General features: G+C 45.9%; 4 protein-coding genes and 1 long non-coding RNA gene across 9 annotated transcripts; 3 read left to right on the top strand and 2 right to left on the bottom strand.

Annotated features, from left to right (window-relative positions):
- Positions 1-13284: 13284 nt before the first annotated feature.
- Positions 13285-44498, bottom strand: SERINC2 (serine incorporator 2). The gene is made up of 10 exons (XM_028742777.2): positions 44343-44498; positions 33932-34093; positions 32836-33023; positions 29114-29193; positions 27627-27764; positions 24575-24744; positions 23324-23414; positions 20321-20465; positions 18369-18581; positions 13285-13982 (listed from the first exon to the last, which is right to left on the bottom strand). The coding sequence occupies exons 1-10, from the start codon at positions 44379-44381 to the stop codon at positions 13844-13846; spliced, it is 1365 nt and encodes a 454-aa protein (XP_028598610.2). The 5' UTR covers positions 44382-44498; the 3' UTR covers positions 13285-13843.
- Positions 44499-54039: 9541 nt separating this feature from the next.
- Positions 54040-63594, top strand: LOC114603616 (uncharacterized). Its single transcript, XR_003708115.2, has 3 exons — positions 54040-54427; positions 60969-61120; positions 62905-63594. It is a non-coding gene; the product is annotated as an uncharacterized LOC114603616 (long non-coding RNA).
- Positions 63595-72917: 9323 nt separating this feature from the next.
- FABP3 (fatty acid binding protein 3) lies at positions 72918-85197 on the top strand. The gene is made up of 4 exons (XM_028742782.2): positions 72918-73131; positions 79879-80051; positions 84068-84169; positions 84885-85197. Exons 1-4 carry the CDS (start codon positions 73059-73061, stop codon positions 84936-84938), a joined length of 402 nt encoding a protein of 133 aa, XP_028598615.1. The 5' UTR covers positions 72918-73058; the 3' UTR covers positions 84939-85197.
- A 4957-nt stretch (positions 85198-90154) lies between these two features.
- ZCCHC17 (zinc finger CCHC-type containing 17) lies at positions 90155-102619 on the bottom strand. 5 transcript variants are annotated; one of them, XM_028742779.2, is made up of 8 exons: positions 102477-102618; positions 99448-99567; positions 95475-95532; positions 95204-95304; positions 94765-94856; positions 93579-93679; positions 91950-92083; positions 90155-90985 (listed from the first exon to the last, which is right to left on the bottom strand). In XM_028742779.2, the coding sequence occupies exons 2-8, from the start codon at positions 99487-99489 to the stop codon at positions 90803-90805; spliced, it is 711 nt and encodes a 236-aa protein (XP_028598612.2). In that variant the 5' UTR covers positions 99490-99567; positions 102477-102618; the 3' UTR covers positions 90155-90802. The 5 variants fall into 5 exon arrangements, 4 of the variants coding, with proteins under 4 accessions (XP_028598612.2, XP_028598613.2, XP_077788174.1 ...); XM_028742780.2 differs by lacking the exon at positions 102477-102618 and adding an exon at positions 102363-102381; XM_077932048.1 differs by lacking the exon at positions 102477-102618 and adding an exon at positions 99688-99815.
- A 77-nt stretch (positions 102620-102696) lies between these two features.
- Positions 102697-116810, top strand: SNRNP40 (small nuclear ribonucleoprotein U5 subunit 40). Its single transcript, XM_028742778.2, has 10 exons — positions 102697-102941; positions 104687-104816; positions 106377-106470; positions 107673-107838; positions 108641-108763; positions 109425-109545; positions 111658-111740; positions 112173-112234; positions 115359-115462; positions 116367-116810. Exons 1-10 carry the CDS (start codon positions 102795-102797, stop codon positions 116414-116416), a joined length of 1080 nt encoding a protein of 359 aa, XP_028598611.2. The 5' UTR covers positions 102697-102794; the 3' UTR covers positions 116417-116810.
- The last annotated feature ends 26008 nt before the right edge of the window (positions 116811-142818 follow it).

Here is a 142818-nt window from a genome sequence, read left to right as displayed (position 1 = left end):
CTCACCAGATATTGCAAGCTGGCGCTGCTTCTCCAGGGGCAGTGGCAATGGGGGGGCATCCACAGGTGCACTGCCTGTGGGGCTTCCTCCACCCAAGGCAGCTACCTCATCCTACCTTAGAGGCGGACCAGCCCCAGACCAGCTGGTTTTGCTATACTGGAAGCAAACAGTTCAGGGCAGGTTTTGGAATATACAGACATATCCTTTACTGGTCAAAGGTAGCACAGAAAGGGCAACTGTATTGTTTTAGCATCTTGCGGGGATAACAAATTGTGCTGCTCGGTGATAGCATTTGCTGAGTATATTCAGGGCATAATAAGCGTAATAACGGGACACAACTGGGAATGGGGCTGGAATAACAGTGATAGTAACAATAGTCATAATATTAATTATATACATCTTCTGAAAAATAGTCAGATCTGGTATAAAACAGCCTGGTATAAGATATTCAGTGTAGGACTGGGCCCTGTTACTACTGTATTTTTGTCTCAGTAACTTAGGGTTTGTATGCTTTGTAAAAGGAAAAGGTAAAGGACCCCTGACAGTTACGTCCAGTCATGAACGACTCTGGGGTTGCGGCGCTGATCTCGCTTTACTGGCCGAGGGAGCTGACGTTTGTCTGCAGACAGTTTTTCCGGGTCATGTGGCCAGCATGACTAAGCTGTTTCTGGCGAACCAGAGCAGCACACGGAAACACCATTTACCTTCCCTCTGGAGCGGTACCGATTTATCTGTTTGCACTTTGATGTGCTTTTGAACTGCTACGTTAGCAGGAACCGAGCAACAGGAACTCACCCCCTCGTGGGGATTTGAACCACTGACCTTCCGATCGGCAAGCCCTAGGCTCAGTGGTTTAGACCACAGTGCCACCCGCGTCCCCATGCTTGGTATTCCGATGCTTTTAAACAAATAGTGGTGTCTCCCAGGAGCCATTTGATTACAACTGCCATCGGAAGAAATTCACCCGATGATGTGGAGCTGCAATCTGGCTTCCTGGCAGAGGTAGGGTTGCCAGTTCAGGAGCATCCCAGACCTTGAGATTTCAGGGCTGAAGCCTGAGACCTAGGGGCAGCCTCTGGTGATGTCACAGGGTGCCCCCCTGGTGACGTCGCAATGGTAGGCCCTGGTGATTCTCCCCTGCATCACGGAGCTATTAAGATGGCAGTTAATTGGGAGAGGGGGGGTTGTGAAAGATGGCGGAGAGTCTATACAATGATTTGCAGCTGGCTCTTGCCCCCTTGAAGCTTGCAAACTGTGTACAAAGTCTTCTTAATTAAAAAATAGATAGAGGCACTTTCACCCAGCTGGCGATTCAAGTCAACACCCATGTCACTACCCTGGAGGTCTGGCAGCCCTACTGGTGACCACTCATTGCTATTTACCAGGAAGGAGAAAGATACAAGTGAGGAGGAGAGGTTGGTGTGGTGCAATAGCACTGGCAGGAACACCGGAGTGGCTCCACTGGTGTGTCTGCACTGCAGCAGCCTCTCTACCACTTCTTCCCTTCCAGTTTTGGTGGGCAACAGCAGCCCACTTGCCGGGAAGCTAGCGCAGCGGCTCTGCCCCCATTTCTGCTTCTGACTACCATCAGCTCCAGCCTGCATGGCTACCTGCCAGGGGTGGTGGGAACTGTGGTTCAACAACATCTGGAGAACATCATACATCGGATACCCAGTCTATAAGAAAATGGCAGCTCTGCAAAAGGAACCAAACTATGGGAGAGCGAGGCAGACTAGAGGAGGCGAGGTCTTGTCTGTGAAAATGATGAGGAAGTGAGATAGGCTGGCTGGCGGGGGGAGGGGGGCACCCTTCTGAATCCAATTACTGGGGCCCTCCAAATTCTGGATCTGGGCCTGTCCAAACAACATGGTTTGCCAAAGGCTACAAAAGGGAAATTTGGCAGCAGTTTCCTTTTTGCTAAGAGCTTGTAATAACGGCAGGATTTGGTACACAAGTCTGTAACGACTCGTGAGTTGTCACAAATCCCTTTAAAAAGAAAAGTCTCATGGGGAAATCTGAAACTTGCCATTGAATTGAATAGTTTATTGAAAACTTTTTTTTGGCATTTATACAAATTACTTTTTAAATACAGTCATGAGAACGGTCTCTCTCTCTCTCTTTTTCCTGGCTGTCAGGAGAAAACATAAGCAGAAAGTCCTACGCAACTCACCAGAGGAGGTGTTTTAACATTCCCGATGTCCTTTGCTTCCTTTTCACTGAAATTATTCTGTCCACCTGACTTTTGCTCCCCAAAGCCATGAAGTTGACACCATTCAGCAGCCACAAACCTGTCCAGGAGGTGTGAGAGACAGAAAACAGCGAACCTTTCTAACTTGTTGGGTTTGTGGTTATCGCTCTCCCTGCGTAGAAAGCTGCTCTGATGACCTCTCCACTCTGCTGGTTTCCAATTTAAATAAAGTCATGTCTTTTATTAATATTTCTATTTATTACATTCGTATCTCAACTTTTTCTCCGTGGAGCTCAAGGTGGTGTACATAATTCTCTTTCGCCCCATCTCATCCACACAACATCCCTGTGTGTTAGGTTAGGCTGAGAGATGGTGACAGGCCTAAGGTCAGCCAATGAACTTCATGGGTTTGAAGCCTGGCCTCCCAAGTCCTAGTCTGACACTCTAACCACTACACCACACAACATAGACAACAATGAAGAAATATCTTACAGCTGAATAATCTGAATGATGCAATGGGTATTCTGAAAAGGCATCACCGTGAGTGCTCCAATTCAGCAGTGGGGAAACTGAGGGCCACATTTCCTTCTGAGCAACCTTCCAGGGGCCACAGCCTAGTGGTGGGAGAGGCCAGAAGCAAAAGTGAGAGGAGTGGCCCCACTTTGTACAGTAGAAGTCAGAGGTTCCTATGTACACCCACACTCAATGTATCCAAGGCATACCCTCCAACCATTATTATTTGTCCAGGACATTCCCAGAATTACAGAAGCCATCCTGGCTTCTGATATGATCCTAGAATATCCCAGGGATGAGTTGGTGCTGGTGCGTGAGAGCTTGGCACCAAAAGATGCGCATCCCGATTTTCATCAAAGTGATTTGGAGGGCATGCCATGGTCAGAAGCAAAAATGTGTGAAGAATCGGGTGTCAATTTACGCAAGTATCCCTTTATAGTCTCCATCCCATTCTTCTGCTTTTGTCACTGCTTGCAGGCTCAGAGCGTGTAGGTGAACAGCTTAGACTAACAGCAGGTGCATGAGGCAGTGGGGTTCAACAGTGGGGCTCCTGCAGATGTATGGGCATCAGCAGGTGCTTAACAAAGTTCTGGTGATGCTTCTTATTGCCAGGTGTTCTGGGAACTGCAAGAGGGCAGAACATGGTTGCTCTTAGGCCCAGCTTATGAGAACAGGATACTGGACCAGGTTGGCCTATGGATTGATCCTGGGCACTTCTGATGCTATTTACACCAGTCACTGGTTGTATGTATCCAAGAGGCAACCAGCTGCTCACTGACAGAGGCAGAAAGCTGGTTTAAGTGGACCTTTGCTCTAAGCCAGTAAAATGTGCTCTCGCCACTCTGATAATCTGGATGAGAGAACAACAGATCAAGTGCAGTGACCAAGAAGAGTAGGAGGCAACCACCCACAAAAGCCAACCAAGTAAGGCTTAAGTCAGCAGCCACAATGACTGCGCAGCTGGCATTATCTTCAGATCCTCTTTGCCATCCATTCGTTTGTCATCCAGCCACGGGGCAGGTGAAACATTTCTTGAGCAGTCAACTTTCCTCTCCCACATACACACACACACCCGTTTTGTGATGATTGCTGTGTTTTCAAGCCTATCATCACATGCAGTGAGCAAGGTGTCCAAAATGAAAAAGCAAAACCTTTGATCATCTAAGACAGGTTCCACTAAGGGGCTGGGCCAGGAGCAGGATTAAAGCCCAGATCATGGGTTGATGCAGGGGTGCTAACGAATAAAATATTGAGGGGGCAGGTAAGCCCCATCCCGCATAATTGATGACATGATTCGGTGCACCCACACCATTTGAATGGCAATGCCCATCAACTTGTGGGGGAGCTGCCCCCTCAAATATTTTATGGGGGGCTAATAATAATAATAATAATAATAATAATAATAATAATAATAATTTATACCCCATCGACCTGGCTGGGTTTCCCCAGCCACTCTGGGCGGCTCCCAACAGAATATTAAAAACACGATAAAACATCAAACATTAAAAACTTCGCTAAACAGGGCTGCCTTCAGATGTCTTCTAAAAGTCAGATAGTTGTTTATTTCCTTGACATCTGATGGGAGGGCGTTCCACAGGGCAGGCGCCACTACCGAAAAGGCCCTCTGACTGGTTCACTGTAACCTCACTTCTCACAAGGAGGTAACCGCCAGAAGGCTCTTGGCACTGGACCTCAGTGTCCAGGCAGAACGATGGGGGTGGAGACGCTCCTTCAGGTATACTGGGCCGAGGCTGTTTAGGGCTTTAAAGGTCAGCACCAACACTTTGAATTGTGCTCGGAAACCAATGTATGCCTTTCAGAACTAGTGTTACATGGTCTCGGTGGCCCCTCTGCCCCTAGGAGTTGACTCCTATGAGCTGATGACATGATCTACGCTTGTTTGAGTCTGGGTGGATGGACAGCATCATAAGAACCAAGAGTGTCCCTGCTAGATCCAGCCAAAGACACGTCTAATCCAGCATCTTCTTAATGGCCAAAGAGATGCCTGTGGGAAACTTGGAAGCAGGGCCTGAGCGCAACAGCATTCTCCCTACTTGTGATTCCCAGTCACTGGTATTCATTGGTGTTCAGTGGTAGAACATAACCATGATGGCTACTGTGGGATATGGAGCTGTCTTTCATGAACGTTTCAACACTTGAAAGGTATCATAGGTGTCAGAACTACAAACTCATCCCAGCTTTCAACAACCACCCATCATTCCAAAATCCATTAGCACAGAAGATTAAAGGACCTTTTTATCATCCTTGGGCACCTAAGCTGTATGTATCCTCCTTTCAGATATTGAAATTCGTGGAACTTTCGCTTACTTTGCTGGGGCTCTGGGATTACAAAGCCACGTCCTTACTAATTAATTTTCAAGTGATCTCAATACGTGATCAAAGATGCCTTAATTCCTACTGCATGTTTTGTACGCTGTCAGCGGAATTACGGGACTGTGCGAATTCGCTTGACTCTGTTGCTGCAATGCGTGCAGGTAGCAGGAGCCCAGCAGCTAGGGAGGAACAAAGTGTCCTTGCAGTGTTTTAGCAGTCCATGAGGTTTGCACATGTGGATCTGTCTACTCCTTGCTGCAGCCATGACAACAGACATCATTAGATTAATCTGAGAAGACACGTGTTCCAAGGAAATAAGGAATGGCCTTGTTCAGAGTACTGTACTGTCTTTCTGTACCAGGGACGAAGAACCTGTGGATGCTAAACTAGGTGGACCTAATCCATCCAGGACTTCTTCTTTTCTATTTGTGGGGGCTCATTTACCTTTTGCCCTACGTTTTCTAGGCATAGGTCTGTCTTTAAAGTGCAGAGCTTTTTTTCTTTTGCTCCAGTGCTTTCCCCATGAAAACTCTTTGACGCTGAATCGGAACAAACAGCAATTTGTGTCTTCTGCGGGTTGCTGTTTGGTCTGATTAAGCAGTAAAGAGTTGGTTTTCACAGGGAAAGCGTCAGGGCAAAAAAGAAAAAAAGCACTCAAACATGGTGCTTTAAAGCACGGATCTGTGCCTAGAAATGTTGCACAAAAGGTAGTCTGGATGAGCCCCAAGACTTACTCTGATTACTTTCAAGGTGGCTGAGGCCAAACTGCATGGGAGTTCTATCGGCAGATCTTGCTGGAGGTAAATATTGTCCCCCCTCTGATTTCAAATGGCACCTCCACCAGTCATAGCACTGGATTCTCACAAAGCAAGTTCTGGGTCTCTTTCTGACTCTGTTCCACCACTGCCAGTCTCTTTCCCATTGGGACCTAGAGGACATTGCCTCAAGCCAGGGGAGTGAGGGGGGGAAAGACACACCCCTCCCAGAAGGATATCCAACCATTAACTCCATTTATTTATTAAATAACACACACAACACACACACACACAATCTCTGGGCAGTTTCCTAAGATACCAAATCACTTGTACTTGGCCATCTTTTAAGTTCAGTAAATACCCTTCCTTCAAAGAATCTGCCCAGTTAAGCTCATCTAACCAGTTTGACCTCTTTAAAAAACACTTTTTATAACTAGCTGCATGGGAGGGGAATCCCCAAGAGATCACTCAAACCAACCCCGTTTCATCTCAGTGTGTATAAACACAGCTAATCTTTTTTAAAAAGCATATGCTTTTGTGCTGCAAACCTTTTCAGACTTACTTGGGTGCAACATTAAACTCTCTGTGACTTACGTCTTAATAAACAACTTGCATAGGACCAGACTGCTCCATACGACAACTGCAACAAGAAAAGAAAGATCTGTGCCCTGCATTATGCAATATGTCAAGCTCATTCGATCATCCTAATAGCATCATGTGGTCTAAATAAAAATAAAAATCCATGGGTGCACTGCCAGCACACTCTGAAAGTGATTAACTTTGTTTTCAATGTGGCTGTTAACTGGCTTACACGCATAAATGCAGTACTTGTTGACTGCTCCAGAATTCTTCTTCCGTTTCATTTCCAATATATTGCCAACACAAGATATTTCCTAGGAAAAATGGGAGGATACAGTCCATTAGGTAATGGTCTTCAATAATATCTTTACCATTTACAGGCAGATATTGTGATTCTCAGGAGCGGCAAGCAGCCGAATACTGTCACTTTGGCTCAGAATGTCCCTGATATGCTTTGGCCAGCTATTCTGCTTCTCCTACAGACAGGGCAGACCCAAGACATTTTGACACCGAAGGCAAACCCAAGGAAAGGTTGTGAGTAAAGATGTACATCAGGAACAAGAACTACATTGAGATCTGTTGCCCCTTGGATCTTGTCGCCTGCAGTAGTTGCCTCACGGACTGCTCCTACCTCCAGCGGAATATGGGGTTTGTGGAGGGAAGTACAGCACTTGCTTTGCTTGCAGAAGATCCCAGTTTCGACCCACAGGTTCTCCAGCTGAAGGATCTCAGGCTGAAGAGGGTGAGAAAGAGACTCTGCCCAAGACTTAGGAGAATCGACTGCTGCCAAACAGAGTCTTCACCTAAAGAAGGAGCATCTGCAATGAAATGTTGCAATGTGGATTGCTCCTGTCTATCGTTCCAGCCAGCCATGTTCTCTTCTAGGAAACTCCATTCCGTTCCTTCTCGCCCTGCTTTTCCATTTCCTCTTCACAACAGACACTCAGTATTCGTAGCCACTGAGCATGCTCAGTGCTCGCTGAGCTGTTCCGGAGATGTTCTTTTTCCTCCTCAAAGTCCCTTTGTACTTATTGTAACCCCATGTTCCTCCCAAACATACCAGTACTTCTCTTTGCTTCTCAGCCAACCCATTGTGGCTCTGCAATCCTGTCAGCACTTACCAGATGAGTTTGCTATTAAAGGGAGCAACAGTCCCATGATCTGACTCATTGTGACGTAATATACAGTGGTACCTCCGGTTAAGTACTTAATTCGTTCTGGAGGTCCGTTCTTAACCTGAAGCACCACTTTAGCTAATAGGGCCTCCTGCTGCTGCCGCACCGCCAGAGCATGATTTCTGTTCTCATCCTGAAGCAAAGTTCTTAACCTGAGGTAATATTTCTGGGTTAACGGAGTCTATAACCTGAAGCCTATGTAACCCGAGGTACCACTGTAGTTGCATGGAATCAGTTCCTTCTACCCCCTAATGCACTGAACTTTCTCTCTTGAGACCAAGGCTCTCTGCACATGTTTTAATTCATTCTCTCTCTCTCTCTCTCTCTCCCCCCCCCAAAATAAGTGATGCACAACTCCTAATGGAGGGAATGCAGACATTTAAAAACGACAGCCACACCAACTCAAAAAGTCACCACTGATGTCCTCCATTTGACCTGCCTGGCTCTGTATACTTTGCTCATGCCAAACAAGCATGGACAACATTTCAATTACTCCTCTTTCTAAGACAAGGGGTTCTTGAAAGCAGAAAACACTTAGAAAACCATTAAGCCCTCTGGAGTCATCAGAAAGTTGTTCAAGGTTGCATGCAGTGGCTGGAACAGACCCCTATCTATTCATTGTATGCCATCATCTATTTAGTGTCTATCTGCATTTGTCAAAGAAAGATGCTCATTATTGCCCATCCTTTCAAAACCAATTTTTGCTGACATCAGTAAGCTAATAAAGAACTGCCTGCCTGGGTCTCTGAGTAGGCAAAGAAGGGGGGGGGGGGGAGAGACCACACATAATAGATTGTTCTTCACTTATGCCACCAATTGGATTAGGAACATAATTCTGGCTTAATTAATTAACAAATTTGATGCGCCCAGCAAAACAGGCTGCAGTCTCGTAAGCATTGCTCCAGGTCCCAACTGAATCCTTTCAGAAGAGTAACTTGGAGCAGGGATAATCATATGAGTTTATTTGTTTCTGCCATAAGCCGTAACAACATTACAAAACGAAGCCCAACCTCGCACTAACAAACAGCATGAACACACAAATTATATATACACACACACACAAACACACACACACACACACACACACACAGAGTGGCACCTTGGGTTACAGATGCTTCAGGTTACAGACTCCGCTAACCCAGAAATAGTACCTCAAGTTAAGAACTTTACCTCAGGATGAGAACAGAAATTGTGCAGCAGCAGTGGGAGGCTCCATTAGCTAAAGTGGTACAGTACCTCAGGTTAAGAACAGTTTCAGGTTAAGAACGGACCTCCAGAACGAATTAAGTTCTTAACCCGAGGTACAACTGTAGACACACCCACACCCACACTGGCCCTGTCATTAGGTAGAATGAAACAGGTGCCTTAGGTGGGTTCACTGTAAATAATTCCAAATATCAGTTCCTGGAAATCACATGAGAGGAGAATGCTTTTCTGACTGGGTCGTGCTTGCCTCCCAAAGGCCTCTGGTTGGCCACTTTGAGAACAAGATGGTGGATTAGATGGGCCATTGGCCTGATCCAGCAGGCTCTTATTTGTTTTTGTTTTTTTGTTTGTTAGATTTATAAACCACCCTTCATAAAGAAAACTGAGAATGGTTCATAAGATAAAATGTAGATAAATCCACAAACAGATAACTACAACAAAAATCAAGAAAGCAATAGCCCCTCCTCCTCCCACAAACACATTTAAACAGCTGTAGAATATTAATCAACCAAAGGCCTTGTTGAAGAGGAACGTTTTTGCCTGGTGGCTAAAGAGTCATAAGGAAGGCGCCAGGCGAGCCTCCCCGAGGAGAGCATTCCACAAATGGGGAGCCACTGTAGAAAAGGCCCATTCTCGTCTTGCCACCGTCCAGACCTCATGTGAAAGAGGCACATGAAGAAGGGCTTCAGATGAGGAATACAGGAGTCTGGGTCGGTTTATATGGGGAGAGGCGGTCCTTGAGCCATTGAAGGCTTTATAAGTCAAAACCAGCACTTTGAATTGGGCCTGGGAGCTAATTGGCAGCCAGTGCAGTCAGGCCAGAATCTTCTCATGCTCTCATGTTTTCATTGTGTTCACCGCTATATATATGGAAATGTGCAATGTTGTTGCTACTATTAAAATGAGGCTGCATTTTAAATTGTATTTTAACCCGTATTTTAATAAACTGGTTTCTCCCCCCCCCATTATGTTTTATTGTAATTTTATTGGTGTTAGCTGCCCTGAGCCCAGCTCTGGCCGGGGAGGGCAGGGTATAAATAAAATTATTATTATTATTATTATTATTATTATTATTATTATTATTATTATTATTAACATTTCACGGTTCTCCAGGGTTTGGGGTAGGAGATGCTCCCAGCCTTACCTGGAGATGCCAAGAATCAAACCCAGTGCCTTTTGCATGCAAAGGTGCTCTACTACTGAGCTGTGGGCCTGCCCTCTACGGATCTCTTCTTCCAATGGAATTGTTTAAATAATAAATATTATTATTATCATTATTATTTTCTACCCCGCCCATCTGGCTGGGTTTCCCCAGCCACTCTGGGTGGCTATTAAAAATATTAATATTTATAAAAGAGTGTACACTGTAGTAAAATCCCATTAGTGGCCAATACCAATGATGTCACTGAGTCTGCCTCCTTGAGATTATTGGAAAGGCACTAATCGGCTTCTTACTTTGTCCAGCAACCACATCAGAAGGGGCACGTCGATACATGCTGCTCGATAAACAATTGCACTGGAAGCCTTTTAATTCTCTTAAGCGGCATCACCGCCTAGGAGAGACAGACAGGACAGGTCATGCTCACCACGTCATGTGATGAGAGCACAGCAGAGGAATCAGCTTCAAGCAGGAAGTTGCTTGCATCCAAGTGGCAATGGTGCTTTAGAGAGGTACCACTGAATTTAGAGCTGAGGGGGTGGCCCAAGAGATCGATCGATCGCATCCTGTGCTTGCAGCCAGGCTGGGACAACACATAGAACTGTGGGCTGCCGGCAATTTAGCAGATTGCAAGTCACACCTGGCCACACTAGCAGAAAGGACAGAGTCGTAAGGCCAAACAAGAGGTCTACAGAAAGAGAGACTTATAATGGGCAGATCTATCAACATCTATTTGCTGTCCAAATGCTTTTCGCATACATGGAGATTGAACATCTAGAGTGGGCAATCACCTCACACCCTCCTTTTGAACCATAGCTGTCAAGCGTCCCTTATTTGGCGGGACAGTCCCTTATCCCAGCGCCATGTCCCGCTGCTGTCCCTTATTGATGATGTCCCTTAAAAAAGCTACTGAAGGTAATGGGGCCCTTTCTATGTCCAGCTGTCCTTTGTCAACAACAAATTGTTGCTGTTTTTTGTGTTGAATATATGCTATATGATTATTAATGGACCTAATAGGTATCTAAAGCCATTTGCATGCAACAAAATATGTATTTTATCAAAGTAATTGTTGATCCCTTATTTTGGTTGCTGATCCCTTATTTTTGAGGCTGCTGGTCCCTTATTTTCAAATCTGTAAGTTGACAGCTATGTTTTGAACCTTCAGAGAAATCAGGAGGGCTGAGACTGTTCTGAACTATCCAGCAAGATAATATCTTCCAACATTGGTTCCTTCCCCGGTATAGAAAGCTACTTTGACTGCTATGCAAAAAGGACCTCAGTTGCCCTGTGTTTTTAGCACACTTTTAACAAAACATACCATGATTCCTTGTCCTAGGCTAGTGCTACCCTCTAGTGTTCATGAGAGTGACAGCAGCCTTTCTTCCACAGCTGTAGCTTAAATCTGCCTTCTAATAACTATGGCCTTTGAAAAATCCAAATCCATTTTGGGCATTGGTTATGGGCACTGACAAGGAGGTGGAGTCTGAAATCAGGGAAACCCAATGCAACCCTAAAACCATGATACATCAAATGCCTGTTGTTATAGCAAAAGATATCAGGCCAAATTTGTGCACACAGCACTAAACCACGGTTTAGCGTGAAGTGACAAGTTGTGACACAGCCCTGGCATGATTAGAAGATTCCACTTATGTTTTAGATTAACCACAGTTTAGTGTTACGGCCAAATCCTAATCTTCAACCTGCTTTGCAGAAACAAAGCCAGCTTCTCAAGCAATGGTCAGTAATTGGCTCAGTTCAACAAAACAATCGGTGGGCAACATTTTTCAGCCAGAGGGTCGCATTGCTTTCTGGGCACCCTTTCTGAGACCCACATGCTACTGAATAGGACCACAGGCAAAATTATTATCAGTGTTCAAGGACAAATTCCAATCAGGCAAAAACACCTGGGATAAGAGAGGTGTGTGGCCTGGGCAGAGTTCCAAGGGTCAGAAAGAGAGGTTCAGATGTCCACATTCAGCCCCCAGGCATGAAGTTCCCGGTCCTGGGGTAGTCTATTGGCTTGAACTGAGAAGCAATGCCACAAACTCTGGTGGCTTGGGCACCTGCACAGGCTGTGCTGAAGGTCTCCAAGGCCAAATGAGACTCAGATGCTGCCCACATGTGCTCTAATGGGAGCGAGAGCATCTCCTGGTCTTCAAGCAAGACTGGACAGCCATGGACTTCCTGAATCAAGGTAAGGGATGGTCTCAGCAGGCTACAAGGTCTCCTCCAGCCCTGTTATTATGAGCTTCTGGTGTCCTTCACCACACAAAGACATAATTAATGGGCTGCCTTTGCCACAAGGTCACACGCCTGGATGCCTTTAATAGAGGAATTGGACAAGTTTGTGGTAGAGGATAAGCCTATCAAAAGCTATTGGGAGCTTTTAATATTGTTGTATAAGCACTTTAAAGAAGTTTATTGAATTTTCTCCTCTTTGTTATCTGGTGTTAACTGATTTATTTTTTAGCCATTTTGTATTTTATGTGGTTGAGCTACAATAGATGACACCAACATTAATGATGATGATGATGATTTCAGAAATCATATTTGTATAAAGTGATGAATGAGAAGTCAATAACAATGCAGGGAGGGAAGGAGATCTGCTCATGGGTCTCTCAAAATCCTGTATAGGGTTGTTGTTTTTTGTTTGTTTTTGCTGTGATTTGGAGTCAATTTAAAGATGACCGAAATGAAATTTGATTTCATTAATTTGATTCTGAACTGATATTAGAACGTATTTCAATTAATTGACTGTGATTTTATGTAAATTGTGCTTTTTTACTGTTGTTAGCCGCTCTGAGCCTGGCTTTGGGTGGGGAGGGTGGGATATAAATAAATTTATTATTATTATTATTATTATTATTATTATTATTATTATTATTATTATTATTATTATTGCAAGCCCTCTAGCCAAGAGCAAACAAATGTTCCTTCTACCTCTTGCTACCAAGTTTGGACTACTGATGCCCACCATTTTGCAAAATGTCTCACTCATGGAATACTCAACAGAACCTCTCCTCCAATCCCAACCACAGCCATTGTGTGTAAGAGCCAAACCCTAACAATTCAGTTTACATCGATGAAATGCCAGCTTTACTTTTTGAGAAGACTCCCTTGAAAAGACCCTGATGTTAGGAAAGATTGAGGGCATGAGGAGAAGGGGACGACAGAGGCCAAGATGTTTGGACAGTGTTCTCGAAGCTACCAGCATGAGTTTGACCAAACTGCGGGAGGCAGTGGAAGACAGGAGTGCCTGGCGTGTTCTGGGTCACAAAGAGTCGGACACAACTAAATGACTAAACAACAAATCCGACTCCTTCCGGAGCAATTGGTGGCATAAAGTCTCGTTGGCAGAATTCCAGCACTGGTATATTTTATGCTCAAGTCTATTCATTTATTGAAAACTCCCAAGTGACACAAAATTGCATATCAAAATAAACAAATTTATCCAAAACAAAGAGGTATTCTTGCAATAAGGCAAATTGGCAAAAGGGTTCCTTTAAACAGAGACATTCAAAGTTATTCTCATGCTGAGCATTCTTTAGAAAAATAACTGGTTGGCCATCCTTTAGGGCCTTTTGCAACATGCTTAGAGGTCATTGTGAGGAGCAGCAACCTAATCTGTACTGCCCCCCCCCGCAGCAAAGAAAACCATAATGACATATGTGTCAAGTATCACACACAAGTGGACCCATTTCCTTTGTTTAACATATTCTTTGAGAAAAAGAAACAGGCGAAGGCACAAGTGTGGCAGATCTGCCTAGATGCTGAAAGAGCAAAAAGGGATTACGTGGACAGTTTCGGTGCCCATTCGGACCAGAGCCCACATTTCAAGTAAAGGAACGAAGAGCCTCCTTTGTTAACCCCTTCATCATAGCAAGACACACTTCTTCTTTGCATAGCACAAACGGTGTGGCACTACAGACAGCTTTCAGCTGAAGTCGCGATCTGGAAGCACAATGGGGGCTACCAAAGTCCAGACGTACAGGAGAAGCCCAGCCCAGCTGGAAGAAATCTTCACCCAGACCGCAGTCCAAGGGCTGGTCAGCACCTGGTTGTTTGCTTCAGGCCTGAGGAAAGAACACAAGATACAAATCAAGTCTCTGCATTAAGATAAGATTGAAAAATATTGCACCCCGCATCAGCCTTGCCATCACTTGCCAACAATGTCCCATCTCAAGTGCAGATATACATCATGGGTTTCCCTGCCCTCCCAGTAACTGGGTCCTCACAACAACCCTGTGAGGTAGGCTAGTCAAAGAGAATTAGTGACCCATTGTCACACAGTGGATTTTACAGTGGAGTGGGGATTGGAACCCTGGGTCTTCTCACTGGCTCTCCAAGAGGTATCTACACAGTTTCCGCTTCCAAGTGTTCAGGCACACATTGCAAATGAAAGTGCTCGGAAGAGGAACGTGTCAGCAGTTCCTTGGACACAGCCCTTAGCTCCCCAGCTGCATGTTCCCAAAAGATCTCTGTTTCTCAGTCTCTCTCACACCAGCTTGAAGAAAAGCAAACACTTTTTCTGGCGGGGAAGAAGGTTTGTGTGCACAGGCTTCAGCAATGGCCACGATGCTTTCTCCAGTTTGCAAACATGAGCATGGGCTCCAAAACACTGGCAACCCCTGAGTTCTACACACTTGGGACAGTGAGCGATGTGGCCTTCAGCAGGCTGTACATCCTGCCCCCCTCCTCCTGAATGAAGCCCATCGTGGATAGCTCAGATTATTCTTGTATTCTTCCTGTGCACGGTTGAACATTTTTTTAAAAGAAAAAATTAAGGCAGCATCTGTGCACAGCTGGACTGCAGCTGCTATCTAGATAGGGAGCTGATGCAATACTGTTTACAAGTCCCCCAAATGCAAAGAACACAACAGCAGCTTTGCAGAAAGCCCAGATCCATCAGACAACTCCTAACACCGAACTCCACCATTGACCTATTTAAGAAGGGATATAAAAATCCAAATTGTTCTTTATCTTCTGGACAACTTTTGCATTCTCTGCCTCTGGTAACATTGCATAAGGTAAAGGTAAAGGGACCCCTGACCATTAGGTCCAGTCGTGACCGACTCTAGGGTTGCGACACTCATCTCGCTTTATTGGCCAAGGGAGCCGGCGTACAGCTTCTGGGTCATGTGGCCAGCATGACTAAGCAGCTTCTGGCGAACCAGAACAGCGCACGGAAACGCTGTTTACCTTCCCACTGGAGCGGTACCTATTTATCTACTTGCACTTTGACGTGCTTTCGAACTGCTAGGTGGGCAGGAGCAGGGACCAAACAACGGGAGCTCACCCCGTCACGGGGATTTGAACCGCCAACCTTCTGATCGGCAAGTCCTAGGCTTTGTGGTTTAACCCACAGCACCACCCGCATCCCTAACATTGCATACTAGGCCTTTAAAATGACAATTTAGTTTAGGCCTTTAGAATTAACGTAAATACAGAAGAAGAGCCTGCTGGATCAGGCCAATGGCCCATCTAGTCCAGCATCCTGTTCCCACAATGGCTGCCCACCTGTGAGCAGGACCAGAGCAACACTCCCGTCCTGTGGTTCCCAGAAATGGAGATTCAGAAATATGACTGCCTCCAAACATGCATAATAGCCATTGATAGCTTTCTCCTCTATGAATCTGACCAGCCCTCTTTTAAAGCCATCTGAGTTGGTGGCCAACACTGCCTCCTGTGGGAGTTCCACAGTTTAAGTGTGTGAAGTAGTACTTTCTTCTGCTGCCCTCGCCAGTCCTGGAAGGAGCCTTTTAAAAAGTCCCATATGCTCAGAGACTTTGCGCCTGTTCATTGGGGGATATTGGAAGCCCAGAACACTTGTTCTTTAGATGTCCCTTTTGTGAAGAGGCACATAGTAAGACCATTGATCCCCTACTGGTAAGGCTCGCTGACCTCCCGGAGAAGCAAAAATTCAACCTTTTCCTGTTAGGCAAAGATCATAAGACAACCCGGATGGTCGCCAGATTTTGTGTACAGATCTGTAGGTGCAGACCATCCCCCGACTCAAACTAGTTCGTTAAGAAAATCCCCAAACTTGGTTCCATGGGTGACTTGGGGTCATCTCTCTGCGGTAGCTAATCTTAAAGTTTTAAGTGTCTATACGCTTATCGCATTTATAAATCTTAAATTTATTGTTGTGCATTGTTTTAATTGTTTGTTTTCGTTCTGGGATTGTACCCCCAAGTGTGTTTTATAAACAGGTCTCTGACCATAATAAATTATCTATCTATCTATCTATCTATCTATCTATCTATCTATCTATCTATCATCTACCTACCAGGTCTCTGACCATAATAAATTATCTATCTATCTATCTACCTACCTATAGATAGATAATCTCTATCTATCTATATCTATCTCTCTCTATCTATCTATCTATCTATCTATCTATCTATCTATCTATCTATCATCTATCTGTCTATTTATTTACTTTCTTCTGCCTTTTATCCATTAGAGGAGAGCCAGGAGCCCCTTCTTTCCCCCATGAAGCACTTGTGGCAAGCTGTGTCTTCGTGCTTTGCTTGATGCCTCATGGCTGCAGTTGCTTTCTACGCCTGTCCTTGCAAATGATCCCAGAAAAAACCCTCTCGAGTCAGTTTTCATTCAGAAACCGAGCACTGGAGAGGGTGGAAGGAGGGGGGTTTCGGGAGAGACGTCTGCTGTCACAGACTGGCTTCCACCATGCCGCCAATCTCACTGAGACAATGAAACGTTCAGAGCGAAGGCACTGCAGAACACACTGGCAGGAGTACAGGTCACGCCTGGTGCGATGGCAGTGAGTCATGGGCTATAAATAGTCAGGTGCTCACAGCTGGGGATGGGAGGGGCGCCAGGTATGTATGGGTGTACAGTCAAGCAAGGCAGAGTTTGAAAACTCCAAACAGGGATTCTGCGGAGGGGGGGGGGGGGGACGTTTCACAATGGCCTCTCCCTGGAGCACATGCATAGGCAACTCTTCCCATCTGCTCCTCTAGACTTCATGGGGGTCACTCTCTCCTTCCTCCTCACCAAAAAAAAAAAGTGCTTGATCTTGGAGAACTGATGCTCCAGCCTTGTTACCTAGGCAACAGTAGTGGGCAAAGCAGAACACTAGAACTCTCAGAAGAAGAGGAGACCAATTTCTATATACCCCATAAGCCCAGGAAATTCTATCTGTTCCACCTGTGTGTGTGTTCATTTCTCTCTCTTTCTTTTACTTTAGGGATGCCCTGCTGAAATTTTGCTTCTTAATTAGATAGGCCTTTGGCAGCTGGGTGGAAATGATGTTGACCCCCAGGCTGCTATGGGGGCAACTGGTATTTTAATGTGTTTCCTTGCAATTTAACTATTCTGAAAACTAGCCTGTTTTCCTTCCTTTGCATTTTATAATCATATTTTTAAAATGTTGCAAGCTTGCCTTGAATCCCAACTTGGGAGAAAGGTAGGCTATAAATAGGTGAAATGAGATAATAAAATAAAAACTATGCCAACAAAATGTGCACAGGCTGGCAAAACCCAGCCAGCCACATCCTGCATTTCCAAAGGGTCTTCAAAATGCAGACTCACCTTCAGTGCATCTGAGTAATCTCAACCGGGAAGGAACCAGACCAGAGAATTAACATGGAAGGGTCATTGGAAGCATTCTAGGCCATCTCTTCCTCAATGTAAGATCTACAATGCAGATATTGCAACGGAGGCATCCCTGACATGATGGCCATGCAGCCTCTGCTCAAGGACCTCCAGCAAAGGAGAGCCCGCCAGTCTGCTCTCTGTTTCTCATTTTCTGGGGCTGTGCAACCAATCCAGGAGAAACCCAGATACTGAAATGAATCAGTTTCAGCCAGATCAGGTGGAAAAAGCTCTGGGTTGTCCTGGGTTGCCCCGGTTTAAAACCCTAATAAAACCTTGGGGTTGGTTCAACATCGATTTGGTGCCCAGATCAAGGTTTGGTCAACCCCCAAATTAGAACAGTTCTGAAGTGCCATATTGGGCCTGGATTAGAGGTGGACATGCACGCCTCTGCTATTTTATTATTTATTATATTTTTTATCAAATTTATACACTGTTTGATTGAAAAAACAACAAACCTCGAAGCGGTTTACCTAAAAGATAACACAATAAAATTATAAACAAGAAGAACTGACAACTATCATGCTAAGACGTTGAAAAAATTAAAAGCGAAAACAAATTAAAATTCACGTCAACTTTCTAAGCACCTGAGTAGGCTTGTTTAAACAAAAGCGCTTTTAGCAGGTGTTAAAAAGAGTACAGTGAAGGCATCAGTCCGATATAAACAGGCAGGGAGTTCCAAAGTGCCACACTAAACAATGTGCCATGCTATTTTCTTTCAGCGTTTCCCCAAAGTCTGCTTTCCTGTAGATTTCCACCCACCAGGCACTGCTCCTGCCCTTGGGAGCAAACAGAGAATAATTCTGTTCCATCCTCCTGCAGGGAGCGACAGTTGCACTCACCTGTACCAGTTTGTGAGCGTCATCATGATGTAGAGGGAGGCCAGGAAGAGGCAGATGTGGAAAAAAGTGTAGTTGTACGTCACTCCATCCTCTTCGTTGTCATAAGCCCGGCGCCCCTCGCCTTCAAAGCCAGCATTGCCCCCTTCGATCATAGCTGGGCTCTCCTCCGTCAGCATCATCCTGTTCACTTCGACGTGGTCCGAGGAGCGGATGCTTTGGCAAAGCAAGAAGAACATCAGTTGCATGCCCCTTCATCCCTCGTTTTCGGTGCTGCTTTGAGTGCATATGCATACACCACTATGTGCCTGAATATATATATATCTATATATATATTGACCCTTGGGTTGTGAACATGATCCGTGCGGGATGCACATTCGCAACCCGCAGTGGCCACTACCCACAGCGGTGCATCTGCGCATGTGCGGGTTGCGATTCGGTGCTTTTGCGCATGCGCAAAGCGCGATTTAGCACTTCTGTGCATGTGCAACTGCTGAAAGCCGGAAGTAACCCATTCCGGTACTTCCGGGTTTCGGTGGGTTTGTAACCCAAAAAAACGCAAGCTGGAGCGTCTGTAACCCGAGGTATGACTGTATAATGTTATGTTTATAGACAGCTATGCACACAGCTTTTCTTCAGTTAACAGGGGGAGGGATTTACTACTCGTTGCCAGCAGAGGGAGACTGGAAGCTAACATAAGCTCAATGTACTTTGAGTCTATCATGCGCGAGATCAGCAAGCAACCAGTTCTGAGTGCTATCCTTTAGGCAGAATATACATAAAGTAGAATAGGCTCAGACCAGGCTGATGTGCAAGGTCTGAAGGGTTCAGAAGCCTGTGACTCATAGAAATAAGGATGTGGGTTGAGGCTATGCTTGTCAAACACAGAGGCTCGTTCTAGAGTACTTTCCTCACTCACAGCTATATAGAGTGGTCTTCCTTCTGCAATTCTTTGTAAGCCCTGGGGTGGAGTAGTCTATGTTTAAACCACAGCAGCTTAGAATCCTGTTCTTGGTCAAGGAATGGCTCTGCCACAGACATTACAGATGCCTCTATCTAGCTGTCTACTGTGGGGTAGCAAATAAAGTGATTGGCAGAAATTCTTACTCTTTTTCTCCACTTATGTTCTACAGTGGTACCTTGGTTCTCAAATGCCTTGGTTCCCAAACACCAGAAACCCGGAAGTAAGTGTTCCAGTTTTCAGATGTTTTTCAGAAGCTGAATGCCCAATGCGGCTGTTGGCTGTTATTTCAGGGGCACCTGCACCAATCAGAAGGTGCGCCTTAGTTTTCGAACATTTTGGAAGTCAAACGGACTTCCGGAACGAATTAAGTATGGTGCTTTCTATTTATTTTGCGTTTTTGTTTTTGAGGCTTTTTTGGTAATTTTGTTTTTGTGACTGTGTGGAACCCAATTCAGCTACTGATGGATTGATTGTGTGACTGCGGAAATGGATAAAAGCCCCCCATCCAAACAATGACTATCATCAGTGCAGGTAAGAAAATAAATTAATTTTAATTTTTATCATCCACAATACTGTCTTATTTATTTTATAGTACAGTACATTGATTATTGCTTTCACTTTATGGATCAACGGTCTCGTTAGAAAGTAAAATTCATGTTAAATTGCTGTTTTAGGGGTTGTTTTTAAAAGTCTGGAATGGATTAATCCATTTTGCATTACTTTCTATGTGAAAGTGTGCCTTGGTTTTGGAACGCTCCAGTTTTGGAACGGAATTCCGGAACGGATTAAGTTTGAGAACCAAGGTACCATTTTGCTCATGTATTAAGATGCCTCATATTAAAATCAGTCCTTTGAACCATCTAACTCTCTATTCTCCATACCAGGGGCCTATGGCAGAGCAGAAGAACCTTAGGCCCCCGGGCAGAACGTGGCCTTCAAGACCCCTAATAAGTTAGATGAGTTTGGTTTCTAAATGAATATGGATTCCTACCTTATGAAGAATGTGCAGAGGATGAAGATGACCAATCCCACAATGCTCGGAGCATCCCACCACTGAGTTGGTTGTCCACCAGCAGGAATGGTGCTGGTGCCATTGCCTTCCATTCGGATCAGAAGGGTCGGGTTGCAGTATTTGTCTGCAAATGAAAAGCAGATAAACATCTCAAACAGGTGTGGGGAACCTTGAGCTTTGCAGACGTTGCTGAACAGCAGATCGACTTCCTTCCAGACACCCTGCACACAGGAAAAGCACACTCAGAACTTCTCACCCCCCTGAAAATAAATCACATATCCTTTCTGGGGAAGTATTCTGTGCTGTCAGGTCTGCAGAGATGAGACTTCTCATCAAACCAAGAACCTGAGAAGACAGATTCTGTGGGCTGCAGTAGAAACAAGGCAATGCCCGGCTCTCCCAAATGTCAATAGAAACAACAGGTTGAGCTACAACAAGAGGGCATGTCTTTCAAGCCAAGATAAATATGTCTCCGGGGAAAAGAGGGAACAAAATCCTAAGTTTGAACAGGGAGGGGTAAACGATAGAAATGTCATCATGACATGGAGACAAACTGGCATCAGTTCCATAAAATGAACACAGTGACTGAGATCCAACTTGGAATCGTCTCTGGGGGTTTTTCCTCATGATACTGGGTTGAGAGTCTGTCTCATTGCTTTTGCCAAAGCCTCCTTTTAAGGAGGGGAAAGGGGGATACTGGTCCCAGACCTGCAGACACAGTCATCCGATTTCTGCACATGGAGTGAAAACAGCAAGGAAACAAGCATGTAAGTGGACACTTCCCCAAGAATAGTGCCACAACAGTTAACTCAGTCAATGTGGTTCTATTTAGAAAACTTAGACCAGGGAGGATAGGGGTATACTAATTGAGGGGTACAGAGTACAAATACATCCTTTCAAGCACCAGCCACTGGTGTGGAATGTAAACACTGGGATACAGTTCAACTGAAAGTACAGTGGTACCTTGGTTTGCATACGTTTTGGATTACAAACATGTCAAACCCGGAAGTGCGTGTCCTAGTTTGCAACCTTTTTTTGGATTACAACCCATTTTTTTGGATTACGAACAAATTTTTTTTGGAGGCCCCATTGGCGAAAGCATGCCTTGGGTTACGACCTGTTTTGGTTTACAAACAGGCCTCCGGAACGGATTATGGTTGTAAACCAAGGTACCACTGTACTCATATCAGCACATAAAAACAACAACAAAAAACCTATGGTTACGTGAAACACACTCAATAAACACACAAGACGTAACCGGCTGTACTTTTGAATAAATAAGGTATACTATTCATTGTATCAAATTGTAGATTTCAACGGAAGTCTCATGAAGTTCAACGAAAAAAGCAGAAGACCCAGTGGATCAGTTCATTCTCTAGTCAGTTCACACATAAGGTCCATACATGGATGTCAGGGAACTGACATCGGAGCTAGGGGCGAAGAGAAGGCTCTCAGATGATGCTGGAGAAGGGCCCAGCAGGGAGAGAGGCAGCTCAGTAGAGGGGGAAGCAAATCAGCACAACACCAGGGATAAAGGGGGGCAGATGGGGGAATCGGCGAGAGGGCTCCAGGACTCTTCACTGGACATCAGCGGAGAGAGCACAGGTCCTCCGCTACCCACGCCCTCCCTGCGCAGAAGACTTCCGCACAGTGAGAGTAGGAGGAGACTGGGCGTCAAACAACTTTTATGTTGGAAGAGGTTTAAGAAACGCCCACTGACGGATTCTGCTAGCGACTGGGGCAGCCACGTTGAGATGGGCTGTGCAGTCAGAAAGGTTTAACAAGGCAATTTAGCCTGGAGAGGCGGCAGCTTACGCATGAGCAACCCCATACGCATTACAATGTATAAGTATCTATTCCACCTGTCTGTTCTTAAGAGTCCAATAATCCACATGAAGGGTTGTTACAGTTCCACAGAATCCTTTCACAGAGTCTTAGACAAGTATTTCCAGAATATTAGCCTTGTTTCACCATCCTAGGAAATCCTTGTCTTAGACTGTGTGAAAGGATTCAGTGGAACTTCCGTTGAAGTCTACAATTTGATACAATGAATAGTATACCTTATTTAGTCAAAAGTGCAGCCAGTTACGTCTTGTGTGTTTATTGAGCACATGAGAAGAGACTGCTGGGTCAGGCCAGCCAGCATCCTGTTCTCATACTGGGCAGCCAGATACCCTAATGTGCATGCGGGATCTGACCACAAGAGCACTCTCCTCTCCTGTGGTTTCCAGAAAGTAGTATTCAGAAGCATGGCTGCCTCTGACCGTGGAGGCAGAGCATAGCCATCATGGCTAGTAGCCATCTGTAGCCCTCTCCTGCATGAATTTGTCCAATCATCTTTTAAAGCCATCTCAGGTGGTGACTACCACCACCTCCTGCAGGAGCGAGTTCCATAGTTTAACGATGCACTGCATGAAGAAGTAAGCGCAAGTTTGCACACAAATATGCACGGAAGTGCACACAGGAAAATCAGATCTGTGTTACCCAAGTGTACATTTACGGTGGTGTGTACACAACCGCAGGCATGCTTAAAGATCAGGCTGAAAAGGAAAGAGCCTTTTCAGTAGTGGCTCCTTAATTGGAGAATGTGCCTTGAACTTAGTTCAATTAGTCTTAGGGTTTTTAAAAAAAACGTCCAAGCCTTCCACTGAATTTAGAACTGTCTTCTTATAGTGGCTTTCCCTATTTGGTGTTTTCCTTACATTATTGGACTACAACTTCCATCAGCCCTGATCAAAATATCCAGTGGCGATGGGAATTGTAGTCCAGCAAGAGCAGGTTGGGGAAGGCTCTTATATGGCATTTTCATTTTTCTCTGTGAACTCTGTTTTACTATGGTTTTAATTTGCTTGTAAACCCTTTTGGATCTTTTCCTCCCAGTGGTTTTTTCCTTAAAAAAACAAAAGCAAACAAAAACCAGGATACACAGAATTAAGAATAAAAGTAAAGGAAATAGTTCATGGTTGGAAAAGTGCTACTTACTTGGGACATTTGCCAAGGCCGACCAGGTGATGAACATAGTATAGAGTGTAATGATGGAGGCTTGCAGCAGCCCGGAGTGAGGCTGGGCATCCTGTAGAGGAAGAGGAACAGCACCTGTTTAAAGTACCGAAGAATATTTGGTGCAAAAATCAGGGCTGAACGGGGCACGATGTTAAATGCTTCTTTGCATTCAACACACAGGGGAGCTGCTGTGGTCTTTAAAATAAAACTGCATCAGCTAGGGCTTTTAAAAATATAAAGAGAAAAACATAATTTTATTCTTTCCTCCCCTAGCACCCAAGTGTGTGTGTGTATTTTAAATACTAGCTTTTTGGGCAGGGTGGATCAGAGCCTCAGGACTTCAGTAGGGGAAGAAAAGGTTAAATTCCCTGTCCATGACTGTTCTGATATTTTTAATTAGCAGTATGTGCACACCCCAGTTGATACACACTCACTGTGTGTGTGTGTGTGTGTGTGTGTGTGTGTGTGTGTGTGTGTTTGTTTGTTTCAAATGCAGAGACACATCTCAAGTCATGTCTACTTAGGCCAGACATCCCCAAACTTGACCCTTCAAATGTTTTGGGACTACAACACCCATCATCCCTAGCTAACAGGACCAATGGTCAGGGATGATGGGAATTGTAGTCCCAAAACAGCTGGAGGGCCGAGTTTGGGGATGCCTGACTTAGGCCCTCAAGACATCAATTTTATATATATATAAAGCAACTAAGGAACAAAAGAAGAAAAGGCACACTAGCCTGGGAACTTCCTCTCGGCCCAGAACATTGGAGGCTATACACCACACCCCTCAACAGTATTTATAGGAACTCAAACACTGAGATCCTGCTCTGTTCCAGTAACAAGAAGCCGAAAGCACCAGCCTGAAGATGACGAGTGAGACCTCGTCGAAACGTCGCCTAGACACCCCAACTTTTACACGGGAAGACACCCGAGGACACCAAAACCTGCATATATATATATATATATATATATATATATATATATATATATATATATATATATATATAAAAGCTGGGGTTGTCTTATAAACTTTTTAGTTTTTCACTGCATTGTTTTGCATCTTTCTGATACACAAGCCACCTAGTGTGAGCTTTGCTCCAAAGGTGGCCCAAGTTAATAGAATTAATGTCAGGAAATGTGGTGTCATGGTTAGAATGCCAGACCAGGACCTGGGAGAGCTCCACAAAGTTCATCAGTGAGTAGCCTTGGATTCTCAATACAGCATCTTACCTGGACCTTGGGCAGGATGGAAACCACGGACACAATCACACAGAAGATGAGGTTAAGGCTGATGAGCGCCTTGTTTTCTATACAACCGTCTGCCTTCGTGTAATACACATAGAGCAGCACCACCGCAGCAATGGAGACAGCGTAGAAGAGGAACGTGAAGATGAAGAGGGCTGAAAAAAGAAAGCGGGGGAGATGTCGATACACAGCTTGCCAGTAAACCAGGGGACAAGTGGACTTCCACCCACTGTTGGACTAGAACATGGGTAGGCAAACTAAGGCCCGGGGGCCGGATCCGGCCCAATCGCCTTCTAAATCTGGCCCGCAGGCCGTCCGGGAATCAGCGTGTTTTTACATGAGTAGAATGCGTCCTTTTATTTAAAATGCATCTCTGAGTTATTTGTGGGGCCTGCCTGGTGTTTTTACATGAGTAGAATGTGTGCTTTTATTTAAAATGCATCTCTGGGTTATTTGTGGGGCATAGGAATTCATTCATTTCCCTTCCCCCAAAAATATAGTCTGGCCCCACACAAGGTCTGAGAGACAGTGGACTGGCCCCCTGCTGAAAAAGTTTGCTGACCCCTGGACTAAAACCTCCATCAGCTGCAGCTGCAGCATGGCTGATGGTCCGGAATAATGGGGAAGTTGTAGTACAACCACTTTTGGAAGGCCACAAATCCCACCCTCCACATTTGAATTCATTCATTCATTCATTCATTCATTCATTTCCCACCCATCTGGCTGGGTTTCCCCAGCCACCCTGGGCTACTCCTAACAGAATATTAAAAACACAATAAAATAGCAAACATTAAAAACTTCCCTAAACAGAGTTGCCTTCAGATGTCTTCTAAAAGTCAGATAGTTGTTTATGTCCTTGATGTCTGATGGGAGGGCGTTCCACAGTGTGGGCACCACTACCGAGAAGGCCCTCTGCCTGGTTCCCTGTAACCTCACTTCTCACAGGGAGGGAACCGCTAGAAGGCTCTCGGCGCTGGACCTCAGTGTCCAGGCTGACCGATGGGGGGGAGACGCTCCTTCAGGTATACTGGACCGAGGCCGTTTAGGGCTTTAAAGGTCAGCACCAATACTTTGAATTGTGCTCGGAAATGTATTGGGAGCAAATGTATGTCTTTCAGGACCAGTGTTATATGGTCTCGGTGGCCACTCCCAGCCACCAGTCCAGCTGCTGCATTCTGGATTAGTTGTAGTTTCCAGGTCACCTTCGAAAGTAGTCCCATGTACAGCGCATTGCAGTAGTCCAAGCGGGAGATAACCAGAGCATGTACCACTCTGTTGAGACAGTCTGCAGGCAGGTAGGGTCTCAGTCTGCGTACCTGATGGAGCTGGTACACAGCTGACCTGCACCTCCATTATATTAATTCATGGTCTTCCAATAGTATTGGAGGAGTGAGAAGGATGGAGAAGCAAGCCATGTTCTCATCCCCATCATGTGTAGGGGAAGCATCTGGTAAGAGCCTCATCCAATCCTTTCATTTCCTTGAACTTTTCTCCATTGCGTCTGCTGTTTTTGCAAGTTCTCTTTGAGCCAATACTAATGACACCATCAAATGCAAGTCTACTCAGAATTAAGTCCAATGAGTTCAATGGGTGTTCCAAAGTAAGTGTGCATATGGACAGGTGTAGCAGTCATGCACAATCCTCCAGATTGCACCAGACTCCCAACTCCCATCAGCTTCAGTCAGGTTGCCAAAGGTGAGGGATGGTAGGAGCTACACCAAATGACGTTTTAAGGACAACAGATTCCCCTTCCCTGCAGTAAGAGGGATGCTTGCAAGATGTTCAGAGGAACCAGATTTTAAAACAAAACCATGCTGGTTCCTTGCCCTGATCCAAAGTCTCTCCCCACGCAATGGAATGGAGTGGGAGCTTATCTGTTTGCAGTAGGACAGTCTGTGTGTTGCTTTTTAATTTTAAAAAAGTGAGGGGAGGGATAACAAAATGAAGCAGGGGAAAACATGGCACTTACAATAGAAATCAGGATAGGAGCTTGTTACACTCAACATATTTGGGAGGGGTTCTTGGTGGGTCTGCTTATACCCTCGGTCCAGTATACCTGAAGGAGCGTCTCCACCCCCATCGTTCTGCCTGGACACCGAGGTCCAGTGCCAAGGGCCTTCTGGCGGTTCCCTCGCTGCAAGAAGCCAAGTTGCAGGGAACCAGGCAGAGGGCCTTCTCAGTAGCGGCACCCGCCCTGTGGAACGCCCTCCCACCAGATGTCAAAGAGAAAAACAACTACCAGACTTTTAGAAGACATCTGAAGCCAGCCCTGTTTAGGGAAGCTTTTAATGTTTAATAGAATATTGTATTTTAATATTATGTTGCAAGCCGCCCAGAGTGGCTGGGTAAACCCAGCCAGATGGACAGGGTATAAATAAATTATTATTATTATTATTATTATTATTATTATTATTATTATTATTATTATTCCCACTAGGTTTGATTATAACTAAAAGAAATTATTTGAAAGAGGAGGATCCACAGTGACTAATTAGAACCAATATACACAGTTTATACCCTGCACTGTTTGACATATATTTATGTTCTCAGAGTGGCAAAGAGAGCAGAAAAATACAGCACTAATAGAAAAATATAGCATACTAGGGGCTCGACCCCTGCATACTTCACTCACCAACCCTTGCCAGATTCACCCCTCCTCTCAGACCAAATCTCAGCTTGCCCACTCCCAGCTCCCTCCTCCTTGCCCTCCAACACTGCTGCGGTGGCCCAGGAGCTCTGAGAACCCAGTCTGTCATCATTCTGTAGTTTACAGCACCATCTGTCAGTGTCTACACAAACTGAAGTGATGGCATCATTAGGAAAATATGAAATAGGAGAGACCCAATATATAAACACAAAGTGGTGGGGGTGGAGAACCCAGCAATAGTCTGTTCTTGGACCCTTCAGTGGTGGTACTCGTGGGCACCATAATCTTCTCAGATGCTCCCCTCGATGCCCACCAAGGAACCCGCTTGTCTGAACCCACACACAGAGCACATCAATTTTACGCACATGTAAATAAGTGTTCCATACTGACCTGCATACCAGCATTTCGAGTTGCCATTATCCGCATTGTGCAGCCAAATCTGACTCCAGGAATGTGCAAAGTCAATCAAGAGGATAAGCTGGATGAGGATGAAGAGGAAAGAGCCGACTACACCAAAGTAGAACCAAACTTATTTGAGAGAGGAAAAGTATAAAGCAGAGGTGGGGAGAGAAAGAAGGAAATATGGGTTATTGCTTATTATCCACAAGCTGCCGATATGGAGTTTTAAACAGGTATCCTTTGGGGATGTAAAAATTATATTAGCGTTCCCATACGTCCGTAATTTCCTGGACATAGCTAGGATTCCTATGTCAGAGGTGTAGATTTTGGTGGATTTCCTTAAAAATAGCTCAAAACTGTGAGAACAAGGAGCTGGATGAAATGGGCCCTTGGTCACATCCAGCAGGGCTCTTATTGTGATCTTACAGCAGGTCTACAGAACCAGAAAAAGATGTTTTGTAATGGATAAAGCCTTGGTGAAGAACTAGGGGAAAGGCTGAGAGACCCATCTGTGCTGGGTCCCAGTCTCATCTGTGAGAGATTGAGAGAGAGAGAGAGAGAGAGAGAGAGAACAAGATAGAACCTTGCCTAAGGCCAGAAGTGAGGTTCAAATCCTGAATTTCCTGATCCACAGCTTCTTAACTGATGTGGATGATCCACCCTAGAATCCCTCAAGCCCTTCTAGCAGCTATTATAAGAGTGCAATCAATCATGAAGAGGAAGCAAGGAATCAGTTCTTCCACGGTTGTTTACTACTCAGAAGGAAATGGAGACTGTGAATACTCTTGCGTGCCAGCTGTGTGTCATTTGGGATCCAGCAAAGGACTCCTCCCAGTATCCACCATTAATCCTATTCTGAGTAGACCCATTAAAATCAAAGAGCTTGTTAGTTGCATCCATTTATTTTTATGTGTCTGCTCTGAGCCGAATAAATATTGAGTACAACCCACTGTCAGCAATAAGAGTATCGCTACCCCAGGTGGTTCGTGGAAGAAAACAATAATAATATTGCAGGACTCATTGCTGAAAGCTCAGAAGCTAAAGAGGATTAGAGAGAGAGCTTTAAAAAACCAAGAATGGAAAGCATCTGTTCCCTTCTATTCACACTGCTTCTAAAGACTCAGCAGGACTCACCTTTGACACAGCTCTGAGCAACTTGCACCAGGCAGCTGAGCATGCGAGCTGCCTGCCATTTTAATTACCCACAATGCCCCAGATGTAGCATTGCCTGGTGGAAATTAAAATGGTGGATGGCTCAAAGCCACCCAGCAGAGAAGGTACAGCTACTACTTCCCATCCTGAGGCACTGGTGTATGAGGGGGACAGGGACAAAGAATGGCTCTGACTACCCTTCTTCTTAGCTTTCATAGGACAGAAAGTATCCAACCCCACCTTATGTAGAGCAGCACACACACAAAAGCTACTGTACATCACAGCCCCTTTGCAAGTCAGGAATGCAAATGCAAGGTTTTGTTTACCAGATGTGAACGGTCCATCAGGAATATAGAAGGCCCCCACTGTTATTCCAATTAGTATCAGGAATTTGAAGAACCAAAACCTGGAGTTGAGAAGAGGAGAAAAGACCTTTTTAAAACAAACAGAGGAGTCCTAGAAAGTCCTCTTAAGCAGCATTTGTTTTGCTCCAACATTATGCCAGGATGGAAACATCTGGAGCAAAGTGCAGCTGCTAGGACGTTAATGAGAGACAGAGGTTCTGGGTGTGCAACACAACTTTTCTGTCACTTGCATTAGTCAGCAGTTCACTTCAGAGCTTGATTCCAAGCAGTGGGGTTCACCTTTAAAGCCCTTAGCAATTTAGGACTGGGTTATCTCAAGGACCAACCATACAACCTTGCCCTTAATCCAAGACCTGTGTCTCAGGTAATCCATGTCTGCTTACTGACAAAATCTATTGGCGAGCACAAGAGACAGGTCTTCTTAGTAGTGACCCTGCAATTGTGGAGCTCTTCCTTTTAATATTTGGCTCCTTCAGTTCTGCCATTCAAAATGGCCTTGATTCTTCTCCCCACAACTGCCTTTTAAAATACAGTGGTACCTCGGGTTAAGAACTTAATTCGTTCTGGAGGTCTGTTCTTAACCTGAAATGGTTCTTAACCTGAGGTACCACTTTAGCTAATGGGGCCTCCCACTGCCGCGGCGCGATTTCTGTCCTCATCCTGAAGCAAAGTTCTTAACCTGAGGTACTATTTCTGGGTTAGCAGAGTCTATAACCTGAAGTGTCTGTAACCCGAGGTACCACTGTATACCTTTAAAGACATACACACATAACCAGGAACACATTCAATAAAAGCACAACCTGCAGGAATTGAGAAGAAACATCACATTAATAAGTGCCCTACCAAAACTCTGTACATCTTATGCTTTATATGACTGTGTCCCTCCACAGCGACCTAGTCATATTTGGAGAGTGTCTTATGACAGCTGACCTTCTTTTATGAAGTCAATAAAGCAGGGTCACGTTTCACAGAAAACACCCATCTCTTCTCACTCTGTTGCTCCTCCTTCAGCAAGCTTTTTTCCTAGAATGCAACGTCCCAAACTAGTGCATACCAGTGCTCAGTATTTGTTCCTTTCATCTTGTTCCTAAAATTTGGCTATGAACCTGTGCACTGCAAACAGGAAACATTATCAGACCCATATGCAAAAAAAACAAACACCTTGGCATTTGGTGACCCCGGTTCGATATCCCTCATGCATCTATTTTTCTATATCCACTCACTGCTTTAAGGCTCTGCACCTGAGGGTCTGCTGTTCTCCATTTCTCTCTGTACATCGCTTTGTGACGGGATGGCCACAAAAAGCAAAGAATACATTGCAGGAATAAGTAAGTAAGCTAAGAGGCTGCAGGTGACTATGAGGCTCAAAGAGAAACAGAAGAACTATAGCTCAGGGGCAGAACATCTGTTTTGCATGCAGAAGGCCCCAGGTTTATTCCCTGGCTTCTCCAGGTAGTGTTGGGAGGGAAGCCCTGTCCGAAACCCTGGAGAGCTGCTGCCAGTCAGTGTGGACAATACTGAACCAGATGACCCAATGGTATGACTCAGGACAAGAAGAAGAGAAGAGTTTGGATTTGATATCCTGCTTTATCGCTACCCGAAGGAGTCTCAAAGCGGATAACATTCTCCTTTCCCTTCCTCCCCCACAACAAACACTCTGTGAGGTGAGTGGGGCTGAGAGACTTCAGAGAAATGTGACTAGCCCAAGGTGCAGCTGCATGTGGAGGAGCGGAGACGCGAACCTGGTTCACCAGATTATGAGTCTACTGCTCTTAACCACTACACCATGCTGGCTCTTCCTGCGCTTCCCCATCGGAAAACAGAGTTGCTATTTCCAATCAGAAGACAGTAGTCACACCACTCGCAATAAGTTGCATTTGGGAAATATTTAAACATCAGCTGTCGCAGCCTCAGCAATCTTGCTTTAGAAGCCCTAAGAACATTAGAACTCAAAAATTATCCAGAAAAGTTGGAACTTTGTGGGGCGCAGGCAGAGAAACCCTTGTCAAAAGGTAGGGTGCTTTATTTTGAGTGAGGATTTTAAAGCAGGGTTTATTTATATCTTCCTTGGTCCTATTTCAGGAAAGGTATGAAGGCATTTAACATTGGCTAATGCAGAGTTACGTAAGTCTTGGCCTACAGGCTCTGCGTCTGAAGCACTGCTGCTCTATGATGTATGCAAAGCAGGAAGGAGGAACTAGAACAGCTTTTCCCAACCTTGTGCCTGGCAAATGACGCTGGACTTCAACTCCCATCTGACTCAGCCAGATTGGCCAATGGTCAGGGATGATGGGAGTAGGAGTTCAACAACAGCTGGAGGCCATCAGGCTGGAGTGAAGGCTTAACTAAAAGTTTTTAGGAGTTGGGGGGGCATGTGATGCACAGCAACCTTGCTGAAGGCAAGCACATCTGGGTCTGCTCCGTGAGATGGTCGAGAAGTCACCTGCAAAATCTTGCAGCTGTACCATCCTACCTAGAACTACTCAATGGGACTTAGTTCTGAGTACAGATGAATAAAATCTGCATGGTGAGTTTCATAGAAGAAAGGCATTTTTTTTTTAAAAAAATGACCCAATGCTCATAGAGAGGAGTTGGGTCAAACTATTCTCATCTGTCATGACCCTCCAAAAATAATAACAATGATACTAACAATACACAAGTGAAACTGACCTGCTAGTTTTGAACAAACGAAGGTCAACTTCAGAAAACAAAAGCCCTGCCTTTATTTGTTTAATAGATCGGTATCCAGCTTTTTTTAAGGGGTGTGGGTGGCGCTGTGGTCTAAACCACAGAGCCTAGGGCTTGCCAATCAGAAGGTCGGCAGTTCGAATCCCCGCAGTGAGGGGTGAGCTCCCGTTGCTCAGTCCCTGCTCCTGCCAACCTAGCAGTTCAAAAGCACATCAAAGTGCAAGTAGATAAATAGGTACTGCTCCAACGGGAAGGTAAATGGTGTTTCCATGCACTGCTCTGGTTTGCCAGAAGCGGCTTAATCATGCTGGTCACATGACCCGGAAGCTGTACGCCGGCTCCCTCAGCCAGTAAAACGAGATTAGCGCCGCAACTAGACCTAACAGTCGTCTGCAACTGGACCTAACAGTCAGTGGTCCCTTTACCTTTTTATCCAGCTTTTTGACTAGAGTTCTCAAAGGGGACTGGCAACATACATTTCACTGCTCCATTTAGAATAATATTATTATGTCCAAGTACTGTTAATTTCAACATTAACTTTTCCAACACTACAATATCCCATTCCTTTCTGTACCAGTAATTCTGTACCATATCCCTCCAAAACCTTGCAATCATGAGTCATGAAACAGCCAATAGTATCCAACTAGCTCCCTACTATAAACTATAGAATATCACCTTTCATAAGAAGATTAAGGAGTGCTGGTTGTGGTGAGGGTAAAATACAACACTTTATGATCGACAGTGGAATTTGCTGCCAAGGAGTGTGGTGGAGTCTCCTTCTTTGGAGGTCTTTAAGCAGAGGCTTGACAACCATATGTCAGGAGTGCTCTGATGGTGTTTCCTGCTTGGCAGGGGGTTGGACTCGATGGCCCTTGTGGTCTCTTCCAACTCTATGATTCTATGATTCTATGATTGATCAGATTTCTCAAAAGACTGTATCCCAGAAGGCTTTGGCTTTGGGACATTCCCACCATAGATGCAAATATGTTCCTCACCCATTCTGTATTGAGGCTCTCGGGTCTTTGCTGCTCCTCACGCAGATCATTATCAAGGCAAACAGGAAGAAGAAGGCAGCTGTGGCAAAGCACATGCGGTATACCGATTTGTGACCCAGGAAGGACTTGCAGGCGACTTTACCGTGGACACCGAAAACTGTATTGCCTTCATCACAGAACCCAGGAATCTGGTAAAAGGTACACATAAATAATAGGTTTAATCTTGGTACATGCCTACCAGAACTGCTGCCTTGCAGCAGGAGTGCCTGTTTGCCTCCACTTATGCTCTGCTTGCATATTTGGAAATAAAATTATTTATTTTTCCAAAACACTCTACATTTCCAGAACACCCTTTCATCAGAAGGAAACTAAACCACTTAATGTCAGTCTTGGTACAGTACTTCTAAATCAGGCACAGAGAACCTGTGGCCCTCTAGAAGTTGCCAGACTACAATTCCCATCATGCCAACCATTTTCTGGTGCCAAGGCAGGCCCTACTACTACTAGGCAGAGTGAGAGCAGCAGATGCTTGGGAGTGAGGCAGCAGTTTCCCCCCCCCCCATTCCCTCTGCACCCCCTAAGCTACCCTGCTGTCTCCCATTGCCAGCTCAGTTTGATTCCATGTCCTTGGCCTCAGGCAACAAAAAATGTCTAGAGCCCTGGCTGAGTCTGATGTGCTGTTGTTGTTGTTGTTGCTGCTGCTGCTGCTGTTGTGTACTTTGTGTTCTCATTCTATATTTTGTTGTTGTAAACTGCCCTGTGACCTTTGGATGAAGAGCAGTATACAAATAATAATAGTAATAGTAATAGTAATAATAATAATAATGGCTTCTTATAAGTGAATGAGTGCACAGATCCTGGCCTTAACAGACCATCTTGGCTGTGAGTCCTGTAATACCTGCTCCCTGCTTTGCTGGACTTTTCCCACCTGGCCTGGGAAAACAGGACCCTGACTTACTCCAGCTACCAAAGCCTTGAGGGTGGCTTTAACTGTGGAAAGGCAGCATACAAATCAAATTATGTATGATGAGAGATGTAATTAGGAACATCCGGAGGGGCTGCAAGTTAGCCACCCCATTGAAACATGGTTGCTTACCTTGTAGAGTTCTGCTTCTACTCCGGGGATGATCATGATAATAGACACCAACGTTCCCAGGAACAGGAAGAAGGTGAAGCTCAGGCGTGTGATGGTGGAGTTCTTTGTTGAGGGGCAACAGCCGCACAAGAGACAAGGAGCAGAACCACAAAGACATGACACCTGGCAGTGGAAGAACAGCAATGAATATCCGCAACAGGGCAAAGATTTATTGTTTATTATTACGTTTATACTCCACTTTTTCCTCCAAGGAGCTCAAGGTGGCATACATGGTTCTCTTCCTCCCCATTTTTATCCTTTCAACAACCCTGTGAGGTAGGTTGGGTTTGAGAGACTGTGATTGCCCCAAGGTAACCCAGCAACTTTCATGGCTGAGTTGAGACTTCCCCACACTGATTCTTTCTTTCTCTTTCTCTTTCTCTTTCTCTTTCTCTTTCTCTCTTTCTCTCTTTCTCTCTTTCTCTCTGTCTGTCTGTCTGTCTCTCTCTTTCTCTTTCTCTTTCTCTTTCTCTCTCTCTTTCTCTCTCTCTCTCTCTCTCTCACACACACACACACACACACACGAACAAACTGGAGGGTGCCAGAAACATTGAGACAGGAGGCACATAGACCATGGCTGTTGTTGGGAAAGAGGTTATATCTAGTGAGTACCGTAACTTCAGATTACTGGTCAGTCAGCTTCAGGTTTCAGAGCAAGATTGTATCTCAGGATACAATGGAAACATTTGTGACTTGAGAGGGAAAGCAGGTCGCTTTTTAGCTTTCCTTTCTTTGTCCTTTTACTCCTTTGGGACGTTTATTGTGTGCCTGTAACTGTTCCTAGACCAAAATGTTCTCTTTTTTCCCCCTTTATGAACTACATCTCCCCCCCCCTTTTAAGTCAACTTTTAATGTTGTTTTATTAAAAACCTTATGGTCTCCCTTAGTCCACGTCAAAAACGCCAAGTCCTACGCTATCTCAAGGTGACACAAAAGGAGTTTTAGGCCGATAGGTAGAAGGTAGAAAAATAAAATCATCTAGTGGTGATCTAAAGGCAAGAGTGGGCGGACAGAAGGGGATATCCAGTGAAGTGAGGAACTCCCTTCCCCACAAAGCACAGGACCCAGGGAATCTGGGGTGCCATAACAACCACAGTGAGGGGGAAACAAGATGGCAGATCATTGGTTCCTCTTCCAAAACCCCACCCTGATAGTTAGTAGCATTTGCAGCCTCTGACACAGGACAAGAGGGTATCAGGTTGGCCACCCTGATGTAGAGATTATTAAGACTGTTGAGGCTACAATCTGTCCACTCATTCTTTTATGTGAAGCTGTATTCATAGATTTCCTAATAGTGCTCTTACATTCATGGTGTTTGGAGTTAGTTAGTTACTTAGTTTTACAGAGTGTGGAAATAAGTACAGTGGTACCTCGGGTTAAGTACTTAATTCGTTCCGGAGGTCCGTACTTAACCTGAAACTGTTCTAAACCTGAAGCACCACTTTAGCTAATGGGGCCTCCTGCTGCTGCCACGCCGCCGGAGCACAATTTCTGTTCTCATCCTGAAGCAAAGTTCTTAATCTGAAGAACTATTTCTGAGTTAGTGGAGTCTGTAACCTGCAGCATATGTAACCTCAAGCATATGTAACCCGGGGTACCACTGTAACGGCTTATGACATCGGGTAATATATTTTCCTGCATGAATCTCAGCTCCTTATCTAGGACATTCTGTATAGCAGCTTTCACCCACCTGGTGCCCTCCAGATGTTTTAAACTACAACTCCCATCAGCCCCAACCAGCACTGTTGATTGATGGGCACTAGCAAAATCAGGTGTCAACTCCAGGGATGCTGTAGGCATGTATTTTTACATCTGGATGCTGTACACATGTGTGTGATTTTTACAGCCTTTGGGGTTTTCTGATTGTGCGTTTTCCCCCTTCCCCAACAAGGCTGCACAAGCATAAAATATGGTGTATTAAGGAGAATATGGCACAGCAGTGCCAGATTCCCCTGTCTGGCTTATATGCCACTATGATTGCTCCATAAATATACCAAGTTAAATAGTAACTTCCAAAAGATAAGCCATGCAAAACTCCAGTAGTTTTCCGCACTGAGTGATCAAGACGGCTAAATTTCCTTCTAAACATGAAAGCAGTGCTAGGAAAAGGAGCCGTTTCCTATTATTTCTGGAAAACATGGCCGCTTAAACATGCATACACAATACACCATTCACTGCCAACACCACCAGACAATGCATCTTCCAATTTTACAAAATGTATTTTCCAATATTAAGATTAAAATGTAAACGTAAACTACAAAATCAGTTACTCTGATTTATTAGCAACCCATAATCTGATCCCAATTTTTGGGATTTTTCTTCTGGAAACATTCAGAACCAATCAAATGGTTTCTAATGGTTCTTTGTGTGTCCCCCTTCTTCTGTATGGGTGTCTTTTGATCGGAGCTTTCCAAACTGTGTGTCGTGCCATGTTAGTGTATCAGCTGCAGTGTGTAGGTGTGTCGCACCAACATTCCCTGCGCTCCTCCCAGGGCTGGAAAGGGGTTAGTTTAACCTCTAGTTTACAAGCAAAATTGAATTACTGTGTCGCGAAATGATCCATGCCTAAAAAGTGTGTCAACGACATGAAAATCACTGTTTTGACTGTGCTACTGCCATTATCAAAACTGCTCTGAATATTGTTGAGTTATTGCTTAAAGCAGGGGTCAGCAAACTTTTTCAGCAGAGGGCCGGTCCACTGTCCCTCAGACCTTGTGGGGGGCCGGACTATATTTTGGGGAAAAAATATGAACGAATTCCTATGCCCCACAAATAACCCAGAGATGCATTTTAAATAAAAGGACACATTCTTCTCATGTAAAAACACGCTGATTCCTGGACCGTCCGCGGGCTGGATTGAGAAGGCGATTGGGCCGGATCCGGCTCCCAGGCCTTAGTTTGCCTACCCATGGCTTAAAGCCAACGTTGTTAGCCACCTGGGCCACACTGCAGAAAAGTGGGGGTATCAATGCTTTGTAATAAAGAAATATTAGAACTCAATAATAAAGAGGATTTGAAGTTCACAATGTTGTCATAGGTGGAAGACAGCTTTCAACTGCAAAACAGTCATTGCAAAACATTGCCCAGGTTCTATTAACTATTACCCAACCCCAAATGACACATCACAATCCAACATCATGGAAATTAGACCATTTGTCAGAGTCTGTCCACCCACCTTTTCCTGGGTCAGGTGCTTCCTCAAACACACACACATCACTATTTTCTATTTTCTCTCAAAAACAGCTGGTGCGTTCTTGCAAATGGATATTAAATAGTGCAGAAATATAGGGGGCCTATGGGGAAAATATACAAGGGACACACCCTCCTTTGTTCAGAAGTTTCAGTGTCTCAGCACAGTTGCTCATTACTGAAACTTCACAGGTTGATCCACATTTTCAAGCTATTCTGTCATGTATTGCATGACTAAGTCCATGATGCTGTGTAGGTACACAATTACTAAAGAGAAAGCCCCACAGCACCCAGTGGCCCTTCTGAGTAGACACACGCAGGTAAGGCTTTGCAGCTGTCCTCAAATATAATACTGTTACAAAAACCCAGTGCCTGCTTCTCTCTCTGCCAAGCAGTGGCAAGAGGGCATGGGGTCACAGGCACACACACAGGGTCTGTGTCTGTTTGGAGAATGGAAGACATGGCAGAGACTGCTGTGCTTTAAGAAATATGGTTTATTCACCTATTTACACCTTTAGTCTGCATGGAGGGGGTCCAGATCTTATGCCATAGTCAAGAGGCAGCAGCATAAGCTGCCTGCAGCCAGTCTACTCCAAAGATGGATCTCACCCTCACTTCCTCCTCCTGTCTCCCAGAAAATCCGGCTTCCAAACTCCCTTTTCCTGTCCTCTCAAGCATATACCCCATCACCCTGGTAATATCTCACCCGCCCCCAAAGGATTCCTCTCCTCTACAGCCCATCGTTGCTCCCTTAATGGTCCTAGCTTGGCCATCCTAGGTTTGCATAAACCAGCCTAGGAATTTCCTGAATTCCCTGTCTGGCACAGTTCTGCGCTTTAATCCATGTCCCAATTAATCAAAATCCTAACGTTTATTCATTTCACCTACATCTATTACACCACACACACATAGACTTGAAAGTACTACCAATATGTGTCTCCTTACCGGAAAGTGAATTCCAGCAGGAACTTTGTCTATGAAAAGCCTCTGGGTTCAGTTCCAGGCATCTCCAGGGCAGGGTAGGGAGGGACCCCTGTCTGGACCCCTGAAGAACTGCAACCCATCAGGCTACACCAGCTGTCCCCAACCTGGTGCCCTCCAAATGCTGTTGGACTCCAATGCCGATCAGCCCCAGCTAGGATGCCCAGCAGTCAGGGATGATGAGAGCTGGAGTTCAACAACATCTGGAGAGCAACATGCTGGGCAACCTAATCAAGCTGGATGGAATGGTGGCCTGGCTTGCTATAAAGGCAGTTTCTGCTACTCCTACAAGTAAAGATTCAAATAGGCCTTCTCCAGAGTAGCTATAGAATGCAGCCTCAAACATTTTACTTAGAAGTTGCTGCATTCACACAGATAATCTGAACTGGCCAAATATCAGATTGATAGCCACTTGAGATAGGAAGGCCCTATTGGGGGCGGGGGGACGACAGTTACTTACACACCACATTTCATTGGGTTCAATATTTTGGCCTATTTAAACTAACCATTTTTTTACAAGTTTCCTCTGGTTTTTTCTGTTTGCTTGTTTCCAATCTGGCTGCTGAATAACACTGGTTCATTGCTATTCTTCTGCATAAACTGGTCCTATTTAAGTTTTTCACCCAATCAATAAATTCCCTTAGGTGAATTATCAGCCAAGATTAATTCTGTACAAGGAGAGGACAATCATTCAGAAGCAAGGAGCACACTTTGTTTACAGATGAGACATGTGTATGTCCTAGCAGGCATCAAGAAATGAGGCATACGCTGCTACCCAAAGTTGTTGGCAGAAAACTTTTTAACCCTGTTCTGAAGATCTGCTGGCTGGGGAGCTGTTAGATCCATTGTTTAGCTGTTTTTTTAAAAAGATTGTAACATGGCAAAAGTTTGCAAACTAATCAGACGAAACTTTTTTTCTTCATGTTGGAACTATGACTATATATTACTGCAGTGTGAGAGAATCTGATGAGTTTCTTCAAACTTGCGACCAAGGGTAAATGAAGAACAGCTGCTGCCTCTGTTAGGTTCTGAGGGGGTTTAATCTTTCCCAGAAAGCCTGTTGATTTTGATTTCAGACAATGAGGGGGCAAAAGCACAGGGAGGTGAACCGAAGTGGCAGCGAAGGCGATACAAGGTGGAAGAAAGTGAGCCGACCAAAGGGGAATGTGAGAGGGAGGCAGAAAGGCAACACCAGCAGGTGAGAAGAAAGAAAGGGTAGAAGTGTTTGAGGCGGCAAGGAGAAGGTGGGGAAAGGCATGAGAAGAGAGAAAGAGGCAACATAGCTGGTGGCAGAAAGGATTGTGGGAAAAGGTGAGAAAGTGGAAGCAGGTAAAGGACTGAGAGGGTGTAAAGAGGTGGCAGAGGGAAGGTGAAAGGCGAGAGGAGTAAAAACAAAGGCAAGACAGGTGATGGAGGACAAAAAGCGAAAGAAGGTAGGAGAAAAAAGGCAGTTGCTGGTGACACAGAAAGAACAGAGGCTGTGAAAGTTGTGGAAAGGGTTAGATGAGGCAGTCCAAGTTGTTTTGCCACTGCAGGCAAAACTCCCCACTACCCCAGAGCAGATCTGGGGGCTCCCCCCATGCAGTCATGCCCACATGGCTACCAGCCCCACACCTGTTGCCACCCTGGCATAACGGCGAGGGTGGAGTGGTGAGGACAAGGGTGCTGTGGTGGCAGCAGAAGTGGCATGGGCAAAGCTGCCACAGGGCTAGCAGCAGCACCATGGTAGGGGCAGGGAGGGTGTTGGATGTGCCTCCCAAGGCAAATGGCTTCGCCTTGCGACGTAAAGGCTTCTTTGCTAACAAAACACAAGCACCCGTGGTGATGTTGACTTCCCCTCTTCCTCAACAACAACCACAAGCGTCGTTGGAGAGAAGCAGCAAAAAACCCACCGAGAATCAAAAGAGGACGCAGCTACTAAAAGGGCTCAAAACTCTGACCAACTATACAGGAAACATTGGTTCACTTGTATTGGGGCAGTGGGAATAGCATGCCGGCATGTGATAGGTGGTGAAATGCCGTCACGCAGTAAATCAAAAGTGAAGATATGGAAGTGGGCTCCAAGTTCCTGGTTGGGAGTTTGAGGTGGGTCTTGGGTCTAGACTAGCTGAAGACCACTAGTGTGCACCAACTGGCAGTAGATCTCCAGAATTTCTGACAGTTTTTTTTCTGCCAGAACCATAGCTGTCAACTTACAGATTTGAAAATAAGGGACCAGCAGCCTCGAAAATAAGGGATCAGCAGCCAAAATAAGGGATTTTGCGAGCACAGGTATGTTCAACTTCTGAGCCCCTCCGAGCCAAAGGCAGAAAGCCCAGCCAGCAGCCAAATGAAGCCTCAAGCAGTGGTTCCCACAGCGCAGCAACCCGGCAAAGGGGATGCAGCAAGGAAAACCACCATCACCTCTCCGCTGGGAAGCGCTGAGCAAAGGCGAGTCCCCAGGCAATGCGGCCAATTTGATCGGCACAAGGCATGCAAGCTCCACCCCTCCAGTCGTTCTTAGACTCTTTATTGGGTGAGCAACGCAGCCAAGCAACACAGTTGGAGCCTCCCTCCTCCCTGGCCAGCAGGGAGGGAGGGAGAGGAGCTGCTTCCTTTGAAACCCAGGAAATTTAAGGGACATCATCAATAAGGGACAGCAGCGGGACACAGCACAGGGATAAGGGAATTTCCCGCCAAATAAGGGATGATTGACAGCTATGGCCAGAACCAGCTGCAGATGCTGGGGATTGAACCTGGGACCTTCTGCATGCAAAGCATATGCTCTATCACTAAGCTACTATTGCCCTTCCCCACTTGCAGCACCCTTAAGCTATATCCAGCCCACCACATCTTGTTTTTCATTGCCGTTCCTTGCTTTGGGTATACTTTTTATCAAAAGGATGCTTGGAAATTCCGCCCCCGCCCCCCAAAGAAAGAGAAAATAAAATTACGGGTACCGCTAAAGAGATGGATTTTCTACATTTTTTTATTTTAGATTGTGGGTAACTATAAGCCTGCAACAAACTTGGTTGGCTTCAAAGGAAATTTTCTGTGGCCACCAGGCTAATCTTCCTCAACATGTAATCAGCATCAATCACAAGCTTGTATCTGAAGCTACAAAAGTTGCTGTTTGTTAATGAAAAATTTAATGATAATACAGCAGCAGTAGCCATTCTGTACATGGGGCCTAACAGAGTGGCATGGGCAACATGGAAAAATCTCCGCTCCCTAAGAACTTACAACCTAGGACACATAAACCAGCCTCTACTGCATGCATACATGCACCCAAAGAACTACAAAAATGCAATAGGTTTCACACTGCAATTACTGTCACTACCAATAAAATCTGATCCATGTAGTTCCAAGGACCACCAGTAGTTGATGAGCTTCATTCAGGTGGTCCATGTCAAGTGTATGGATTTGTGGCAGGAGACTGCAACATCCATCACACAATCCATAGTATAAATTTTGCATTGTATTTTTATTGCTGCTTTCATTTCTTGTATTGCACTTCATTGTATTACAATTCAGACTGTAATACACAACACATAAGAAATAAAAGCAACAATATCTATCCATTTTTTTAAATAAAAAAATCATACAGCATTTAACACAGGGAATTAAGTGGTCTGCCAAGACCCTCAGCAATTTCCAAGTGGGCCATGGAGAAGAAAGACTGAGAACTACCTGTTCTGATTTTAACAAGATCAGATTCCTGGCAACAGTAAAATTTCTTCAGTTTGGGAAGAACGTCAACTTTTTTTGAGTGACTTGTGAGTTAAATGCTTCTCAAATACTGATGCTAAAAGCACAATCCTGTATATGTCTACTCAAAAGTAGGTGCACTGAATTCAATTAGGCATAACTCCACATAAGTAGGGAGGCGTTGTTGTTCTTGGTTGTTGTTCTTGGTTGTTACTATGTTATGTATTTTTGTGTTTTTATATTGTAAACCACCCTTGATCCTCAGACGAAAAGTACACAATTTTAATTAATTAATTAATTAATTAATTAATAATGTATAGAATTGCAGCCCAAATGTGCAAACACACACAAGCAACCCTGTCTAATTGCTATATTATGCATTATTGCTCCCTCCCAGCAACACCCCCGGTTTTACCTTCCTGGGCGTGGGTGGGTCAAAACAAAACAGCAACATTGCAGGCAGCTGTGTGTGCACACAGAAACTGCATTACCAGAGATCAATTATTACATAAATGTTGTTCCTGGAGGAGGAAGCTATCCAGCCTTGGAGAGTGCAAGATGCAAAACCTTTCACATGCACCAATCTTTCAGACTTGCATTTAAACCCCTAACTGCAACAAGGGAGCAAAAAAATGTTTCATTATCATCCATGCCATTATTCTCCTCCTCTCTTTAGAGTGCAGGTGGGGGACCTACAGCCTTCCAGATGTTGGTGGACTCCATCTGCCATCAGCCCAAGGCAGGGGAAGGGCTACATCTCTAGAGGAAAAACCTGCCCTGCTTACAGAAGGTCCCAGGTTCAATTTCCCCAGCATGTCCTAGCAGACCTTGGAACATCCCTCTGCCTGAAACCCTGGACAGTCTCTACCACTCAGTGTAGCCAATACCAAGCTAGATGGTTTGACTCGGTGTAAGGTGCTTGCTATGTCCCAATGGCCAAGGATAATGGGAGTTCTAGTCCAGAAATGTATTTATTTTAAATTAATGTTGTTTTTTAAAAAAAGGAAATAAACAACTTCCTTTGCATCTGATCGCATGTTCTCTTTCTGCACATTTATTTTACAGCATTGACAACATGCCACCCCATAACATAATGCAGCTTGGATGAAATAATTCTAAGAACAAATTTATACACACAATAACACAGAGAACCATAACGGTAAAAGCAACTTAAATGTCTGTCTGTCTTTTTTAAAAAAGCAAACACAAGAATAAGAAAGACAGGAAACTGGTGGTATGGACTACGGATGTGCAACTCTTTGCAGTAGTCAAGCCACAACTTGTGTGTGGTTCTTCAGCTATCGGGTGAGGAACATAAGAAGACCGTTGGATCCTGCCAGTGACCCATCAAGTCCAGCATCCTGTTCTCAACCAGATGCCTATGGGAAACCTCCATTCAGGATTTGAGAACAAGACCACTCTCCCCTCCTGTGGTTTTAGTATTCAGAAGTATTACTGCCTTCAACTGTGAAGGCAAAACATAGACATTGCGGCTAGTAGCCATCAATAATAGCCTTCTCCACAAATTTCTCCAGTCCTCTTTGTATGCCATCTAGGTTGGTAGCCATTGCTGCCTTCGGGGTCGCTGGAAGAAATTAAACTTCGGGCCGCAATCCTAACCCCCATTTACCTGACAGTAAGTCCCACTGAATTCAACAAGACTTCTGTCCGAAGAAACATGCTTAGGAGTGGCTGTGATCCTCTCGCTGCTTGCTCTTGAGCAAGCCCCATTGAATTCTACAGAGTTTACTCCCAGCCAGAGATGTTTATTTCTGATGCCTGCTAAAACCATGATAGTTTAGACCAGCTTGTGCAGATGCTTAGAAAGTTGAGGCAATTTTAATCTCTTTTAGCATTTTAACTTTTGTGGGCTTTTAAGTGCAACTGTACATTTTTCCTCGATTCCCTTGTTTTACTTGTTCGTAAACCGCTTTGAGGGTTTTCTTTTCATTCTCTTCTCAACCAATTGGTGCACAAATTTTATGAAATAAACGAACAGGATTGCATTGCTTGAGTATGCCCAGGATTTCAAAAGACCTGCCGGTCCTTTGAGCAAACGCTTTCCAAGAGGAAGTAAAGACAGGAGCGTGATCGTCAGTCTGTAAACGGCAGAGTTTATGATTCTCATCAGAATAATTAATAGAATGACAAGAAATATATACTATCAAATCCACAATTTGGGGAGAGGGGACGGAAGAGGCAGGCAATGCGTAAAAGGGAGAGCGATTCTTTTTTTAAAGGCGAACAAAGAAAGACTTGCCCAGTTGAGACGCTGAACAAAATGGGACTTGTGTCTCCGAAGAAAAGCAGAGCTGGGCTGTCAACCCCCAATCCGGCTGCGACTCAGCCCTTATTCCACTAAAAGCAGCCATCGAAGCAGAAATAAGAGAAGAAGGCACGCCTGACCCAACCCAAGAGCTCCGAGAACGATTAGTTCCGCCACCCCACCCCTCTAAGAATTTTCTTCTTCTTCTTATAAATCTGTATATTTAAAGAAGTTGCAAAAGGCACTCACGCAGCTCAGCAAAGAGCAGACCCCGAGGCACGCTCCCATGACGCCGCTGGCCCCCGAAACGCAACTCCTTCGGGCTCAGATCCCGACAAAGTTGCCTCCTCGGCTCGACCTCCCAGCACTACCTGCCGAAGCCGCTCGGGGTTCCTCGGCACGTTCCGGCTCTTGTCCACCTCTTCGGCTCTTTCCGCCCACGCTCGGGAACGCCTGGCCGTAGCCGCGCCCCCTCCCTCCCTCCCTCTTGAGTCGGCGGGGCGGGGCTTGGCAGTCGCCGCCGAGCGCACCTGGGACGCGCCAGACGCCGGGCGGCAGGAGGAGCCTCGCAGTGGCGGCAGGTGCGTCGAAGCGCCGGGGCGGACGGGGAAGAGGCTGCCGGCCTTTGGAGCAGCAGCGCTGCGCTGCGTCGCGCACGGGGTGATTCCTCACAATGCTCGGAATAGGGATCTGCCCAGCCCTGCAGGAGCAGCCGGCCCCACTCAGCTGGGGTGGTGACGTCATTGCTGTCGCTTTGGGGCCGAGGTGGCTGGATCCGTATGACGTCATCCTGCAAGGTGTGCCGCTTGGCCCCCTGCACCGGGGTAAGCGCCCAGCCACGTGCAGCCCAACAGCCGACACCCCGCGAGGTCTTTTCCCTTATTCCTTCTAGGGCTGACCCCTTGATTCAAGAAGTCCACATTGACGACGCTGCATCGATGGATTTTATTTTATTGCATGGTTACGTTAAGAACTGGTATAGGTAAAGCCTCTGTATAGACACACACATATTTTTAATAACCGAAGAGTATAGGAACCATATGGGTGTGGGCGTGGGCATCAAGTAAATAAATAAAAATACTTAACTGAGAGTAGAAATTGTAGAAAGATTTTGACAGGCTTTTCTTGGGGTCAAAAGAAAGCAATTTAAAACAACTGTTGTTGAGACATTTCATGCTGAATCTGGATGGTGACAGGTGGGTGTAATGCCCCACCCCCACCCCGCAATATGAATCCCAGCTGTGCCCATGGCATGCCATTCATTCATCCAGCTCAGCATTGCCGACACTGGCTGGCAGAGGCTTTCTGGGGTTTCAGGCAGAGGACGTTCCCAGCCCCACCTGCAGATGCAGAAGACTGAATCTGGGAGCTGATACCTTACTATTAGGCCACAGACCTTCCTGCACAGACATGAATAAAATCTGCATATGGGAAGAGAGAAATGTTTCGAAAAGAACAGCATGCTTCCTTTGGCTTTGAATAATGCCCACATAAGTTGAGGGTGCAGGTATTTGTTCAAAAGTACAGTGGTACCTCAGTTACATACGCTTCAGGTTACAGACTCCGCTAACCCAGAAATAGTACCTCGGGTTAAGAACTTTGCTTCAGGATGAGAACAGAAATCGTGCTCCGGCAGCGTGGTGGCAGCAGGAGGCCCCATTAGCTAAAGTGGTGCTTCAAGTTAAGAACAGTTTCAGGTTAAGAACAGACCTCCGGAACGAATTAAGTACTTAACCCGAGGTACCACTGTACCACTTCTCCTTACATGGCACTTCTCCTCTCTGCAGTTTTTTATAAATACGTTTTCCCCCTCTTTTTTAACCATTTCAGAAAACTTTAAAAGCCCAGCTAACAGGAGGCACGTTGTCAGATGAGCAGTACGTTAATCTGGAGGCCATATTTGGGGTCCTCTCCAAGCCTGTGGTTTTATATTCGTAGGGTGGGATTCTGGAGAGAGGGAGGGAGACAAGTGGCCAATCCAGTCTCTAGCCAAGTGTTAAGTATCCCTTTGCATGAGTACAGGGGATGGTTGCCACAGAAATTACAAGCTGGAGGTGCTTCAGGAAGGTGGGCTAAAGGGGGCAGGAAGTAGAGAACAATAGACCTGTGGTCAGTCTTGTCCTGAACTGGGAAGAGACGGAGAAGCATGACTTGCTTTCTGTGCTGGATCCAAAGATATGGCTTGCAGTGGACCGCTAGGAGAGTTGATGCCGTGAGCCCTTCCATCTTCTGTTCTGCTTGTATATGGCATGGCATGGAGAACACAGCTAGAGAAAAGTTTTATACTCCTCAAATAACACTAGACTTCATGGACATCCAAGGAAGCTGAATGTTGGAAGATGCAGGGCAGATAAAATCAAGTACCTTCGGCAGAGCACAGTTAAATGATGGCACTCACTCCCACGGGAAGTAGCAATGGCCACCAACTTGGATCACTTTAAAAGAGCACTAGACAATTCAATGAGGATAAGGCTATCAGTAGTTACTTGCTGCTATGGCCATATTCCACCTTCACTAAGAGGCAGTATGATGCTTAATACCAGTTGCTGAGAATCACAGGTGGGCAGAGTGCTGTTGAGCTCAGGCAGTGGCGGAGCTTTATGCTCCAGCACCGAGGGTGTGGGGGGCAGAGAGCAGGAGGGGGCATGGCTGGTGTGAATGAATACATATGAATGAATTTTATTATTACGGTCACAGACCAGTTCCAGCTCACTTACAATATCAGGAAAATCGTAAAACACAACAGGAAGACATTGAATTGCAAGTGGGTATAACAGAGACAATACAGATATAGCAGTTAAAAATATATATAAAACTTGATCACTAAAATATAACCTAAAATTGTCATTTAAAACCTGAATCATTTTGGTAGTACAGTTTGTTCCCTAAGTTTTATGGCAGTCGCACAGAATTTGGCCACCTTTAGCGTGATCTCTGGATCCTTGTCCTCTACCAGGAGTTTGAGACATTGAAGTCCAGACCCATTTGGAGATTTTTGTGGCTGGCGTGTGTCCCTGGGGTGTGGCACGTGTCCTGGGGGTGTGGTGTGCATCCTGGGGGCATGGCACGCTGCCTGCGGGGGCGTGACGCCCAGCACAGGCAGGGGGCACCGCGATGGCACCACATCGGGATTGCGCTGCCGGGGGCGGTGCGCTCCCCCGCCCCCCTCTTCCTCCGCCAGTGAGCTAAGGCCCTCCTTATGTGCTTCCCATAGGTTGTCCACTGTGAGAACAGGATGCTGGAACAGGTGGACCATTGGCCTGATCCAGCAGGCTGTTTTTATGTTTTCATGTTCTCAGCCGATAGCTCAGTTGCTTAAAGCATGGTGCTGATAATGCCAAGGTTGCAGGTTCGATACCCATATGGGACAGCTGCATATTCCTGCATTACAGTGGCATCTCTAGTTGCAGACACGACCTGTTCCGGGGTGCCGTTCGCAATCTGAAAAGCCGCAATGTGAAGCAAACACAACAAGAGACATGACTGTATAGGGAGTTGGACCAGGTGATCCTCAGCATCCCTCTACAATCTATGTTTCAGTGTTGATCTTCCATAACGCAGCATGGAGGAGGATAGGCAGGAGACTAGGATTGGTTGGCTCTTCCCATCATTGGCTGTGACTCCACCTACTGTTGACCTCTTTGCCTTCTGCCCTACCAGCCACAATAGGAACCAACCGCCACTGCACTACGCTGGTTGCAGAGCCATGGGATTAGGCGCTTATGGTACTTTTTATTGCATCCCCCCCTCCCCCGCCCAGTGTGTTGTGATAAAGAGGAAGGCTTACAGCATTGAACTGGAATAGATCTGGCAGTAACCAAATGAAAGGCAGAATCTCAGGCCGGGTAGGCCAAGAGAGAGAAGTGAGAGTTTAAGTCAATGCGAGATGTAAAACAAAAGCATCGAAAAGGGATGCCATTGACTCTGATGGTGGTCCTCATCTCGCCTCCTGCACAGAGTTTTCCCCCCGCCGCCACCTCCCATCACGTCCCAAAGGGAGATTGTTCCAGTGTTGATCCAACACAGCCCCCAAACAGCCAAGCTGCTAAGTGAATTCTGCTTAGCTGCTGGGGTCTATATTTAGATCCCTGTGAAAGGGGTTAGCAAGTTGCCTGGAGCCAGCAGAGCATCTAAGGATGTCAGTGTAACAGCAGTTAGGGATGAAAAATAACCAGGAGCTTTAAGTAAATCCTTTGGACTGAGCAGGGCTGGGGGAGGGAGCAGGAGAGAGAGTGAAAGCAGCCTCTGATTACAGATGGGAACTTCGTTGGAGCTTCGCCTGCAAATTGGCACCTCCTCTGTGCTGGAAAAGAGGGCAGCACGCCACATAATTTCATGGCTAGATCTGTGGGTGGTGGGTGCTGGCAGATGGGGGGGATGGACGTTGTGCAGAAAGAAAGCTCCAGCAAGCCCCCATCCTATTACCCCACTCAGTTGCACAGTTTTCTCTTTAGATCAGATTTTATATGGCTTTTGCCTGGTTTTATCCTCGTCGTATGGCTGACTTTGATGCCGACTGCTTGGAGATAAGTGTGATTAAGTGGAATGTGCATTGCCTAAATAAATAAAACAGCTGAAAGTGCTAAGATTGGCTGGTACTGCCTGTTGTTGGTTCTGACTCCCCCTACTGTTGGTCTTTCTGCCTTTTGCCCTACGAGTCCCAAAGGGCACCAATCACAACTGCTCAAACTGAACCCCACTATTGCAGTCATTGAGAAAAAAAGAATGTTCTCCAGGTCTTAGGCTGCTCCCTGTGATTACCAGTGGGAGAGCTACTGTGATCTAGCCTTGAGGCATGAACTACAGAGACCTAGGTTCAGATTCCCATTCGGCACTATATGTCTGGCCTGTGTGTCACAGCACTGCCAGGCAAGGAATGCCCAGAGTGAGGAATTAACTATTCATTGACAAAAGTACACTTGTGTAAGTTACGGAAAGGCATGTCCACCAATCCAATGTCCCTCAGCTACCCATAGATGAGAACTTGATGAGGCAGTTGCTGCAACAGAGAGGCCCTGACCCTGACCTCAGTTTATGTATCTCACCCCACCCAGGCTACACACGAGTAGGTGAAGACACTGTCTGTGTGTAACCTGCTTCTGCTCCTCTCTCTTCCATCCTTGCCTGGTCCTGGGAGGCAGGGGCAGAAGGAGGAGGTGTGAAAGCCCTTGACCCTGCAACAGCCTGACACCTCTCCCTCTCCCTCCCTCTCTCTCTCTCTCTCTCTCCTGCACCTGTTCTCGCAGTTACAGATCACTGATCCCTTCTTCTTCCAAGACAGTCTTCAACCCCATTTCTCTCAGTGCCCACACATCAGTATCCAGCCACCACTGCTCAGTGTCCAGTCAGTCCCTGACACTATCCTTACATCTTAGCTTAGCCTACTTAACAGGGTTGTTGTGAGAAGACCATGCACAGATGGTACTATGCATGCCACCTTGAGTTAATCATAGAATTGTAGAGTTGGAAGGGGCCTCCAGAGTCACCTAGTCCAACCCCCCTGCAATGCAGGAATCTCAGCTAAAGCATCCATGACAGATGCCTCTGCCTAAAAACCTGCAGTGATCTTTTTAGGAAGGTCGGGAAGAGTAGTAAGAAATGGCACTGTCTTCAGATTCCAGGGACAGAGAAGGAAAAGTGAATCCATTGGGGTGCATCTGAAGTTGTGTTTGTTTTCTGTTTTTAATGTTCTCATTTTTATAATAATTAAAATACATGCCACAGCTCCTACCACTGTCAATACTATATATAGCTGGTGTGAACTAACACATAAAAATGCAAGAACAGAGAGACCAAGGAAAGAAATAGCACAATTCCACCACCGAAGCAACAGGCCAGGCTTGGGACCACATGGCCCTCTGGGTCATGTTGCACTACAACTCCCATCATCCCTGGCTGCTGATTAGGTTGGCTGGGACTGATGGGGATTGGAGTCATCTGGAGTGCCACAGCTTCCCTACTCCTGCAATAGACCAAAAGACTAACAAGCTGAAAAGTACTGCAACAGATAAACCTCTATCATGCTCAAGCTGCATTGACATCCAGTATTTTAAAAAATGGTATTTTCTTAATGCAGGGAACCTTATATCCAGTACCATAAATGGCCCTCCAGGCCTTTCTATCTGGCCCTCAGGACTCTCCACAGACTGTGCCTTTCCTCCTACCAGCCCTGATCCACAGCCTCCTCCAGTTCTTTAGCCTGGCTGGCACATGCCCTGGAACTGTACAAAAGACTGTGTGCTATGTGTGCAGAAGCCTCTAATTCTGAATGGCTGGACTCCTGAACAAAGATAAGGGGCACATCTGTCCCCCCACAGGCATGTGGCCCTTGGAAGGTTGCCCACAAAGGATTGCAGCCCTTGGGCTGAATCTTGAACAGCAGCCATTTCAATGCAGGACCTTGCAAGATCACCTTCTAAGGAACATCAACCTCCACAAGCCTGACCAGAAGCAAGCATTAGAGGATGGTGTTTCTACCATGCAGGATGGGGCCTTTCTGTTGTTGGCACTAGGAAATACTTTTAACTGTGAAAAGGAACAGCCTAAAAGTGTACCCAGAAGGGATGGGGCTACAGAACCAGCTATGTACTCCTTTTATTTCAGGTAAGATCTTGCTGGAACAAAGCCTTTTCTGACCATTGTCTCTCTCTGGCCTCACACTAGCATCCTGGCTGGACAGCTCTTAACAGCCTTGTCCTGGAAATTGCACCTAGTCCTGCTGGACAGCTCCACTGCCTCACCAGTAACTGAGGAACCTGAGTCTCCCAGTTCCAGCATTGGTGAGAATGGGGCACTGCACTTAACAGTTACTTTGTACCAGTGTAGGGTCCTGCATTCCTCAGGATTCCTTATCAGTGTTCTGCTCCAAGCAGCTAGAAGACTGAAGATCCTAGGCAAGACATGGTGCAGCCAGGACTGACCATTCCACATGACGCACAAACCGAAGCTATTTTAGAATGTTGCTTCAGCAACATGTAACCTCAGGCTGAGCCTCAAATAAGGCTGCAGCTCAGTCTGGGTGATTTGCTCGACCACCTACTGGAAGAAACTCTTCTGGTTGAAAAGACTTAACCTGTTTCAGCAGCCATGGACTCTGGCAGTGCAAAGGAGAGCATTTAGTTAGAAAACTACAAGAGGTGAACTATCTTTTTGTCCCCTTTAAGACTTTTCCTACTTTAGTACTAGGTCTTCATTTGGTTGACTGGGGGCCATAAAGGGATACACACACAAATGCACACAATCAACTAAGATGGATTGCATCCCAGTTTTAGGGTTTTCTCTCTCTCTCCTCATAAAACAACCTCTACAAAAACCTAAATACAACAACAGCAACAACAACAACATTATTTATTTATTTATTTATTTATACCCCACCCAGCTGGCTGGGTTTCGCCCACTCTGGGAGGCTTCCAACAGAATATTAAAATACAATAATCTATTAAACATTAAAAGCTTCCCTAAACAGCCTTCAGATGTCTTTTAAAAGTCTGGTAGTTGTTTTTCTCTTTGACATCAGGTGGGAGGGCGTTCCACAGGGCGGGTGCCACTACTAAGAAGGCCCTCTGCCTGGTTCCCTGTAACTTGGCTTCTCGCAGGGAGGGAACCACCAGAATGGACCTCAGTGTCTGGGCTGAACAATGGGGGTGGAGATGCTCCTTCAGGTATGCTGGACCGAGGCTATTTAGGGCTTTAAAGGTCAGCACTAACACTTTGAACTGTGCTCAGAAACGTACTGCGAGAGAGAAAAAGAGGGGGGGGACCCAAAGTGGGTCCTGTCTTGACTATGGAGGAAGCAAGGTAGAGCGCCCAGCAGGGACAACAGACCAACAAGCAGAGACAGAGTAGCAACTGGTCAAGAACCAGACTCTGGAACCAAGAGTGGTCAGAGACAGTTTCAGAACCCTGGACAGGTCCCATGAAAGAGGCACTTTTCCCAACAAGAGCTGGGTTCTAGCATAGTTCCCCGGCTTGGTTACCTTTCCCAGGCTCTGCCCTATTGCTGAAGAATGCAGATACTTGAAGGGGTGGACCTCTGGCTTGACTCTTGTCACATCTCTGCTAACTCTTCAGTTGTGCACAGACTCAGTAGCACAGGAGGCCCTTGGGATCCTTGTGTAGGGGTCTCCAGTTCAGAAGGTCCGTAGCTGCTGGACAGGGTCTAGATTCAGATTTACACTTGCTGCCCTGGGGCCCTGAAACCTTGAGCCTTAGAGTGAAAACCAGGGCTGCCATTTGACAGACGAATGCAGCTGTGGGCGGAGGTGAAATAGGGAGCAGTTGAGTGGGCAGAGCTGCAAGCCAGCCGGCAGCCCTCTGGTTTATTGGAAGATGATGTGCCATCAACTAGTGTGGAAGAAAGGTTCAAGTGGCTACCAGTTAGCTACCAGGCTGAGTTCAACGTGTACTGGTGTACAAAGCCCTATACAGCTTTGGAATGGGATACCTAAAAGATGATCTCACTCATTATACACTCAACCAATCACTGCGCTCTGCTGGAAAGGGCCTCCTGCAGATACCATCTCATCAGGTGGTCCATTCCATATGATGTAGGAATCAGCACTTTCGCACAGTGGCACTTACCCCTTAGAACATCTCCCCAATACACATCAGACAGCCCCATTCACACTGCACAGTTAAAGCAGCATCATACCAGTTTAAGTAGGCATGGCTTCTCCCAAAGATAGGAGCTCTTGTTTGTTAAGCATGCCAAGACTTGTTAGCAGACTCCCACATTCTCTTCCCACAGCTAAAATATTCAGAGTGGCATAACAATCAATCCCTCTTCCCAGGGAACTCTGCGAATTGTAGCTCTGTGGGAGGAATAGGGGCCTCCTAACAACTCTCAGCAGGGACACAGGTGGCACTGTGGGTTAAACCACAGAGCCTAGGGCTTGCCGATCAGAAGGTTGGTGGTTCGAATCCCCATGACGGGGTGAGCTCCTGTTGCTTGGTCCCTGCTCCTGCCAACCTAGCAGTTCGAAAGCACGTCAAAGTGCAAGTAGACAAATAGGTACCGCTCTGGCAGGAAGGTAAACGGCATTTCCGTGCGCTGCTCTGGTTTGCCAGAAGCGGCTTAGTCATGCTGGCCACATGACCCGGAAGCTGTACGCCGGCTCCCTCGGCCAATAAAGCGAGATGAGCGCCACAACCCCAAGTCGTCCGCAACTGGACCTAATGGTCAGGAGTCCCTTTACCTTTTTAATGACTCTCAGCAGCCTTAACAAACTACAGCTCCCATAAGTCTTTGGGGGAAGTCGTGACTGTTAATAATATTATTATTTATACCCTGCCCATCTGGCTGGGTTTCCCCAGCCACTCTGGGCAGCTTACGGCAAATCTAAAAACATAATAACGTTGGCTGCTCCCATTGGAAGGAGCAAACATGCACAGCAGTAGATTTGCCATCCAGCTTCTCTGTGAAAATAACTGGGAAATAGTGATGATGATGATGATGAAGATGGTGATAATATCTCTTCATCCTTCCCTGCATTGTAGGGCATTGGACAAGATGACCCACAGGGTACTTTACAACTCTACAAATACATGATTCTGTAATTTTCTACTTCAATTTCTGAGCAACAGGTCATCAAATTTGTTATTGTTGTTGTTGTTACTAGTACTACTACCAACATTATTTGAACAAAAATCTACAGACACAGCAGCCCTCCCCAGCAATAAAGACAGTAACGAAAGCTTCAGGGGCAAGAAATCATCGCTAAGAACCAACCACAAACACCATCATAGCCTGTCAAAAGCCTTGGAAAAGAGGTATGGCTGCTGCCATTGGGTTAAAAAAAACTGCCAGAGACAAGCTAATCCACATCCCCGGCAGCTCCAAAATAGCCATGTGTAGAAAGGCAGGCACCAAGTGTTGTGCCAGCTGGGAGGCAGGAAAGCAGGAGGAAGGCAGAAGGGGGGGGGACACGGAGAGAGGGGATTTATACAGGGTGTGTGGGAGAAGCAGAAGCCCTGCTTTCCCTGCTCCTAAACAGTGCAGAAGAGAAAGGAAATGGACCACTGCTAGGCCTGGTTAGCCAGGGGGGAAAGCTGAAATGTATCCAGGTCTCCCCCTTCAAAGCGGTTGGTAGATCCGGCAGGCAAATCAGGCAGCTAGCAGTCTGCTGATACCCAGAGCATCGTGAGAGCGGTTCAGCCAAGGAGAGAGAGAGAGAGAGAGAGAGAGAGAGAGAGAGGGAGAGATGCTTTTGTTGGCCATGGAGACTGTCTGGGCACAGTGAAACCCCTTTCCACAGGCAGATTCTGTTCTCACCCCAATCTCACCGGAGACCACCACAGCGGCAGAACCGGCTCTCCATTTCTTAGCAGTCCATCTGGTAAGCATGCCTGGCTGCTTTGTGCCCTTGATGTGGAGGTAGCTGGATGGTTTGTGGAGGAAAAGAGAAAAAGGGAGGGATCTGGGAGGGAATGGGGGGAGGTGTTACAGGTGGCTTACGATGGGTTCTACTATTCTGGATGTATACATGGATCAGTGCATTATTTATCCAGCCAGATAGCTAGTGTATGTTCCTTGGGGGTTAAAGAAAAAGAAGAGTGTGTGTGTGTGTGTGTGTGTGTGTGTGTGTGTGTGTAGATAGAAAGAGAGAGAGAGAGAGAGAGAGAGAGAGAGAGAGAGAGAGAGAGAGGGAGAGAGAGAATTGGCTTTCATAGCCAACTATGGGTGTGCAATGCAAAGAAAATAAACTTTCTAAAAAGCAAAAAAATTGTTCACTTGTCATTTACATCTTTGAAGCCATGTGTGCATTAGCAGGGTTTTTGTGTGTGACAAATACTCCAAGTGGAATGACTGACATTCTCATTGTGGATTGTGGTGGTGGTGATAAAAGGAGGAGCCCATCTGAAACCTCGCCAAGCATACGAGCAGATGGCTCTTTACTATAGTTGTCGTCTATTTGCACAAGTCACATAGTGGAGTCACAGTGGTTGTGAATTGCGATATCGGCTTGATGAGTTTGGGGTGTGTCAGTGAAGCAATCGGAGAGGCTTCCCTACGTATGTATTTGGTAGAGAAACATGTCTTCCCAGGTGCTTTGATTGTGCGAAGCCTCGGAAACTGGCTTCTGAAGGTCTCCTGTGATTAGGTGCTTCCTTGCAACATCAGGCTGGAAAGTTGAGGTGAGCAAAGAGAGGGGATTGTGGTATCAGAGCTGAAGATGGACTTGGGTGGCATAATTTTGACACAAAGTCCCTGCTATTTTCCAGCATTCATATAAATGGAAAAGACCATCGTCCGGTGGAAGAACATCTGCTTTGCATGCATTCAGTCCCAGGTGCAGTCACTGGCAATTCCAGGTAGGGCTGGAACCCTACCTGAAATCCTGGAGAACCACTTTCAGTCAGTGGAGGCAATGCTAAGCAATGGTCTGACTCTGTAGAAGGCAGTTTCCTATGTTCCTTAACAGGCAACTGCAGCAAGCAATAGCATCATCTCATTTTAATCCTATTTCACACACACAGTCTTTCTCAGTACCTCATTTAGGCTCGTGTGATCCAGTACCCAGATCCACCCACTGGTTGGCATCAGAATCCCACGTTTCACAAACCCACTCGCCCATCAGTGTCCTACATCTGCCGAAATGAAGTCCCACAAACTTTATTCTCCCTCTCTCTCTCTCCAGCTTTTCAGCCTGAAATTTTCCAGAGCAAACCCTAGTTTCAACCGTGGGAACTAGCACAGGGGGGAGCCAATGTGGTTTCTGTGGGCACCCATACACGCAGAGAGGCCTTTCGTGGTGCCCACAGGGCCACCTCTCCCCACTGAAATTAGTAGGCAATAGAATAGGGAGTGGGAGCAGTGTGTGTTTGGTTGAGGTGTGTATATGGTCACAGAAGATAGGAACATAGGAATGTGCTTTACACTGAGATGGACCCCTGGTCCATCTAACTCAACTCTGTCTATAGTAACTAACAGCGACTCTTCAGGGTTTAAGGCAGAGGTCTCTCCCAATCCTACCCGGAGATGCCGTGGATCGAACCTGTTGCCTTCTGCATGCAAAGCAGATGCTCTACCCCTGAACCACAGCTCACATGTTGACTATAGTTTGTCTGCTTTGCAAATTTGCCTGTGGGTCCTAAAAGGATAGCAACTCCTGGTCTAGCAGCATCTCTGTGCTGAATGCTGTGAAAAGGAATTCTTCTCCTCCCCTGCTACTAATCCTCATTAAATCAAGAGAGCCAATTAAACAAGCCACTTCTGAATTTATGACCGCTCTGCTTTGGAGCGCAGATAAGATTTCTAGCTTCTCCTTCATGGCATGTTAGCTTTCCAAATTTGGGGCGGTGAGCTACTTCCAAAAATGTAGTTCCTCAGTATGTTTCTGAGGTGTACAAATCACATAGCAGGTTGCACCATCGTGTGTGTGTGTGTGTGTGTGTGTGTGTGTGTGTCATTGTTTCAATAGTGGAAAATAGGTGCACTCTTGTAGCACATATATCCAGGTAAATGTTTGTGTGGGTGCACACATAGATATCTTCGTATATAGATAAAAACGTAATGCGGTCATCACGCTGCAGTTTGTGCATCTGCCAAAAGGTGGCCAAGCCAACTGCAACATGATGGCAGGCAGGCATGTGAAGAAGCAGTGCAGGTGGAGAGTGGCTTGGTTAGGTGCAAAGGAAAGAGGGGGTGGCCAGGTGTGGTTGGCAAAGGAGTTGACAGGTAGGTAGGATTGGCAACTAAAGCGAGCAGAGGGAGCAGCTGTGTGTGTGTGTGTGTGTGTGTGTGTGTGTGTGTGTGTGAATTCAGCCAGCATTCAGTGACCCCATTTGTGGGGTGGTGGGAGGTTTCTCCTCTTTGATTTCTTTTCTCTAAGGATTTTTTTTGTCCTTCTGAAAACCTTGGGTTTTCCCCAAGCCTGTTGATATGTAATTTTGTGGGTGTGGATGATGCTGTTTTGGCTACACAAGTCGTGCTGGTTTGGGCTGATGGGAGTTTTCTAAAGCATTGCAGGGTGGGGGGAGCATCAGGATGGGGAAAGCTGGTATGAAGAATATTTGGATATGTTTATACTTGTTCTGATAACAGCTGTAGGTCAAAACACATGCTGCCTGGACATGCAGTTATAGGGAGAGGAGGGCTGAAAGGAAAGCACTACATTGGCAATTGTATTGCTACTGGCAAATGTAAGAGTCAGTGGGGTGTAGTGGTTGGAGCGTTTGGCTAGAACCTGGGAGACCAGGGTTCAAATTCACATTCCACAATGAGGCTCACTGGGCCACTTTGGACCAGTCACTGCTTCTTAGCCTAACCTAACACAGTTGCTGGAGGGGGGGGGGAGAGAAATGGGGAGGGGCAGAGACATGCATGCCACCTTGAGCTGCCTGGAAGAAAAGTAGGCTATAAATGAGAGCTTTCCTCCAAATTTGGTGGAAATGCACACCAAATCAGGCCAAATAATGATCACTCAGAGTTAGGTTGCTCTACTAGGAGAGATCTGGTGTTGTCAGAGAGGAAGGAGAGACATGTAGAGGAACACAGGTTCCCCCATGCCTATTTATTTATTTAGGCCTTGCATGTGCAACGTAATCACAATTGTCTGTTAGGTGGTGTCCATCAAACTCAACAATACAGTAAAGATAAAATTGGTTAAAATTATAAAATCATAGTTTATTCTTTTAGAAATTTGAGGCATCAGGGCTGAAACATGAAGAATTCTCATATATAGATATAGATATAGATTTTATATATAAATTATGTACATACACACACACTGTGTGTGTGTGTGATTATGGCATTCCCAATCCACCCCCCCAAAAAAACACCCCAGAAAAGGCAAAGTAGAGAAAAAGTAAATCTAGTAAGAATAACAATAATAGTAGCCATCCCTTGCAAACAGGATCAGTGGGAGCATATGCTACATGGCCTCTTTAAAGCTTAAATTGGCTCTAAGAGCTGAGTCACACACGCCTGGATACCAGTGGAACTTTTGTCACCTTGATTAGTCAATATTTTGACAGTTCTCACGTTTGGCTGAGAGTTATCTCCTCCATTAGAAAGCCTTGTGTTTGAGGTGCAAATTTCAACAGTGGCAACTCATCTGTGATGGCTCATTTGCCCGCCATGAAATGTAATGAGTGTGTGTGTGTGTGTGCTGACCTTAAGAGTCACGAAGTACATGGGATTCCTCCAGATTTACAGAGTGCACTCCAGTTCATGAGTCCAATGGTTTGGGGGAGAAAAGCTGAATAGTCATCTTTTTTTGGGGGGGGGGGGAGATGTCACTGTTTCACCAGGGTGAGCATTTCCAGCCAAGAGGCTTACTAGAGAACAATGTTGTAGAGCAAGCTCATGATGTGTGGTTGCTATGGAAGATCAGAAGAGCATGCTGGGTAATTTTGGTCAGGTGGCTCCATTTATCCTGTTCTGCTGAGGCTTGGGGCCCACAAGAGAAATGGTGGTGGTGGATCCCAGGTCAGCTCAAGTCAGGGGCACATCAACAATCAGCTAATAAAGTGCTTTTCAACCAGTGTGCCATGGCACCCTGGGGTGCCTTGAATGGTGGTCAGGGGTGCCGTGGGCCTCTGTCCCTCTTTCTTTCCCTCCCTCCTCTGGTGCCGTCTTGTGTCTCTGCCTCCCAAAGTCTTGCACAGCTATTTATTGCAGCAACCCTAGCTGTAAGCCCCACAGATGAATAGTGCCTCTAGGAAGCACCTCTCTTTGGGGACAGGGGGCAGCTCAGAGATCAGGGTGCAGCAACAGTGGCTGCCCAGAGGACTCCCACGGATAGTGGAGGGGAGAGGAGGCTGGGGGAACTCTCCACAAGGGAGGGTGTTTGAATAGGGTGAGGGGCAGCCAGCTCTGCAGGGAAGGGGTGACATAACTGGGCTCCTGAGCCCCACAAGGGTACAGCAGAAAGAATGTACAGTGGTACCTTGGTACAGTGGAACGGCTTGGCTCCTGAACAAATTGGCTCCCAAAAGCCTCAAACCAGGAAGTGGGTGTTCCAGTTTGCAAACGTTTTTTAGAAGCCGAACATCCAATTCAGCTTCCGCGACTTCCGATTGTGTGTAGGAAGCTCCTGCAGCAAATTGGAAGCCGCGCCTTGGTTTTCAAACGATTTCAGGAGTCGAATGGACTGCTGGAACGGATTAAGTTAGAGAACCAAGGTACCACTGTAGTTAGTCAAGGGAGCCATGGGCTCAGAAAGGTTGAAAACCTCTGAGCTAATGGAACATGCTTAGTTTTGCCATGGCCTGATGCATAGGTGCCATCTCATGCCGAAGATTGTGGTTCAACGAAGGGCTTCAACTTTGCCCATTAACTTTGGGAGGAGGGTGCCCAGTACCCACAAATATATTATCGTGGGTGCCAAAGCACCCACAGCCCCCTGGAGTTGGCTCCAGTGGCCTAATGGCTGTGGTAACACAGAGGTGAGCTTTTCCCTGATGGATCCAGTGTTGTGGAATGCCCTCCCTGCTGAAATACGAGCAGCGCCATCAGTGTTGGCATTCTGCCGGCTCCTCAAGACACACCTCTGGGCAAGCAGTCCCCTGAACTGAACATGTGTTTTTATTGTTTTAACTGTTTCTTAATTTTTTTAATCGTTATTCTTTTTAACTTTTTGCTTTATCATATATTTTATTTATTAAAGATGTTTCAATGTTGTTGTGTATTTTAATTATGGATCAGAGTTGTGAATGGCTTAGAAACCATTTTATCTTCTGCATAGGACTTAATTGAAGATAACACAAAAGCTCTAAGAACAGTAAAATAAAATCAACGAACTCTGAAACAATAAAAACCACCCATAAAGACTCTCAAAACAGTTATATCATATATCGAATTGATCTTCTGTAAATGTCTGGGTTACACTTCAGGGGGAAATTCCCTAAACAAAACTGTTTTCAGTCTGCGCCTGAACATCATCACACTAGGCACCTGTCTGATTTCAGCTGGCAATTGATTCCAGAGAGCTGGAGCTACAACACTAAAAGCCCAGTTTCTGGTGCAGGCTAAGCACACCTCTGGGGCATTTGTTACTCTCAGCAGTGCTCCATTTGAGGAGTGCAGCTGCTGGGAAGGGATATAGCAGGAAAGGACCTTAAATGCTAAAAGCAAAACCTTGACTTGTGCCTGCTAGCATCTTGGCAGCCAGATCAGCTCCTTCAGCAGAGGTGTCACACAGTATCAACAGTGTGCCTTAGTCAACAATCTGCTGCGTTCTGCAACTGCTCTTTGTTGGAGAGTTTTATGCAGACAGTAAAGGTCCAACTATTAGGGATGCTGCAGCACGAGTGTGGGGTACCTTTGGCCATCCAGATGTTGCCAAACTGCAACTCCCATCATCCCTGGCCATTGGCCATGCTGGCTGGGCCTGATGGAACTTGCAGCTCAGGAACATCTGCAGGGCCAAAAGGTTCCCCTGCGATAAGCAATTGCAACCCACATGCTGGGAGGTTAGCACTGCAGCAAGCTAGGTAAAGATAAAGGACCCCTGGAGAGTTAAGTCCAGTCAAAGGTGACTATGGGGTTGTGGCACTCATCTTGCTTTCAGGGCGAGGGAGCCAGCATTTGTCCACGGACAGCTTTCTGGGTCATGTGGCCAGAATGATTAAACCGCTTCCAGAGCGCACTGAAACACCGTTTACCTCCCAGATAGACAAAGGGTCTGCCCTGGAATAAGTCAGCTCCCTATGTTCCTTTCTGGGGGTGGCAGCTTTCAAACTCCCTGCCTTTTGGACCCAATTGGGATGAGTTTTCCCATTAACAGGAGCAGATCTCCAAAGCAAGGAAATGCTGGTGGTGCCGTTTAGATCTGCATGGCAGAGAATCTAGCTCACTTAAGCTTTTTCTTCTATCTCGTAGGCATGCCAATAAGGGCCCTTGCCTAACTTGGAACTTCCTGTGTGTCGTTTCAGGGGAAGTATGACTGAGGTGGAGCCTGTGTTAGATTTTGCATCATCTGGGCGCACTGGTCGAAGGAACGCGTTGCCGGACATTCTGGGCTCGCCGTCCGGCGTCACTCCCACTGACTTGCCTATGAAACTGGCAGAAATGTCTTTAAACTCAGGTAGATATCGGCCTTATTCTCTAACGCTTCCCATGTCAGTGGTAGCTTTGGCCAATGGATCTGCTCCTAACATTCTTCCTCTGTTATACTGGACCTGTTGGTTTGAATGGCCCTAGTACACCCGAAACCTGTTAGAATTCCTGCTCCATGATTGCAGTCATGGGATTGTTGTCTATCACATGACGGTATATGTTTTGACTCCACAGAGTGGGAAGTGACGGAGACAGGATGTTTGTGTTACTGTGTTCCGTGAAGTGGGACTGTTGTCCTTTGTTCTTTGCTGTCTGATGCTAGAGAGAGAGGGAGCCATGTTTCAGTGCTCCATGTGTGTTTAAATGTAAATAAAGTAGATTAGCCAAAATGCTGAGTTGCTGAGGTCTGTTACGCAAGCTGCGAAGACTCTGCCGATCCCTAAGTGTGCCGATGTCTGTTGGCATCAGCCGCTGTGATGTTCAGGCAGAAGAAAGCTTTTGAAGCTCCTGAACGATCGACCAGGAGGGAGAGAACATGCCAGTCGGGCATGTGTCTCTGCCAGGGTCCTACTCCAATATAGGACAAGCTCCTGACAAAACCTACTCAGTAATGTGATCGCTGAACCTGCAACTTCTTGCATGCAAACGAAACGGCTTGTGCAAGGACATAAAAATAGCCTGCTGGATAAGGGCAGTGGCTTATCAAGTCCAGCATCCTAATCTCACAGTGCCCAACCAGATGCCTGAGGGAAATCAGTGAGCAGAACATGAGCACAAGAGCCCTCCCACCTCCCATGGTTTCCAGCAGCTGTTATTCAAAAGCACTGAGGCCTGCAACTGCGAAGGCAGGGCATAAATATCATGGGTAGTAGCTATTGCTAGTCCTCTCCTTTATGAATTTGTCTAATCCTGTTTTAACGCCATCCAAGTTGGTGGTCATCTGTCAAGGCTCTGCCAAGGCTTTGGGAAAGCTATTCCTCCCAGTGTTGCAGCAAGAGCAGAGAAAACAAGGAGAGTCCTTTTTAATGAGTTTTATTCCATCCTAATAGTGAGAGACAAAACGCCTTAACAATGGCGTTGCTCCAAACTGGGCTCCTTCTCCTTCCTCCTTCCTATCAACAGCCCCTTCCCTTACGGTGGCCACTCATGGTCAAATGCCTTTGAGTCCTTTGTTCCTTACTCCTAATGAACGTCGCATTCTGGGAGAAGGGGGATCAGAAATACTTTCCAGTGACAACGTGTCAGCTGGCTGCCCTGCCCCAGTCCTACTCACCTCTCCTTCTTCTAACACTCTTTTGTTCGCCTATCTCTGAGTTGGGACTTCCCTCAGACTCCTCAAACTCCTGCTGTAAATCAAAGCTACATTTCTCTTCTCCCTCAGCGTCAGAAGAAGGGGGCGGGTGATCTCCACCATTTCTCCTTTCTCTCACCCTCTTGAGTCCAATCCCTGACATCATCATTGCCTCCTAGGAGAGCAAATTCCATAGTTTGACTAAGTACAGTATGTCCTAAATCTTCCAGCAACCTAAACCTAGTGTCCTAAACCTTACCATCAAGCTACAACCTTATTCTCCACAGAGATTAATTACGTAATTAAAAATCTGTTTCCACTGCAGTAGATGGTGAGATGCGTGATACAGGTTTTAGCAGGAGCCAAATTGCAGCAGAATAGAAACATCACAGGCCGAGATGGAACCTTGCATCTTTCCCTCCTTGCATCTTTCATTGCAATGCACATTTTTTTCTGGCTGCTCCTTCGCTGATCTTGTCTCTTTGCTTGACCCTCTCCCCACCTCCCCTCCCCAATCCCAGACAGGTCTCAAGAAATGCAGTCGCCAGCCACAGAGGTGCCCCCACCAGTACCTCAAAGCCCAGAGCTGAAAGATACCTCTTAACCCCTCCTCGTGGAGGCATCGGAAGCCACATGGGACATGGAAGGACTTCCCAGTATCAGAAGAGGTTTGCCTGGAGTTGTGTGTGTGTTTGTGTGGGATGACCCCACAAGGCTGTCTTACATCTCCCGGCATGGACTGGCAGAGGAAGACTGGATGGATTCCACAGCCATCTCTTTTACAAAGATGAGGGCAGAACCTTGAAGGGACCGTTTTCTTCTGTGGGACTTGAGGGGAGCGAAAGAAGAGGAAATGGAAGGTCTGTTGAAAGGCCTAGAGAGCCTAGGAAGCTGCCTTGTATCAACACAGACTATTGGTTCTAGCCATCTCAGTATTGTCAACACTGATTGGCAGCAGCTGTCCAGGGTTTTTGGATGAGCATATTTCTCAGCTCTACCTGAGATGCTGAGGGTTAAACCTGTGACCTTTGACATGCAAAACATGTTCTCTGACCCTGAGATAGACCCCCTTCCCTAACTGTACACTTGCTATCCCTAGAGGATCCTGAAGGTTATTAAAGGATCCAAGGTGTTCTTTCCTTCTTCTTCTTAAGAGAGTGCATTCTTCACTGTGATGTTTGGGGAAATGACTTATTGATTTGGGATTTGGGATTTGGGATTTGGTGTTGTTGTTTTTTCACCAACAGATCCAGTATTCTTTTTCAGACACAAAATGTAAGGGGCAAGATGTGGGATCAGCTTAACCACCATCCCAGTTGATCCCCCACCAAGAGTGCAATTATGTCCTGTATACTTAGGAAATTTCGGTGGTTTGAGGAACAAAATCGCTCCAACCTCTCAAAAAGGAAATAAATATCATGGCACTACCAAGGTCATCACCAACCTGATCTTCAAGAAGATGAATTTGGAATTCAAAGCATTAAGATGGCAAAACGTCTTGTTGCATCTTAGAAACTACTTGGTTCACAGGCATATATGGGTTGGTGTCTGTGTAGAATTTGATGTTGAGCTTATTCTGAAAATATCAGCTTTCTTTACGGGGAAGGACTCATGGTTGTAAAGCAATGCTCACATTATAGAAATGACAGAAAGGTCTCACCATCTTCCCTTAGGTGACAAACAAACACACACACACACCAGCTACTATCTTTTAGAAGGGCACAGGGTGGCATTCTGCTAAAAGTAGGAGGTGATTGTCAGGGTGTGTGACTTTTGTTAGGTGTTCTCTCTCCCTTTTCCTCTATCCTTTGAGTGCTGGAGCAAAGACAGGACTAAAAATGTCCAGGCAACGCCCGGGAAACTATTACGATTGCAGGAGGGAGGGTCAGAAAGATTTCCAGTAGTATAGATATTTAAAACACAGATTCCGTATGGTCCTGATTGTGATATAGCTGCCATCCCAGTAATTGGCAGGTAATTACCCTGCCTCCCATTGCATCAGAACAATGGCTTAAACACAAGGGAGTGGAAACATAGACAAAGGATAGAGTGGCAATATAGAATGGAAATATAGACAAAGGCGGCCACCCCCCCAAAAAAGACCTTTTCCTGTTCCCAAAATCTACCACATTGATGAGCTTTCATGCCCACACACCTCTGTTAAGAACATTGGACTGGTTTCCTCCGGGGCAAAAATTATTCAAAAATTCAGAGATGGAACACACACGTTGTAGAAAAGTGGGTTGCCCCAGTTTCTAGGGTTATAAAGCACTTGTGTTTAGTGAGGATCTGTTCGTGCTAATACTGCTCATTAAACTTCCACCATTCCAACAACTGTCTGGTTTTACTTTCTGGTTTTAATTACGAAATGTAGCTCAAATCGGGGGGGGGGGGCGGGATTAGCTATTCCTCTCTGTGCGTTAGTACCCTAGGGAGGCAGGTCCACACCCAGCATCGGACAGCTCCAGGGTGGGTGACATGGTAAATGCCATAGAAGTGTCAGAGATAGACTCCAATGGCCCTGGAAAGGGATGTGGGGCTGAAGAGGGAGGCATGGCTCTCCCTTAGGATCCTCAGTATCAAGCTCTCCAATTCTATTGGAACCCTCCCTCTACATCTCCCACAAACCATCTACCTGTATCATCCAGCCATGAGAGAAGCATGAATGATCAAGCATAAAAACCTATGGCCCAAAATGAACTACGGCTTACTAGATACAAATGCAAAACGCCTTTGCTTTTATTTAGTTAAGGATTGGGGTACCCCAGGCCCAGGGGTCAAACTAGCCTTCCAGGCTTCTTGGGACTCTCCCTAGGCCACCTGCCCAGGCACAGCCTTTAAGAGTGATGAGAGTGATGTGGCCAGATTGCCAAGGCAAAGCAGAATTCCCATGTTTCTCAGACTTAGCCATCAAGCCTGCAGGAATAGTTCTACAGAGCCATAGTGTCATTCATGGGCCAGAAGTCAGCTTCACCTCCTGAACAGCAGCCTGAAGGGAAAGGAGGCTGGGGCCAGCTAGTTCTCATCAGTGCCTTCACATCCTTGGAGGCTGATCAGCTGCAGGTGGAGCCACTCCTTCTTCTCCCCCCACCTTCAGGCTGCTGTTCGGCAGGTGAAGCTGACTCCTGGCCCATGACACATACTGATTCCCATGGAATGGTTGTAACTCAGTGGTGGAGCATCTGTTTCACGTGGTCCTTGGTCTAACCCCTGCCACCTACAGATAGGACTGGGAGAGACTGCTGTCTGAAATTAGATCACACCAAGCTGGGTGTATGAGAGGCTTGTCTCAGAATAAAGCATTTTACTAGGCTTCCATTGGTTTCAACCGATGAGCTGCAGTACCTTTTCTGGACGTTACGAGGGTGGCGCTGCAGCACAGGACATTGAAGATTAGTAGCTGCTTTCAACTGCAGCTGCTTTCAACATGTGGCTCCCACTCACCAAACCAGTAATATCATCTCCAGTTGTAGTTGGACTCCAACTCCCATCAGCCCCAGACAGCATAATCAACATAATCAGCCGTCTCTCCTCCCACCCACAGCCAAGGTTTGGGCCAACTCCAAACCACCTTGGTCAAGCAATGTCCAAGAGGATAATGTGCTGAGCAAGGAAATAGTTTGGGCAGCAAGAGGCCATAGAACAAATGCCCTTTGACTTCCTTCCAGTGCCCCCCCCCATTACCTTGTTAGCAGCCACTTCAACTGCAGTTCAAGCTGGTCGTGTTGTGTAATCATTTTGTTCAAGTGGGCAGGGATGTTAAAAAGTAACTATGCCAGAAGAAGCAGAAGAAAGCATTTGGAAGGAGAGCTCTGCACAAACTGGAATTTGCAGAGTGAGCTTCACTATGGAACACAACGGCATCGGAACCTGTTGAACACCAGCCTACACAATTAGCAATCCTATACAAATCGTGAATTCAGTTCCTCAAGGAGGAATCCTTATGTAGCCCAAACTTATGAACAAGAGATAATGGAGGGGCGGTAATAAGATAAATAAGGGGAAGTGCGTTCAGTGGTCACAGAATGCTGGCTGGCTGTTGGAGGAAAAGGAATGGAAAATCTGGGGAGGGGAGAACGGAATAGAATATGGAATAAGATATGGCTGGCTGTCGCCCTGAAAAGCAGCACTTCATGCTGCAACATTGTGTTGCGGGTCTCAGTTTTTATAGACTGGCGGAGAGTGCTTGCCACTACCTGGGGTAGTTAAAGAAAACAAAAAAAAAATCTGATTTTTGAATGGGTAGTATGATTTGTGAGTTTTGGCCCACCATGCCAAAAAGTGGGTGAAATCATGCCGAAGCCATGATTTGGTCTTGATTCAAAAATGGCTCCTGGCATCCAAACTATGATAAAGCGGCTGCTCCTACCTCAGGAACTCTTGGACAAACCTATGCCAAAAAATGCCTAAGTGAAGTTTTGGTCTGCCATCTTGATTCAAAATGGCACCCGCCTTCCAAATGTCAACAAAGACTGCCGCCCCCACCTCAGGAACCCTCATGCCAAGTTTGACGACCCATAGAGAACAGAGAGATGGACAAACAGACAGTCAAACCTCTTGCCAAAATATATAGCGAATGGGCGTTGTGGCTGGTTGCAAGGTCCGAATCTAACACAGGCAGACAAGAATTTAAAAGGTCAGTGGTAGAAGACATGGGCACAGCTAGGCCTCCAAACCCGGAGAAGCAGTTATATAGTGCCTGCAAAGTCTCTCCTGCAGGGAGCAGGGAACTTTTTTGAGCCTGAGGGCCACGTTCACTCATGAACAATCTTCCAGGGGCCACACAACAGTAGCGGGTAGCACCAGAGGTAACAGTGGGTGCAGCAATGGGTGCTCCTCTCATTTCGTACAGCAGGCCACACCAAAGCTGCAGATTTCTAAACACCCCCACCTCTCCATCATCCATCGTGCCATGCAAGAGACATTGTCCCAGTGCCAGGACACAATCCAGCAGGACAGAAGCTCTTGAGGACACTGGCAGAGCAACCCCTGCCAGCACTTGGAGCATGCCCCACCAACACCCGAGATCGCCCAAGCTTTTGGGGGGAGATCGTGGGCACCCTGGACAGCATCTCCGGTGCCCTGCAGCCTCAGTGCTGCCCAGTGTACCCCTGCCCCTGCCTTCCTACCCTACTGCTTGTGGAGAAAGGTGAGGTGTGTGGCCTAAGGAGAGTCCCCAAGGCCAGATATGCAAGACACATGGTGTCAGGAGCCAGGCCCTGTGACCAGTAGGGCTTTGCAGGACTGGGGCCTTCCTAAGTTTGTTCTGGAGAGGCAAGGTGTGGCCGCACAGGTGAGGCCGCTTGGTGCACCTGGTGGCAAGAGCTGGGAAGGGATACAAGGTCAGCATTTCACTTTGGCTCTTTGCCACAGCAACTCATTTCCTGCCTTTGGCTTCTTGCTTCCTGATCCTCGGACCTCGGCTTCTTGACTCCTTGCTTCTCAACCCTTGGACCCTTGACTTTGTGACTCCCTGCTTCCTGACCCTCAGACCCCTGGCTTCTGGACTCTCGCTCCTGCTCCCACCCCGCCATCTTGTTGTCAGCTGGGACTTCGATTGCCTGTAGACCGGACCATGACACATGGCCTCTAAACCTTGGGTTCCCCAACTCTATTGGTTATCCAGGTTGCCTGGTTGCTGAGGCAGTCACTTCAAGCAGTGCAGCAGGCTGGGGACAGATGAGAGGGGTGGCAGATCAAGCAGAAGAGGGGTGTCCTCATGCACCTTTGCCCCTTGTCCTTTGGCTGTGAATGCAGCACTATGAGGAACTTGTTGCTGCCCTCAGGTCATGGGTTCCCCATGGAGGCCAACACAGGCCAGTGGCAGAGTGCACGGCCCCCAGCCACTGCTCTTCCTGTTTGCCACCCTTGGCCACTGGCTTTGGTGTACCATTCTCTGCTCAGAGCTCTTGCTGCTTCTCATGAAGCATCCTCATTGGCTCCCAGTACGTTTCCGAGCACAATTCAAAGTGTTGGTGTTGACCTTTAAAGCCCTAAATGGTCTCAGCCATTTACCTGAAGGAGAGTCTCCACCCCCATCGTTCTGCCTGGACGCTGAGGTCCAGCGCTGAGGGCCTTCTGGCAGTTCCCTCACTGCGAGAAGTGAGGTTACAGGGAACCAGACAGAGGGCCTTCTCAGCAGTGGCGCCCACCCTGTGGAACGCCCTCCCATTAGATGTCAAAGAGATAAACAACTACCTGACATTTAGAAGACATCTGAAGGCAGCCCTGTTCAGGGAAGTTTTTAATGTGTGACATTTTAATGTATTTTTAATCTTTGTTGGAAGCCGCCCAGAGTGGCTGGGGAAACCCAGCCAGATGGGCGGGGTACAAATAATGAATTATTATTATTACATATCCTTAACAAACTATGATTCCCAGGGTGGGTGCACTATTTTCTGATTTGCCTCAGGTGGCAAAATGTCTTGGGCCATTCCTGCCTCTGGTGCATTGCAGAAGTTGCAGAACATTAAGGCGAGGCGGACAACTCTAAGCATGAGCTTGAGAAAGTTGACATTATTGAATGTAACACGGCACAGACCACATTCCATGCGATACTTGGCCCCTAACACAACTCAGATTTCAGTATCAAAGTCAGATCCAGGAGCCATTATTGCTGCTCTTAGTGCTGAGTCAGGTGACTACAGGCCCAAGGTGAACAGGATGGGCAGTGCTTTCGGGAGCCATGTTGCTCTGCAGCTCCTAGACAGCATGGCTTGTGCAGGAATCGGTAGCAATATGGACTGAGGCCACCTGGCGTCTCTTTCCACCAGTGGGCCGGGAGCCAGCACTGGGAAAGCAGCCTTTGGCAGGGTCAGCAGGACAGAGTGACCTTGCTGGGAAAGGAACATGCCCTAAATAGTCTGGTGGCATTGCAGAAACCCGTTGAATAAATAATCGCCGTCACTCTTCTGTCCGAAAGAAGATTGTCACATCAGAGACTACCTTCATGGCAACAATTAGTTTCCCACAGTCCGACCAATCCAAAGCTAGTTCATGGGATCCGTATGTGCACATCAGAGTCCCTATGTGCACAAGCAATAACTCTGAATCAAGGCTGGCTCTGTGTGTGGCCAGGTTGCTCCTGCACCTTTAAGAATTGTGTAGATAAGGGGATTTTTGCAGTTGTAGCTATTAAAGGCACAGGAGCCCTGTGCTCTTTTGCTTCCAGCCAGCCGAGTGGGGAGAGGCAGTAAAGCGGAGCACAGTAGAGAGAGCAGTGTTCATCTAGAATTGGCAGATTAGCCGGAGGTTAAATTCTGCTGCTTTAGCCGCATGTGCCAGTTCCCAACACAGAATCAAACCCTGCCCACCAGCTGGCATCATGCCCGGAGTATTAGAGTGATGGCCTCACAGGCCTAATTTGACTCCCAGTGGACCAGAGTTTTCACACCCATAATCTAGGCCGGACACCCTCAAACTTGGCCCTCCAGATGTTTTGGGACTACAACTCCCATCATCCCTAGCTAACAGGACCAGTGGTCAGGGATGATGGGAATTGTAGTCTATCCTCCTAGTGGTGCAGCAATAAATCTGCTAGCACATTTGCAAAGCTAAACAGGGTCTGGTATGGTTTCAAATTGTATGGGGGACTTCTTGTTGAGATTCCCGCATTGCAGGGGGTTCGATGAAATGACCCTGGGGGTTCCTTCCAATTCTACAATTCTATGAGATGGATCTAGAAGCAGAATACAAAGTCCTTCTATAGTTCTACACAATCCTTCTTTGTTTTTTTACATTAGTTCCCACCACCACCCGTACTGACACATGTGGCATTTAATGATGTTTTATGATGCTTCTGCCTGCCCTTGGCTTTTACTGTTGTTTGTTCCTTTTATAACCATTGCAGTTTTCATTGTGTTTTGCTTCATTTTGTTGGAAGCAGAAATGCTGCATGAATGGCAGAGCACTAAAAAGGTAAAAGGTAAAGGACTCCTGGGTGGTTGAGTTCCGGCAAAGGCGACTACAGGGGGCGGCGCTCATCTCGCTTCAGGCCAAGAGAGCCAGAGTTTGTCCACAGACAGCTTTCCGGGTCATGTGGCCAGCATGACTAAACCGCTTCTGGCACAATGGAACACCGTGACAGAAACCAGAGTGCACGGAAGCACCGTTTACCTTCCTGCCGCAGTGGTACCTATTTATCTACTTGCACTGGCATGCTTTTGAACTGCTAGGTTGGCAGGAGCTGGGACAGAGCAACGGGAGCTCACCCTGTCACAGGGATTCAAACCTCCAACCTTCTGATCGGCAAGCCCAAGAGGCTCAGTGGTTTAGACCACAGTGCCACCTGCTAGCAGTACCCTATCGGTGGTGCTGTGGTTGCTGGGATGGCGCAAGGCAATGGTCATGGCAGCTCCGTGTTGGTCATGACCTCACTGCCGCCTTGCCTCATCCCTATTCTGGGGAATGCAGTGCCACTGCCAGTCCACCCCTCTCCTGCCCTGTGGCTGGTTGATATAGATCACATTGAAGCCTATGAGGAAATGCTGAGTGGGTGTCAATATTTTAAATCAGGGGTGGCTAACCTTTTTATGCCCAAGGGGGTTCACTTTGCAGAAATAGGGGGGGAGTAAGTGGGATTTTGCAGCCTTGTGTATATTAATTAAAACGATTGAACTTAAATTATAATTAATGGCTACTATTAATTCAACTAAATTTTGGGAGGTCTTGGGAGACCTTAATATGGCTGTGTGTTGTGGGGAGGGGAGGAGGCCCATGGGTCAGGGGTTTTACCATCCTTGTTTTAAATGATGCCTCCTTAAGTATTTCAGTCAAAACTCTCTTAAAGTGACTCAGGAGGACAAATAGGGACATGGTACATAGAACAGCAGCTCTTTTCAGGAGCTCAAAGTCAGTACAGTTTTTTTTGGAGGGTGAGATTGCCACGACTGGCTCCCCATCCCTTTAACACAATGCTGATGGGAATAAACCCAGGGCTGATGGGAACATGTGGAGGGCACCAGCTTGGTAAAGGCTGTTCTCATGAATGTAGCCCCAACCCCTATCAACTTGAATGTCTGAAAAATGCCCAAATGCAGGCCTTTAATCCACTGCTGTGCTGCAAAGGCTATGGCAGAAGGAACACAGAATCACAGAATTGTAGAGTTGGAATGGACCCAACGGTCATCTAGTCCGGCCCCTTGCAATGCAGGGCTCCTGTCCACAGCTCAAACCACCAACTTTCTGATTAATAGCCAGATGCACTGACCCATCAACAGGTGAGAGTCAGGGAGTGGGGCTTGGGGATTCCAACAAGGGCCCACCTACCTCCCTGCAAAACCCACTTGAGAACTGCTTGCAGCACCTTCAAAAAACAAAGCCGACAAGTTGATTGTGGCATGCTCTTTCACAGATCAGTGCTGTCCTCAGTTGACCAGAATATGTCTATATTTACACACGGGTAAGGGGGGAGGGAATGTTGATAGTGGGGTCAAGAACTAACAACATGCAAAGGGAGAGAGCCAGCATGCTGTGAGTTCCAATCCCCACCCAGCCATGATGCTCGCTCAGGCCACAGGAACGCAGGAAGCCGCGTCAGATCAAGGGTCCATCTAGCTCAACATTGTCTACACTGACTGCCAGCAGCTCTCCAGGTTTCAGACTAGGGGTGTCTCTCAGCTCCTCTGGGCAGAAGGTCCACCTGACCTTCTGTGTGCAAACCAGACGTTCTGCCACTGAGCTGCAGCCCTTCTCTGTTTGCTGAGTATAATTGGTTGGTCTGCGCTATGAATTCCACCCAAAGACACTGACAGTCCAGAAACGCCCTTCGACTGCCATGCTACGTACTCACCTACCTGGGAGTAAGCCACATTTGATTCAGAGGGGCTGGCTTCTGAGTAGATATATCTAAGACGGTGCTGTTAGCAGGACAGTCTCTCTCCCACTTTCAAACACACACGCAGTGTACCCTACTTCAGAGGGTTGTTGTGAAAATAAAATTTAAGGGAGAACAGTGTATACTGCAGCTCCTCATACAGAAGTGCAAGAGATTAGCCTATCATACAAGCGGCACCTGCTGAAATTCCTTCTTCTTACCCCAATTAAAGGTGGAGCAGCCTCATCCCCTTTTGCATTTGGCCTGCCTAGCAAGAAAGATGGTATAAAATTACAGTACAACGACAATTATAGCAATAGTACCGTAATTAAAAAGGAAGCACAGATCCAGACGCTGCAGTGGCCACTTCTATGTTATCCTATCAATCTGGGCACATCCCCTGCCCCTTCTAAACCCAGTGATAGGCCACAGGCAAAGTCTGCCGGGGACCGCGTCTGTGTGGGGGCTGGGATGGCCGAGAGGCTACACCAGTTGAATTCCAGCCTGTCTTGTCGAGAGGCTACACCAATTGAATCCCAGCCTGTCTTGCAGCACCACCACCAAAAGCGGCTCCACCCGGCAGGCGTTCCTAAAGGCTTCGAAAGCACTCGGTAGCTCGTTCGGGCTGCTCCAATCCCCCGGCTTGTCACTTACAAGGGGTGGGGGTGCGGGGTATGACGGACAGCCCATCACTTGCTCTTTCCCACCCATGTGATCAGAAGCAAGAGCTATTTAAGGGAGGCCGGCGGCCGCGCCTGGAAAATATATATATATATATAAATATAAAGAGCGCCAAGCCAGCAAGCGCGCTGCGTGAAAGCCTCTCTCCTCGCTGCACAAACATTCCCGGCAAGGCTCGCCATGGCTGAGGCTTTCGCAGGCGTCTGGAACCTGGTCGACAGCTGCAATTTCGACGATTACATGAAAGCTATCGGTAAGAGAAGGGATACTATTTTTCCTCCCGTTTTTTGCGGGGTGGGGTAGGGGAGAAACTGCCTAGGAGGAGAGCGCACAACCTTGCAGGCTGCTGGCACTGCAGCCCCGAGAAGGCCAGCGGGGTTTTTCCTTCCACCATCAATCACTCGCCCGCCCGGGAGGCTGAAATGTTATCGGTGCATCTTGGAATGCGCTCGGTTTGAGCAGCTCGCTCGGTGCGGTAACGCGTTTGGTAACGCCGAGCGCCGGCGAGCTGGGGCGTTTTCTCCTCCGCAGCCATCTGGAAATCGCTGGGAGAAGTTGAGCCTCCAGCCACGTGGGCGGAGGGCCGGCATTTCATTCAAACCTTCCCGTTTTGTAGTACTGGAGGAGCTCCGCGGCGGATTAGGCCGGGAGAATCCTTCCCTCTTAATCCCTTCTGGGTGTAAATGCGTTTAATTCGGATCCTTGCCGTGGTTGCAGGTGATGCGTAGGGTAGCTCGGGTATATTGCATTCTGCTGCCCCCAGCCCCACCCTCGGAGGTGCAGAAAGCAGAACCCCCGCGTCACAGCATAATCCCAGGTCTACCGGGGGGAGCCCTATTGAATTCCATGGGGTTTACGCCCAGGTAACGGTAGCTAGAGGGACGCGGGTGGCGCTGTGGGTAAAAGCCTCAGCGCCTAGGGCTTGCCGATCGAAAGGTCGGCGGTTCGAATCCCCGCGGCGGGGTGCGCTCCCATTGCCCGGTCCCAGCGCCTGCCAACCTAGCAGTTCGAAAGCACCTCCAGGTGCAAGTAGATAAATAGGGACCGCTTACTAGCGGGAAGGTAAACGGTGTTTCTGTGTGCTGCTCTGGCTCGCCAGATGCAGCGATGTCACGCTGGCCACGTGACCCGGAAGTGTCTCTGGACAGCGCTGGCCCCTGGCCTCTTGAGTGAGATGGGCGCACAACCCTAGAGTCTGGCAAGACTGGCCCGAACGGGCAGGGGTAGCTTTACCTTTACTAACGGTAGCTAGCGGTGGTTAGGGATTGCAGCCATCCATTTGTTGTAGCAAAACGCAGCCTTGGGGGGCCTTAAGAGCGAAGGCGTGCACTAGGTGGCGTGGGCTTTCCTGGATTTGCAGAGAGGAAAACGCCACGTGTGGAAAGGGTTGGGGACGCGCGTCTGCCGCTGCAGCGAGCAAATCTGCACGCTTCTCGGCGCGTTTCAATGAGCCAAGAAAAAGGATCTAGCTGCCCAGTCGTGAATCTCGAGTATGATGTATTATCTCTCGTGCATGGTGCTTAGCCTAGAACTAAGCTTAATGGCGCTTGCTTCCGAGTAGACGCACAAAAGGTCTCGTGGTTAAGAGGCGCCCGGAGGCACCGGGCGAGGTCAGAGCGGTGAACCAAGTTTGGGGAAGAGGGCGGGGAAAGCCAGCCCGGGGCAGCTGCACTTTGGGCGCATCTTCCATTTGCGCTAGGCCACGCCGCCTCCGCCCAGGGCGCTCCTTTCTCCGTCTGCGGGGCGATTGGTTTACGCTGGTTGGAATGGGGCCAGATCCCGCCCGCTTGGCTCCTGCGGCGCCTTGGCAGAGCTGCCTGTCCGAGATTTATTCCTCCTCTTACAGTGGTACCTCGGGTTAAGTACTTAATTCGTTCCGGAGGTCCGTACTTAACCTGAAACTGTTCTTAACCTGAAGCACCACTTTAGCTAATGGGGCCTCCTGCTGCTGCCGCGTCGCCGGAGCACGGTTTCTGTTCTCATCCTGAAGCAAAGTTCTTAACCTGAAGCACTATTTCTGGGTTAGCGGAGTCTGCAACCTGAAGGCGTATGTAACCTGAAGCGTATGTAACCCGAGGTACCACTGTACTCTCTTAGGCCACAAGCTGGAAAGGGTGTGATTTAAACCTATCTTAGCCTGTCCTATGCAATGCAATTGACTCAGTGACTTACTCGGGAGTAAGTCCCATCATAAGTAAGGCTTGCTCCGAAGTAAATGCAGGCAGAATCACTGCATAAATGATGGAGAGTTGAGCAGGAGACTTATTTTCTTTTGTTTCTCTAGTTTCATATTCATTACGATTCGATCATTACATTTATATGGTAATTTTCCTCCCAGGAGCTCAAGCTGTCCTAAATGGTTCCTTTTCCATCCCATTTTATCCTCACAACAACCCTGTGAAGCAGGCTGTGCTGTGAGTGACTGGCCCCAGGTGACCAGTGGGGATTCGAACCCTGGTCTCCCAGGTCTTAGCCCGATATTCTGGCCACTACACCACACTGACTCTCTTAATACGTTCTGCCTTTTATTCTCTCGCTTTTATATGTGAGCCCTGAGCAGCCCTATACACCCCCTCATTGTAATCCATGGCCCTACAGGGCATGCCTCATTTGTGCTAGCTGCTACCATTGTCATTAGTTAGGGGTCAGAGCCCTGGTTAGACTCTCCAGGGCTTTGTAATGCATATGTACCTAAGTGCATGAGCATTTGCACTAAAGCACCATGCAGTGCTCAGCCTGCCATTTTGCACAAAGCTTGATGTATACTTGGAGCTGCTTATCATGACTGAAGGATTCTTCCTCCTCCCCCTTCCGATTTCTCCCTCTGTCTGCAAACTTGGGTAGTGAGGGCTGCTGGACTGGTACCAAAAAAACCGAAAAACAAAACCCACTTAAGACACAAGCAGGAGGTATCAGCATATGTGGAGAGAATCCTGAAGGGGAACCCCTCCCCCCCCAAAGGCTCCATGAGTACTGAGCACGCTCAGTAGCCATGGAATGTAGGGAAAAAATCAGAGTGAAAAAATTCAAAGAGTTTGGGTGTATTGTATATAATGAATGAAAAAAGATATTCAAATTCCCATTCAGAAAGAAGGCCAGAGGCCTTTTTATTAGGGATTATGTCAACTGAAATCACGAAAGAAGTAAGACCATTTTTTATGTACGCAATATCTGCTGCTAGGATTCTGGTCGCAATGAATTGGAAGAGTGAATTTACACCTACAAAGTCAGAATGGCAGGTAAAAATGACAGAATACTCATCCAATTGGCAATAATGAAGGGGAGAGTTAGAGGGTACTCAATGCAGAAGGTGAATAAAGAATGGATAGTATTTAAAGAATATTTGAAAATCTATTATAATAGCAAAAACCTCATGGCAGACCTTAAATGATTCTTGTAATGTATAGACAACAAACTAAAGAATATTTCTCAGAAAGAAATTAAGGAAACAAAGTATAATATGATACTGTGTAAAAAATAATATATGAGACTTAGTTTTTTGAGAACAATCGGAAGTTTAATATCTTTCTTTCTTTCTTTCATTTATTTTCTTTTTCTTTTTGTTGTGTAGTGATAGTGCATAAATTGTAACATGGCAAATTGTTGTGTAAATATGTGTTGAATGTTTAATAAAGATTTTTTTAAAAAAAAGAAATGTAGGAGGACAGCTCAAAAAGAGAGAAGGGAAAAAGGGAGGAGAGTGGAATTATCTGCTTGGAGAGAATACTGGGTGGCTGGAATCTACTGACAAGAGCACTTCTATTAGGAGGGGGAATATGCTGCAACACTTTGTTGCAGTACCCTCTTCTATTACTCCTTTAAACTCCAAAAACAAACATCTTTCAGATTGATGGGCTATGAGGCTATGGCAGGGTTAAAGAATACAGCAGGTGAAATAGACTCTTCCACAGAGCTATGGCATGAAGAGGCTCAGGTGGTGGTCTGTGGTTTGATGACTGGGGTGTTTGTTGTGTGCCTTTTTTCAGATGGAAAATGTTGGAGGCTGTGATGCTCTGTGGAATCTTCTTGTGGGCTTGTTGGGACCGGGAAAAGTTGCTGGGAGATTGTCTGAGAGTGGCAAATCAGTACAGAACAGGCGGGGCCTAATTTCAGGTGGCATGATAAATATGCTGATTAAAAATTTAAAATATCAAAAATTTGGAAGAAATTGCAGATGAGGGCAAAGTACCTTTTGGCCCTGTACACTCTTTGGCCAGGAAACTGGAAGATGAGATCATGTTCACATGACGCCATACATTTAAAATACTATGCTACCACTTTAAACAGTTGTGGCTTCCCTCAAAGAATCATGGGAGCTGTAGTTTAAGGATGCTGAGAGTTGTTAGGTAAAGGTAAAGGGACCCCTGACCATTAGGTCCAGTCGTGGCCGACTCTGGGATTGCAGCGCTCATCTCGCTTTACTGGCCGAGGGAGCCGGCGTACAGCTTCTTGCGAATCAGAGCAGCGCACGGAAATGCCGTTTACCTTCCCGCCAGAGCGGTACCTATTTATCTACTTGCACTTTGACGTGCTTTCGAACTGCTAGGTTGGCAGGAGCAGGGACTGAGCAACAGGAGCTCACCCCGTCGCGGGGATTCGAATCGCCAACCTTCTGATTGGCAAGCCCTAGGCTCTGTGGTTTAACCCACAGCGCCACCCGCGTCCCTGAGAGTTGTTAGGCAACTACTATTCCCCTCACAGAGCCATATTTTTCAGAGTTGTCTGGAAAGAGGGATTGATTGTTAAACCACTCGGAGAATTGTAGCTCTGGGAGGAGAATGGAGCAACTCTCAGAACCCTTAACATAAACCCCAGGATTCTCTGAGGGAAGCCATGAGTGGTACAAGTCCTATAGCAGTGTTTTAAGGAATGTGGCCAAGTTTCTACCTTAATGAGAAATTGGGCAGAATCCTGCCTGCATGCTTTCTGTTGTATCTCTCAATAAGTAAAGGAGTTAGAGACTTGCTTATCGTGTGTGTGTGTGTGTGTGTGTGTGTGTGTGTGAGAGAGAGAGAGAGAGAGGGGGGGGGAGGGGGTGGGTGGAATATTCCAGGGAAGGTCAGTTCCCATGGTGCTTATCTTCCTTCTTGGAATACTAGCATACCTTATTGCACTCTCGGCAAGATTATTTTCCTCCTCCAAGGACACTCGAAGGCCCCAGTAGAGATTGTGACATGTTTGGAGGAGCTAAGGGCATCTATTTAACTGGCAATAGCAATCCAGGATCTCAGCAAATGCTTTCAACATTGTCTGCTAACTGGACTCCTTTTTAACTGGAGACCCCAGCAGTTGGGGTTTTCTACAAGAAAAGCAGCATGTTCTCCATCCCTGAGCTTCTGACCCTTCGGTTAATCATAGGAACCTACAACATAATCTTGTAACGGGTCACACCATTGGCCTATCTTGCTCAGTATTCTCTATATTTAGGGGTGGCGAAACCCAGGACCGGGGGCCAAATCCTTCTGTACAAAGATAAAATTTTGCCTCTGGCCCCACACACCATGTTGTGCTGTCCTTGGAAGACTGCCCAGAAGAGGATGTTGAATTGTAAAATTGGAAGGGACCACAAGGGTTCATCTAGTCCAGCCCCCTGCAATGCAGGAATCTTTTGCCCTACATGGGTCTTGAACCCACAACTCTAAGAACCCTCATGCTCTGCAGACTGAGCTTGAGCTGGGAAGTTTCCCAGCCCTTGCTCTGCATTGGCTAGATATCAGACAAGTTGGGCATGCTTGGCTGTACCTGAGGATGATGGGGTCATCAAACCTGGTACCTTCTGCATGCAGATCAGATGCTCTATCACTGAGCTTATGATCCTTTTCCCAGTCACAAAGGATATGGAAGAGATCTCAGTTTTAAAAGCAGAACTGACCTGGGGAGCAGAAAGGAAAAACTCACCCACTCTGAGATTTTTCTGACAGTTCTCACCTTTGGGAGATGTGGAGGTGAGGTCCACCCACCCCATCTTCAAAGTAACCCTCTTAAAATTGTATCTATTAGGCCACCTTTTCTTAAGGGGCTCCCCATTTTAGCCTCCCAGCACCCCTGCGAGGTGTGCAAGGCTTGGTGAATGCCACTGGTCCAAGGTCATGCAGTGAGCCTCAAGGCAGAACAGGAATTTGAACCTGGGTCTGCTCCAGTCCTAGTCTGACACGCTATACACTACGCAACACACTAGTTGCAGATCTGGGGTGTGTGTGTGTAAGGTTTGCTGGTCATAGGGTGCAATGCATATGGAAGACTGGGCGCTCTGGTGGGAGCACAACGAAGCCGTTCCTTTCCATTGCAGTTGCCAGCAAGGGTACGAATCCAATCAGATTAGCAGCTAAATGAGGAGAGGTCCACCCCCAAAGGAATGCAAATGGTAAGAGTCTTGCCACACTGCTAAATCCTGCCTGGAGAGCTCTCCTTTGCAGCTTATCATATACAAACATGTGGGTCTCTTAGGAGTCCTCTCCACTATATGGCTGAATGCCAGAAAGAACACTCCCTACAAGGACTGGTGATGGAGGCCTGATTTCTCTATCTCAGTAAGTCAAGAAGGACTCGCTTGCTCCACCTGCAGTGCAACTGATTTCATTTTGATGAATAAGCCTTTGTTCTTTTTGGTGGTGTGGCTGGGTGTTGGGTTATTGTGTTCTGGGGTGTGTGTGTGTGTGTGTGTGTGTGTGTGTGTGTGTGTTTTTAACTGAGCAGTTTTGCAAGCAGCTCTCTCGAGAAGGTATGGGGGAAGCTTGGGCCCTTCAGATGTTGCATCAACCCTAGTGAGCATAGCTAATGGCCAGCAATGATGGGAGTTGTGGTTCAGCAACATCTGGAAGGTCAAAGATTCCCACACCTCCACCTTCTTTTTAATCCTTCATTAGCTTTCTTCTGTTTTAACAAATCTGCTTTTCATACCAGCATCCCATCAACGCTGTGATTATTATGGCACACTGACTTCCAAGCTTCTAGGCTGCTAATTCCCACCCCCCCCCTTTAACCTCTCCTTTTCCTGCAGGTGTGGGCTTTGCCACGAGGCAGATGGCAAACCTGACCAAACCCACCACCATTATTGAGGTTGACGGCAACAAGATCACCCTCAAGACCCAGAGCACTTTCAAGAGCACGGAGATCAAATTCACAATAGGAGAAGAATTTGAGGAGACGACCGCAGATGACAGACATGTCAAGGTAGAGTTCTGGCTGTCAAGATTGTGATTGCAACCCTTGCTAGGTCCCATCAGGAGCTACAAAAGGGTTAGACAAGAATACAGAAGATGTTTTATAGCCGATCAGACTGATTTGTCTATTTAGCCCATGACTGTCTAGTTTTGACTGGCCATGTTGTCAGCTGCTGGCAGTCCAGGCTGGTCTATTTAGGGCAAATGGGGCACTACCACACACCCCTGGGTCTGGCCTCAGCCAGCCCTCATCTGCTTGCCTTCTTACTTGCATCCAGTTCAAAGGGGTAGCACTGTTTGCTTTCTTCCTGATCCTTAGTCCCATAGTTGCCCTTGTATAGATCATCAGGAAGGATTGTGCTGATGAGTACTTTTACTATGTAAATAACTTTGTCTCTCTTTTTTATTTTGATTTCTTTGTTTCTTATCTTTGTTACTTCTTTATTTCTTTATAAATTTTCTATTTTATATAATTTTCTCTTTTTTTTACCTGTTAAGAGATAGTACATAATGTTTGTATAGACATGCAAATCTTTTAATCAATAAAGAATTGGTAGTTAAAAAAATATAATAAAACTCAGCAGGGGATGGGGCAAAACCAGAATTGATTGACTCTGCTTGTCATTGACTCTGCCTTCCACCCTACCATTCCAAATGGACACCAGCCACCACTGCCTGCTGCCTGATCCTTGTCACTAGAGATGCCAGGACGGAACCAAATCAGTGGAGATTAAGTCTCACACTGGCCACAATGCCTATGTCCTGCCTCCACTTGGTTGGGAATCACCAGTGGGGAGTATTTCTGTTGTGCTGCTGTCCTGCTTGCAGGCTTCCTGTGAGCACCTGGTTGCCCACTCTGAGAACAGGATGCTGGGCAAGCTGGACCTTTGGCCTGATCCCATAGGGCTTTCCTTCTGTTCTTAACTTGGGGAGAAATGCCGAGGTGCTGCAGAAACATAAAGTGATGAGGAGGGCCTGGGAGAGAGAATGCAGAAGGTCAGGAAATGGGAACATTTGGCCCTCTACTTGTTGCTGAACTACAGCTTCTGTCAGCCCAGCATGACCAAAAGCCAGGAATAATGGAAGTTGTAATTCAGCAACCTCTGGAGGACCAAAGGTTCCTTACACTTAGTAGGTGGCAGCGTGCTCAGTTCTACAGGACAGCCTCTCCTAGTATGCCCTGCGGAGGACCTTAAGGTCCACAAATGACAACATTTTGGAGGTCCCATGTCACAAGGTGGTTAGATTGGTCTCAACTAAGGCCAGGGCCTTTTCAGTACTGGCCCCAACTTGGTGGAATGCTCTGTCACAAGAGACTAGGGCCCTGCAGGACTTGACATCTTTCCACAGGGCCTGCAAGAGAGAGCTGTTCCGCCTGGCCTTTGGTTTGGACTCAGTCTGACCCTTATGTTTCCCTCCCCTTATGGTTTTGATCTACAGGCTACTTTTAAAATGAGACTGCATTTTAACCTGTATTTTAAATTGCCCCCCCCCCAATTATGTTTTTACTGTAATTTTACTGGTGTTAGCCGCCCTGAGCCCGGCTCTGGCTGGGGAGGCCGGGGTATAAATTATTATTATTATTATTATTATTATTATTATTATTATTATTAATTGTCATTAATCAGGCTGGTCTGTTTCACTATGAAGACTCTGCTTTATAGTCCATACGGAAAGGGCTTTGTTTGGGAGTAGCCCGGGGTACCTGAGCCCTTGGTCATTTGTGCTGCCACCCCCCAAGCTCTCCTCCTCCCCCTTATTTTCAACCTTTGCTTGCAGAGCTGCTGGGCTTGCTGCAAAGTGCAAAGCTGGTGAGATCCCACTCACCCAGTCTCTTTACTTGCCTAGACGTCTTCTCTACATTCATTCAAAATTGTGCCATGGGCTTGTGACCAGAGTCCTTTAGGTACCTAGTCACACCCCTGTCATTGCATCTGACCAGACCAGAGCTTACCTGTTTTTCTATAAGTGCTGGGTTTTTCTTTAAGTGTTAGCAGTGCTTTTTAAAGGGGATACTCAAGAGTACACAGTACCGGCACCTCTTTTTGTTGTTGTAAAAAGTGTGGCACCTATTGAAACAACTTCAGTAAAAAAAGTACTGAGTGTTAGGTTATTCTGGTCTTGGAGCAGAGTTAGATTTGATATCAATTTGGAACAAGTGGAATCTGTAACTAAAGCAGGGCAGGTGCATGCTTACTCTAGAGCAGGCCATGCTGAACTCAGCAAGTCTTATTTTTGAGTAAACCAGCAGAGGTTTGCACTGATTAACAACCTTAAGTTTGTATACTGGATTCCTATTCATCGAAGTGGTTTTCTCTTACCTGTTATCAGATCCTGAACAAACCAATTCCGTTGCTGTGACGTTGATATTTATTGTCTGTCAAAAGAAGCTGTGCTACTGGTTTCTACCCTCAAATGACACAGCCTGCAGCTCTGAAGCCTTGCCGGGGGTGGGTGGGGTTTAAAATAAAAAAGTAGGTTAGAGCGTATTAAAACAATTCTTCTTTTCAATAATCACATAGCCATGACTCACTGCAGGATCTCTGTTACTGGTGAGAGCAGCTGGTGATGATGCCACAACATATTTTAAAAACTAGGGTTGTGAGCTGAAACTGATTTTAATTGAAGTTTGAAAGGCCCACGAGCTTGTATTTTAGATCCATTTTTGCCCTGGTATGTTAATGTGATGGGGAAAGAGGGTTTTTTGTTCCAAGTAGTGAAAGTAAATTCTTCCAGTTCTTTTCCTTATTCTCAAAAAGGTGCCTGTATTGAGGACTTGCTGGTATGCAGTTTCAGTTACCCTTGCTTTAAAGGAAAAAGCCAAATGACTTAATTGACTAAAAATATTGTTTTAAGTGGTGTACAGACACTTGTCGAGCAAAACATAACAGGCGGAGGGGCAATGGAAATATCTCATTTGCATTCCATAGGAAGCGAGCATGTGTGAATTACTGGCAAGCTGCATGTTTGACCTTCGAAGCAAATGATTTTGGCTGGCAGGCAGCCAGAGGACAAGATGTTAAAACAACATGTATGGCCTGCGAGAGGTTCTGCTTTAGAGCTTCACAGGAGTTGCAGGGCACTCTGCACAGATGACCTGAGCCTGAAGGTTAACAATAGGATAGGCTTACAGCAGCTGGCAGCCTCACTGGCTCCCACGTGGGGCACATGTAAGGGTTGGGGATATGACTCAGTTCACATTTAAAGGGGAACTTGCCTAACTTAAACCTTCTGAAACAATATGAGAACTGAAAGGCCCAGTCATCCTTCAAAATCCACACTTATCTGAAGGAGCGCCTCCACCCCCATTGTTCTGCCCGGACACTGAGGTCCAGCGCTGAGGGCCTTCTAGCAGTTCCCTTGCTGTAAGAAGCCAAGTTACAGGGAACCAGCAGAGGGTCTTCTTGGTGGTGGCACCCGCCCTGTGGAACGCCCTCTCACCAGATGTCAAAGAGAAAAACAACTACCAGACTTTTAGAAGACATCTGAAGGCAGCCCTGTTTAGGGAAGCTTTTAATGTTTAACAGACTATTGTATTTTAATATTTTGTTGGAAGCCTCCCGGAGTGGCTGGGGAAACTATAATTATTATTTTATTTTTCACTGTGGTTCTTTGGCCAAGTAATGGGTACAAAGATGTGGAGCATTGTTAAGAGACCCCTGTTCTTCCTCAGAGCTTCCACAGAGCTACATTTCCCAAGGTTTCCTGGGGGAAATGATTCAACCAGTCTAGAAATTGCAGCTCTGGGACAGGAATAGGGGCTTCCTAACAACTCTTCAGCATCCTTAACAAAGCTCCCAGGATTTTTTGGAGGAAGCCATGGCTGTTTAAAGTGGGTTAATACTGCCTTAAATCCATAGTGCAGATGGGGCCTTGCTTACAACCCACCCAAGGGATGAAACTGTCTGTCCGCCTTCCTCGTCTGTAGTCTCTCTGTGTTGCGCTTGTGGAACTCAGAATTCTTTTCTGTTACAAACCACAATTCTGCGGCTCTCTAACGAGCTTGATTTTATTTCTTTCTTTCAGTCCCTTGTGACACTAGATGGAGGGAAGCTCCTTCATGTGCAGAAATGGGATGGAAAGGAGACCTCGCTAGTCCGAGAACTGAAGGACGGAAAGTTGATTTTGGTAAGCCAAAGTACGCTGCTCTTTACCTGTGGCCTACATGGGCAAGTTAAAAATTTGAAGAGAAAACTGCAAGGGAAGGAAATCACTCCTGGAAACTATTTAACCTGCCTCCAACCCCACCCCACCCCTGGTCACATGAAAATGTGCCTGGGAAAAAACAAGCAAGTAACTCTTTACTTTGGCTGCCTCTGCAATTTAATGGTTGGCTGGCAATATCAATTAGAAACATTTTGATCAACCGCAAGAGGTGCCCACTTAATCAGGCTGCAGGGTTGTTGTTCTTTTTCAAATTTGTGCTTTAGACAAGTACATACAATCCTTGTCGGTGGAGGCACTGCCCCACCCTGGGAACCTTCGTGCCAAGTTTGGCAATGATATCTCGAGCCAAACCTATGCAAAAAAATGTCAAACTAAAGTCCCATCCTGGTCCGCCATCTTGATTCAAGATGGTGTCACCAGTATGGTGACAAAGCCTTCAGCACCCAGCCTGGAAACCCTTCTGCCATGTTTGGCAATGATATTTCAAGAGGCAGCCAAACGTATGGAGAATAGACAGTCAAACCTCTTTCCAAAATATGCATTAGATATTAGCCCACCCTTATGGTTTTGTAAGTAATGCCCCAAGACTAAGTCATTATACAGTCTATAACAGGCCTCCTGGGGGGGTCACAGGGTTTTTTGGGCTAAGACTTGCTTACCTTTTCTTCTCTTTCAGACTCTGACGATGGGCACCGTGGTCTGCACCCGTACCTATCAAAAAGCGGAATAAGAGCCTGTACCTGTTCTCTTGCCAAGTCATCCAATGCCAAACTTGTTGCCAAATTGCCTTTGTGATTCCCTTCCTCCCCACAAGTGTTTTTTGTATAGTTGTTGAACCTTTTTGAATCTGTTCAGTATGCAACTTGAACTCTCTCACCCTGATCTTTGAGGTTTTCTTTTCTTTCATTGCTTTTTTTTTTTAATACTGAAGAAGTGGGCGAGGCAGAAATAAGCTATGTGGAAGTAATAAACTTGAAATAGTTGTGTAATGGTGTCTGGCTGGGTCTCTGTCTGCTCACCCTTGATGACATAACTGGGATTATGACTAATAAATCATTCCATTTGTGTGTGTGTGTGTGGGGGGGCTTTTCAGCAACCTTTAGGGAGCCATGTGGTAGTGATGAGCTGGGCCAGAGGCACAGACTCCTAACAGTAGGCTGCATTACAGCAGCAACATTTCTACACACACAACTCGCACAATGCAAACAAAGAGACATGGTCATAGTTGAACACTGCAGGAGGGGTGGAGCCAGGTCTGGTGAGGGGTGTGGCTTGTGGAGAATCCCAAGGGCTATACAGATACAGTGGTACCTCAGGTTACATACGCTTCAAGTTACAGACTCCGCTAACCCAGAAATAGTACCTCAGGTCTTTGCTTCAGGATGAGAACAGAAATTGTGCGATGGCAGCAGCAGGAGTCCCCATTAGCTAAAGTGGTGCTTCAGGTTAAGAACAGTTTAAGGTTAAGAACCGACTTCCAGAACAAATTAAGTTCTTAACCCAAGGTACCACTGTAGATCTGGAATGTCACAGCTTGATCCCAAGGTTCCCCAACCCTAGTTCATTTTATTGAAAATGCATTCCTCCTCCTCTGCCAACCATCAAAATGGATGTTTAAGGTGGTTAAACAGATCAGAGCCCTAGCATTATCTGGTCTAATTAAATTAATTGGTATGATTACAGGTACTCGCTGTTACTATAGCCTCACCCTTGCCTGCTGGCCGGATGGCAATTGTGTTACAGAGCTGCAGAATCAGTCCTGCGGTTCAAGCGTGTTGCATACAGACTAAACCTTGACTGTCTATTGTTTTACAAAGCTAAGCTGATTTGTCAGATGAGTATCGTATTAAGGAGCCACAGGACCTAAAGGCGTCTCGCATTGTGGCGTCTTAAGACCCAGCTATTGGATTGACTGTTTGTGGTGACATTTTTGCTGGCCAGGTTAAAACTGAGTGTAAGGGAATATGGACCAATTAATCCCTTCACCCAAAAGACCAAAGTTAAGAATGAGGTTCTTCTAAAACAAAGCAGAAACTTTGTTTACACTTGATGGTTTACCACTGCAAGGTGCAATACTTTGTTTCAAGCAGATACAGAGATACTGTATTAAATATCTGAATGCAACACTTTCAACCTGTCAGATATTTTTTTTCTTTTTAGGATGGCTATTCTTCTACACTATAAAACCTTCCAGCCCCTTCCTATGATCTCAGCCTTCCCCCTCAGCTAGACTGAACCTTGTCTGCCCACTTACAGATGTGCTATTAGCTTCCTCTAGCAGATAAACACTGTGAGACCCCACTTAAGATAGCCAGAGACCCCTTCTGCCTATACAAAGTCCCTGACTCCATACCTAGGTCCCTGTCTAACCCACATACAATCCCTGCCTATTTGCTGTTGGACACTCCCCATCCCTATTTGATGGTTAATTTCCTTCTCTGATTAGCTGATCTGTATGCCAGCACCAACTGGTTGCTGGGTCACAAGGCAGATCTGAGGCCTGTCTGTCACACTCGCCTTCAAGCAATTTGATATGGAAGCTCTCTTGGCTGAACTATGCAAGTCATTATCCAAGCTTCAGACAAAGCAAAGATGTTTCAGTGACTTTAAAATAGGAGGGCATTTTCCTGGTGTTTCTCTTCAGTTAAGGTAACCTGATCTAAACAGGTTTGTCTGGAGTTGTGGATGCCTAATATTAAAGTTTCCTAATATTAAAGTGTGGTTTTCATTTAAAAATCTGTTGTGTGATTTCCACTGCCGCTCCCCCCCCCCCCCTTATATGGCTAGTCAAACGTATTCTGACATTATTTTACATGTTATGCTTTGAGAAATACAGGCAACAAAGACATGAGGATGCTGCTTGCAAGACACAGTTTACGTTGCTTACAATGTTTGGTTTCAGGATCTTTCAGAATCGGAACTACCAACCATTTGGGGGACAATAGGCCCATATTTGAGAAAGGTCTGTGGGTGCTGGTCACAAAATGACTTCCGATAGTGTCTTAGTTCAACATAAAAAATACACAAAGTACAATATAGTGAGATCATATAGACATTTATTGAAAGAAGACCAGCTCACTATGTCAGAATGCACTGTTGTGGTACTGAAGGCTACAAACCAATGCCTTGGTGTGGGGCCATCTGAACATGTATTAAGAATCCTTAGATGGTTTTCCCCATTTATATTGGTTGGGAGTACAGCAACGTGAGCAAAAGCTCAGAAATCAGAAGGAAAAGAAACCCAGATTTTTAATTACTAGAGTCCCAATTTTTAGAAAGTAGAACATCCACAAATTAAAATATAAATATTGCAGACTAGAGAATTGTAACTACACCTAGAATAATGTCAACCTCATCCATGTGGAGTATACATACTGCTTTAAAACACACCACCTGTGGTCTTGCATTGGAGATTATGCTGCAGTCCATAAGAACTATGCCTTGCAGCTGGTGTTACTACTGAAGTATGCCAGTAAAGAATCAGAACCCAGCTGTTTCGGACACTGAAGATGCTGACCAAAAAGTAAAATCTATTTGCATATCAATGAACTTATCATTGAGAATCAAGTATGATGCCATTTCCCTTTTTTAAAACCACATGGCTAGTAGATGGTTTTAGCTGTTACTTTCTAAAAGCACCCATCTCAGATATGTTTGCAGCTGGCATGGAACACGCATATCAGGACTGGCCAGGAAGTATGTCTGGGATTGAATCCAGCTTCTTGAAAATCCTAGCTTTTTTTAAACGGGTTTTTAAAAACTTATTATTAAATGATTTACTGTGAATTTCCATTCTGTCAGTGATAGAGAAGTGGTCAGGAATGTGTTAACTCATGTGCTCCTTTGAAAGGCAGGGCTTTAAAATCTTCCGATCATCAGATCATCATCGCTTAAGGAGTCTGTAAAACTCCTTAAGAAACTCTTGACAGCCCTTTAGAACAACCTCATGCTCAGAGGGCGGGGCAGAGAAAGAGAATAAGAGGCATTGTATAATGCTGTAATTAATTAACGATTAACTGGTGCTGATCTTTGAGAATGCATCTGGCCAGTACAGCACAGTGTCTGCCAGTACATTTTTTAAGGTAATTTCAAAGTGCTGCTGCTTACCTTTAAAGCCCTACACAGCTTGGGACCCATGGAAACCTGAAGCCACAAGGGTTCCCATGTCACCCTGCTCATGCACTGTCATTTTTGGAGGCTGTCCTCTGGGTGCCCACACCAGAAGCCAGTGGCAGACTGGCCACCTTATTGGTGCCCATTTGGTTATCTTTCAATGCCAGAACACCACCTTATTCATTCAGACTTTTTAGCTTTACTACTACTACTACTACTACTACTACTACTACTACTACAATTATACTGCTGGTGGGCTGGATAGTTCAGATCCTCCATCAATTCTTCCCATGTAAACTCGCTTAAGAAGCATGAGTGAAGAGCAAAATTCTTTTTTAAAAAGCAAGCAGCCTACAAGACAGGTCAAAGACTAATTGCAGGCAATTGCGAACCAACTGGCATTCTCCAGCAACAAAGCACTGGGTGAGAATGACTGTTTCCCCTTCACTAAAACCAAGTGGACCTGGTTTCCACATCATATCAAACCAGCCTTCTCCCATTTATTACCCTGCAATTGCTCTGGACTACAACTCCCACAACCTAGCCATGCACTGCTATCCTGGCTTGGGCTGTTGGGAGTTGTAGCACCTGGAAACCACCAAGGTTGGAGGGCTGCATTAAACCATAGTTAAAATAAGCTATCATTTAATATATATGAGTAGCATGCTAGAGCACACTAACAGTGTTGATGCTTTACTCCTTACCTGCAAGGAAAGATTCCAGAATTTTGTTTGTGTTGCCTAAACCCAGGCTTATGCTTATGGGGAAACAGACCACAGGTTCACACCAGGTCATGACAAGCCTAACTGGCTTCCTTCCAAGCAGGAGAGGAGCAAAGAACCTATGATTTCAGCAGCATCAACCCAGAGACTGCTTGTCCACATTTAATTACATTTTCCTTTAGCCACAGTTTAATGTGATGTGTAAACCAGGCCAGTAGAATGCCTGATTTATTGTCCTTTGGAAAGGCAGTCAGGTGTATGATGTCCACAAGCAGTGAATCATCCGTGGAATAAGAGCTCTCATTCTACTTGCCTGACAACGTGTGGATTAGTGAAATAAATGGTTGACAGCGGTAATGGTTAAGATAAGGAGTAAAATAAGAGCAAACTAAGTTAAAATATGAGAAGATTTGCTGAATAATCGATAGAAATTGGAATACAGAAAGGGGAAGCATGAGGAAGTCGGGGAAGTAAGGTTTAAGAAAATAAGATTTGAAATTATACTTGTTATTATTTGTTTGTTATGTTTTAATGTATTGTTATGTTTTGTTTTTGTAACCATAAGAAAAAACCCTTAATAAAAATTAAAAAAAAAAAAAAGACAACGTGTGGTTAGCAAACCAACTGAAGCAGCCTCATAGCAGAGGATTTTGGCAGAGACTTCCTAGATAGTTCATAGTGACGCACCCAGCATGGGAAAACACTTTCCCTTGTCATGGTTTTGACGGAAGCACTTGCGCAGAACGTAGAAGGGCTCTTGCACTCTTTCTGAAAGAACCAATGACAAGGTAGTAGTCTAAAATAAACACCACAAACAATATAGTAACCCCAGTGAAACTAAGCTGTGCTAGGTCACTGTCTCAGAGGGAGACTATGTTATCTTCAGCTGCATTATGACAGAAACACAAATAAGTGTAATAAACAAACAAGCTGACCATAGATTGCCATTTAATAGACAACAGAAGTAAGATTGCCATTTAACAGACAACAGAAGCAAGCCTGGGAAAATAGCCACACCCTAAAGACTATTTTGTATCCAACAGAAAGACTACTTCCTTTCTATTACCCAGCTGTTCCATTGGCCAAAATGTAACAGAAAGGGATCACACCCTGGGAGGGGAAAACGGCTTTATTTCAGAGTTTAAATGGCTAGCAATATAAGCACAAAGCTTGTCTTCACATTTTGATTTGTGCTTTTGCAACCCCTAGGGATACTCAGATAATTATTATTTTTCTTCCTCCAGTACTGCAGTATGAATGGAGCAAAAATGCAGTGGGGTGACCGGTGCAGAACAAATCGACCAGCCAAGAAGATGAGTCCACTGCTCTTTCTGCTGGTGTGCGGAGAATGACTGGCGAGATGCTGAATCAACACACAGCTGCCACCCTGGCTAAGGAAGCTGCACTGATTGCCAGTGCCATGCATGCTTCATGGAGATGGCTCTGGGTTGCTCCAAAGGAACTGCCTGGCACAAGGCCCAGAAGAAAAAGGAGCTATAGAAGGAGAAGCGTTTCGCATGAATGAGGGCAACATCTGTGGCAAGGAACACCCAACTGCAGCTGGCTTCTTCCATGTAGAGAAAAGTGGCAGTCCTTGTGGAAAAAAATTGTAGGAAAACAACGTTGCTTTACAAAGGAGGAATCCCCTTTTGTTATAATGCAAGTTGCACTAGCTCAACTATTTTTTCTCTCCAGCAGATTACAGGAGCCCAGAGGGTGCACACTGTGTCAGCACAGCCTACGGCCTTGGATCCGCTTCTCAGTCCTTGTGCTTCTTCTTATGATGCTTCTTCTTTTTTCGCTTTTGGGATGCGCTAGCTTTTTCAGTCCGTTTTGCTTTCTTCCTTGATGGCTGAACATCATCAGCATCTGACTCACCACTGTCAGAATCCCCCAGTTCGGAAGGAGTTTTGCTCTTGTGTTTCTTTTTTCTCTTTTTTTCCTGTTAGAGAGAATACATTAGTGTGTGTAAGCTTTTCTGTTGGAGAGTATTAGGAAGTATTAGGAATTGTATTAGAAACAATTCCCTAAAAACCGGTTCACATGTAATACTAAGAAGAACTATGGCTTAGTGCTAGCTAGCAAACGGGCAGGTTCCTTAAGGGTAGATTGGAGCCGTTGAGCTTTTCACCCAGGACTGATGCTGAGTAGCTAAACCTGCATGTTTGCTAATATGCGCCAAACTATTATTTGGCTTAATGTTATATGCAAACTGGCCCTGCTACTCACTGATCCAAGCTGCATTTTGCAGCAACAGTATTTGCAAAAACTGAACAAAACCTAAAAAGAAGTCTAAAAAGATACAGAGCTCCTAACCCTTCTTAAGATGGTAAAGCAGCATCAGTTGTCAAAATACAAAGTGCTAAGATGAAAAAGGGGCAGCACTTATTTATTACCAAGATTTATATCCCACCTTTTTATAAATTATCCAAGGCAGCATAAGAATACAGAAACTATAAGAAAATCAAGAAAAAAGTAAAGGTATAACAGTGCTGTAACTATGGGGGAGCTAGCCAGGTTTTTGCCCTGGTTGACACCTTCAGAGGAGCATCACTGAGGCTCCCAGCCTCTGAGCGTGTGTGTATGTGCGCGTGCGCCAAATTGGGTCTTTGACTTGGATCACATAAAGCCTAGTTTTGCCCCTGGATAAGAAAATTAAACATCCTAAGCACAGAGCACCAAATATTTTTTTACTCTTTAAGTATGTTTAGATAGCCCTTTGGGGGGAAAAGAGCTTTTTAAAAAGTGCAAAGGCCCACTCCCTATAGACACTGGGATTCAAATGGACTTACTTTTATGTACAAGATTGCTGACATCATTGTAACTGGCAGCTTGCTGAGCTTGTTCTCAGTGAATGTGGCAATAGAACTGTTACCTGTACTCAATCCTGTCAGCCAATCTTTTACCTTTTTTCTCTTCTTCACAAAATCTTCAGATTTATGTGCCTTCTTTTCTTCTTCTGGAGGGATTTCTTCATCCTCTGGAATCAGAGTATACTTGGTCCCTCCTGGCTGCACGAAGCAATCTTTTGCAAAATGACCTTCAACACAATGTTAATTTTTTTTTTTTAAAAAAACTAAAACAAACTTTGCTGGTTACCACCTCTCCGCCCCTACCGTGTTTTCTACTACCTTAAAGTAACACAACAGTATTCATCTTTTCTAGCTATGGAAAGTTTTGCCATTATGGCCTGTAGTTCCTGAAACTGCAAGAGGCCTTTCCCTGTATCCTCAGTCTTTGAAGGCTGCAAAGCAAGCTTGTGTTGGCTATACTGGAGCAGGAGGTAAGAGTTCTACCTACAGCATGCCTGGGAATTGCTGATTTCGACATCCACTCATGCTGGTATTTGTGACTGAGGACTTTATTACTTTTATACACACACACATACATACGTAATTTTATTTGTATGCCACCTTTCCACCATTCAAACCATCCTCAAGGCAGCTTAGAACATAAAAACCTCCATAAAAAACAAAACAAAAATAGTCACAGACAATAAATATTAAAAATACAAACCAAACTGAAAAATTTCCAAATAAATCACAACAAAACCTAAAGTATACGAAGAACCAATGGCAACAACTCTCCCCCAAACAAAACACCCCAGCCCTTTGGGCATAAGGTACATTTGCATAAGGTATATTTGCAAGTATAATTTATACAAATATGGATGTTGCTGCCAAGTTTGATGGATGAGCAGACTTGACTACCCCAAAACTCAGTTAGAAAGAAGTGGTCCAGTTCTCACTTGTGCTGTAAAAACATCCCCTAAATTTTTCTAACATTCATAGCTTCACAATTAGGTCTGACGATGTTGTGAGCAATATTTCAAAATTTCGCTGCCCTTGCTGCATTATTATTAAACAAACAATTATCCCACCCTTTGGCAAAAAAAAAGTGCACCCCACCCCTTTCTACCTTCCCAACAACCCTGTGAGATAGATTAGGTTGAGATACAGTAGCTGGACCATGGCCACCAAGCGAGAGCTACAGGGATGAGTTATTATTTGAACCCCAGTAACTCAGTTAGCAGGGACGTGGGTGGTGCTGTGGGTAAAACCTCAGTGCCTAAGACTTGCCGATCGTATGGTTGGCGGTTCGAATCCCTGCAGCGGGGTGAGCTCCCGTCTTTTGGTCCCAGCTCTTGCCCACCTAGCAGTTCGAAAGCACCCCTAAGTGCAAGTAGATAAATAGGTACCGCTTTATAGCGGGAAGGTAAACGGCATTTCCGTGTGCTGCGCTGGCTCGCCAGAGCAGCTTCGTCACGCTGGCCATGTGACCCGGAAGTGTCTCCGGACAGTGCTGGCTCCCGGCCTCTTAAGTGAGATGAGCGCACAACCCTAGAGTCGGACATGACTGGCCCGTACGGGCAAGGGTACCTTTACCTTTACCTCAGTTAGAAAGAAGTGGCCCAGTTCTCACTTGTGCTGTAAAAATACAAAGGTAAGACCCAATACCTTAAAGGTTATGGCAACATGACACAAATGTTTAAAACAAAACAAAACAAAATAAATAGGAATTTGACCTCAACATACCTGGACAGCCACACTTTTTGCAAACTGTGTTTAAGACTGCTTCTAGAGTGATCTTCTGGCTGGTGTAGTCTTTGAATGAGCCTTTCTTCCGTGCATCTTGACTGTGTGCAGACATAAAAGATTTTAGTCACAGACAAAACCATTTGTTTTGAGGTGTAATCCTAATTCAGCTGAAGCCAATCACAAAATTCTAAGGAGCTTTATGTCAGAAATTAAGTCAGACATTTTTAAACATGGCCTGCAGCTTGTGGGGAGCACCAATCAATGTGTCTTCCAGGGGACCCACAAAAATCAATGCGGACAGGGTACTCTCCCCAGCCAATTGGAACAAGCAGGATTCATGCAACAATAGCACCCTGTGCAAGGCACATCCTTGCTCACTGCCTTTTGCTTCTCATGTGGTCTGTTTTGAAGCAATTGGGAATAGCAGGTCTCCTTTTCTTTGTGTGTGGCTTTTTGACAGAGGGGAGCTTATTGCTATCCGACTTTGGGGGGGTTCTGTAGTCTTTGGGAAGAGGAGATATCTCAGGGCAGATGCAGGTTACCTTCCAGAATACATGAAAAAGATAGTTCTGCCCTGGCAACAGAGGCTCTGCTCCAGCAAACTATACACCATTTAATTTTAAATTATTTTTCCTAGGAGAAGAGTGAAATCAAGGTAAGCTAATCAGACATCATCTTGCGGTAGCTGAACCAATGAAAGTTCTGCCGCTGCCCCTGTGTCTTCATTGGTCCAACAACCCCAAGGCAGAATCTGAATGGCTCTCCTCACTGTCACTCTTGCCCTGGGGGAAATCAATAAAAAGGAATCCAACTTGCTGGAATGTTGGCTGCTGTCACAGTGCAACCACCATATCCTGTCCTGCTGGCTGCTGCTTGGTCTCTCAGGTCATTTGGAGCCAGCTGGGCTGCAAAGTCACAGATATGCACCCAGAAATCTGGCCCTAGCAGCACCACTGCCCATTGGGATACAGCAAGGATGGGGAAACCATGGCCTCTTGATATTGTTGGAATATAACTTCCATCATCCCTGACCACTGGTCATGCTGATAAGGTGGGGTGGGAGTTACAGTCCAACATCTGGAGGGCCACACATCCTGGGGATAAAGGGGGAAATGAAAGAATAAAAAAGGAAGCAATGCAATAAAGTCCATACCCCCACATAAGTGCAACATATTTTGCTTACTCGAGGGTCACATTGTTGGGGTCCAGGTCTTTTCCAGTTCCTTGATTAACAACCTTCATCGAAAGAGACAATTTTAACTTCTCATCTGTCTTCTGAAAGACAAGGAAATATTCTTTTGAATTTTTTTTTGGTCAGACCTCAAGGAACAAATCAACAGGGGGTTTGTGATGAGGAACATTTCTACACAGAAGGGAAAACACTCCGACCAAAGAGTCATCACAGCTAGTACTGCACCTCTTGTTTTCCCACCGGGCCTCTCATCATTAATTCAATGTTAACATAAATGCAACATCAGCCATTGACAAGACAGTGGGGTACGTTCTTCAAAGTAAAAAGCTGATCAGTGTGTACTTCTTTCTTAACAAAAACCTTCATGTAATTTGTTTAAGTGCAAAATCCTATTTTACAATCACCTCAGAAACAGGACAGTAATGTTTACCTCTTTTCCTATAAGTTTCACCCACACTTTTTCTCCCACATCCACCAACTCTGAGGGTTGGTCCACCCTGCAGTTTGACATGTGACTTTTGTGTACAAGGCCTAAGAAGAAGTATGACGGAGAAAAAAAGTTTGTTAAGTAATGTTCTTTGACAGATGAAATGAACAGAAATGTCTTAAGAATCCTAATGGGTTAACACTGTATTTTGATTTCTAATCTTTTACTATAAAAACCAAAACACCATTTAATACAACTGATAAGAGATCCAAACCTTGTTTCCTAGTTCCTGGAATTTTAATGAATGCTCCATATTCTGTCACAGAAGCAACCTGTAAAGAAAATAACAATTATTGGTCAAAAAGGGTTGGCATTCTATTTCCCTATAGTAACTTTTCATCTAATCCAGTATTGTCTACTGTGACACTATCAGAGTTTCAGGAAGAAGTTTTTCTCATCAATGGCTATCTGACCTCTTTACCTAAACATGGCAGGAACTGAACTTGGGATGTCTATGTGCAGGTATGGCCCCTCCCCATCTCATTCCATGTTGTACATTTCAAAAGCAGTCTACTATTTAGACTGCAATCCGATCCATTCTTTTTTACTACTTTCTCTTTTTTTCCAGTTGCCAAATTATAAAGCGGAAAGCTTTCCAAAACGGATATAAGCACATATGTAAAACATATAAATTCATGTAGAAAAGGGAAAAGGAAAATTGCAAAATAAGGTCACTTATTTAAATAAGTTCATGATGAGAGTACTTTCTCCTCTTATATTTGCATGCATTTATCTACTATCATTTTTAACTATCCTTACTTTCATTATTAGTAATAAATTCTCCCTTCCCCAAAGTCAATTTAATCATGTGTATGGTTATATCATATCTCAATATTTAACAATCAATTTCAGTAATATTTGCCTATATTAAATACCGTATTTTTCGACCATAGGACGCACTTTTTCCCTCCCAAAAAGCAAGGGAAAATGTGTGTGCGTCCTATGGAGCGAATGCAGGCTTTCGCTGAAGCCTGGAGAGTGAGAGGGGTCGGTGCGCACCGACCCCTCTCGCTCTCCAGGCTTCAGGAAGCTATCCGCTAGCCGTGGGAGACCCAGCTCTCCCACGGCTAGCGAAGCGCCGCGCTAATCCCGAAGCTTGGGGCGCGCGGAGCTCAGCGCGCCCCAAGCTTCTGGGTGCCGGTAAGGTCTCGCTAGCCCTGGGAGTGCCCCGCGACGTTGCGTGGCTCTCCCAGGGCTAGCGAAGCGCCGCGCTAATCCCGAAGCTTGGGGCGCGTGGAGCTCAGCGCGCCCCAAGCTTCTGGGTGCCGGCAAGGTCTCGCTAGCCCTGGGAGAGCCCCGCGACGTTGCGTGGCTCACCCAGGGCTAGCGAAGCGCCGCGCTAATCCCGAAGCTTGGGGCGCGTGGAGCTCAGCGCGCCCCAAGCTTCTGGGTGCCGGCAAGGTCTCGCTAGCCCTGGGAGAGCCCCGTGACGTTGCGTGGCTCTCCCAGGGCTAGCGAAGCGCCGCGCTAATCCCGAAGCTTGGGGCACGCGGAGCTCAGCGCGCCCCAAGCTTCTGGGTGCCGGCAAGGTCTCGCTAGCCCTGGGAGAGCCCCGCGACGTTGCGTGGCTCTCCCAGGGCTAGCGAAGCGCCGCGCTAATCCCGAAGCTTGGGGCGCGCGGAGCTCAGCGCGCCCCAAGCTTCTGGGTGCCGGCAAGGTCTCGCTAGCCCTGGGAGAGCCCCGCGACGTTGCGTGGCTCTCCCAGGGCTAGCGAAGCGCCGCGCTAATCCCGAAGCTTGGGGCTTCGGGATTAGCGCTCCGCTCAGCCTGCTTCCCGGAGCGCCAGGCGCCCTGAAAGCAGAGCTCCAGGCGCTTCGGGAACACATCCGCAGCATGGGGAGCCTTGCAGGAATTCCCCACAGGGCTCCCCACGCTGCGGATAGCAGCCTGCTGCCTGGCGGGTGGGGCGCCCTGAAGCAGAGCGCCCCTCGCGCCAGGCAGACATCCGCAGAGTGGGGAGGCTTGCAGGAGTTCCCGACAAGGCTCCCCACGCTGCGGATAGCAGCCTGCTGCCTGGCGGGTGGGGCGCCCTGAAGCAGAGCGCCCCTCACGCCAGGCAGACATCCGCAGAGTGGGGAGGCTTGCAGGAGTTCCCGACAAGGCTCCCCACGCTGCGGATAGCAGCCTGCTGCCTGGCGGGTGGGGCGCCCTGAGGCAGAGCGCCCCTCACGCCAGGCAGACATCCGCAGAGTGGGGAGGCTTGCAGGAGTTCCCGACAAGGCTCCCCACGCTGCGGATAGCAGCCTGCTGCCTGGCGGGTGGGGCGCCCTGAAGCAGAGCGCCCCTCGCGCCAGGCAGACATCCGCAGAGTGGGGAACCTTGCAGGAGTTCCCGACAAGGCTCCCCACGCTGCGGATAGCAGCCTGCTGCCTGGCGGGTGGGGCGCCCTGAGGCAGAGCGCCCCTCACGCCAGGCAGACATCCGCAGAGTGGGGAGGCTTGCAGGAGTTCCCGACAAGGCTCCCCACGCTGCGGATAGCAGCCTGCTGCCTGGCGGGTGGGGCGCCCTGAAGCAGAGCGCCCCTCACGCCAGGCAGACATCCGCAGAGTGGGGAGGCTTGCAGGAGTTCCCGACAAGGCTCCCCACGCTGCGGATAGCAGCCTGCTGCCTGGCGGGTGGGGCGCCCTGAAGCAGAGCGCCCCTCGCGCCAGGCAGACATCCGCAGAGTGGGGAACCTTGCAGGAGTTCCCGACAAGGCTCCCCACGCTGCGGATAGCAGCCTGCTGCCTGGCGGGTGGGGCGCCCTGAGGCAGAGCGCCCCTCACGCCAGGCAGACATCCGCAGAGTGGGGAGGCTTGCAGGAGTTCCCGACAAGGCTCCCCACGCTGCGGATAGCAGCCTGCTGCCTGGCGGGTGGGGCGCCCTGAAGCAGAGCGCCCCTCACGCCAGGCAGACATCCGCAGCGTGGGGAGGCTTGCAGGAGTTCCCGACAAGGCTCCCCACGCTGCGGATAGCAGCCTGCTGCCTGGCGGGTGGGGCGCCCTGAAGCAGAGCGCCCCTCACGCCAGGCAGACATCCGCAGAGTGGGGAGGCTTGCAGGAGTTCCCGACAAGGCTCCCCACGCTGCGGATAGCAGCCTGCTGCCTGGCGGGTGGGGCGCCCTGAAGCAGAGCGCCCCTCGCGCCAGGCAGACATCCGCAGAGTGGGGAGGCTTGCAGGAGTTCCCGACAAGGCTCCCCACGCTGCGGATAGCAGCCTGCTGCCTGGCGGGTGGGGCGCCCTGAAGCAGAGCGCCCCTCGCGCCAGGCAGACATCCGCAGAGTGGGGAACCTTGCAGGAGTTCCCGACAAGGCTCCCCACGCTGCGGATAGCAGCCTGCTGCCTGGCGGGTGGGGCGCCCTGAAGCAGAGCGCCCCTCGCGCCAGGCATACATCCGCAGAGTGGGGAACCTTGCAGGAGTTCCCCACAGGGCTCCCCACGCTGCGGATAGCAGCCTGCTGCCTGGCGGGTGGGGCGCCCTGAAGCAGAGCTCCCCGCCCGCCAGACAGACATCGGCCAGCCCCACAAGCTTGGGGGACAGCAGGGAGGCGCAGCGCCACTATCCCGCTGTTCCTCGACCTGGTTCGGTTTCCCTGACCTGCTTTTGGGGGGGAAATAAAGGGGAAAATTTTTTCCTTTATTTCCCCCCCAAAAAACTAGGTGCGCCCTATGGTCCGGTGCGTCCAATCGTGCGAAAAATACGGTAGCATTTATTTTTCTGCCAGGAACATATAGCTTTTCATTATGGTATTATATTTCGCTCAAAAGCACATGATGCTTCATTATTTCATTATCTTTTTCATTCTAATAAGCTATATAAAAGCTCAACTTTTCAATAACATTATTTCCTGCTGTCCCATCTGCCTTACTTTAATGATATTAGTTAATTTAACTATTTGGGCAATGTTTAATTAGCCAGTCTTGCTATTTGGGGGTCTTCTGCTTTTACCATGTTTCTGCTAGTCATTTGGGCTACAGTTGAGAGATGAATGATAACTTTCTGACCTTCTTGCACATCTAATCCTTTAATATACGCAAATAATGCTAAACATGGGTCATTTGATATTCTTACTTTTTTCAAGCATTTGTTCTGAATATATTTTAAATCTGGGCTGTGTCCATAAGACAATTTAAATAGTTCAATCTGATGCAGACACAAATATTTCAAAGCTCATTACATTCTGAAAAGTAACAGTTTTAGCACATACCTCTCCTTGGAAAATATCATAGAGTTCTGGAATTACTTCCATTGCCTTAAATTATGAGAAGTTCCCACAAATCTCCTGGCCAGATTTTTCGTTATCCCTTGGAAGCATAAATCTCTTTTGCTGAAATGCAATCAAAGACACTCACTCATATACTAATTTCCAAATTATTTAGGCAGTACCCAGATGTTTTAAAGTGCTTCTCCTTCACTCATTATTAGCGGCACCCTAGTACAGTCATACCTCGGGTTGAAGTTGCTTCTGGTTGAGCGCTTTCGGGTTGCACTCCGCGGCGACCCGGAAGTAATGGAATGCGTTACTTCCGGGTTTCACCCATCGCGCATGTGCAGATGGTCAAAATGATGTCAAGCACATGCACAGAAGCGGCAAATCGCGACCCGCGCACGCGCAAACGCGAGTTGCGTTTGTTTCTGGATGCGAACAGGGCTCCAGAACGGATCCAGTTCGTATCCAGAGGTACCACTGTACAGTGGTACCTTGGTTTAAGAACAGCTTAGTTTATGACCAACTTGGATTAAGAATGCTGCAAACCCAGAAGTAGGTGTTTGGGTTTGTGAACTTTGCCTTGGAAGCAGAACATGTTCCGCTTCCTGTTGAGTGTGTTCCATTTGTAAATTGAGTCCCCCGCTGCTATGGGAAAGCACGCCTTGGTTTAAGAACGCTTTGGTTAAAGAACAGATTTCTGGAACGGGTTAAGTTTGTAAACCAAGGTACCACTGTACCTAAAATGCTCAATAATTCACAAAATCCCAAATTTAACCATGTGGAAACCCTGTTCCTTTTACACGGTACATTTCTGAGCACAATTCAAAGTCTAAATGGCCTCAGCCCAGAAGAAGCGTCTCCACCCCCATCGCTCAGCCCTGAGGTCCTTCTGCTGGTTCCCTTACTGCGAAAAGAGAAGTTACAGAGAACCAGGCAGAGGGGGACTTCTCGGTAGTGGTGCCCTCCCTGTTGAACTGTCAAGGGGATAAAAGAATTGCTCAACTTTTAGAAGACATCTGAAGGCTGTCTTCAGACAGGAGGGTTTTTTTTTTTTAATTTATTAAGTTTTCTCTCAGATATTCAGAAATTTACAGAATAAAAAGTAGAAAGTAAAAGTAAGAAAAAGAAAGTATACATAAATTCCAACTTTCCAAAATACTTTAACAATTCCAATCAGACTTCCCCACATCTTCCGAATTCTGCGTTCTTTGCAATTGTAACATCAGCTATTTGTTACCTTATTTCATGTCTTACTGTATCTTTCAAATACTATGTTCAGGGAAGTTTTTAACATGTGATATTTTATTGTATTTTTGGTTTTTATGGAAGCCGCCCAGAGTGGCTGGGGAGGCCCAGCCAGATGGGCGGGGTATAAATAATAAATTATTATTATTATTATTACTATGTTTCCAAATTTAAAATACTGTATCTCAGTTATTTGTACCCTATAAATAAACATAGTATGGTTACTTCATGTTGTCTACCTCATCTTTCTTATAACTTAATTTCCAATTCACCTATTCAAGTTGCTGAAGTAAACGTTTCCTAATCGTACACATTCTTAACATTCATACAACTTATAATGTTTTTGCAGATAGTCCTTAAATTTTTTCCAGTCCTCCTCCACTATTTCTTCTCCCAAATCACGGATTCTGCCAGTCATTTCAGCCAGTTCCATGTAGTCCATCAACTGCGTCTGCCATTCTTCCAGCGTGGGTAAATCTGGTGTCTTCCAGTACTTTGCAATGAGGATTCTTGCTGCTGTAGTTGCATACATAAACAAAGTTCTATCCTTCTTTAACACTTTCTGGTCCACCATGCCCAGAAGGAAGGCCTCTGGTTTCTTGGGAAAGGTATACCTAAATACCTTTTTTAGCTCATTGTATATCATTTCCCAGAAGGCCTTCACCTTTGGGCAGGTCCACCAGAGGTGAAAGAATGTCCCTTCAGCCTCCTTACATTTCCAGCATTTATTGTCAGACAAATGGTATATTTTAGCAAGCTTGACTGGGATCATGTACCACCAGTATATCATTTTCATAATGTTTTCCTTCAAGGCATTACATGCCGTGAACTTCATTCCGGTGTTCCATAACCTTTCCCAGTCCTCAAACATAATGTTATGCCCAATGTCCTGCGCCCACTTTATCATGGCAGATTTTACTGTCTCATCCTGTGTATTCCATTTAAGCAGCAAGTTGTACATTCTAGAAAGTATCTTAGTCTTTGGTTCTAACAGTTCCGTTAGAGGTTTTTAATGCTTGATGTTTTCATTATGTTTTCAGACATGCTGTAAGCCGCCCAGAGTGACTGGGGAAACCCAGCCAGATGGGAGGGGTATAAATAATAAAGTTACCATTACACACTGTGGTCCTTAGTTACATTCTTTGTGCAGTTACAGATAGGTAGCCGTGTTGGTCTGCCATAGTCAAAACAAAAAAATTTCCTTCCAGTAGCACCTTAAAGACCAACTAAGTTAGTTCTTGGTATGAGCTTTCGTGTGCATGCACACTTCTTCAGATACACATTCTTTGTGCAGTTTGAAATGCATCTTCACCACCCCTAGAATTCAAACGCTGAATGTTTACAAATATTTGTCAGCTAAAAATAATAATTTTTGTAGCTGTTCTGTAATGGGAGGGAAACCTCCCATTCCCAGACGTTCCTCCTGCGTAGTGTCATTATAATAAATGTTTATTAGGAGAGATTGCCTCAACCGATTATTGTTGAATGGTCTTGTATGGGTGGACACTGTGAACTATCACTTTCTCCTCAATGATTTTGGGATCCCAGAGGCCATGTAAATAACTCGCCGGATCTGAATAGGAATCTCGACTCCACCAAGGAAAAAAATGATCCGAGTTGATTTACAGTATTTAGGAAGGCCGCCCCCTCCACCTCCACCCAGTTACCTGCGTGCAATGCCCATTGAAGACAGTGGGGGTAGGCCTACGTGGAGTGAAGGTCCGTACTCTCTCCCATCCCCGCAGCCCTTCCTCCCTCTTCTCCTTCTCCCACCGACTTACCACCTTCGGGAGACAACGAAAATCCCCACAGCAACCGCCGTCTCCTTTACCCGTCCCGCTCCGCCTCTCCTCTCCAGCGCCGGCCACGCGAGGTCTAACGTCTGCGCCGGCTCCACCAATCAGGATCAGGCTCCGTGCTGAAGCGGCGCGAGAGCAGCCGCGAGGAGGAAGGATAGCGTCCGCGAATGAGACGTCGCGGAGGGGGCGGGGCCTTGGTAGGGAGCCGCCAATCGGAACGGGGAGGCGTCAGTTTCCCCTCAATTTGACGCGCCTTTGAGGCCTTGAGGGGAATCGAGACCTTTTCGACGAAGGAGCACGATGATCGACCCGCAGAAACGGAAAGCGCCCGGCCCGGATATGGCTCTGGTAGCGACGGCGTCCGGGGCTAAGAAGCCCCGCCACGAGCTTATCCTGGGGTCGGGGCCTGGCGCTGGGCAGCCGCCCCCGGGCGCCTTGTTGCAGGCGGTGAGTGCCCTGAGGAGGGGAGGCCGCGCGCCCAACCGCTCTCTTTTAATATGCATTATTACCTCGCCGTTATAGCGAGTGAGGCCTTAAAGCGGAGACGGGGAACTCTGAGGCAGTTTAAATGCTGTGGGACTACAACTCCCAGCAGCCCTTGCCAGCGTAGCCCACGGTTAGGGATGACGGGAGATGCGGTGCGACCTCTGGACGGCCTCGCGATTCCCTGTCCGTTTGTTTGTTTATTGCGTTTATATCGCGTTTTTTCCCCTTCAGCACTCTAACCACTACGCCACCCAGAAGTAGTCCAGGTGCACATGGTATATAGTCCACATTTCTCAACCTGGGGGTCGCCAGGTATGGTTGGACTACAACTCCCATAATCCCTGGCTAGAGAGACCAGTGGTCCAGGAATGATGGTGGTCCAACAACGTCTGGCAGTGTTATAGTCCCAACACTGAAAGTCTGTTACAGTCCAACATACCAACTGCTGCACCGCACTAGTCTCAGAAACTGTGTGTGTGTGTGTGTATAGAGTGTGGACTAATGGGGGAGTCTTGAGGGGCTAGCATTCTGAAAAGAGGAGAATAAGCAGTGGAGGTAGTTGTTAAAGGGAAAGGTCCATTCTGTTACACAGAACTACATCGTTTTGAATGTGTGGTCAAAATAGCTTTTCATTGCCATCGTTGTGGTTCTGTAACTGTGCTTAGTGTTTAGAGTAACAGATATAGAAAACTGTCTTATGCTGAGTCTATGGGTTCCTCTAGCTCAGTATTTTAATAACACACATGGCTGCGAGAATGACCATTGAGCACCCAGTGACTATAATTAGTTTGCATTAGTTACTGATTTTTTATTTCACCTGGGTGATCAGTTAGACCAGCCTTCCCCAACACACTCCTGGGTTGTTGTTGTTTTTTATTAAATATTTTTATTGGTGTTTTGGACATTCTAACAAATATATAACATCACCACCCCCATAAGAGGTGTCAGGTTGTACGTTATCATAAATAATTATTATTACTCAGCACAAGATATCCAAATAGCCAGCCTATAATGCCCCAATACAAAATCACAAAGAGTCATTCCAGAGAAGAATGTAGTGCAAGCCATACTGTTCAGGATAGCCATGTCTTCAAAGATGCTTTATCTTTAAGGACAGTTTTATTTATATATTGAATAAATGACCACCGTGTTACATAAAATTTGTTTTTCTGTTCTTTTCGTAATTTAGAAGTTATTTTCTCAGCGGTAGCCAATTGCCACTCATTTTTATACCAAAATCCAGGGATAATCCTTGCAAGGCCCTCCATATATTATACTACAATTCCCATCAGCCCCAACTAGCCTGCTCAGTGGTTAGCATTGAAGAGTGCTATTGTTGAAAACATCTGAACGGAACAAGGTTACAGTTTTTTAATGCACTTGTTGAAACTGTAAGTGGTTTGTGTTACAGCTTTTAGAATTAATCTTCACGGCTAAATTGTCATGTTTTCAGACTGGTGGAAGTGCTTACCTTTGCCACAAGACATTAGATCAGGGATGGAGAGCCAGCTGCCCTCCAGATGATATCGGACTATAATTCTTATCATCTCAGATCATTAGCCATGTTTGCTGAGGCTGTTGGGGTCCAACATCTTGTGTGCTACAGGTTCCTCATCACTGGTTTATGAGTAATAGTCTTCTTTTCTGCATTTGGATGCAGACTCTCTTATAGCTTGTTGGGTATTCTGCATTTTTTCATATTTCAGGGGCCCCCAAGATGTTCCTCTCTCCAGGCACCTATAATGTTGCTTTCGGGGCATGAAGGAGAAGTTTACTGTTGTAAGTTTCATCCTAATGGAGCCACCTTAGCATCAGCTGGATTCGACAGGTTGATATGTAAGTCTATGTTATAAACTTCTAAATACAATTTGTTTGCTTAAAACTAATTGGGTTGTGTGCTTTTTTTAAAGAAAAGCATACAGCATATTAAATTAACCAAGGACACATAACAGTAAATCAACCAAAGTAAGCTAATTTAATTAATTAAAAGTAAACTTATGTAGGACTAATACCAAAGTTTTAATGGTGTATGTGATGGGTCACCCGCATGGTGCTTGTGAGTGCAATGGAGTCCCACACTTCACTCTCCTCATATTTGCATTGAATGAAACCTTCTATTGTAGCCAATAGCTAGCTAGTTATGTGACCCCCAAGCATGAGGGGAAGAGGGAGTTATTGTTTTGTTTTGTTTTTATTATGTATTTTGTGTTTTTATCTTGTGTTTTTATGCTGTGAACCATCTTGAGATCTATGAATGAAGGGCAGTATGCAGATTTAAATAATAATAATAATAATAATAATAATAATAATAATAATAATAATAATAATAATAATAAATATCGGTGGGGAAATCTTCCTGGAGATTGCAGCTGAGGATGGAAGGTTAACTCTTGCCTCCCCAGCTGGACTTGCCAGGAATTCTACACACCCTTCACTAATTAGGGCATTTTAAAGCCTAATTGCTGGCTGGGGTGGAGTGACGACACATGTGTGTGTGGTTGTCTGCTGTGCATGGTGCCAATGACAGTTTCTTGGGTGCCCACAGGCCATAAAGGTTGATGACTCTGGCTGAGTAGAAGTCGCCACAATCTTAAGAGATCTTTACACATCTTAAGAGATATTATCCGCTAGAAAAGCCATCAGTAGTTTTATAAGGAAAAGTAATTAATTATAGATGCTTTAATGAAAGGTCAGTAATCAGTTACAGGTTGCAACCCTAGTTTAAATTAATATTAAGAATACCTGACCCAGTTTACATGCTATGATAAACAACGGTTTGCCATGGTTGCTCAAACAGCCCCTGGTTTGTTTCTCCTGTAATTCTAGTGGGAGCAACAGTCACAATCCCTACCTCAGTTAATTTGAACCAGGAATCCTGGGAAGTGAAACAAACCATGATGTTCACATAGGATGCAACAGTAAGCTAGATGAGAGCATCTGCTCTTTTCATCTGTTACTCAGTAGGATGGTAGCCTTTTTAAAAACACATAGGTCACATTGTACTAGCTTGCTAGTATCTAGTAATATTTACTTGTGAACTCAAAAGTACACACATAGTGTGAAGATCAACATTTTAAATTGAAAAGAATCTGATCTTGCATTCATGATGAACCACAGACATTTTTGTGTGCTTACATACTGCAATACAGTTTCTTTGAAGTGATTGTGAATATTTTCTCTCACTGCCTTTGTTAGGTATAGAAGAGTTTTCCCCAGGTAAAAATTGATGCTCTTTTCTTAAGAGCAACCACCACCCACCATCTGTTTCTGGAAGTTATACCTACTTCTAAGCTAAGCATTAGATTTGAAAAGTGCATCTGATTCATTAAGAGGATTTATCACTTGGAAATGCCAACATGACTTCAGTATTTAATCTTGATCTTGCATTGATTCTAGTGTTATGGAACGTGTATGGGGACTGTGATAATTATGCCACTCTGAAAGGACATAGCGGAGCAGTTATGGAACTACATTATAACACTGATGGCAGGTTAGTACATATATAATTCTTGTTGTGGATATTTTTATCTGCTATTTAATTGATTAGCAATGACTTTTTGTCATTTGGAGTATATTACTGAAGCTTGTGTACTTATATTTTTCTGGTTGTTGGTTCTAGTCACTTGGTGATTTTCTTTTTAATATGTCAAAATATTTCAGAACAAATTCTGAAAGCATGTGCAAGAAATGAACTTCCTGTGGGTTATATCCAGCTAAGTTCTATTTGGAGGAGGTTCACTGAAATTAATGAACCTTATTTAGTCATGTGTGTAAACTTCAGTGGGTCTACTGTGAGTAGGACGGGCACTGAATACAACCTTATGATTTGAGGGAGAAAAGTTGGATAGGAATGCAGGCAGGTAGTCACCGTTACATTGTAGCCATTCAGTCCATTCCACTATTCCGTGCTGCTTTTCCTGATTTATGCCAAACAGATCCTGGAGCAACATGCCAGTAGTAGTAAAAGCCTTTGGGGACTGGAGTGGTGCATGGCTGCCTGGCAGAACAAGGTTATTAACAATGGCGATTCACTTATACCTAGGGATTTGTACAAGATTTTGTAACTTGCACACCACCTATTTTTACAGTTACTGATTTTTCTCTATTTGTTTTTGTAAGCAGCTCTGAGAGCATTTTTAGGTAAAGAGCAACAGTAAAAATGTTTCAATTAAATAAAGATTCTGCGTTAGTTGTATATAGAGGAACCTCAGTTTTCGAGTGTCTCGGAAGCCAAATGTTTTGGAACGCCAAAAATCTGGAAGTAAATGCTTTCGTTTTCGAACACACCTCGGAAGTCGAATGGCTTTCGCTGCATGCTTTTCAATTTTCTCAATTGAACTAAGGCTTCTGTAGTGAGTTCTTGGTTTTCAGACGTTTCGGAACTCGAACGGTCTTCTGGAATAGATTACGTTCGCGAACCAAGGTTCCATTGTATTGCATATTTGGAAACCCTTTGGGATAACTGGATTTTGTCACTAAGTGACCAAGAGAGTATGTTTGCCTTCCCTTTCCCCCTCCATCAGAAGGCTGGCATTCTGGGCAAAATGCTTGACAGCTAGTAGTAGGTGTCTTTTGCTTTTTGCAGTCACTTCTGTCTTTTACCTAAGGGCCATTTTTTTGAATGTTGAATACCTTTTAATACATGTGAAATGCTGCTTTTCAGCACTTCATCAGCATTGCATTTTCTCCTAGCATGCTATTCTCTGCCTCCACCGATAAAACTGTAGCAGTGTGGGATAGTGAGACAGGAGAGAGGGTGAAAAGACTCAAAGGTCACACATCATTTGTGAACTCCTGTTACCCAGCAAGACGTGGACCTCAGCTGGTCTGTACAGGCAGTGATGACGGAACAGTAAAGGTTAGTATGGATAATTGTCATCTTGCAATGTAAATAGTAAATACTAGTGTGGGTTTATGTGATCAATAAGCAGTTGTCTTTTTAGGTGCTGCTTGCTGAGTAAAGAGTTCTGTTAAAGAGGTACATTCTTTTTGGATACAGAGTTATTTTCTTTCCGCCAATATCAACATGTTAAATGTGAACCCAGTTCCAGCTTCTGTGAAAACCTACACTTGTAGACCTTTCATTCTGAAGATACTCATTCTTAACGTGAGCATGATAATGTAATCGCACCAATCTATGCTCTAGAAACCTCAAGTCTGGACTATTGCAATGTGCTTTATGTGGGCCTTCTCTTGGAGACTGTTCAGAAGCTGCAACTGGTGCACAGACCAAGGTGCTGGTGGGCACGACTGACAGGACACAAGTTCTTAAACAGCTGTACAGTTGCCATTGTGCTTCTGAGCCCAATTCTAGGTGCCGCCATTTACAAAGCCCTAAAAGATTTGGCTCCCAAATATATGAAGGACCACCTCCTCCCATGTAGACTTTTTAAAAGATCTGCGGAGGAGGCCCTGCTCTCAGTTCTGACACTATGTGAAGTTCATGGGGCAGCAGTGTGTGAGAGAGCCTTTTCTGTGTTGACTCCCAGTTTGTTGAATGCCATCCCTTCCCAGGGACTGTTGCCCTTGTCAGTAAGTACTTATTTATGTTGAATCAGTGTGCACCTTTTGTCCACATGGCTTAGTTGTATTGAGCTATTTTTGGACCCTGTGGTGAAGGGTGGGTTATGAATGTCTATCTTGTTTGCTTTCGCTTCCAGTTATGGGACATCAGGAAAAAAGCTGCTGTTCAAACATTTCAGAATACATATCAGGTGTTAGCAGTGACCTTCAATGATACCAGTGATCAGATAATATCTGGAGGCATAGACAATGATATCAAGGTAAGCTGTTTGTTGAACTGAACCTTCCTTAGATTCCATATTTGTAACTTGGACAAAGGGCATATCTGCACTTGAAAAATAAACTAGTTTCAAATGAGTTTTAAGTTTTGCATTGCCCCAGACCCTTCTCCTCTCTCGTTAGAACACTTAGCCACCTCCAGAAGGTGCAATGAAGAAACAGAAGACAGTGGTAGCTTCTAGTTTTCTTGGGGTGGTGGGAATAAGGTTCTACTGTGAAGACGAGTAGGCAGTGCCAGCTCTCCCTGTGCCAGGAAGATGGCACACAGTGAGACCTGAAAGCCCTCATATCAGAAACAGGAGACCCATTAATTATTTGTTATGGGCTGTCCCTTCCCTTTAAAAGGGCAATTGGTCAACAGATGCTGGGATTTTTGTCTTTCAAGACCTGGCATAGGTTATTTGTCTTGCAAGGACATTGGAAGTCTAAGAGACTATATCACAAATAAATAAATCTCCATGTATTTGTTTGGGCTCTGCTCCTCATTTTGCAACTTCACTTGAAAGCTTCAACAGCCCTATATAGAGCTAACTACTTTAAAGACCTCTCTCTCTCTCTCTCTCTCTCTCTCTCTCTCTCTCTCTCTGTGTGTGTGTGTGTGTGTATGTGACACACCATATATCTGCTCATATATCCTTAAAGGTATGGGACCTTCGTCAGAACAAGCTAACTTACACGATGAGAGGACATGCTGATTCTGTCACAGGTCTCAGTCTGAGTTCAGAAGGCTCTTACTTGCTTTCCAATGCCATGGACAATACAGGTAACTGTTTCTGTTGGAAAATAGCATTAAGGAACATGTAACCAAGCATACTACTACTAGTCTTTACTAGCTTGCAGCCAGTATGTCAGAACTTGGAAATGTCTCCTAAAATGCACCAAGACTTTGGGTAGTTGCCAAAACTGTAAGTGAAGTGTGATGCGATTTATTATTACCAGAAGCCTGCTTTTTGTCCCATTAGGGCTGCCAGGGCACACTGCTACAATGATAGAAGAAGCCACAATTGGCAGATTCTCTTGTCAAAATGCAAACTTTAGCTGTCATCTCTGGACAAGCTTCTGTAGGACTTTTGTCTCCCTCCCGCATTCATCATAGCATACCGTTTTCCTGATCTTAACTTGGGGTTTGAGAACCTGCAGCCCTTCAGATGCTGTCAGCATGGTCAATGGTCAGAAGTTGTGAGAGTTTAAACACCTGGAGGTTCTGCACCCCTCCATTAAGCACCACAGTGGAGTTTTTTAGTTGCTTCTCTAACAAATTCTTTTGATGACTACGTTTTTCCTCAATCCACCTACCATTCCTTCAAGTCCTCATTTCTTGGTCCATCCTTCAGATTCCTTGTCTCTGGCTTGCCTGACCCTTAGGTTCCCTACACCCTGGCACAACATCTTCATCCCAACTCTGTGAAATGACAATCTCAGTCAAATTGAAGTTTTCCCCCTTCCCTCACTAAAAGCTAGACTGCAAAAATGTTCCCTCTGTTCCCTGCACAGCTGAATGTTCCCTGCCACTACACCAGTTCAGTCAATCAACATTGAAGGCTTCACTGTGTGTGTGAAGTTGTAGTCATGTCACCATCTAGAGGCTGCTTATCAGAGGCTGAAACCATGCTCTAGCTAGCTATACCTGAATTCTGTCTGCAGTTGTGGTTGCTGCCATCTCAAAAAGGTTGTTACAGGTCTGGGGAAATTGGGGGGGGGGGTAACCCAAAATGATTGAGTGGATGGGGCACCTTCCCTGTGAAAAATGGCTGGAACTTTTGAGGCTGTGTAGATTTTAGATGGGAGTGTATAATGAAAGCAGCTTCTCTTGATCTCACCATGCTAGAACTTGGGCCTGCCCAATGGAAGTGATGGCCAGTAAATTCTGGACAAATGAAATATTTATTCACATGATGCATAAGTAAAGTATGGAATTCACTGCCCCAGGATGTGGTAACCACCACTGACTTTAGATGGCTTGAAATAGAATTTAGACAAATTTTGGGGTGGGTAAATACTACCAAGAGGACGCGGGTGGTGCTGTGGGTTAAACCACAGAGTCTAGGGCTTGCCAATCAGAAGGTCGGCGGTTCGGATGTGAGGGCGATCTGGCTGCGACATCTGTCACCCCATTGATCGCCAGGGTTGATTCGGCTGATCTGGCTGGCTAGGCGGGTGTCCCCTTCCTCCCTCACCGCTCCATGTGCATCCCTCCCGAAGCTGCGCGCTCGGTGGAAGAGGACGACCATCCCAGATAGAAGGAGTGTACCGTTCTTCGGTCAAGGGTATACGATAGCTGCGCTCCCCTGCTAGAACCTCCAAACAAGCTCAGAAGGTCGGCGGTTCGAATCCCCATGACGGTGTGAGCTCCTGTTGCTGGGTCCCTGCTCCTGCCAACCTAGCAGTTTGAAAGCATGAAGTGCAAGTAGATAAATAGGTACCGCTCCGGCGGGAAGGAAAATGCCGTTTCTGTGCGCTGCTCTGGTTCGCCAGAAGCGGCTTAGTTGTGCTGGCCACATGACGCAGAAGCTGTATGCCGGCTCCCTCAGCCAATAAAGCGAAATGAGCACCGCAACCCCAGAGTCGTCCGCAACTGGACCTAATGGTCAGGGGTCCCTTTACCTAAATACTACCAATGGCTGTATGGACCCTACATGTTCAAATACATTGTGCTGCTGTGTGCTTGTTGTCATCCTCTGTTTTTGCCCTTCCCAGAGGCATCTGTTATCCAGTGTGGGAAACAAAATACTGAACTAGATGGCTCTCTGGTCAGATCCAGCAAATCAGTTCTTATGTCTTTAAACCTATCAGCTTACTTACCATCAAATCTGCAATATTGTGGGATAATACTCGTTACTACGGTTCTAAACTGCTTGTATGGGTTCTGTTCTAGTTCGTATCTGGGATGTTCGACCCTTTGCCCCTAAAGAGAGATGTGTAAAGATCCTCCAAGGGAATGTACATAATTTTGAGAAGGTGAGTTCTGTGCTGGTTGAAATGCTCCTTGTTTATGGATGGCAGCTAAGAATTAATTCATAAGTAAATGGCTTTTAAAATTTCAGATTGCCACAAACCTCTTAACAAGGTCTGTGCTCAAGATTAATGTGTGAGAAGAAATTCCAATTAAAGCCGCTGCAACAAGGTTTTTTTTAACCCCCAAGTGCAGCTGTAATGGCCTATAAATTTTAGTATCTTGACATTCACAATCTATTTCACATAAGATAACAAGATACTGTGTATTTCTGGCAATAAAGTACAATATATATCTGCAGACTAAGCTTCCAAAGGCAAGCCATTATTACTGCAGTGGTGTTAATGTCTTAAAGCCTTGGTGAGTTTTTATTTCAAAAAGAATTGGGGAAAGAAGGTATGCCTGGAATTGTGCTACTAAGTTTTCTTGTTCTTTAGAATCTCCTGCGATGCTCCTGGTCACCAGATGGAAGTAAAATAGCTGCTGGATCTGCAGACAGGTAAAGCCCTCTTATTTTCATCTGAAAACCAGTGCTCTAGGTACCAAGCTGCATGGGACTTTAACACTCACACTCTCCATTGTGCTCGGAGACAGACTGGTATCGCCTTATAGGTGTGTTGCAGTAGCACGTTACTACTTGAAAGGAATGTAATCTGTTCTTTAGCCTGGGATAGCTCAGTCGGTAGAACATGAGACTCTTAATCTTGTGTGCTCAAGCCCCATGTTGGGCAAAAGATTCCTACATTGCGGGGGGTCGAAATAACTCACCCTCGTGGTCCTTTCCAACTCTATGACACTGTGGTCTAGGTTGTGAGAAGAACATAAAGTCACGGAAAGCAACATTCTAAACCCTAGAAGGTATCTGGTTGCACTCAGTGTGTTCCATGTAGAATAATTAGTGGGTATTTGATTGGGAGTGTGTGCATGTTTGAAGGGGGCTTCTCTGCTTCATCAGTTTGAAAACACTGTTCTAGAGACCTACTCAACACCTAAGTTTTGATTGGCTAAGTAATCTTGATATCTAACCAAACTGTTCTTCTGAGACTTGTTCATCTCTAGGAAAGGAAGCTTAATAGCAGAATCTCTTCTATTAGTCATAATGAACTCGGGGGGGGGGCATGAAAGGGGTGAAAAGTACTTGGCTTTAACACTCTAGTCCCATAAGAGAGCAGCATCCCAGTTCAAACAGTGCTCTCTTGAAAATATACGCGGTGTATGTTCTTTTGATGTACATAGCGACATTTCCTAACTCAAGGACACCTTGGCCTGCTCAGTCCAGCCAGTTGCTTTGCGATCATGCTATCCTTCCCCACCTCCTGTGCAAATGCTGGTGCCAGAGCAAGTGAGACAGCTTTCTAAATATAGTACATTAACTGCTGGTTAACTTATTTCAGACCATGTTGATGGATTGGTGATGAGCAGTGGCTTATGTATCTGGTGATCTTGTAAAGAGGAAAGAAGGGGGTGTATCCGGAAGGTAGTAATTATGGTAGGAGGGGTATGGTGCTCTTTTGTGTTGCTTACAATATGTTGCTGAGGGCACCCTTATGACTTAGTAAAGGATATTAATTCCAGCTACAAACAGGACAGGACTCCCATCTTGTTTTCTGGTGAAAATAATCACTACTGAAAAACTGGTCTTTCAGCATCAGTAATATTCAGGATGTATCATAATGCAATTTGTAGTAAAATCCTTGAATTTTGAGCATTAGTTCCTGTCTTATGGGGTGTTACAAAATTTCTTTCCCTGTTTTGTGATATGCTTAAAAGCTGGGCTTTTCTTTGGAGACTCACTGATGGCACTAAGCAAGCGCATTAAATACTTCTGTGTTCCGTTGCCATGTGCATCAAAGTTGACACAACCAAAGCAAGATGAGAGGGAACAGTGCAGACACATTGGAAAATACTTAATGGATTTGATGAATCAGACCATAACAAGGTCATAATTCAGTTCAGAATGGCAACTTCTTAAAGTTGGGGGCACTGAATTTTAGAAAGTTTCGGTTATCAGGCTTTCTGCAGTCTCTCATCTCCAGTCCCCGTACTGCAAGGTTCAAATGATGAAATAACTGAAAGGCAGTGAAACATTTTTGAGGCAGTAGCTATTTAACCAGTCTTTAATACCCAATAGCTTTGAGAGCTTAACTGGCTGAAGTCACAGAAGGAATCTGAGTACAGGGTGTTAGGATTAGCACTGAAGAGTCAACTTGTTAAATCTTGCGTCTTGAGCCTCCCATGCATATCAACATAAGGTTTCTGAAGTAGTAGCTGTGTTCATCTGCTGCAGCAAAAACAAACAAGTCTTGTGACATCTGTATTTCTAGGTCAAATAGCAGCCAGTGCATGGCTACTTGGAAGTAACCTCCTCTGGGTTCAATGTATCTTGCTTCTAACTAACTGTGCATAGGATTGTGGCCAAAGTCCTTACCTAGGACTGCTCAGCCATCGCCTTAGTGAGACATTTAGTTTGGTTCATGTGCCACTCAGAGTAGTATTCCTCACTTCTTGTCACTTAAAAAGCCCATTATTGTCTTCCAAAGTACCTATATTATGTTTGAAATTGCTCACCCCTTTTGGAGAAGACCTATTCTCATTTGAGTACACTTAAACCATATCTTACAACATACTTGGATGGGAAACAAAAATATTCCACATTATGAGTGTTTTGTGTCCGTTGCCAGAATGTAATAGAAAATATAATGCATCATATTTATTGTGCAAAGATCCAAGGGGCAGATTTTCATAAAGCATTATTAGCAAATTACTGGATTTTTTCAGATGCTCAGAAAAACACCTTGTGACTAGAGATGCTTTTGTAAGTTGCAGGGCAGCATTGTTTGCTAAAGCAGCAGATGATCAGAAATGAAGTTCTGAAAGATTTGACTTTGCATTTTAGTGAACTTTTGTGAGCTGTAAATTGCAACTTTCCATTGCAAATGAAAAGACGTGTTTGCCTAAAGTCTTAAGGTTCGAGGCTGTCAGATGCAGCAGCACATCGTTTTTGTGGAATATTAAGTACTGAAGACAAATAATGAAGCTGAATGCACACCAGTTAAAAATAAGTTACAGGCTTACTGTATGCAGACAGACTTCAGATATACTTTATCCACAGTACTGAGTTAGACAGTGATGCAATATTTTTTTTTTTACAGAAATATATAACCCATGATATCACTAAAGCAAGCAAGCTGGTTTTTCAAATTATGCAGTAGTTTTGCTTCATGAGTCATGAAATGAGTAACAGTCTTCCAGTTTGTAGATCATTAAGTGAATACATCTGTTCACCTGAACGTGCAATGCTACATTCAGACTCAGTGACTTGCATCTCCAAATTGAAGATATCTATCAATTAGCTAGGTTTTCTTTTACTAACTTAAAACCAGCAGCAGGTGGTGTCAAACTAAGGTCATGCAGGCAACAGGTTTTCTTTCTACAGTAATATGACAGGCTGATATCAGATCCAGGTACAGCAAAAGGGCTTCCTGGGTAGTCTCTAGTAAACACAGCCGCTCATAGCTATAAGAGATCCTGAAATATTGAGTAACTGGGTCAAAACAGAGTTGCTCTTTTATTTTTAGTTCATTCCATTGGGAGGCTCTTACTCATGTTATTTCTCATTACAGGTTTGTTTATGTGTGGGATACAACCTCCAGAAGAATTCTCTACAAGCTGCCAGGCCATGCTGGTTCAATAAATGAAGTGGCTTTTCATCCAGAGGAGCCAATTAGTAAGTTCTGTTTGAATTGCCAGGAAGCCTGGAAGTGGGTGCTTTTAATTAAGGAACATGACTTCTGTGAATTCTTGATTGTAAAGAGAATCTGTTAGCCAGCACAGAGTCTCTTTCTTTCTTTCTTTCTTTCTTTCTTTCTTTCTTTCTTTCTTTCTTTCTTTCTTTCTTTCCCTCCCTGCCCTGTTCTTTTGGGTTGTCTTGGTATAGTAATGCTACAAAACACAAACAGAAATATAACCTACTTGGGGTGGGATTTAGTTGAACTCAAGTAGGTTGGATCTGTCCTCTCCAGAGAATTTTCAGCCGCTTAACGGGTGACATGAATTTTAAGATAGGGGCAGGCAAACATCAAGCTGGAAGAGATCTACTTTTTCTTTCTCATGCTTGTCCTCAGAATTTGTTACTGGTACCATAATAGTGCTGTGTGGCCCTTCAGATGTTGTTGGGCTGCAACTCCGATTATTCCTGACCATTGTCCATGCTGACTGGGGCCAGTGGGAGTTTGAGCTCAACAGCGCAAGGAGGGCCACAGACTTCTCATCCCTGCTGTGTTTCGTTGATGAAAAAGATTCTTGAGAGGCTGCACCCTCTTGTGGCTACTTTCTAGTATTGACAGTTTCTAGCGTTTTGTTTTGCAGAGGAAGTCATAACATTGCTACTGTTAGAGAAAACACATTAGAATTATTAATGTAGCTGCCTGAACTTTAGTAGGAGTTGAAAGACCCAAACTCTGCATTTTAGAAAAATTAGGCCATTCTGGTCAGAGCATACATGTTGAGGCATGCGTGTGAGAGTCAATTTAGTTATCAAGGGATACTGGAAATACAAGAGGGGTGGAATAAGATGGTCAAAACTGATCCTTCACATTTTCTTCAAATGTGTTTGTATTTCTTCCCATCAGTACTTTCTGCATCTAGTGACAAAAGGCTGTATATGGGGGAGATCCAGTGAGGAAGACAGCCAGCACAGTTGTTATCTTGGATGTGTGGAACTGGATTGCTTCTGGCCAAGTTAGATCTTTCTGCACAAAGTCTTGGAAGATGAAGAGGCTTCAGAAAATGCCGTTTCATGTACAGAGTTAAATATTAACCACCTGTGTTTTAGAGGATCCCTCCTTGAATTCTTGACCATGTTATGCAGAATATTGAAAAGGCTTCTGGTTTCGAAACATTAAGATTTTTGAGATGGACATACAGATTTCTTATTTTTCCCTGCACAATGTGCTTTCGGCTTATTATTGAAATCATTTGACACTTGTAAAATGTGGAGCGTTTAATATTTCATGTTTCCCTCCAGGTTTGCTTGTCATTTTTATACAGAAAATAAATAGAATACTTTGCAAAAACTGTGTGTTGATGGAATTTATTGCTATGTATACTTTTTGCCATTATTCAGCAGTGTTTAATCTACATAGAAGTGGGGCGGAGGGCAGGGGGGAGAGAACGTCACACAAAGGGCAAAAAAGAAAAGAAAATGGACAACTAAATAAGCAATAGTATAAAATTTAATTTCACAGGTGGCAATGATGCCCCACAGATGATATTCTACTTTCTTTTAATAATGTTCCATTGATGTACTGGGATGATGGTCAAATAATAATAATAATAATAATAATAATAATAATAATAATAATAATTTATTATTTATACCCCACCCATCTGGCTGGGCTTCTCCAGCCACTCTGGGCAGCTTCCAGAATTGTATTCCAGAAAGTATTGTTTCAGCACATACCTTCTTTGTGGATCCTCACAGGGTGTCATTCAGCGAATCTGTTCTAGTTGGCAAAATGATAGTCTGTTTTCTTCCATTGTTTTTAAGGGTAGGAAATGTCTTTACAAATTCTCAAGGGTTTCTGGAAAGCACAGAACTTGCTATTCCTATGAGAGAATAAATATGTATGTAAATGTGTGGTTGGAAGTGTGGCAAAGCAGAAAAGCAGCCGTTTTGCCAATTGCTGCCAAAATCACAAACAAGAATCTCAGGTTAATGGAGGCTAAAGTGTTTGAAAACATCTGTGTAATTGGGTGTAAGAACTCTTCAGTGTATTAAAATGAGAATTGTTCATCCCAACAGCTTGTAGGTGACAACAGAGAAATCTGTAGAGAAGTATAGAGAAGTCTATACTTGATTTGGCTTACAAACCAGATTGGCCTATCTCTATATTGAGGGTAGGATGGAAGCTGGCTTTTATGAATCCATATACATCCCAGGACCCAAGCTTCTAAGATTTGCAGGTTGATTCTTATTGGGATAAAATGGTGGGTCAATGAGACTAATGTTTCTAAAAGATCTTCACTAACCCAAAACTGTGGATGTTCTCATCTTTTCAGTATAGTGTGCACCGAATCACCTGGCATGGGTCACTCAGTAATAGAAGTAGTGTGTCTGTAAATTAAAGAGCTCCCACCACTTTCATTGTCTGAGTCACTTTTGCAGGCACCTACCATCTAGTTTTTTGTACAGGGAGCAAACAGCTATAAAGCAGAAGTTGCAACCTGTTGAGCAGCAGGAGAAGAGGGCAGGGCAGGGCTAGCCAATGTTGTACCTGCCAGGTACTGAACTGCAACTCCCATCAGCCCCTGCCAGAATGGCCAATGGGAAGGCATGATGGGAGTTGTAGTCCAGCAGCAAATGGAAGGCACCACTTTGGCTCTCCCTCTTGTAGAGGATGAGCGTATATGGATTATACTGTTTTCCATAGGGTGCAGCTGCCTTATCCCCCAATCTTTCTCCAGTGATCTTCCAAAACGGATGAGATGAATGTTTTCATTGCCCTTATAAATTGAAATACCTATTGCACAGAATAAGAGCTTGCCACTTTGAACTCCTTTTGATCTAATCCAGCGAGGGATTCCTTTAAGTCAGCAGCCTTCAAACTAAGCTTTAACGCAAAGCATGCGTCTGGGGGACTGATATCTTAATATTCATTACACACCTTTAGGCACCAGGCAAAAACGTTCCTTTTTAACCAGGCCTTTGCTTGATTTGATTGACATCCTGTGCCCTTTTAAAAAAAAAATTGGCAGGGGTTATTGCTTTTATTTTCATTATATATTTTGTGGTTTTAAATTTTGATTTTGTTCTGTGAACCGCCCTGAGACCTATATAGGGTGGCAACGTGTCCTCTGTCACTTCATCTCCTGTAGTCACCTTTCCCCAGAGCAGGTTATTTGTGAATGGTTGGTAGCTGTCACAAACCATTGGGTCCTCGGTGGCCTTCTTTGGGGGTGGCTGTACTACTGCCTCTGTTTTATTATTATTATTCAAAATTAAAACAAGACATATTATCCAAAAACATATCATCCTTGTTTCTCCCCCCCCTTTTTTTCCTCCCTCCCACACAAAACCCACCCACTCCCACCCCCCGACTTCCCTCAGTTCCAGTCTTTGGTTTCTCTGAGAATGCTGTTTTCTGCATGTTACAAAGTTGTATAGATCCTCAAACTATTTAGCTGATTGTTATCAATAAAAAGTTTGTGAATGTTTATTCAAAGCCAGCCAAGGAGTCCAGTTCGCTTTGTTGCGTCTTCAGATACTTTGTAAAGGGTTCCCATTCATCCTTAAAGTCACAGTTATCCTTGTCCCGTAGCTTATATGTCAGTTTTGCCAGTTCTGCATAGTCCATCAATTTTTCTTGCCATGATTCTTTAGTTGGGGTTTCTTCAGTCTTCCATCCTTGTGCTACCAGAACTCTCGCGGCCGATGTCGCATACATGAAGATGTTTTTCAGCTTTTTTGGCAGGTCTTTCCCTACAATCCCCAACAAAAATGCCTCGGGTTTTTTAACAATTGTTAAATGGAACATTTTCTTCAATTAATTGTATATCATTTCCCCCAAAAAATTTAATTACATTACAATTAATTACATTACAATCCCACCACATATGATAAAATGTCCCTTCCTTTTCCTACTACTACTGCCTCTTTAAAGACAGTAGGAACTTTGTGTATAGACACATTAACCACACCCTGGACCCTCCTGTTCATCCCCTGCTAAATAGATTTAAATAGCCACGTGGGGCAGGGATTGAGGGGACAGGTAGTTTGAACATTACTGCAGACACCTTGCCCGTGGCTTTGGTCTGCATCCGCTGAAACTGATCACACAAAACAAGCTAAAGCTATTGTGGCTGCCTCGCTAGGAGCTGCCATAGCCATATAGCATCAAGGCTGTTTTGAAAATGGGCAGCTTTATCTACAAAGTGCTATGCGAACATGTCAACAGGATTTCGAGGGATCCAGTGGTGTGTCCTATAGGAACAGTAAGCCCTTAACCACCCTAGATGGCTACTTGAGGGTGCAATAGAAGCAGTAAAGTATGCTTCCTTTGCTGTCCTCGCTGCCACATGGTAGATGCAATTATGCGCTCTAGCCAGTGTTCGATCAGCCTCAAGAATGAGATTTATGCCACCTGCGCTCTTGTCATCATCCAGCCTGTTTCTTTGCCTGCAAGTCCCCAGAGTACCAGAGTGCTTCACAACAGCAGGGAGGGCACGGGGGAAAAATTGTGTCTATGGCCCATCGTGCTGCATCGGTCCACAGTGAGACAAAGGTCTCTGCAAGATCACCAGCTCTCTCCGCCGGAAAAGAATGAATATTTGCATCACGGTTTTATGACTGCCACCAATGCTATATCCTATCTTTCCCCTCTTAAGAAGCATCCTAAGGGAAATGAGGGGTGTGGATTATAAGGAGAGATCTTGTTTGTTGATCAGTGATGACTGACATGTGCACTGAAGATGCCCCATGCAGCTCCAGACTAATAAGGGAAAAGGCTGGGGACCTGATTGATGTTAATTAGAGATGACAGTGTCACCCAGATATGCCGAAGCTTTCTGGCTGCACAGAATATTTTCATGTCAGTAAGCAATACTGGTAACAAAGGAGAGCAGAGGTCGCTTGGAGCGCATTTGCATGTGGCTACACCAATCTGCACTTGGATTTTGGCAGCTGCGCCGTTGGGACTGCACAACGAAAGGAATGGCCTAATTCTCACAGAGGCGATGACTCTGGGCTGGGCCACTTCAGGGTGCAGCTAGCTGAAAATCAAGGAAGGCCAGGACTGGCTCACCCATGAGGCAACTGCCTCGGGGGGCAGGATCCACAGGGGCAAAAGATCTGGTCTCCAAGGAGCGCTGCTGCCACTGCCGCCACTACCAGTCCCCCCAAGCAGATCCCACAATGCCATCTCTACAGCAACCTCCTGGTAAATAGGAGGTGCTGCTGGTCTCCCACCCTCATTCCAATGTAGATCTTTAGGTAAAGGTAAAGGGACCCCTGACCATTAGGTCCAGTCGTGACCGACTCTGGGATTGCGGCGCTCATCTCGCTTTATTGGCCGAGGGAGCCAGCGTACAGCTTCCGGGTCATGTGGCCAGCATCACTAAGCCACTTCTGGCAAACCAGAGCAGCGCACGGAAACGCCGTTTACCTTCCCGCCGGAGTGGTACCTATTTATCTACTTGCACTTCGTGTATTTGAACTGCTAGGTTGGCAGGAGTGCTAGGTTGGTAGATCTTTATCTTCACACCCCCCCCCCATTGTTCCTGATGTAGATCTTCACGTGTGCCATTTTGCAGTTCGCCTCTGGTGCCAAATTGCCTTGGGCTGTCCCCAAGGAAGGCTGTGTATTTATTGGAGGGACTTGTAAGCACTGATTCAGATGATTAACAGTGATGATGGGCCAGTTCTGGATTTAGTCATGCTTAGTACAGATCCGTTGAGATCAATGAGGCTTAAGTGAGTCATATGGCAACTCTTGATTTGTGTCAGACGAAGTCTGGCCTGAATTCTGAGTTTAGGGCTATGCAGTTTGTTTTAAAGCAGGTGGCATGACAAAATAGCATTACGCATAGTGTGGAGACAGTGGACAGAGAGACAGTTAGGTTAGTTAGTTAGTTAGTTAGTTAGTTAGTTAGTTAGTTAGTTTAGTTTACAGAGGTCAGCAAACTTTTTCAGCAGGGGGCCGGTCCACTGTCCCTCAGACCTTCTGGGGGGCCAGACTATATTTTGAAAAAAATAATAATGAATGAATTCCTATGCCCCACAAATAACCCAGAGATGCATTTTAAATAAAAGCAAACATTCTACTCATATAAAAACATGCTGATTCCCGGACCGTCCGTAGGCTGGATTTAGAAGGCGATTGGGCCGGATCCGGCCCCCGGGCTTTAGTTTGCCTGCCCATGGTTTGAGCATTTGTACCTCACTTGTCAGCCAAAAGGCTTACATTCAATCAATTGAAACATGACAGTCCCTGTCTGTGGGCTTACAATTAGAGAGAAAAAAGACTCACAAGGGGAAAGGGGCAGGGAAGGAAGGGGAGAAATCAAACTTAGGCACCAATCCTTAAACAGTTATTTTAATGAGCATCTGGCACAGTTCAGAAGTAGGATGAAGCTGTCCCACTGAGGCAGTCTGGTGGAATGGTAAGGTTACTGGTAGAGATGGGGAGCTCAGTTTGTGATGGCTTTGACTCTTGCAACCATACAATACGATAATCTTTATTGTCATTGTCCCATACAGAACAATAAAATTGAAAAAATCTACATCAGACATTCAAAAACCACCATGCCTGCTATCCCAGTTATCCCAGCCTGGTTAACCCCCTAAAAACTCTGATACCCCATAATTAAATACAATATGCTCCCATAGAGACTACCTTACACTGCGTTTAAAACCAAAATTGCATTTGGATAGAAACTGTTTCTCAGGCAGCTAGTCCTAGTCTTTATAACCCTGTACCTCCTTCCAGAAGGCAGAAGCTGGAAGAGATCATTTCGGGGGTCTGCACTATCCTGCACTATCTCTGCAGCTTTCTTATGACACATGGAAGCATAGATTTGATCCAAGGTGGGAAGAGTGCACCCAATTATTCTCTCCGCAGTCTTTACAACCCTGCACAGCATTGTTTTTTCCCTGACCGTGCAGCTCCCAAACCACACACACATCTCTGACAAAGTCAATGTCTCTCATTTCCCACATGGAGGGGCATATGTTCCTGCACTCAAAATAAAAGGACCAGCACCATCCACTACAAGCAGTATGGTGGAAGATTCAGGACAGACCCAAAACAGGAACATGGTGCTACAAAGATGTAGTAATGGCTGCCAACTTGGATACCTTTGAAAGGCAGATTGGGCAACCCAGGCTCAGGCAGGCGCCAACACTGGTGATGTATCAGTGCCCATTAAAAAGAAGAAGAAGAGTTTGGATTTGATACCCCGCCTTTCACTCCCTTTAAGGAGTCTCAAAGCGGCTAACATTCTCCTTTCCCTTCCTCCCCCACAACAAACACTCTGTGAGGTGAGTGGGCCTGAGAGACTTCAAAGAAGTGTGACTAGCCCAAGGTCACCCAGCAGCTGCATGTGGAGGAGCGGAGACGCGAACCCGGTTCCCCAGATTACGAGACTACCGTTCTTAACCACTACACCACACTGGCTCTGCTTATAAGCCATACTATAAGCCATACTTATGCTCTCAAGCCTTTGCGAACACAAATCTGGAGTCCCTAAGTTGGTTGGATGGCATCTCGCACACCTCCTCCCAGCAACTCCTGCAGCCAAGCTGATGCCAAATGTTTTGCTTTCCTTTCCTTTGGACCACATCAGTGAGGCGGGGGGGGGGAGCGGTCCTGTCGTCTGGGCAGCCTAGGACCTCCATACACACTGCCCAAGCTTGCACCCCATAGAGGTCACTTCAGTGCTGCTAACACTGCAAAAACAACATGGAAGGCAGTAGTTTCAAGTCATAAGCTCAACCTGATTGGCGTAAGGTACGAGAGCTACGGGTTGCCTCTGTCGGTGGGAGAGATCAGATCATTGTGTCTCACTAGTCAGCTTCTGCCTGCCTTAAGCCAGACAGACCCGGTCAATAAAGTGAGGAGAAATGGCTGCTGGGGGGGGGGGAGCAGAGAGAAGAAACGTGATGGCGCATCTGCAGCAGCGCAACTGGATGCTTTCATCTGCCCCAGCTGCAAATAAACATGTCTGTCCTTTATCAGTCTCTATAGGTAAAAGGTAAATGTAAATAACTCCTGGGCAGTTAAGTCGACTATGGGGTCGCGGCGCTCATCTCACTTTCAGGCTGAGGGAGCCAGCGTTTGTCCACAGACAGCTTTCCAGGTCATGTGGCCAGAATGACTAAACCGCTTCTGGCACAAGGGAACACAGTGTCAGAAACCAGAGCGCATGGAAATTCCGTTTAGCTTCCCGCCTCAGTGGTACCTATTTATCTACTTACACTGGTATGCTTTCGAACTGCTAGGTTGGCAGGAGGTTGGACAGAGCCACGGGAGCTCAACCCATCATGGGGATTCGAACCGCCAACCTTGCAATCGGCAAGCCCAAGAGGCTCAGTGGTTTGGACCACAGCGCCACCCGCAATCAGTCTCTATAGCAGGCACTGCTACCATCCAACACCTTGACCACATCCCTAAAGGCCCAGCAAAAATGGCACTATCTATGATTTCTCATCACAGCAGCACTTTTTATTTTCCACCCAAAAGTGATTTGTGTTGGAGAGGAAGGGAGGGACTGATCATTTTTATAGTGCCAGTTTTTATCCTCAGGAATATCCAGCCTTGTGGTCGTTGCTGCTCCCTTTATGCACTCAGAGGTGGGAGTTAAAGCACACGTGAAATATTAAGCCCTTCCTGCAGCCTCATCCTGCTTTATTAGCCTTGCCACCGGAAGGAAGCCCTCGAGACCAAAACCTTCATTTGCTAGGGTGCCCTTGCAAGGCAGCTGCCTTTACAAGTAATTACCCAATATAAAAACATAACAGCCGAACAATAAATGCGAGCGGTGTGCATCTTATTAATTAAATCACCCAGTCAGGGACCGCCAGAGTAATTAACTGCGGAGCGAGAAAAAGCCGCTTCGAGATGAAAGAATCACAGGAAGGGTGGTGCTCAGAGCGTGCTCAGCACCATCACAGCCCTGGCAGGGCCTAGACAAAGGTGGTCTGCTCTATAAGCTCCAGAGTCTCCTATTGATCAGGGGTGGTCCCTGATAACTGCCCTTATTAGGAACATAGGAAGCTGTCCTATACAGAGTCAGACCATTGGACTAACTTGCCCAGTATTTTCCACCTTGGATATGCTGGGATTTGAACCTGCTTGCAGAGTAGATGCTCCACTACTGAGCTATGACCCTTTCCCTTCTCTCTCTCTCTCTCTCTCTCTCTCTCTCTCTCTCTATCTCTCTCTCTTTCTTTGTGTGTGTGTGCACCTTGCTAGGGTCTTATTGTAGAGCTGGAAAAAGTACAAAAAGGGGGAATCAAAATGAACAAGGAGTTGGAGCAGTTCCCCTGTGAGGAGAGGTTACATTAATATGAGCTTTGAAAAGCACACAAAGCTGAAAAGGGAAATGTGTTACTATTTCCAGCTTCTACCTCCAGCTCTATGTACGTACTTTTTGAGAGACAGAAACATAAGCACCCTAGCCAACTCAAGACCAAGAGGGCAGGGCAGGGGGCAGGCTCAGAGGCTTTAGGACAGAAGGGTAAAGACCTTTGGACCCAATGTTCAAAACCCTTATTGGCATACCCTCCAACATTTCTCTAATGAAAATTGTTGTTGCTGTTTAGTCGTGTCCGACTCTTCGTGACCCCATGGACCAGAGCACGCCAGGCGCTCCTGTCTTCCACTGCCTCCCGCAGTTTGGTCAAACTCATGCTGGTAGCTTCAAGAACACTGTCCAACCATCTCGTCCCCTTCTCCTTGTGCCCTAATGAAAATAGGGACCACCTATTCAGTAATAATAATAATAATAATAATAATAATAATAATAATAATAATACCCCACCCATCTGACTGGGTTGCCCCAGACACTCTGGGCGGCTTCCAAAATGTATAAAAACATAATAAAACATTAAACATTAAAACAAATGTACAGGTTTGCCTTCAGGTGTCTTCTAAAGATTGTATAGTTACCTTATCTCCTTGGCTTGGGGGTTGCATAACTCCATACCCTCCAACATTTCTCCAATGAAAATAGGGACATCCTAAGGAAAAATTGGGGCATGCCAGTGCATCTCTCTCTCTCTCTCTCTCTCTCTCTCTCTCTCTCTCTCTCTCACACACACACACACACACACACACACACACACACACAGTTATTTATGTAGTGAATGTACAAAGCACTTTAAAAAGTAATGGCAAAATTTCAGCTTCCAGTACGGGGAGCCATTTTGACATGACTTCCCTGAATAACGTGTGAATGCCATGCATTAGTTTAGCGCTGGGGCAATTGTGGGAGATGGAGTGCGGAGCTGATAAAAGGAGGATTAGACTATTTGCTTATCTTTTCAGTTCTTGAAGGATTTCTAAACAGTTTTCCTTTTTCCCCTTATCAAACCCTCCAGGGGACCACCGGTTCCTCAGCATAATGGGCCCCCTTCTTCCCCATCTTCTAGTCTCTCTGTTTTCAAATGCAGCTTCTTCTTTCTCAGGCTTGGAGCGGAGGGAGGGGGGTGGAATCTAGGAGGCAGCAGGCTGGGAGCAGAGATATGCTTTGGCTGTCATCCTAAACAGCAGCCCAGGAAATCTCCAAGGCATTACAGCAGCAAACTGTTCGGTGCGTAATCCTGGAGCAAAGAAAATTGTTTTCTTAAACAGCTTTATTCTTTGAAAGGAGGCATTTGCTTAAGAGATTTTCCGCTATAAATTAAATCTGTCCAGGGATCTACATAAAAACCGTCTGTGTCGCATAGAGATGCCTCTTGAAGAGGCAGCCTGGGCTTATCTGCTTGCTACTTGAAGAGGTTGTCGGCCCGCTAACTTCATGTCAATTTGGCCTCCCATGATGCACCTCCCTCCACAAGGCCAGCTGGACTCGGGCGCCCATGTGCCCTGCATGACCAGCTTGCATCATCTCTGCCTGATGAATGCACTCCTCAGATGGGGCACTTCTGAAAGCCCTGCATGCCCCAGACCTCTGCTAGGTTTGTACAGGAGGAATGGAGTTTCAAGCTGAATTAAAATGCGGCGAGGTCTCTTTTCTTCTTCTTCTCTTTTTTTCTGGTCCCCTTAACATTTTATTACTATTATTTTTATATATAATTTTTTATTGGGTTTTTCAAATTAAAGTTTTTCAAACACATATCCAACCTAAAAATAAGATTCCAAGGAATCTCCTGGACTTCCCTCCTCCCCTTTGTGGGTCCTATTGTTAATCATTTCCTCCTGCATCTTCTATAATAATCCAAACCTTTTACCTCTCCATTATATCCAAAATTCACCATGAAACTACAAGTGTTATTCCAATCCTACTAACGGTTTTAACTGTTTACAATGGTTTTTAAGATAAATTATAAATCCCCCCCCCATTCCTTATTAAGATTTTGGTCTTCCCAATTTCTTCCGGTCATTTTTGCCATTTCAGCATAGTCCATCAACTTAACCTGCCACTCTTCTCTGGTAGGGACTTTGCCCTCTTTCTATCTCTGGGCTAATAACATCCGTGCAGGCAGCAAGGTCCTTTTCTTTTGCCATGTTTCAAATTGCCTTTGCATATCATTGTACATAGCGACATGGTGACATGCTGCCTTTCCAAGTGGCCTGCTTTCTGTCCGCACCAGTGGGTGGAACAAGGATGTGAAGGTCTGCGTACAGCTTATGTTTTCAAATCGAATCAAAGGTGGTTGTAAGGGGCAGGGGACATAGACAGAACTATTCTGCCTGGCTTTCAATTTCAACTTAGCCTGATATTTTATTCCCCTTCCTTCCCTCCCCCTCCCCTTTTTATGAAGATTACCCCCTCTGGGATCCCACAGCTAATTCTCCCCTGGTCTCCTTAGAATCATAGAATCATAGAGTTGGAAGAGACCACAAGGGCCATCGAGTCCAACCCCCTGCCAAGCAGGAAACTGGCTTGCTGGCCCAAATAGGACTAATTTAGCCAGCTAGCCCTGGTGATCATCTAATGTTTATTGGATGGATTTCCCCCCTAAATTGATTTTTGATTTTATTGTAATTCATGTTTTATATTGTATTTTATGCTGGTTTTTGTAGCATCAGTTAAGTGTTTTAAATTTGTTGTTAGCTGCCCTGAGCCCAGTTTTCTGAACCAGGGAGGGCGGGGTATAAATCAAAAAATATTATTATTTATTATTATGTAAATGCAGTATTTCTCTAGAAACTGCAAGGTAGATGTGGATTGTGGTTAATGTCATGTATGCAGCCAGTGGCGGAACATATGCCCACATTGCCCAGGGTGGGCACGCTCCCAAGGGGTGTGTGGCGCAGAAGATGCCTCCCAGGCGCTGGATAGCCGTTTGGTGCCTGGAGCAGTGCGCATGCCCTGCAGCTGGGGGCAGAGCAAGCCATCCATAGGGGCGGAGTGAGACATGGGGGTGGAACAAGCCACCCATGGCAGACATTCAGTGCCCCACCTGCCCGTGACTCCCAAGCCTTCCCCAAGCTGTCAAAACGAAGGAGGAAGGGGGGAATGCTGCTGGCAAAGTGGCGCAGCTCCCCCGCTTACCCCGATGGCTTGGGGTAGGCTTGGGAATCGCGGGCGGGTGGAGCACTGAATGTCGCCCCCCTCAGTGTGGGCAGCGGTCGGCTCCCACCGCCCCCCTTCCTACACCCCTGTACACAGCTTCACTAACTGAAGGGGAGAGCACACCAGAGGCAACACAAACACTTGTGTTCACAACCTTAGTGTTGCAGCTGCAGCCCTATGGAAGCAAAGACCGTCTAAAACGAGGCAGGCACCAAGCATCATCATATTTAAGAATCTACTGGAGGCTTTAGAAATGGATCTGTTCAATAAGGCTTTCGCTGAGGTAGGGCTCCATTTTCCACTGCAACTTGCTGTGTTGCCGTTAAGATAATTTTGGACCATAAACGTGTTGCCCTCCTGCCCACTCGCCTTGCGAAGAACAGCTGGACTGTCTTGTTTGTCTGGCCTGGATGCATTTAATCATTATGGAGAAAGCGCTCCCAGCAGAGATGCTCCATCCATCAGGAAAACTCAGACCAATCGATACGCCCTGCCCTTTGGAGCTTGTCTGGCCATTCAGCTCAATCAGCATCCTTGTCTCCCTAGCCGAGAGGCCTCGTCACCTAACAATAATTACACATGGTCACTCGTTAACTCTGTGCCTGTTTTGAATCATCTGAAGTACGTCGCTCCAGTTAGCTCTGAAGACTTGGTGCCCTTGACTTGTAAGTGGGCAGCTCTTAACTCAAGAGCATGCAGAGTGGCTGTGCAAACTGCAGGGCCACTGTATGGTGAAGTCCACATCCACCGAGCTCCACAGTGATGATGGCAGATCCTCCTATTCCTGGGAGTCTTGGCACAATGCCCTCCCAATGTGGCTGGGGTACAATTCCCATCAGCCTCAGTCTGAATGGACAATGGTCCAGAATGATGAGAACTGAGAGCCCAGCAAGATCTGGAGGGAATATCTGTTCTATACAGTTACGGTAAGGTAAAGGTAAAGGGACCCCTGACCATTAGGTCCAGTCGTGGCCGACTCTGGGGTTGCACCGCTCATCTCGCTTTATTGGCCGAGGGAGCCGGCGTACAGCTTCCGGGTCATGTGGCCAGCATGACTAAGCCGCTTCTGGTGAACCAGAGCAGCACACAAAAATGCCATTTACCTTCCCACCGGAGCGGTACCTATTTATCTACTTGTACTTTGATGTGTTTTCGAACTGCTAGGTTGGAAGGTGCTGTGACAGAGCAACGGGAGCTCACCCCGTCACAGGGATTCAAACCGCCGACCTTCTGATCGGCAAGCCCTAGGCTCTGTGGTTTAACCCACAGCGCCACCCATGTCCCATTCCTCAATTCTCCTAAAAAGCCACAGGAACTGCAATGACACACCAAGCCTAGTTATGCTGAGCTAACAGAGTGTGGTAAAAATTTAGGTAGCTCATGTGCAAAGGAACATTGGAAGCTGTATTATAGAAACTCAGACCATTGATTCACTGAGTGCTGTTGGGCTCATGTCCAGCTTTCTGGCTTCCCATCCACATCTGGTTGGCTGCTGTGGGTTCAGGATGCTGTTTGCAGACATTCTCCCAGGCTTTTGATGAAAACTCATCAGCATTTTAGTGTGAATTTCTCTTAGTGCACACATTTGGGTGTGCAATTATACACAAAATAAACAATTCCTTGCAGTATTTTCACCAATACATGCATTTCTGCTAGCATACACATTGCTTGACTTCCTTGGCTGGAGAACAACATTGCAAAATTCGGAGACATGCGACTTTTCCTTTTGATTCACTCATCATTGCCTTAAAGCACAAATGAGACGGATTCGCCTTTCAGTGTGAACTGAGTCAAATTCCTCCCCCATCCCTAGTTTGCCTCAATGAGTTGTTTGCAGCATCTCGGCGGCCCACAAGGAATACAAATTCACATTTAAAAAACAAATAAATGCCTGTTGTCTAGTGCAGAGGCTGAGCTGAAGAGGGGGGGGGGATGACAGATGGCCATGTCCCCCTTTTGACTACCCCATTGAAATCACCCCATCTAAATCTGGCTCGTTTCAAACTAGTGTTGACAACCCTCTTGTGCAACACAGAAATGAATCTGTGACCCAAACAAGAGTGGTTTATGTAGCTGCTGTTGTAAAACAGCAATCGAGTCTTCAAATCCACACTGAATGCTCCAAGGAGATGGATTGGGGGGCGAGGGGGGACAGTGGACAGTCCATCAACATTAGTCCCAGAAGATCTACCACAGGGTATGGGTACTAGACAAGCTGGGGTTTTATTTTTATTTTTTGTCTGGCAGTTCCTTGAAATTAAACACCTGTCAAATGGGGAAGATATTCCACCCCACTGCTAAGGGAAAGAGCACCTCCATGCTGAAGATATTTGACAGATGGGAGGCTGTGCAGATGTCATTACCCAGAGATCTGATAATGGATAAATACAAAGCAAACATTAGCACATCCCAAGCATCAAGATGTTCTGGGGACAACTCCTGGGAGAGCATGCCTCTAAGTCCCCGTGAAATCAGGTTGGCAGCTTATGAAAGATGCAAGACGACTTGCATGCAAGCCTCGCACTAACACCCGCCCACTCCAAAACAATAACCAAAGCATAGGAAATCAAATCCCGGCCCTAGTCTGCAGCTAGTTGGAAATTAACAATGGGTGGTCGGTATTTGTTTGTTTGTCTCTTTACAGTATTTAATCCCCCGCCTGCCTGTCCATCTAGATTCACAAGGCAGCTTAACAACAATGTAAAGTAGAGTTTGGTCCCAAAGGCACAACGGGTGATAGTGAACTGAACATAAGAAGATCCTGATGCATCAGGCCAATAGCCCATCTAGTCCAGCATCCTGTTCTCACAGTGGAAAACCCCTAAGCAGGATTTGAGCGTGAGAGCACGCTCCCCTCTCGGAATACTGTGTCTAATTCTGGGCACCTCAACTTAAGAAGGATGCTGACAAGCTGGAATATGTGCAGAGGAGGGAAACCAATATAATCAAGAGCCAGGAAACCAAGGCTTATGAGGAATGGTTGAGGGAGCTGGGTATGTTTAGCCTGGAAAAGAGGAGACTGAGAGCAGATATGACAGCCATCTTCAGATATCTTGAGGGCTGTCACATGGACAAGGGAACAAGCTTGTGTTCTCCTGCTCTGGAAGGTAGGACTCGAACCAATGGCTTCAAGTTACAAGAAAAAAGATTCTGACTAAATATCAGGGAAAGCTTTTTGACAGTAAGAGCTGTTTGGCAGTGGTCTCTCCTTCCTTGGAGGTTTTTAAGCAGAGGTTGGGTGGTCATCTATCATGGATGCTTTAGCTGAGATTCCTGCATTGCAGGGGGTTGGACTAGATGACCCCTGGGGTTCCTTCCAACTCTACAATTCTATGATTGTATGATCCTGTGGCTTCCAGCAACTGGTGTTCAGAAGCACCACTGCCTCCGGTTGTGGAAGCAGAGCACAGCTAATAGCTATTGATAGCCCTCTCCTCCATGAAACTACACCATACTCAGAATTTCCATTGACTTCAAGGGGTTTACTCTGAGTCATGACTAACAATGGATATTGTTCAATGGGTTGGATTTAGGTGATGTTAGTTGCACTTATGACCCATTGAAAATTATCGGACTCACTAAAAGTACTCATCCTGCCAACCTAGCAGTTCAAAAGCTAGTCAAAGTGCAAGTAGATAAATAGGTACCGCTCCGGTGGGAAGGTAAATGGCGTTTCCGTGCGCTGCTCTGGTTCGCCAGAAGTGGCTTAGTCATGCTGGCCACATGAACCGGAAGCTGTACGCCAGCTCCCTCGGCCAATAAAGTGAGATGAACGCAGCAACCCCAAAGTCGGCCATGACTGGACCTAATGGTCAGGGGTCCCTTTAGCTTTACCTTAAAAGTACTCAAGACAGTGTGTTTGTGATCATGATCTCCGCCCCTTTCCTTGTGTCAATATTGCCAAGCGCCTCATCTCCTAGCTGCTTTTACCGGAGGCAAATGGGCGTTGCTTTGAAGGCAGAAGCTCCTCTTCCCTATCCCCTGTGGCTCCCCCTAACCCCATTCACTGCTTACCCAGCTTGATAGAGCATGGCTGCACATTATTCTCAACAGCTGCTGCAGTGTCGCTGAGATAATGGATAGGGGCCTTTCATGCTCCCCTAAGATTTCCCAGGTATCAAAGGGATTATGGAATTTCCCAGTTCCTTTTAATTGCTTTCATCTCCAGCTCACATTCAAGTGGCAGGCTCATTTGCATATGTTTACTCCATGCCGGCTTGTGACACAGACCAAAATAAATATCTCTCTGCAGCCATGGTAACCCAAATGGCTGGCTCCCCATCTCAGGTCTCTGTTCCTCAACACAATAAACCAAGATGATTGTTTCATCTCCGGAAAGACTGTGTAATAATGCCGGGACCGAGTGCCTGAGTTAGTGAAGCTAGCAGTTCCAGACTACGGATGGACCAGTGCTTTGTTAGCTGGATACAGACCGTTAGGTTGAGACTAAATCCTGAGTGTGTTCAGGAATTAGGCAGAAGTCCTGTTATAGATGAGGCTACAATCCCCTTGAAATAAGATGTAGATAGTCAGGGCAGGGACTGGTCCTAGGTCCCTCATTGTCTCTGGAGGAGCAAATAGGAGCAATGAAAAGGAGTGCTTTTAAGCAGCTGCAGCTGGACATGGATAGCCTTGCCACAGTGGTCCATGTACTGGTAACCTGCCAGATAGACTACTGTAATGCACTTTATATTGGGCTGCCCTTGAAGATCTTCTTCTTCTTCTTCTTCTTCTTCTTCTTCTTCTTCTTCTTCTTCTTCTCCTTCTTCTTCTTCTTTGTATCCTGCTCATCTGACTGGGTTGCCACAGCCACTCTGGGCAGCTTCCAACATAATATACAAAAACACAACAGCAACAACAGCAGAACAGAACACCACACATTAAAACATCTTGAAGCTGCAGCTTGTGCAAATTGCAGCTGCTCCCTTCTTGAGTGGATCAGCTTATCAGTACCATACAATGCCAGCCCTGAAGGAGTTTCATTGGCAGCCAGTATTGACCAATTCAATGTATTTGTGGTGGCTTATAAGGCTGACATGTGCCCTGCAGTTCTGCCGGGATGGGGACTGGGTTGACCAGCTCTAACACAGAAGGAAGAAACAGGGAGGGCTTGAGAGTCAGTGTGGCATAGTGGTTAGAGTGTTGGACCAGGACCTAGGAGACCAGGGTTCAAATCCCCACTCAGCCATGAATGAAGCTCACTGGGTGACCTTGGTCCAGCTTAACCTACCTCACAGCATTGTCATAAGGATGAAAATGAGGAGGAAGAGAACCATGTACACCAGCCTGAGTTCCTTGGAGGAAAGGTGGGATAGAAATGCAATATCTGGGTTGGAGGAGGTGGGAAGGGGGAGTAGAGATGCTGGCTTCCCAACCACAACCTTCCTGCAGAGTGGGAAGCCTCAGTGGCGGCCAGGGAAGACTTTGATCAGCTAAGTGGAGAGGCTGAACAGAAGGCAGCAGAGGCTGAATAGGAGCCCAGGCAGGAGGATGCAGCCTTGTTGCCTAGAACCAGGTGCCACCTTCACAGCTGGGAGCTTACTATTCCTTCCTCTTCTGTTTCTTCCTCTGTCAGAGCAGGCCAACCCAAGCCAACTGTGACACATAGCTGTCAACTTTCAGATTTGAAAATAAGGGATCAGCAGCCTCAAAAATAAGGGATCATCAGCCTCACCTGATGTCCCGGGGACAGTCTACGGGATATCTAACAATCCGGGATAGCAGCGGGAAGCAGCGGGAAATGGTGCTGGAATAAGGGAATTTCCTGCAAAAAAGGGAAGGTTGACAGCTATGCTGTGACAGCTCCCCAGGGTTCATGACAACCAGCCCTGTTATTTTATTTACTCATGCTTTTAACTTGGTTCTTATTGCCCCTGCCCTTGGATGGGTTGGCAAGGAAGGGTGGGTTAAAAAAACCTTACTCTTAAATAAATAAGTGCATACCCAGCACCTATAGGCTGCTTGCTTCTCTGCAGAGCTCATCGGAAAGCATAGCGTAATCCATCGCTTTTGCTCATCGTCTGGAACGGCTGCCTACAAAATCCAGGGCTTTTCCTCCCAAGGCTCCATAGGATAATCAATTAGCGGAGCCAAATGCATTGTGCCCTTAGTACACCCTGAAATAGAACACACAATTGACACTTGAGTCGATGGATTAGTCGTTGGGATATCCCAGTTGATTAAATCCTCCCAAGAATCACTCTCTTCTCACGCAGATCATTTAACTCTGACTTTCTCAGAGTAAGCTCTCAAAGCAATGCCTCTCCCAAGTTTAAAATACATGTAACCATTTGTTTCTTAGCAGGCTGTAAGTTTTTTATTGAGTCCTCAGATCAATAAATGATAAAGCTTTCCAGTTGTCCCATGTTGGCCTTCTCAACCAAGCAGGGGAGCTGTCCAGCTGTATTAACAATCAAAAGCCCTAAGACTGAGCAGGAGAGTAGCTGTACAGAATATTTTAAGCCTGAGACTGTGTCTGTGGAGGTTGTTCCACCATGAACTTCCAGGCAGAAACTGAGGGATGAAGTACACAGCCCTGCAGATCCAAAAGTCTTCTTCTTTGGTGATCACTCATAGCCGAGTAAGATTTTCTTCCATAAGCACGGTTTTAACAATGAGTCCGTAAATGACTGTGGATGCCAATTCTGGATCCACACGTCCTTCCACAGTGGGGACATAGGTTTCCGGGCGGGAGTTGATCATGGTGAGGGTTTGCCAAGCGTGCCTTCCTCTTAGCACGTTTCTCACTTTCATCCTGAGTTTGAGCGTCTTCAAAGCCCATGACACCTTTGGTAAAGGCTGTTCTCCAACTGGAGCGTTCGCAGGCCAGTGTTTCCCAGTTGTATCCAGGAGTGTGGATTTCTCCAACTTGGTGTCCTCCAGATGTTTTGGATACATCTTTCAACTGCTCCAGCCAGCATGGGCTGTGGTCAGGAATGATGGGAGTTGTAGATCAAAACATCTGGAGGACACCTGTTTGGAGAAGGTCACACTAGTTCATGGAACACTAGCTGTATCATGATCCAGACCATCCTTCTGACCCCCGGCCTTCTGACATGAGTATGGCATGTTCTCTGACTCTGACATGTAGTTAAGTGTGTGCTGTACCACTGAGAACAAGGTTTGGTTCAGCCTTACTGCCATCACTGTTTATTTCATTTTGATTTATGTAACTAAATGTGTGCCCTGCTTGATGGTAAAAAGCCTATATGCACTTTATACAAAATATATCGGGACGCGGGTGGCGCTGTGGGTTAAAGCCTCAGCGCCTAGGACTTGCCGATCGAAAGGTCGGCGGTTCGAATCCCTGCGGCGGGGTGCGCTCCTGTTGCTCGGTCGCAGCGCCTGCCAACCTAGCAGTTTGAAAGCACTCCTGGGTGCAAGTAGATAAATAGGGACCGCTTACCAGCGGGAAGGTAAATGGCGTTCCGTGTGCTGCGCTGGCTCGCCAGATGCAGCTTCGTCACGCTGGCCACGTGACCCGGAAGTGTCTGCGGACAGCGCTGGCTCCCGGCCTATAGAGTGAGATGAGCGCACAACCCTAGAGTCTGTCAAGACTGGCCCGAACGGGCAGGGGTACCTTTACCTTTACCTTTACAAAATATACATTAAAACTGTCAATGAAGGCCAGGTGTTCAAAGCAAGTTGATCTATTAAAAATAAAAACAAAATCAGCACATATCTGTCAGGGGTAAGAGATTATTGATTCATCAAGGAAATTTTGGCTCCCAAACGCCACAAACCCGGAAGTAAGTGTTCCGGTTTACAAAAGTTCTTTGGAAGCCGAATGTCTGGTGCAGTTTCCGTACCTTCCGACTGAGTGCAGGAAGCTCCTGTAGCCAATTGGAAGCCGTGCCTTAATTTTAGAACGTTTTTGAATGGACTGTGCCTCTGAAACTCCATTTCCCTGAGCTCCAGGGTCAGCCCCACCATTATGAAGTCCCTTCTGGTGAGGAATGCTGTGGGCACATAGTGGCAGTGAGGATAAGGTTATGGCTTTCCCCTAAGGAAGCTGGTTGCTCTCAGATGCTGTCTCCTAAGTAAGATTCAACTTGGGGGTGGGGACATCATTGGTTTATTTTTTGTTTTTATTATGCGTTTTGGGTTTTTTATCTTGTATTTTTATGTTGTGCACTGCCCTGAGATCTACAAATGAAGAGTGATGTACAAATTTATCAACAGCAGCAGCAGCGGCTTAAGGTGAAGTTCTTTTAACCAGTCAGCCAGCTTCTCCAGAGTCTCCCACATGGTAGGTCTGGTCAGTCTATGTAAGTTGGCTGTAGCTCTTTGCAGAGACAACTTCTTTTGCCTCAGTAGGGCTCCTTGGAGCTGTCCAAGGTCCTGAATGCTCTCCTCTTGACCAGACCTTGCCTGTTCACTGCCTACTGCCTCAATCTCCCACAGAACTGGGCAAGGTATATGTAGCTTTAGACAATATTCTACTCCCTTTTGTCCTAGATTATCGTTTTACCATTTCCATGCCACCTGCTTTGGAGTTTTGTTGCTTCTTTGTCTTGAGGCATTTTAGGACATTTGAAGGAAGGAATATGCTGATTAAGCAAAACTGAGCCTCAGCCAGTGGGTACATGTGTTCTCTTCAGTCATTGGAGGTCAGTAATGCTGGATGCAGAGTACACAGGGTCTAAGTAGGCTGAACAATTAACAGAGAAGGATGAAGCATGAATGCAGGAAGACTTTACATTGGTCTTGTTTCCCTGCAAACCCTATTGCTCATCCCCCCACCCCGGTGATAGAGCCAGATTAACTTACCTTGTTCCTCTAGCAGAAGGAAGAGGAAGGGCTCTCACTAGTACAACAGGGTTGTCCCCCCCCCAAGTATCCCCCAAATCCACTCTGGAGGGTTGGGAAATCTCCTGGAACAGCATGCTGCAGGAGAAGAGGGAAGGTGGCTCCATTGGACAAGCATAAATGAATGCACTAACTGAATGATCTCCTTAGCACTACACTGAATTCCACCTACTGTTTTGAACTGAGCAATAAGGAGCTTTCCTGGAGGCACTTAAGAAAACACACTAAGAGAATGCTAGAGATTTATGGTGTCTTTAGGAGAATCTCAGGCTGAGCAAGTCTCATGGGGCTGCAGAAGCCAACACAAAGAAACACTACACTTGGTTCGAATGCACATAATGCAAACTAGACCAAATACAACTTTCTGACCCTCTACTGTGCCTTGAACTGCTAGTGTGTAAAGCCATAGATGGCTCAGAACAGGGGTGGGAAACCTCCAGCCCACATGCCAAGCTTGGCCCTCCAGGACCATGAGGCCATATTGGGCAATTCATGTCGACCTGCCGCACAACTGACATCATACAGATAAAGACAGGGCTTGCCAAAAGCCTGACAACCAGCTGGTTGTTGGGAACCTTTGGAGCACTGCACAAAGCAGGGACCCAGTGCTGAGCAGGATTGCTCCTTCTTCACGTTAGCCAGTGCTGGTCCTCCTTGGCCTAGGCATGCCAGAGACCTCCACGTAGAGAGCTCTTTCACACACCTGAGCTCAACACTGTGCAGGAATTCCTCTCCCCCAATAGTTGATGCAAAGGGAAAGTGATCCTGCTTGAGCCAGGTGTGCCAAAGAGATCCTGCCCACCTGCTAACAAGCCTGATCCTGACAAGAATCTGGTCCATGGAGCCAAAAAAGAAGAAAGAAAAGTACCTCACCCTTGGCCTAGGACCAGGTAACCTGAATGTTTTGTCCTTTGTATGCCGACCAAATCTCTATGGTCATTGGAAGAAGCCCTCCTGACCATCCCGCATTTAGATTACCGTATATTTCTTTAGTTTGTACGTGAGCAAAGGCTTTTAGTGTAGCTGCAGCTGCCATCTGGAATACTATTCCTACTGAACTCAAACCTACACCTACAATTCTGATCTCTCATCTCTTATTGCAAATGTTTTGTTTTTTTGCCCATCATTTTTTAGAGAATTGATTTGTTGGTAATCAATTCTGCATTTTATGATTTTATAATTGTGTGATGTTCCAAGGGTTTTATTGTACACCATGTGCTTTTTTAAAAAAAACAGAGGTAGTAAACAATGCCTGGAGGAATTTATTACAAATATATTATATAAATATTTTTTACAAATATATTATATAAATATATTACAAATATATTTCATAGAGGCATCGATTTTGCATGCATAGGTACTGGGGCATCTGGAAGCATAGTATTACCTTATCTTTTATAATTTGTGTACTTAGATGGTCACTGTATCTGCAATGTGGTGCTGATCTATCATTATTGCGGTTATGTATATCTTCTTATAAATTAATAAAACAAAACAAATATCAGGCTCAGGATGAACAAATCAGTTTTGATTTTAGGCAGGTGGGTGTGACTGGCATTCCACTGACCTGCCCATTATCTCCATTATTGCACCCATTATTTCCATCAATGACCCGGCCATTAAAACTTTTCTACATTGCATAATGATGCAGCAGCATCCAGCATAATATAGCTTTTACTTGACCTCCATTACTGATGGTCTAAAATAAGTGGCCAGCTGGCAGCTGAGTGCACGATAATCAGAACAAGGCAACATCCAGATTCTAGACATCGACTACACACACTTTGAAACGTCAGGCACACACACTTTGACATCCAGCTCCTGTAGAGTTGCCCATGGGACCACATTAGCCCTCAGCCTGAAGAAAAGGTTAGCTGTTTTAGAAGATGTGATATATACATGCTATTCTTCAGATTCACCTCCTTCTTGCCTCCACCTACAGGTTCCTTTATTTCTCTTTGTCTGCTATGGGGGTTCAGGTTTCAACTGTGGTTTATCCAGCAGATGCCGCCCCCAGGAGATGCCTTTGCTTTCAAGATGGAAACTAGGGCAGTGACTGGCAGGTTTTGTGGAGAACAGCCTTGGGAAGAAAGCAGTCGGGGTGAGGTCTTTCTGCTTTGTAACCTGGGGGAGCAAAACTAATGGGGCAGTCCAAAAACTATAAGGAAATAAAGAATAAACAATAAGAGTGGAACAGAAAAGAATGACTGAAGACTAGGGTTACCATTGCAGAACAATGGCCAAGTTACACTAAGAGGCCGGTTTCTGCATAGAATTTTAACAGAAGGGATTGTGGAAGGAATATCCCCCAAGCCCTTGCTCAATGGCAAAGGATACAATGCAGGATGCAGCTACAGCATCTCTAGCAGATGACCATTTAGCCTTCAGTTAAGGATTGCCCACAACCTCCAAGGGAAGGCCATATATCTCAGTGGTTAAGCATCAGCTTTGCACACGAAGGCGCTGGGTTCAATCCATAGCATCTCCAGGTGGGGCTGAGAATGCTCCCTGCCAGTGAGCGCAGATGGGACTGAGCTAGATGGGCAAATGATCTGGCTCAATCTAAGGCAACTTGCCATGTTCCGTTGCAATGTTATGCTCCTGAGGCTCCACCCCCCCACCCCCACTGCAAAACTGATCTTGCCATTAGGAAGCTTCTGCTCTATTGCCATTTTCATCCATTGGGTCTAATCCTGCTCTCTGTAGCAACAAGTCTCCTCCATCTTCTGCATGACAGCTCTTTGGATATTTGAAGGCAGCTTCCCTATACCACTTTGCCACACAAACACAAAACGTAGCATAAACAAAGGTCCCTTGGCTGAAATTAAAATAGGGAGGCATTGCTAATAGTCTAAGGCTCAAAATGGCAGCTGGCAGGGGGATCAGTTTTCAATAATGCAGTATCTCAGGTTTGATGGGTGTAAGTCTTCTTATATAGTGTAAGCAAACTCTGTAAGTAGCATTTTATTATTATTCTTATGTGCTGCCTCAGTCTCCAAGTGGTGAGAGACTAAGCACTTACCCAGGGCTTGGTTTTCTGGGAATCAAGGTCACCAGAGGCTGTGGTGTCATCAGGATATATGGTTTTATTTACCCACATATACAACCTAAGCATATGATGGAGAGGCGCACAGCATTAATGTCATGAATTAGCAGAGGATGCAGAGGAGGAAGAGGATCCCAGTGAGGGTGTAGCCAGGACTGAGACACACTGGGACAAGCAAGGGGTGGGGAAGGAAGTACTCACAAGGTGATGGAAGATGGGGGGGGATGGAAATCAGTGCACAGGAACCAGAGAACTAGGACTCATCACCAGAAACAGAGGGGCCTCTGTCTCCATGAACACACAAGGGGTGCTCTAGGAGGCTGAGGCAGGCAAGGGCCCACAACCCAGCTCCCTGGCTGGCCAAGTGGGCTTGCTAACTCTGAGAGGAGGGGTGTGATTCCTCAGCTGGAGCAGGCTCAGAACAGGTGATGGTCACTTGCCTTGACAAGCCCAGATGCTGCAATCAGCATGCAAAGTACCAAAGGGAAGCAGAGCTGAGATGCTGTGTCTGCTCAACTGGCCATGTTGATGGACCTTGGCTTGGCTGCTCCTGGACCTCTATGGGTTTGACTCTGGACTGTAACCTGACAGCTGGGCTTCAGGCTTGGCTTACTTGGACTGACCCTGGACTGTGTTTCCTGACCTTTGGACTTTGCTTGTGTGGCTTGACCCCCAGACTTTGAACTTCGGACTTGACATACTGACTTGCCACCATGTAGGCCACCTCATGAGAAGAGAAGACTCCCTGGAAAAGACCCCGATGCTGGGAAAGATTGAGGGCACAAGGAGAAGGGGACGACAGAGGACGAGATGGTTGGACCGTGTTCTCGAAGCTACCAACATGAGTTTGACGAAACTGTGGGAGGCAGTGGAAGACAGGAGTGCCTGGTGTGCTCTGGTCCATGGGGTCACAGAAAAAGAGTCAGACATGACTAAACAGCAACAACAGGCCAGCGGCTCAGGGCAATTTACATCACAAAAGATCGTGCTTCTCCATTAGTCATGGATTTGGGTCCAGCACAGAGCTTGAATCCATCTCCATATTGCTTCCCCCCCCCCTGCTCACCAACTAGGCAGGGGGGGGGGGGACAATGTCAGATAGTTGTAGCAATTGCTACACCTCTTTGAGGTGCTGATGGGAGCACTTAACTGCCCAGTGGAAGCTATTATCTGAACAAAGGCATCCATCTGGCAGTTTCCACTGCAACTAGATTCCAATCCTTACTGGATACAGGATCAGTGCCTAGAAGGGATCCAAGAACTGACCCTCCCCTCCCCACCAAATGACTGTCAGTGCCAGGACTGACTTTGCATGTGCGAAATCTGAAGCAGGCTGGGAGAGGCGTCAACACCACACACACACACACACACACACACACACACACACACACACACCCTTGCCTGTGCTGATGAGATGGGGATGGCACTGAAAATGCGGCTGTGGGCACATTTGTGTTCTGTGTCTCTCACACACTTACTTTCATTTCAGCCTGTCATTATTCACTTCCACGGCCATCATTACCGCTAAGCGGTATAATTGTTTTTGCATGCACTGGAAGATAATAAAATTCCTTCTCTCCTCTTTCCTCCAGCCACACGGTAGATCAGTTTCCACACATTGGCCATAAACATATTGCCTTATTCTCTCCCAAATCCTGACTGGTTTGCTAGACTTGAGTCAAAGTGCAAATACTTTATGTAGCAGGAAGATTTATACCCCATCTCCCCATGAATCATGTCCGCAGTAGCTAACAGCAATAATGAATGCAAATTAATAAATAAAACAATAGAAGTGGTCCAAATTGAAATAACTTGGCGTGCTAGCAGAACCCATCGCATGGACTCCTGCTAGCGCAATAGGGCTTTCCTCCTTCCCTACCCACTCTCAGTGCCTCCCTCAAATCCACTCTGGAGGAACAGGAGAACCCCCATAACAGCACACAGGAGGGGGCATTCCACAATCAGAAAAACTCCTTCCTGAAATAGCAACAAAGAATGCATACTTTAAAACCCCAACAGAACCAATACCCCAAAATTTAAAAAATGGGAGTGTTGGGAGCAGGGGGAGGTTGCTATTCAGACCTTTGATGGAGATCCTACTTCCTTCCACCTCTGGCAGAGATGTGGTAGGTGGCTTTGTGACAGTGAGATTAAATGGTCCCTTTTGGATCACTGGACGATGGGATCGTATGCCTCAGGACTCTCTGGCTACTAACCCCAATGGCTGTGTTTTAACCTCCGCAGTAGAAGGCTGTATGCTTCTGAATACCAGTTGCTGGAAACTTCAGGAGAGGCAGGTGTTGTTGCGCTTAGGTCCTGCCTGTGGGCTTCCCAGAGTTCTCTGACTGGGCACTGTGAGAACAGGCTGCCAGACTAGATAGATCAGCAGGCTCTTCTTGCATTCTTATGGCAGCCTTAGTTGGCCTCTCTCCTTCAGAGGCCAGTAAAAAGCCATATCGTTTTAGCACATCTGATGGCTGAATTCCTATTCCTTGGCTATATTGTGATGGTGGTGGGGAGCTCTGCTGCTCCACTTTTAAAGAAACACGATGTTCTGAACATCTCACATTTGTTCCTTTTAAAAAAAGTATTGTGTACCAGATGCCCAGGTGGGACAGATAAATGGGGCATACATTTTTAACAGACAGGTGCCTAGAGTCATGCTTTGACCTCTTTGCTGTTCAAGTTTTAATTTCTCTGTAGCAATTGTGGGATCTCTCATGTAAATCATTGTCCCCACAACCATGGCAGAGCCAATGGACCAATTCCAGGGTTTCTTTCCATGCTCTTCCCATCATGCTGTCAGGCAGGAGAACGACTGGCCTCGCATGACCTATGCAGGGCCTGGCAAAGATGTCAAAATAATCCCTCCTCAGAGACTCATGGATGCTCTTAGTTTCCAGAATTATCTTGATGACCTTGTAGCCCTTCCTGTGTTTTGTGTTGAAGACTGTAAGGATGGAAGAGGCAGAAGACTCCAGCCAACCCAGACC

Source organism: Podarcis muralis, chromosome 7 (assembly GCF_964188315.1).
Source record: "Podarcis muralis chromosome 7, rPodMur119.hap1.1, whole genome shotgun sequence".
Classification (NCBI taxonomy): Eukaryota; Metazoa; Chordata; class Lepidosauria; order Squamata; family Lacertidae; genus Podarcis; species Podarcis muralis.
This window is presented reverse-complemented; position numbering and strand designations above follow the sequence as displayed.

Bases quoted from the DNA above. Each gene is read 5' to 3' on its own strand.
- SERINC2 (XM_028742777.2), bottom strand. From the start codon at position 44,381: ATGGGAGCGTGCCTCGGGGTCTGCTCTTTGCTGAGCTGC. The intron at 33,024-33,931 runs GTAAGCAACCAT...ACCTTTTACCAG, and splicing joins TAGAAGCAGAACTCTACAAG to ATTCCTGGGTTCTGTGATGA. The intron at 29,194-32,835 runs GTGAGGAACATA...TCTCAACTCCAG, and splicing joins AGAGCCTCAATACAGAATGG to GTTTTGGTTCTTCAAATTCC.
- FABP3 (XM_028742782.2), top strand. From the start codon at position 73,059: ATGGCTGAGGCTTTCGCAGGCGTCTGGAACCTGGTCGACAGCTGCAAT. The intron at 80,052-84,067 runs GTAGAGTTCTGG...TCTTTCTTTCAG, and splicing joins CAGATGACAGACATGTCAAG to TCCCTTGTGACACTAGATGG. The intron at 84,170-84,884 runs GTAAGCCAAAGT...CTTCTCTTTCAG, and splicing joins AGGACGGAAAGTTGATTTTG to ACTCTGACGATGGGCACCGT.
- ZCCHC17 (XM_028742779.2), bottom strand. From the start codon at position 99,489: ATGGAAGTAATTCCAGAACTCTATGATATTTTCCAAGGAGAG. The intron at 95,305-95,474 runs GTTTGGATCTCT...ACTTCTTCTTAG, and splicing joins TCCAGGAACTAGGAAACAAG to GCCTTGTACACAAAAGTCAC. The intron at 93,680-94,764 runs GTAAGCAAAATA...GTCTGCACACAG, and splicing joins CCCAACAATGTGACCCTCGA to TCAAGATGCACGGAAGAAAG.
- SNRNP40 (XM_028742778.2), top strand. From the start codon at position 102,795: ATGATCGACCCGCAGAAACGGAAAGCGCCCGGCCCGGATATGGCTCTG. The intron at 106,471-107,672 runs GTTAGTACATAT...ATTTTCTCCTAG, and splicing joins CATTATAACACTGATGGCAG to CATGCTATTCTCTGCCTCCA. The intron at 108,764-109,424 runs GTAAGCTGTTTG...ATATCCTTAAAG, and splicing joins GCATAGACAATGATATCAAG to GTATGGGACCTTCGTCAGAA.